Genomic DNA, 121,896 nt, shown 5'->3' with positions numbered 1-121,896 from the left:
GAAAGAAACTACCAAAATACACGAGCAAAGTACGGATGAAGATTAAGTAAGCCACTTGGGCGACCACAGCTCCAAGGAGTGGCACAGTAAACGCTTTTTATCTGTTTTCGCCCGCCCGCTTCTCAACCACCATTCTATGCATAATTTTTATTCCTTTTTTCCGCTTGTTGAAAAATAGTTTGTACAAAAAAAAAAAAAAAATTGAATCCATTAGAAACGGACGTTTTGCTTGGGGGAAAGTAAAAATAGCTTAGTTAAAAGTGTTGTACACGCAAATACTCTGTACAAACTTATTTTTAAATTACTTAGAGAAATAATTGTTTTTTACTCATAGACTATAAACCAGTACGAGTAATAATTTACTGTAAGCTTGACTTTTCAATGTCAACGGGAGAATTTTGACTAAAAGTACAAAAAATTTACTGTAGACTGAAAAACTCAACTATGTTTAAGCCGGAAAAGCAATAGTTTTTAAAAATTTATTTATTTATTAGTAAACAGGTGCTGTTTAAGTTTTTAATCAGTTTTCCCAGCCCTGCTGATAGTACACCAGTTAACTTATATAGCCTGCAAATGTTTAGTCACTTAATTATAACCATTTCATGTATTACAGGGTATACAAATGACAACTGCAGTCTGGTAACCACATTTTCATAGCTGAAAGCAGAGTACTTTAGACAGTGTTTTTGTTTATCTTAAGCAATAATAATGAGTAAATATTATTTATTATTGTCATAAATAGTTAGTTGAATAGTTTTTGGAGTACATTTCAGTTATGAGTTTAGCTTATGCGGCTTTTGACTAGGGGAATCCCCGCTGGAGTCGCGACGCAATGCCAATCAGCTAAAAGCCAGCAACGAGAACTGAATAATGCATTACGATTATGCTGGGTCAGCATCCTTGAGTATAACTTCTTGGTAGCACCCCGCTACGCTCTGTCCGGCGTCAGTTTCTGCGTTTGGTCGTTGTGGATGCACTGCAGGCAAACTGATATCAAAAACCAATTTCCGCTATGAGCAATGCTCTCAAATCCTTCAATAAATGCAATGCAAACAAATAAAGGCAAGCAGCGAATATGCAAAGCAGGCTTTTAGCTGTTAGCTGTTCGCTGTTAGCCATGTTGCCAGGCAACAGCTTAATAGCCACTAGAGCTGGTCGTCCTGGCAACTCAAGTCAATCAAAATAAACAGAACAGTAAGAAAGGCAATCAAAGCTATCATAGAGTTCGTCCAGTCACATAAAGTTCATTTGAAAACTTAAAGCAATCATGTTTTGGGGTCTCAGCTCGGCACTCGATTTATACGCGGAATATGTGCAGGCCTTTAAGCTGCCGGATGATGCTGCAGACGCTCCAGTGGCAGGTCAACCCACTGAAATGAATATACTCATTTGTGGAGGCGCCGATCCGCGACATGTGATCAAAACGCTGGCCAAACGCTATACACATGGTTGTAAGCCGAAGCTGAATTTCTATGTGCTGGATGCCTGTGTGGAGATTGTGGCCAGGAATATGCTGATACTTGGCCTGGCACTGGAACCACCGGAATCCTTCAGTTTGGTGTGCAAGACGCATCTGTTTATGGACATCTATGGCAACTCGCTAATGCGACCCAGCTCCCATCATTATATGGCTGCCAAGGGACTCACTCTGTTGCGCATGATCTGCGATGAGGAGCTGCGTCAGCGTCTGGCGCCCATCTTCAACATTGATGCCTTTAAGTACAGGGAGCGTGATGGCCTCGAAATGACCTTTAACTATTGGCGACATCCGGAGGAGATCTTCGATATACAACGCTGCTGGGAGCATCGTGTGCGCTCTCTGCTGGGACCACGTTACGATCATCGGCAGGGCGCCTTTGACTGGGATCTGAGCATGACCCTCAAGGATCGCGAGGGACAACAGATTTGCTCGCAGGAGTATCGCTACTGGCGGGAATGTGGCGTTGCCTTTGTCTTTCCGGAATATGAGCACTGCAAGCCGAACAAAACCTTTGCCGCCGGTCTCACCCGGAATGGACGCAACTATGTGCATCGCGGCTATGTGGGTGACATCCAAACCGGTCCCTTCTGTGCCTTTGGACTGCGCAGCTCCGAGGAGCGTATGCATCACTCTCAGCACGGCGAGAATGACTATCGTGCCACAGATGTAACTGAGCGCAATCTGCTCGAGCTGTTCCATGAGCTGCAAACACAATCCACCTATGAGCACGACAAGACCATCTCCAGGCGTTATGGCCAAACACAGCTGCTGATGACGCCCCTGCTCTCCTACAACGAATGCGACATCACCGAGGGACAGCAGAAATATGACAAGCCCTGGATTCCAGTGCCCGATGTGCAGATTCACTTCATGTCCATCATGGACATACTGGAACTGCAAAAGGGAACCCGTTGGCAGGATCATTTCGACATTGCTTTTATGGCCTACAATTACAATACCTATCTGAGCAAGCAGTTCCTTGGCGCTCTGCGTGAGCGGGCGCTCTTTGTGATGGAGACAAAGCTGATGACAGTGGAGCGCAAGGAGCACGTTCAAAAGTTTGAGACGAAAATCAGGGATTTGCTTAAGGAAGCTGGCTTAAAGCCGTGTATCAACTATCAGGCAATAAATGCTAAGAATATGCTATTGAAGTACAAAAAGACATTAGGCGGCGAGGTAGATGATAATATGCCAGAGGAAGAGTCCAACGAACTAAATGAGGAAGACTCTAATGAAATGGGTTTATATATAACCGAGATACAGGAAGAAAAAGCGGACGAGATAGAGATAAAGCAGCAAATTCAGCTGAATGAAGAGCAACCAGATGGAACTTCAAGTGAACAGACTAAGCGAGAAGATCTCGAGAATGTGGAGAAACTGAAAGAATCAAATAAAATGGGATTATATACATCAGAGATACAGAAAGTGCAAACGGAGGAGATAGAAATTAAGCAGCAAATCCAGCTGAATGAAAGACAACCAGATGGGATTTCAACTAAGCAAGAAGATCTGGAGACTGAGGAGAAACTGAAAGAGGAAGATACACAACTGAAGAAAGATATTAATGAATAGTTGTTTACAAATTTATTTCAACAGCATCCAACGAATTAAAAGAAAGAAGAGTCCAATGAAATGGGATTATATATGGAAGATAGAAATTACAAGAAAAAACAAGCAGATGGAACTTTAAATAAACTGACTTAGCAAGAAGATCTCGAGACTGTGAAGCAACTGAAAGGAAAGATATTAATGAATAATTGTATACATAATTAGTTCAACAGTATCTTAACTTTATTACAATTAACTTAATAAGAAAGCATTCAATTAACTGCTCCGATTCGTTTTCCTTTTGCCCGTTGCCCAGCTCTCCAATTTGAAATCCAAGCCCTCCTTGTGCTGACGCAGCTTTTCCGGCTTGCCAAACACAGTTGTCTCTCGTCGATCGCCTTCATATTTCAGCAGATGATCGATGCGCACGTTCAGCTTATTGGCGCGTTTGTTTAGAGCCTGTCGATCATTGGGATGTGTCCCATAATCTGCAACCTTTCGACGCGGCACATGCTGCAATGCTTTATTCCAGTCGCCAGTTTTCTTCAGATCCAACATGATGCTGATCATTTGGTTAAGTGTCAGGGATTTGCCCGAACCGGCGCCCCACTGCAGATGGCGATCCAATGGCAAACGTGCCATGCGTAGACCCAAACGCTTCGCCTTGGCCAGCGATAAGGGCTCATTATTCACAGTGTCCACCATGGCGCCAACTATGTAAATGTCATCCGGATTGTATGTGACCAGATCCTCACGACAATGCGGAGTCAAGTAGACGAGTTGCTCCTTGGGAAACAGCTCTGTGAAACACTGACTATGCACATTCATTGGAAACTCTGGATTGAGCATAGTGGGTATATAACGCTTGAGGCCCTGCATACAGCTGCCATTAAAATTGGTATTGCAGTAATGCAGATCGAAGGGTTCGTCATTTGCACGGTTCTCCGCAAAGCAAAGCATCAACTGCTTGGCGGCATAGGAGGATTCGCGATTATTCATGTGGTCATCGTAGGAGCAGTCCAATACCAGTTTGGGTGCAAATTGCATGGCCCGCGTCAAGCGATTGTTCTGCCAGTGATTGATGGTTGTGTCGTAGATGCGCAGGAACATCGAGGTGTGCGCCAGTCCATAGATGATGTGATTGTTCTCCTCCCGCTCCTTGCGAATCTCAGCGACACGACGTTCCGTCTCCTCAGCACGTTGTTCCTTCTTCCGCTGATTCGATTCCTTTTTCATTTCGATTTGCCACAGAAACGCATAGTATTTACTGCGCGCCGACTTTGATGGCAGCGTCAACACGTGCGTCCAGTGATGATCCTGGAAGAATTCCACTGCTGGCACTCGGCGTCCCTCCTGATGCGCAATATCAACTTCCAGCTGCAGTACCTTGAGTCTCTTATCACGTTCTTCTTTGGTCTCTGATATTGTATTGTTTGGCAGTTCTTGGACAGTGGCTTGTGCAAATGGATTAAGTTTCTTCTTTATTGGATTTGCCGGCTCCTCCAAATCAGCCGTTTCATTTACATTTTGTTTGAAGGGATTACTCAAGCTGCGTACCGCTCCAGCTCGAAAGATTACTGGGCTATTTAATGCAAATTGGCATGTTTTCCAACGCACCAAGTTTCTTAACATTTTTAAGTTAATAATTCAATTTTAAGAGAATTCCAATCAGCACGCGTAAATTAAATAATAGCTACAGCTGGTTGCCTACAGTGCTGCCAATGCCATTTTTATATCTAAGTTGGCAACAGTGGTTGTATTATCGATATGTAAGCAGCTGATTGCGTGCAGTGCTGAAAACCAGCAAGTAGTATCGATATGCGATTGTAAACGTTTGCGTTCGCTGTGAATGTCAATTGTGCAAGAAGCAGCATTTGCCGACAATTTTTGCGCTTGTTTCTCTTGGAAAACGTGTGTAAAAGTTATAAAACGTATTTAAATCGGCGGGAAACGTTTTAATACTAGACGCGATGGCTTTGGTTTGTGCACGTAAGTTGAATCTGCTTTGAGAGTGTCAATCTTGACTAATTTACCGATGCCTTTTCAGTTACAAACGAGGTTCCCGAGGCACCCGTCGTGTCTCCGTATTCGGGCGCTGTTTTCGAAAGACGCGTCATTGAGAAGTATATTCTGGAGAACGGTTGCGATCCCATTAGTGGCAAGGAGCTAAAGCAAGATGAACTCATCGAGATCAAGACGCCAGCAGTGGTCAAGCCAAAGCCGCCAAGTGCCACCAGCATACCGGCAACGCTGAAAACGATGCAAGATGAATGGGATGCGCTGATGATCCACTCATTTACACAGCGCCAACAGCTACAGACGACACGACAGGAGCTATCACATGCACTGTATCAGCATGATGCTGCCTGTCGCGTGATTGCGCGTCTGAAGAAGGAATTGACGGCAGCGCGTGAGGCGTTGGCCACGTTGAAACCGCAGGCGGGCATAGTAAATGCTCCATCGATGATAACAGAGCCTGCACTGGCGTCAGAAGCGGGCAGCGGTGGTGCTCATCAAATGGAGCAGGCCGGCATGAGTGTGGATGTTATACAAAAGCTGCAGGACAAGGCAACAGTGCTGACGCAGGAACGCAAGAAGCGTGGACGCACTGTACCCGACGAACTGGTCACTCCCGATCAAGTTAAGAACTTCGTCACGGTCGCCTCGCGTCCCGGCCTGCATTCGGCATCTGTGCCGGGCATTTTGGCCTTGGATATCAACAGCGCCGATCACAGTAAGATTTTGACTGGTGGCAACGATAAGAATGCCACTGTATTCAACAAGGACACGGAACAAGTGGTCGCTATCCTAAAGGGACACACCAAGAAGATCACCAAGGTCATCTACCATCCCAATGAGGACACTGTTATCACCGGCTCACCAGACATGAACATTCGCATTTGGCATGTGCCCACATCACAGACGCAACTCTTGTTGCGCTGCCACGAGGGACCTGTCACCGGTCTATCGCTGCATCCCACTGGCGACTACTTGCTGTCCACGTCCTCGGACAAGCACTGGGCCTTCTCTGACATACGCACCGGACGTCTTCTGACAAAGGTCATTGATACGGCTGAAGTCGGTTTGACCACAGCTCAGTTTCATCCGGATGGTTTGATTTTTGGCACCGGCACTATGGACTCGCAGGTGAAGATTTGGGATCTGAAGGAGCAGAGCAATGTGGCCAACTTTCCTGGACACACTGGCCCAATTTCGGCCATTTCATTCTCGGAAAACGGTTACTATTTGGCCACGGCAGCGGATGATGCTTGCGTCAAGTTGTGGGATTTGCGTAAACTAAAGAACTTCAAGACCATACAACTGGACGATGGCTATGAGGTCAAGGATCTGTGCTTCGATCAGAGCGGCACCTATCTGGCCATTGCCGGCACAGATGTCAGGTGAGCAGCCGTTGAATTTTATTTATATGTATATTGTGTATTTTAGAGTTAATCAGGAATCACGCTGTGTATGCCTAGACCTTGTTCTTGTTACGCTGTGCCTGCTGCAGGCGATGATGCTTCTTAAAGTGCTCCATCCAGTTGTGCAGACGATTCTGCTTGACCAGAGCACGACGTGACATTTCCTTCTGCTTTGCCAGGCGACAACGCACGTTCTGCTCAATTCTGCGTAGCTCAGCCGGCGGTATGGTGTCCAGTTTGCCCAGCAGTTCCTGTGCATTAACAATTCATCCACTTAATCTGCATTTTTATGTCATCTTTGCTGCTAGGACTTACCAAGGCGAATGTTTGTATTTTCTCCAATTTGGCCAGTGTAGTGTCCTGTTCGTCCTTGTAGATGGCGTTCTTTGTACTAACCACTGGCGTTTGCAAGTCCTTCAGTGTGCGCCACTGCTTGGATGACTTTTGTGCTGGCGACTTGATTGGTTCCTTCTTTGGCTGTTGCTGCTCCGGTCGCACTTTGTTCTGCAACTGTTTCAATATCACTGGCACAATACTATTGAGTTTTATGCTCAGTTTGCTGCATTTTTGAAAGAGTTGGTTAATAATTGTTGCACTATTCATTACTAATTACCTACTCTTTGCAGTAGGACTCTTCAAAGTCGTTAAAGAGCTCGTGGGCACGTTGCTGCAGTGCAGCCACTCGATTCTGTAGAAAATCCGGTTTTCTGAGAAACACCACAGCACTCGCATTGCGTTTTTGTGTCTTCTCCTGCAATGATCCGGAATGAAATGAAGCTTTTCATGTGGAATTCTTCAACCTACCGCCTTGTCATGGAGCATGCCCACAATGTGGTTGAGCAGCGCCAGCTGCGTGAAGCGTCTATTGTAGTTGGACACCTTCAAGCGATTTCGCTCATAGCCCTTAATCCAAATTTCGGCATTCAAATGATTTCGTTTATCCAAATACGGCTTAACCACTTTCTCCATGTACTCCTTAACTTGCTGCACCTGCTCCAAGCCAGCTGGATGACGTTCGCTGATTTCCATGCTGACAATGTGCTCGGGCATAGTCAGTTTAGGATCCACCTGCTCCGACTGCTGCTCCACAGTGTCATCAAAATAGCTAATCAGCTTAAGCAAATACTGAAAGCGACCGTAGACCTCCTGGACCTCCATAAGGACACGTTGATGCTGCAGCTTCACCTGGTTAAGTTCCTCGGCCACTTTGTTTTCCTTTAGCTTCTTTAGTTTTTCTTGTGCCTCCAACATTTTCTTAAACTCGTTGGCCTTCATTTTCATGAGAGACTCATCCGCAAACTTGTGCAACTCCTGTGCCTCCTCGTACAACTTGTTTTGATACTCCACCTCGCGTTTTCTATCCAGAAACATCTCCTGTGTGGAATAGCACATGAATTTGTTTCTTGTTATGTCGCGTAGTAATAAAATATCCCTGCAAATAAAAAGGAAAACTCAATTAAAGCAAAGGTTACATGACGTCTTTTATGTCCTAACGTTTTCATCCGAAACTTCCTGGCCAGACGCTGCAAACTGGCATCCTTTATGTAATCCGGATCGATGGTGGTCACCACGCATGGAGCACGCGGATTGGCAACTTCACCGCGCTATAAAAAACTTGATAATTTAAATTACTTTTAATATATTTTTGTACATTTTTTACCGCATTAAAATCGTCAATGCTTAAGTTGATGGATTTCGGTGCGTTGGGTTCCAAATAATCCTGAGGCCGTATGTAGTCTGTAAAGATGCAAAATTAGTAAATTACCAGCTTATTACACTTTAAATTACCTTCATATTTGCGATATATTTTTTGTTTAAATTTTTTCATGTTTCAAGTTAAGGAATTGTGTTTGTTTATCTTGTTGCTAAGGCATTGATTTTATTATGTTTCCATTTACAGGGTTTACTTGTGCAAACAGTGGCAGGACTTGAAGGTATTCAACGATCACACAGCACTTGCCACAGGCGTCCGATTTGGGAAACATGCGCAGTATCTCGCCTCCACCAGCATGGATCGCACCTTGAAGCTGTATGCCATCGAATAAAAACACTGCAGACACTTTGTTTAATTTAAGCAATCGGAGGATCCATAGTTAGCAATAAGTTCTTCAACATTTTATAAAAACACATACCAGAAATAATTACCTTCTATTGTGCGTATACAAGACTTCTGCATAAATAAACCATTCTTTTTATTTCCGATCCAAAAGCTATTGACTTTGGCTTACTTTATATATGTATACATAATTAACAACTACAAAACAGGCTTTACACTTAATTCTAGTCGAAACCGCAGGCATTTGGTGTTGATCTCATTAAGATGCCGAGATTTGCTTAAGTGGCCTTTCCAAGTACTCAGCCAAGGCCATAGTCTTCTGTTTCAACATGCCCAGACCGACATGCTCCTTGGCATAGAGGCACAACAGTACACTGGCCACCTGGAATGCAATTGGTAAATTAACAAAGCTGCAGCTCGCTCTGTATGAAGTATAGTCACCTGTGTTATGGCCACATGCCCGCATTCGCAGTCAATCAGCACAAAGGTCAAACGATCCTCACGAAATGCGTTGCGTCCGTGTTTTTCGTATGCAGCCCAAATATTACTAGCAATAGCTGCCGTTATTCGGGCATCCTTATCTCCATAGCCGGAGTAGGCCAGCAGAGCACCCTCCTGGCTTAGCAGACTGCAAGTGTAAATAAAAGACAATTTAATTTATTTCTACATGTACTTTAAAGTTGCGGTGATTACTTACAGTGTGTTCTCGACGCCACCAGTGTTAGCTTGACTTAATGCTTGGGTAAGCGCTTTGGGTTTTAGCATTTTGTTTAGTTTTTCTGTTCTAAAGCCGTACAAAAAATGACAAACAATTTACGCCCACAACAGATTTGACCACTGTTGCCAACTGTTAAGAGGAAAAAATAGCTGTTTCTGGCTGGAAAGCATCAGAAAAATAGCTAAAATTGCGATGCAAAATAGCTAAGACCAACGGCACAGCTGATTTATAGATATGCTGCCAACTAAGCTATTTTATAACTACTTCTGGCTATTTTCAAAGTTCGATTGCTAGTAGGATTTGAAAATTGCTATAAGTCGAAAATGGCAGTTTTAAATATTTATTTATTATTGGTAAAACTATGCAAAACTTGCACGCAAATATAGTGTATCTGCTTTCCAGCCAGAAATAGCTATTATTTCCTCTAAAAAGCTGGCAGCACTGCATTTAGGAGACAAATATAACGGATATTCAAATTCACTTTGATGAAAGTAGAAACTGAAACGCAGTTTTGATAAATTAATCGTGAAAGGTAAAACATTTCAGATGACAACTTCTGGCTGTCACATAAGCAGATGCTGTACTTATTATTACATACTTACATTATGACGTCATTACTAGATAAACCAGGTCACGGTTCTACGCAGTTAAAGTGCACGCTCTTTGTAAATTGACAGCAGCAACAGTTTGAAACATCAACCACCGTGAAAGGAGGAATCAAAGATGCCGTTGGTTACCTATAATTGCGTTTTAGTAGTCTATTTTCGGGGTGCATTTTGGCATTGCGCATGACTCAGTTTTTGAATTGATGCAGCCCCAAATTTATGAATAGACAAATAACTGGGTCACCAACGACGCAATAAGTAAAGCTGTGTTAGAGGGTTGGATATGCGGAAATAATGCGATGCAAATACAAAAACAACAAATATTGTTACATTAAAAACTTTATTAACTTAAAGTCAACCAAATGTAGCCTGGGCTAATATATATGCATGTATATATATTTATATGTATAATATCGAGCAAACTTTTTTATATTGGGCAGGCTCGGTTTAGTGCCTTTCAAGATACCACAATAAAGACGTAATCTTAGATTAATTAAATATTACTACGTCTAAATATTATGTACACGTTGACAAAAAAATACATTGGAAGTACATTGCTATTGGGCAGTTAGCAGTTTGCGAGAGCACCAGAAGAAACGTTCTCGGTTCTCTTTCTCGTTCTCGTAAACAACCTGCCTTTTCCTTTGCTCATACTTCCTCTATATGACGTTGTTTGGTGTAGCCTTCAAGGTTGCGTGCTTGTAACTTTCTGCAAGTGCAGCAAGGGATGATGAAAGTCGGTATTGGTGAGTGGAAGAGGGGTGAGAGTGCCAGGGGGTGGTAAAAACAGCAATACTTGGAAGAACATACTGGTATTATAAGTATGTTAGATATATTTATGAAGTGTGGATTCTAGGTTGTGGATTGTAGATTGTGCGCTGGCTGTTCTTCAGTTACTTGATATATATATATTTTGTTTTTGAAATTTTTCATAGAAATTGCCTCATGTCTTGTCGTACTATCGATCCGCTATCTAAACTTAATTACATACGTCTTATTTACATGCTTAACATGCCACCGCCTTTCAACGAGTCTCGAGTCTACGAAATATCAAAATACACACATGTACTATATATGTATGTAGTATAAATATAAATGTCCTTTTCGTATTCGATCACAGCGCGCGCTCAAAACTAATTAATGTATTTTTATGTGGTTTGTTATTTTCATAACCATTCTCGTATTTGAAACAATAAACCGAATAACAAACGTAACTGCAACACAGGAGCAACCACTCAGTACACATTATCAATTCACAACTTTATTTGGGCAGGGATTGGGGGATTTGATGCTTGATGCATGGTTAGCCTATTATTGCATTTGGGATCGGGCACGTTTCGCAATCGAATACAGTGATGTCACAAGGGATGTGCCCGGCTGGTTATCGCTATCAAAAGTCTGAGGCGGTAGACGTTCGGTGAACCTCTTGGGTATGCCAGCACTTAGCAATGCCTTGCGATCGTACTGATCGAGATTTTCATTGTAATAAGTGATGGCATCCCAGCACATTTCACTTAGCTTTGGTATGGTCATCCACATCTTGTAGAGATCATTCCGACGACGCATCTCCTTGTCGTTATACTCAATCCCGCCAAAGATGTACATGCAGCCATTGTCCGAGTGTGCCGCCGAGTGAAAGTACAAGGGACGCGGTAAACTGGCCGTCTGAATGATGGTCCATTGCTTGGTGCGTAAATTCAACTTCCAGATATCGGAGAAATAGGTTGAGAAGTCACCCTAAATGATAAAAAAAATATTAGATTTGCTGTCATAATGATTATTAGATAAGACTATCTACTCACCTGCAGACCACCAGTGATAAAAGCTTCAATGTCGCCATTCGACGACTGATGCTGCACACAAGAGAAGCATTTTCTCGGCTTCGGATAACCCTTATCATTCTGGCTCCAGGCCATACTACTCCGATCGGGCAGTGTATCAAAGTAATCCCATTTATTTGCATCCAGATTGTATGCCGGTATACGTTGCAGATCGAACACCGAATTCGAAGTACCACCGCCAAGGGCAAAGATGTGTTTGCCATCATAGACGACCTCGTGGCGGTAACGACCCTCCGGATCGTCACGCATCTCTGGGCGGCATATGTAAACGTTCTCCCACACCTTTGTGCGCAGATCCAGACGGTACACATCGCAGGAGTAATCAAAGCCTGTCGTTCCTCCAATCGTGTACAGATAATGCTTGTGTATGACAATGCCTGGACCATACTGAGCCGTGGGCAAATCCCCACTAACCTTCAAACGCTCCACACCGGCCCTCTCATCGCTGGTGCGATACACGTAGCAATCATTCGAACACGACTCTCCAAACGGATAACCCGTGCCGCCATGTGACTGCAAAAAAGTATGGGAAATTTTCGTTAGTTCTGTCTCCATTAACTCCAGAAAAAATGATGCATAATGGAAACGGGAATAACCCACAGTGTACACCGATTTTCAAGTGAAATGTCACTTTGATCATGATCTGGCCTCTAAATTCAGTCTGTATTCAATTTTTGTTCATTTTATCAACTCTGTATATCATAATTAGTATAAAACAACACTTGATTCTCACACCTTTAATTTTTTGTAAAAAATCATGAACAATTGGATAAAAATTTTGACTTGTAAAGTGGCTAAATATGAAGTCTGACCAACTTCAAACTGCCATAACTTGATCAAAACTGAACCGATTTTCAAGCAGAATGTCATTTTGATCATGATTTGGCATGTTAATTCATTCTGGATTCAAATTTTGTTCATTTCCAAAATTTAATTATTTTCGACCAAGATGCGATTTGGATGGTAAGGGTCCCCCCTTTGAAATTTTGAAAATTCAAAATTTTAAATCTCAAGTTTTCACTTTTAATCAACTCCTTATATCGTAATTAGTATAAAACAGCACTTTAAACTTGATTCTGAGACCTTTCATTTTTTTGTAAAAAATCATGAAGAATTGAACAAAAATTTTGACTTGTAAAGTGGCTAAATCCGAAGTCTGACCAACTTCTAACTGTCATAACTTGATAAAAAACTGAACCGATTTTTAAGCGGAATGTGATTTTGATCATGATTTGGCTTCTTAATTTATTCTGCATTCAAATATTTTTAAATTCGTTAAAAAAATTTGTTTTGCTCTAGGTGTAGCTATGGATTTTGATACTAAGGGTCCTCTCTTAAGACGATTAAAAGAAAATTACTAGAATATGTTAAGAAATTCTATTAGCTACATCGCTAATTTATAACTTGAAATTCGGGCAACTCTGATCTGCAACTGCAACCTTTGCATTCAATTAGCAGATATGCCAACAACAAAGAAGCTGGCGATGCTTCTGGCTTATCAGCAGCAGCTCAGAGTTCGCGATAAGCGGAAACATGTGTACGCAGTATGTTACGAGTAGTACACAAATGTATCTTTATGCTGTACTCTGTACATTTGTCTGTGCGTGTGAGTGAGTATGTGTGTCTGTTTTGTGTATCTGGGCGTACTTTGGGAGTTAAAGAGATGTGGGAAAGCGGGTCTCTGACCATGTTTTATGATTAACTTTCTAATTAAAACTAATTGTGAAGTCGATTGTACAGTGGAACCAGCATATATTGAATTATTTTCGGTAAGGGCCTTAAATCTGCTGAACCATTTTAGTTTAAATAGAGGACAATCTCATATTTAATTAATATATGCATAATTGACAGATAGACAGTTAGGCTAGTTATTGTTTTAACTTAATTAAAAAATTCAATTGGGGAAATAATAAAATATGAAAAATCTGAGAGTTTAAAAATACTCGTTACATTAAAATCTGTTTTTCTGCGCAGTAAAAAGCATAATTTGTGGCACTGAAATTGGCGGCAATTGGGACTGGTGATGCTGTGGATGCAGCACGAATTGTACGGCAAATCAAGCAAAACCACTAAAAGACAATCAGTCGTCACAACCACAAAGTCGCAACCAGAAAAAAAATAAATAAAATATAAACCACAATGTTGAAAGAAAAAGCGCGCGCAAGTCGCTAATGTTTTGGGCTATGTCATAGTAATAGAAGAGGGGAGGATGGAGGCTGGAAGTGTGTGGTTGAAGGGGGAGGAAACCAGGTAAACAAGTTGTTGCATGCAGCAACATAAACAACAACTGCGTCATTGCCAACAGGGATGATGAGCTAGCTGGTGTTGTTGCTCTTGTTGCCACTGTCGCTGGGCATGCGCATAAAAGAGATGGCAGCATTAGCAGCGGACAAAGCAACAAAGCAGCAGGCAACGAACAGCGCGCAGCTGTTTGGCTTTTGTTTTTTCTTTTGGGCCTCTCGAATGTTTAGAATGCATAAACAAAGCAAGAGCGAATAACCAAAGCACAAGTGGGGGCGGGGGAGACAGGGAGGGAGAGACAACAACAACAATCAGTCAACGTGTATCGTTGTCTGTCTGACGGGCGTGGCATTAAGCCCAGACCAAAGCTGATCGACGCCAGTGATGCCAACTATTTTTTCAGACAAATAGGACAAAACGACCAAATTTTTTTTAAAATTTAATTTAACAGTTTGAGGGCATCCTCGATAATTTTTTTCCCTGCCTTTTCGTTTATTTTTACTAAGCTAACTTGGCTAAACACCCTCTCTACTTCTACATTCGACCAAGGCAATACTAATACGGTCAGAGCAAAATTGCCCAGTTTCAAAAAAGGGTTATTGCCTGCCGAGTCTTCACATATTTTGCATCGGTCCAAAACTTTGGCGTATTTCCAACATTCTCCCATTTTATTAGGACAGATTTTCGGATAGAGGATGTTTGAGATTTTCCCCGGCAGAAGCAGTGGAAAATAGGACAAATCTATTCGAAAAAGGGACAAAATGGCATCACTGATCGGCGCCCAGTGACGAATGCAAATAATGTCGTTCGTATTATGCACGATAACGATTCCGATTACGATTATGTTTTGTGTACAAAACGAGTTTCCACTGCGCAGCGAATCGTTCGATGACAGTGGAAAGGAGGGGGGAGGGGGCGGGGGCGTATGCCACCTCTAACAGTTGTGTTTTTGTTTTCACAAACACACACACAAGCAAACAAACTCACACACACACACTCAAAGTTGCATCTATTTTTGTTTCTCCCATTCTCTACACATACAATATACACGTACATATACATGTGTACATTCAATACTCACAATCAGCACATCATTGTGAATGGCAAGCGCATTTGAGGCCAACTCAGTGGGCATATTGCTGGCATTGTCAGCATTTAATTCCAATTTCCAGCGATTTGTGGCAAAATTGTAACTCCAGAGCTCCTGGAACAATAGGCACCTGCCGCGTCGAGCGGCAATTAGCGCACTGCGCGGATTGTAACCGCCCAGCGAATACAGATGCGATTTCGATGCAATAATTCGATGGCCACTGCGTGCCAAGGGGAATCCGCCAATGTTATGCTTTTCCTTGAACTGGCACTTGACCAATCGCGCTGGCTGGAACGTGTACATGGGACGAGCTGGCTCCGATTGTCCGACCAGACCTACATTCGATATGGTTGTGGACATTTCGCTCTCATCGTTCGATGTTGTCCAGTCGCCATCTGAATACATTTCCTCCAACTCGGGATCTGATTCATCCTCTTCGCTTACATAATTCTCATCGTCGTCGACGTCATCGTCATCAACATCGTCATCCACATCGATTTCATCATCGGCATCCTCGTTCTCCATGTCGCTGGCATCCATTGGCTCGGCAATTGCATTGAAACGTGCCACAAAATCAGCTTGTGCCTGCTCTAGCTGCTGCTGTTGTTGTTGCTGCTGCTCCTCGGGCAGCTCCTCTTGTATCTCCTGTTCCATTACGTTATTGTTGTTGTTGTTGTTATTATGTTGGGGCTGCTGATTGATCGCTTTTCGATAATAACTGTCGAGCAGTTTGGCGACAAATATAACAAATGTCCAAGTGTGACGCAGTTTGTCTAAAATGATGCACTTGAGTTTGTACAGATTTAATATCTGCATAACAATTGTACTTCACACTTAAGCGCACTTTCAATTCAATAACGAACAATTTTTTCTCAAAATATTTAATCTGTGACACTCGTCAATTCTAAGGTGAATGTAAATAACAAAATTTTGACTGAAAATTTTTGTTCCTTTTTGGGGGAGCCTAAAAACAGAAATCGACCACGACGACCTGCACAGCTGGCTGGGGGCTCTCTTTTACTCTAATGCTGCTGCTGTTGTTGTTGCTGTCATGTTGACGTTTGCTCTCACTCGCGCTCACACATGTTACGTTATGTATATGTCTCTGTATATGTACTGTGTGATTGTGAATGTTTTCTAATTACGCACTACACACTGATTTTATTTTTGTTGACTGTTTTTGAAGCTGTTTATTACACGATTGTCTAAAATGTAATTGTTTATTTTAATTGCACAAATTGAATTTCACTTACGCACCACACACGCACATCGTTGCATCTGCAGCACTGTTGACAACTTAGCTATATTAAAGCTAATTCTGGCTATTTTGATAGAGAAAACAGCTCAAAATAGCTCAAAAACAAAATGAAAACCCTGAACCCAGAAACGGTGTGGCAGCTAGTAAAAATACCTACAGCTTAAATGTCTGGCAGCCTTGCTATTTAATATAAGTGCGCGATATTTTAAGCATTTTTAAATGTATCCAGCGTCTCAAACGTGCGTCCATCATTTGCTATTATTGGAAGTCATAAATAATTTGAAATCTGCGCCGAAATATCACAACGTTTGCTAGTCGACGACAACAAAAAATTGCAAAAGTATCAAAAAATCCGACAAAATATCTGAACAAATTTTCAAAATTCTTCTAGCTCTTAAATTATAGAAGTTGATCACAATTAGAAAATCGGTTTTAAATCTGCTAGCCCGTTTTCTGTGGCGACATGACTATTATAACAAGTTGGCAGCACTTGTAAATCTATCAATTTTTGTTATCGATGGGTCAACTTATTTTGTCGATATTGCCGCCCATCACTGATAAAAATTAAACATTTAAAAACGAAAAAAACTCAACAAAAATTACAAAACTTGATGAAAATTTAAAATTCAAAACTAGACAAAATTAAGGTAAACATTTTAATGAAGGTTTTGAAGTTAGAAAATTTACTTTTAAAAAAAAAGATATACAAAAAAATGTAGAAAATTCGAATAAACATTTGGGAAAATTAAAAAAATTCCAGCTAAAAATAAAAAAATTTTTAAAAAGGTACAAAAATTTAGAGTACCTCTTTTCGGAAATGTCCTTTTTTTTAAGTACAAAAAAATCAAACCGGATCGAAAATTTTTACTGGAGTGGCAACACTCGGTTCTTATAAAGTGTGCGCACCTCTTGTTGGAGCTTCTCAGTATAATTTTGCTTTTAAATAAAATACGTGCAAGATGGTGCTCTATCATAAAACAAATAAACTTTGATAATTAGAAACTCGGATGTGGTATATAAGGATTTCTTAGTTGCTGACCCCGAGGTCGTTTGATGTTTCATCCAATATCTAGTTTCATACGTTGGAAATCGGCATTAAATGTTTTTAATATGTACATGCGCGCGCTTCTGAGAATGTCCAACAAATATAGCGTACAATATAGCAAGGATTTATAACTTGTCACGGCCAGTCGTCAGTGTGGTAATAGAGCTGCTCCCAAATACGGCTGATAATTCCAACGCAACTGTACCATATAAATTATGTACGTAATTATCAATTGCGCAGATTTTGCAGTCCACACGGTTCCTATCGTCCATCGTGTCATCACAGACCATAACCTATAAAGGCACGTGCACTGCGTTGGTTCTGGATAGCAAAAAGAGAGTAGCGAGAGTGGAAGAGAGAGAGAGAGAGAAGTGAAGAGCATAAGGCGCAAGGATTCACCAATTGACACACCGAAACCGAACCGAAAACAGCTGTTGCTTAACTTAACCATGGCAACAACAGCCGACCAACTAATGGCAACTGCTCTGGTCCCGACCAACGGCACCAACGGCAATCAGTCGACATTGCTGACTGTCGCGACAACAATGCAATCGACGACGACTCCGAGCACGAATTTGAAATCAAATTCAAACTCAAATTCAAATAATGAGGAGGAGCAGCAGCATCAAGTGGATAACAACAAATCGACCTCGCCAAAGCCAACTGCTATGAACAGCTTAAAGCTTATGAAAATGGGCTCCGTGTCCACAAAGGACAAACGTGTCTACAAAATTGTCCTTACGGGCGGTAAGTTACAAAATATACATACATATACATGTATAACCTTTGACAACTTTTCTTCTGTATCTCTTTGTTTACGATGTGATACCGAACGAAGTGTGTATTGCTCTCGAAGCATGTCAAGGTCGCCAGGACCCTGAAAGGCTCACATTTCCGTTTGGGGTTGCTTTTTTCCCACCCCACCCCCCTCTGCGCAGTTAAAACCACACTTTTATCGCACATTTTCAATTAGCAAATATCTGTATCTATTTAGATACATATTTTTTTCTTTTGTATATTTCTTGTTATGGAAATCATTGGCTATCAAATCAAAAAATCATTTAACGTATTCAGCTTCTGTACTACCGGTGTTTTTATTTTCAATTTACATATGTAAATAAGTGTATTCAGCTTAAGCCCGCCAAAAATAATAAAAAAAACACAAAACCTGTTTGTGACTTCCACGAGCAACAGTTATCAGAAATTGACGCGTGGCCTAATCATTTTATTTGGCACAAATTATAGTTGTGATCATACAAACTCACATATAATTATATAGAATGCAAATACACAACTATATTGTACATATATTTGTATAGACTTTTGTCCCTATCTATTATCACAGCTCATTTCCTCCTGTCTAATCTGACGCAGGCAATACAAAAAAAAGGCCCCAGCCTGATAAGAAAATGTACCTTCCATTTAATTAATGATAATAAAAATATATACAGCTGATTTCTAGGAATCTCTACTGAATGCCAAAACTTGATAGTAGCATCCCAATGATTTTCAAAAATAGCTCAAAATGTAGTTTTCTTATCTAATCTTTTGACTAGTTTTACTTCAATGAATTTCACAATTGTTTGATAGTAATATTGATGGCAGTTGATGAAGCTCATGATCAAGTTTTCTGACTCTGAACTGTGCGTTCAAATCAATTTAATGCAATTCGTTTCCTCATCGCTGCACTTGCGACATTTTGTTGCAATTCGCTTGGGAAATTTCTGTGCATTTCAAATTGCAGTCAGGGTTATGATTCAAACAATTGATGAAACTCATTCGATTGATATATGTTTAATTTATAATTGTATAATTATTTTATTCATAGGTCCCTGCGGTGGCAAGACAACGGGCCAGAGTCGTTTGTGCACCTTCTTTGAGAATCTTGGCTGGAAGGTGAGTTACTTATGGCATTTTTGGCTTATTTATTGGGCTGCTGGGTTTTAACTGGGCTTAGTTGTTAGACTATGTGACTAGGAGGCAAAATTCTGTTGTCTCATATGCTTTTTAACTTGTTAATGGATTCCAATGGCAGTTGTAAGTAGTGCCAATGTCTTTTTATTCATGCCGTTTTCCTGCTACATGGCAGCAATAGTAATAATAAATAATTGCCCAAAATAAAATGAAAGCTGAAAAAAAAACACGATAAAAAAAACCGAAAAACAAAGCAATGAGCATGTTGAATATTTTCAGGTATTCCGCGTGCCTGAAACGGCCACTGTACTACTCAGGTAAATGCCTTAAACACATCAATCAAACACAAACGAACCCAAAAAACCAGCCAGCCAAAGTGAGATATTCAGGGCGGATAGCCAAAAGATACATCTATTGCAGATATTGTCAATATCTGTGTAGAGTTGTGTCATGTGTTGCCTGTGTCTTACCTGGAATGTCCTTTGGCTCGCTATGTTTGCTGCAAACAATGTTTCGTGCCTATTGTTTGTGCGGCATTCACAGATAACGATTTGAGTTTGATTGCGCTCTTAAACAATTTGCCTTGCATATATAAAATAAATACATCTACATAAATATCAATAGCAATATCAATTCACTCTCGAAAACAAAAAAAAAAAATTAAAAAAAAAATAAATAAATAAAACAATACAATCTTGAAATTCTTATCTTTTATATCCAAATAAAGTAATTTAACTGTAGCTTATTTGTAGTGCCTTCTTTTGCCATTAACTCTAAATGATTGCTCTAATTGATTTCTCAATGATCTTTTCTATCTCTCCCTCTTCCATTACTGTAGCGGTGGCGTCAAGTTCTCCGATCTGACCGAGAAAGAGGGTAAGTTCTCAATTGATAACTGATTTAGTATAGTCGTAGTATTTATATAGGAGAAACAATAGGTTACTTTTGCAAGCATTTTCCCTATATTTGGAAAACTATACATTTATCATTTAATTTAGTTGTAGAAATATAGATAAGTATATGGTTAGTATTGTTAGATTCTTAGTTCCCTGCTGTTTTATAATGATCTGCTTTTTGTTGTGGGTGAAAAACATTCTTCATTCTTCGGCACACTGTCAAGTTCGTCGTAGCATTTTCTCGAAAACGAAAATAAAACAAAATATTTACTTTTAAGAACAGCCAGAAGGCATCTTACACATTTCACTATTATACTATACAAAAAAATCTATATTATGCATCATTATATATACACATATATATCTGCACGATTATGTGGCTGTCGTCTATGTCAGCCGTGTATTTTTAATACCAACCAACAACTGAGACAGACAGCGACTATCTCAGCTGCCAGATAGTCCATAGTCTATAAGATATAGTATCTTTTTTGTGTGTACTAAATACTAAATGCTTTCTCGGTCCCCTTTGAATGTCACGTCTTCAATGAAAGTTCATTTACGTAATTTGCAAAGACATACAGACAAACACACGCACGCACACACACACAAACACATACATACTTACACAGACTTGTACACCTTCACAAAGAAAGCCATAAATAATACTAGTGAATCCTTCTTAAGGGGCGCTGACTTAAGAATTGCGTGACTTGCCGCAATTTGCTTGACAGTTTTCAAAACTAATTTGTCAATTGCGTACTTACCTCATAATGTGGCTTTTTTAGCTGGTTTTCTTTTTTTTTTTGTGGAGTCCCTGCTTGATAAAGACAGAATCGCTATAAATATAAATATAAATGATATTCCCCAATCGCTCAATTGCCTGACTTATAAAATACTTAGTGAACTTAATCTCATGTTGGTCACGAGTTCCTTCCATTCCTTCCCATCCACCCCCTCCCGTACCCAATTTCTTGGCACTTTCATTACTGATAAAGTGAAAGCATTGGGTGTGATATAAATGTGTTGCTTTAGATAGGGGAATACAGTTTAGACGATTATGATTACTACAATTAGATTGTGTTTTTTTTTGGTTGATATTGTTTTTTAATTGCGACGTTGAACACACACAACAGACCCACCTACGCCAACCACCTACGTTTACAAAGATCTACCATTTGCCGCACCGGAGCACAGTCTCATCGATCTGACCGCATCCTGTCCACGTTGCCTGGCCAAGGCTGCCTCCAAGAAAAATGGCAGCGAAGGTGAGTGTGTGTTTGTGCGTGTGTGCCGTGTGTGTGTGTGTACTCAGAATGCAGACAAACAATCCAAACGATCCAATTCGATCGATGCGATCCACATACTCAGCATATGATCCATTCCATTGATCTCTTGTGCTCGCTCTCCCTTTTTATCTCTCTCTCTCTCTCTCTTTCTCTGTGTGTGGTTGTTTGTGTGTTTGCCAAAGCTGCTTTATCTGAGCAACAATAAAATCTTCAACAGATCGTTGTCTCTATCCTTTACTTGCATTATGTTTGTTTTCCTTTTTTTGTGCGTGATCCACTTGTTTGCTTTGTCTACAGTTGATGAGTTGACATTTTCGTTTGTTATTTCTTTTCTCTTATGAAAACATACTATCAAATTTTTACAGTTAGTCAAGTAATTGTTTAAACATTTCTTTCTTTTTTTATTTAAATTATTTAAACCCAATGGAATTTTATATAATTTTCTTTAATCCTTACTAAGAACCATAAGCATATATAATATTATAACAGGGGAACAAAACGATTTTTTTTTCTTTCAAAAATTAAATAAGTAAATTTCTAAATATTGTCAATACAATTATTTGACTAACTATATGTGCCTGTCTACGTCTTTTCAAGTATTTTGTTTATTTATTTAATTTCTTATGATATATCCTAACAGAACGCAAATCGTGCTGTGTTTGTGTATGTTTCGTGTTTTGTCCACTAATCAGCATTAGGATTGCTTTGCAAATCATCTCTAATATCATCTATGAATACTCATTCTATATACATATACATTCGTGTATACATTTGTATTTTGTTCGATCATGTGAGCAGACATTTACAGTTACCTCGGACATAGCTATATATACATATATATGTGCGATTTTAAATGGGGCATTTATATTTAACGTTCACGTATAGTCCGCAGATTTCTATATACAAAATGTACAGTTTCTTAGCGCTGGCCAATTTTAGCTGCTGACTAGCACGTGCCTCAAATATACAGATACAAATATATATTCTATATAAATAAAAATCCAATTTATGGCATTAGCGCTATGAAACCAGTTTAATCTAAAATTTTTGTTAGTAGCCGCTTTTACTAACCATTGAAAGCCATGTTTATTGACTGTTAGGCTAAGAACAGTTGTTCAATGCATTATTAAACGAGTTAATTTATTTTAAATGGCATTCGTTGAACACTAATTGCAGTTGTTATGAATTCCTTAGCTCCATTTGTAGTTACCTTGGCCAATTGATATACTTTCGCTTGGTTTTTGGTCAGTCATGGCCACACAGCCAATTTCCCAGCAATTTTCATTAGCAATCATTAATGCATATTTTGGCCAATGGAATTGTATATGATGCTCGGACACAGAGATGTCACGTGTGTGCTGAATCGAGTCCCAGATCGTGCTTCCATTCATCCAATCCATCCATCGTCAGTTTGTCCGTTTGTTCATATACGTTATACTATAATGAAAGTAATGTGTGCTCTACTCTTCGCAACGTGGCGTTAATTATTCAGTTTAGTCACTCATATTATTATACAATGTGATGCACATCTACATACATACATATATTATGTAGATATTTATGACTTGGATACAAACCAGATACTGTTGGTTAATATTGTTGTTGTTTGCTTTATGGATTCCTGCTAAATTGATAGCTTAATGAATTTGTTATTCCTGTTTTGTTCTCAATTTCGTGATTAGACATGAAATTTGCATTTTCTCTCTTAAGCTATGCAAATTTAACCAGCTAATTAAGAAATTATAAATGTAGAATTTCGAATTTTATGCCTATTGCCAATAACTAGTCTCTAATAAAAAAAAAAATAAAATAAAATAAAACGATTTAGCTACCAAAAATTTAAGCAATTTTTGAAATTCCAATCTAGTTTTGTTGCGCAGTAGCTGAAAATACATGTGCATTTCATTCACAGCTACAGTCTGTCAAGTAATTGTTTTGACAAGTCACATATTTATTTTTCCTACTTCGATTTTAGTTGCTTGCGATATGGAAATAAATTATTTTGTAAAATATAAAACAAATATAAATAATTTTGTCTTTATCAAAGCAATTACTGGACATACTGTACTCGTATGTGTATAATATTTAGCTGGCTTTTTGCCTCAGTTGCTTATATCACCCTCTGCTAATTGAATTAGCCAAACAAACCAAACACACACACACACATTCTCACACACACGAAGTCAACAAATGAAAATGCAAACCAAAACAATTTTCTAGCTGACGTAAAACAGTCGATTCGCTTACATTTTCCACTCCTCTCATACCCCTCCCATCTTTCCATTCTAAGTACGTTCGATCAATTCCATTTTGTTTCGTCACATGATGCGCTCAGTCAAGTTCAATGCAACGACAACAGCAACAACAACAACGACAACCAAAAACAATGACATACATACTTATTTACAGTGGGACAGCACGAGACCGCAACAAGTGTTCACATACATACATACATACACATATACAGACAAAGTGTAGTAGGTAGTAGAATGGGGCGAAAGGGAGGGGGTAGAGGTAAATAACGGCGTACGGTGACTTATTCACCAACCGTCAATACGTTCACCGACCTTCTCCCCTCCCGCCAACCTCTCTGACCGCCCAGCAGTCTGCTGTATAGTACTTTTTATTTCTGCTTTTTTTTTTTTAACAAATTTAAAAATATACTAATTTAAATGCAGTTAGTTAGAAGCTGTGTGTGTGTGTGTGTGTGTGTGTGACTGTGTATTATTGTCGTTTGCGTCCTCTATTGTTGCACTTCAAGGTCTAGGCTAATGTTTTGCTCTTAGAAATTGAATAACGATATATACTGCACATTTCCGATGACAAATTCCATTTATTTCCGTAACAAATTTTTTATAGCATTTTCATGCTTTGTTAGCTTTGATTTGATTAACTCTACAAAATGCATCAATAATTTCTAAACATGTATATATTCATAAAGAATAAAAATATTTTTATATTTATACTCTTCTTAAAACAAGCGGAGGCACTGAAATTAATAGGACACATTTAGCTTGGCTTTTTTAATTTTAAAAAAATTTATGATAACCAAATAAGTAAATTTATAATTCTGTCAATACAAATACTTGACAAACATTAAAAGTTTTCAAAACTGTTAACTCGCTTTGCGTGTTCCTGTTGCGATTATCAAATAAGTTGCAACTATTATGAACAGATGTTTGTGAATGCTTTACTGATTATGACATATAGCAAATAAAAATAAAAAAAAATAAAAAACCCACGATGATCGCATTACTTACACATGCTTCGGTCGGGAATTATTGAACAGGCTTTTGTGAGTCAGTCAGTTAGTTAGTCTGGGGATTGAACTTTATTGTTTGTCATATACTATTACATGTTTCAGTATATATGTACATATATTTTTTATCTAAATATATTGAATCGCTGTCATCAAAGTTGAGCGTTTTGTTATTGCTGATTTGCTGCTGTCGCCTTCAAATTCAAACTGAAATTCGAATTCATTCAATTGCCACCGCACCTTAATTCTCTCAATTCTCTCAATTGGTTCAGGCCATCGCCATACGTATAACCATTATACCATCTCATGTTACTTGATTCGTTAGCAGAACCCAACCCCGAACATCATAAATAAATAAATAAACAAGCATAAGTGCATACATATAATCAATAATATATGTATTATAACTTTTTTTTTTAGAATATATTTAAAGAATTTGCTTGCAATTGTATTTCTTGATTCTGTTTCAAATTTTGTAATTGTTAAGTAACTCTTAAAAAGTCTTCTTAAGATTAATCGTAAATGCATTGTTTTTTTCTCGCTTTGTGTAGCTTATAAATTTCAGGAGAATCTGATACGCACAATGGTGCAAATCGAGAACACATATTTCGAGCTGGGAAACTCGAGCAGTCGCAATTGTCTCATCATCTGCGATCGCGGCGTCATGGATGCCAGTGCCTGTAAGTTGAAACCACATCCATTTAACAGATAAAAGATAACTCAAATATGCTTCCCTTGGCAGATATATCAAAGGACAAATGGGAGAAAATGATGGCGGGCAATAAATGGAATCCCGTGGAGATGCGTGATAATCGCTATAATCAAATCTTGCATCTGGTATCTGCCGCAAATGGAGCCGAGGATTTCTACTCGACAGAGGTGAGTGTTTTAAGTGCGCTTTATTTACTCGATTTACCTCTTTCTTTGCCAAAAACAACTCACAATTTAAAACTCAAGAAAAGAAAGCGCCATTATCAGGTACCCAAGAAAAGCACTGGCTATATAGTTTATATTGCTAAAAGCTTTTTAGTTGTGTGCTAAGCGCAATGTTTATATCTCAACGACACTAGCTTCAAATGATTAATCGAGCAAACAACTGATAAAAAATGACTGATAGTAGTCAGTTGAGTTTTAAGCGGTTTTAATTGCACTTTAGTGTAGGCTCAATTAACGCTTTTATTACTGAGTCACTTTAAGCAAGTGTCATTGAGTTCTTAGTCTTTAAATTAGTAGTAAAGCTGTTAAGAGATCGATAGTATTATCAATGATTAATTTAAGTACTTAAGGGATATAAGTATATATGTTTATGGGCAGATTATCAAGAGTTAGTATTTATAGTAGTAATAAAATATGAAAAAAGTAACAATTTATTTCAATAATATTTGTCTTCATTTTAAACTAATTAAATTTTTTTTTTATAAAAGAAATCAAATTTTGAAGATTATTAAAAGGTATTTGAAGATTTAAATATGACTTATTTTAATCCGAAGTCTGAAATAATTGAAATATTAGAAAACCATCAAAATTATGTAATTATTTTTTTTTTTCGAGCCGAACCTTTTTTTTTAGAAAGCGGTTCGGCTTAGGCTTCGCAAAGTAAATAATTTCAGGGGTTCGGTTCATGATCTGGTTCAGAACCGTTTTGCAGCCTAGAATAAAATGAAATGAGCATACACATATACTTATATCTCTGAGGCATAATTCTAAATTGGTAACAATATCGATGATCTTTCAGCTTTAAACAGAATCAAACTTAATGCTAATCTGATATTTTTGTTATATTTTAGGATCATGCCTGTCGCTCCGAAGGCGTTGAACTGGCGCGAGAGTTGGACTACAAGTCAGCAGCCGCCTGGGTGGGACATCCCTACTTCGACGTGATTGACAACTCGACGAACTTTGAGACCAAAATGAATCGCATGATCGAAAGCGTGTGCCAAAAACTGGGCATTGACATTGGCGACCGTCTGCAAGCCACGTCACGCAAGCTCAAATATTTGAGTAAGTTCCGTTTTTTTTCCCATTTAAACTTATAACTAAACTACAATTTACAATTTATTTTTTTTTTAGTTGCTATGCTGCCGCCTGACAGCGAGTTTCCGCCGTTCGCAGACTTTGATGTGGTCCATCACTATCTGCAGTCAGCCGGTCCTAAAGTGCAGGCGCGTCTGCGCAAACGTGGCCAAAAGAATCACTGGAGCTACATACACACCCAGCGTCGTCCCAATGTGCATGGCCAGGCCCGCATCGAGGTGAAGACCCAACTGACGCATCGCGACTATATGAACCTGCTGGCACAGCGCGATGATGCGCATTTTACCATCTATAAGAAGCGACGTTGCTTCCTCATCAATAATCAATATTTCCAGCTGGATATCTACAGGGAGCCGGGTCATCCACGGTAAGTCTGGTGAATAACTTGCCACGAATTGCAATTTTTATAATGTTGTGCGTTTTCTGTTGCAGTTGCAAGGGTCTTGTGCTGTTAGAGACATACTCCTCACTAACTGGAGAGGCGCTAAAGAACTGCATGCCAAAGTTCTTGAACATTGTTAAGGAGGTCACTGGTGATCCGGACTATTCCATGTACAATCTGTCGCTAAAAGAGGACTGGAGCACCACCAAAAAATTCTGCCGCCCAGCAACGCATGGTAAGCAGCAACAACAGCAACAACAACAACCGCAACAGCAACAACAGTCGCAACATCCACCATCGGAAAAGCAGTATAAGCCCTACTATGAGAACAGTGACTAAGGCAGCTACTTTGGTCATTCATAATCATTATGCATTTGCTCCTGGTGCTGGCGCCATTAAAGCCAAAGATTGTTTAGTCTAGAAATCGCTTTCCATATTCGCTGTAAATATTTATACCCTACTACAGTTCTTAATACGCTTCTTTTGCATGTGTCAACATATTCGCTCGCTTTAAACCATACATAATATTGGCCTTAGATTTCAATCGCCTGATCTTTATATTTTTCTTTTCTCTTGATTTTCTTAACTTGTAGCAAGGGGAGCAACAAACGGAGTTACGAGTACGCCATTGGTGCTCAATGGGCTGTAGAAATTTTTTAGAATCTCGAATATCTTAACACGCATATTACTAAACAAAAACAAAAACAATAAATTCAAAACACGACAGTTACACACAAACTGCAACTGAATGACCTGGTTAACTAATTTAAGTGATTAACAGCAGATAAAGATCTTGATGTTGTATAATTATTAAATGTAATTACTAATTAGTTAAGCTAAAACACAGATCGTGTACTTATTTCAATTATTTGTATCCCACAATTGTTAATTATTTGCGTACTTAAACACCATGTAACTGAAGCTATGAGTCCTAGTTTAATTTTATGGCATACAAAAATATAACGATCGAGTGTACTTAATTTTTTTATCCCTGATTTGTTGTTATGTTTGCTCGTGTTAATTTGTAAGCCATAATATGTACATCCGTAAATCCGCGGTTATGTGTGAAATTCTTTGTTTATAAGATGGAAATTTGTGGGTTTTTTTTTGTAAAAGAAAAAAGAACCGTTGAAGCGCATGCGTGCTAATTTTAAATGTAATTTTTAGCTAATGTAATGAAATACAAAAACAATTCAAAACAATACAAAATGAACCTTGAGGCAACAAAAAAATAAATCAGCTAAGGACAAGACCACCAAAACATCATTTGTTGTTTATCTATTCGTTTTTCTTTATCTATAATTTAGTAAAAGCTTTATAAATTAATAGCCATTGGCGAAATACAAACTTTGGGGCATACAAAATTAAATTTTAAATACAAAATTTGAGTTTGGTTGAGTTGTTGTTGCGACTAGAGCAAATGGAGCTGTGGTCCATCATTACTTATCCTTGTTGATGCGCTTGATGAGGCCATCCACAGCACGATTGATGCGCAACAACAGCATGTAGCCCACAATGAGAGCCGGCAGACCAACAAAGGTAGCCAACGCCTCGTAGATGAAACGAGGTGCAAAGATTTTCCAGACCATCAAGTGTCGACAGTGTATTGTGCATGCCAGCATTGCGCAAAAGATCTGCAGGAGAAATAAAGACAGGTGAGATCGAAAATATGAATCAGTTTGCAGGTAGAACTCACCTTGATGCCCTGCAGCATAAGGAACTGCGTGGCCAGCTTGAAACCAGCGCCTAGGAACACATCCTCGTACTCATACAACGCCAATTCGCCACGTGTCATATCAAAGCCAACTGCTTCATTGGCAATATCGTTGAGAGCCGTAGATGCATCTGCTTTGTTGTTGCTCCGAGTATTGCTGCTGCTGCGTATCAGATTGGGAAAGAGCGCAAACAACGAGAAGGTTTCCGTGCTGAGCAGCGCATACATGCAGTAGAAGAATATGGGACCACAGAAGGTGTTCAGGATAACCAAAGCACCGGAAATGAGATGAGATTGTCCCAATGCGCTGGAACGACCCACAAAGGCGGCACGCCAATCAATCTGGGACAGCGTCGTCTGATGTGACGTGGCAAAGAAGCAAAAGTGGGCCAACAGGAACCAGCTGACCACAGCGCTAAAAGTTGGCTGCACACAGCTCTCTGTAGAGGGAAAAAATAAATAAATTAATAAATAGTTACAAAAAAATTAATAAAAAGTAACTCACCAAAGCTGCTGGCCGTGCGATAGCGCAGAATGCCGTGAACACTCAGAATGATGGCACCAATAACCACACAGATGATCAGTCCAATGCTGGCCCGCGGCTCGAGCACCACAACCATCAGCATGGCCAGAAAAATGCCAAAGGATATGATAATCGATGAATAGACAGTGGCCAGTCCATAGACAACAGGAATCTCATGGCGTCGCTCGGCGTCGTCACCTTCGTACATGCGTTTCATTTTCCTAAATATTTCCGGTACAATGCTGTCACGTCCATTGACACTGATGGTGTTGGGATTTCGTGGCGGCAGCACAAATGTCATTAGAGGAGCCCATGAGACGACAACAATTTGTAGCACTAAGAGACCATAGATAACCAGAGCCATGGCATCAATGTGTGTACGTTGTATGTTCTTAATGGCGCTATTGGCGAGCAGTATATGACCTCCAGCACAAATGGACGCCACAGTCGGTCCATAGCGAGCCAGCAAGACATTGGGTGCGTTGCCGGTCAAATTGCCGCAGGAACGCAAATATAAACGTGTTAGTGTTGTGTACAATACAATGATGACTACCGCTAGTATGTAGGTCTTGCCCATGGACGGTCTTTTCACAGAAAATCCCGATGAACTATTGTTGAAGTCCGCACAATTGCCCTGCTCCTCGCGGCAACGGAACAGCGTATAAGCGAAACGTATACAGCAGATGGCCAAGACGCTGGCCAAGATCAGACGCAGTGCAGTCGAGCGCCAAAACTGCGACCATTTGAATTTGCTCTTAAAGTCCAGACGCGCGCTCAGCTGCAATAGTTCATAGGCGAGCAATAAAATGACTGCAACCAGAAGATATGACAGGATTTTAGCTTCCTGTATGACGAAACTGTTGGAGAAGAACACAGCCATGGTGGCAAAAAGCAACAGACGTGTTGGCATGTGGCTAAAACGCTTCACGTTGGCCCAGTTGGTGGCAATGCTGCTCCAATGCTTCAACGTATAGAAGGCCAGCAGCACAGTGCTTAGCAAACTAGTAAAGAAAATAACGCCATGTTCCTCTGTCTTGAAGGAAAAGTTCTTGAAGTAACGATAACCAAAGACGCCGGCCGCAATATTCATCAGATATATGTAGAAGACTTCCTTCTGCTTGAATATCTTTGCATAGTCGCTGGCATTTGAGTTGTTAACCAGCAGAAAGGCAAAGAAGATGGGCAGAAAGCTAAATAGCAGACCCTGTGACATTTGTGTGGGCTCAAACTTGACCCAAATCTCTCGGCAGACGTTGAGTATGTCACGCAAATGAATGTTTAAATCGCGTACGAACGACTTGTAGGCTGCCTCATTATAAATGGTTTTAACACGATGAGTGAGCAGTATGAAATCCGTTTCCAGCGTATCCATTTGTTCCACATTGAAGGTGCGCTTGTTCTCCAGCGCATAATTGAAGAAGTAGCGATAGATTTGCTGTGCATTCTGCCAGCCGTGAAGCAGCAATGTTTGAAATTTACTCAAATGCGGCACAGCCACAGCGGGCACAATATTAAAGTTGACCAGTCCCAGATTTGAATAGGGTATGGGAACGCCGAGTATGGTCGCTAGTGTGGGCACCAGATCAATCTGCAAAGCATGACACGTAAGTGAGCTTATCAGCATGATGTGACGTGGGAAGATAATAAGAAAAAATAAACGTTGTCTTATCTCCTTTTACCTGCTGCAGCATTTCGCTATCTGATCCCGAATCGCTGCTGGTGAAGAACTTGTGCTGCTTGGAGTAGGCAAACAAAAGAGCATTGGTTTCGTCATCAGTGTCGCCGCCATGATCGCCAGTTGCCGTCATGCCATGATCACCCATTATCAGCAGCGTCGTCTCGTTATCCATGCCAGCCACAACAGAGCTGAGATTAATTAAATCATTGATTAGCCGACATTTGTATTTCAAATTGTGAGTCTAGGGTATATACCTTATGATATCATTCATTTCGTTTAGTTTTCGCGCCATTTCCTCGTGTATGGGTCCGTGCTTGTGTCCGCAGTGATCCACGCCCAGAAAGTGCGCAATCAACACCTGCCAATCATCGCTAGCCAGTTCCTTGGGCAAATGCTGCATTATTTGATTGTCCACGGTGTCCAAATCGAAGATATCAAAGCTGGGATAGGAATAGGCGCGCCTAAAGCGTCGCGGATATAAATCAGTCCATGTGCTGTCTCCCAGAAATACCAAAGGCAGATCACTCTTGACCATTTGATCGATTATGTTGTCCTCATTAATCTCGGGCGAGGCAAAGTTTGAGCCAATATCAATGAAAGTGGGCAGACTACCGGTGGTGAGACCCTTGAGGCGCTGCAACGTTGTGGTGGGCGGGTCCGCCTTGAAGCGCATCAGCCGTGCATTGTCCGGCGTTTGTTGGAGCAGCTGATGCAGAACTCTCAGTTTATTCTCATAAGGCAACGGTTCGGTGGTGTTCTCTTTGTAAACTCCAAATTCGTATTTCAGAGCATCGATAACGAGTATAATGACTTTGGATTTTTGTGGAAGACATAGATTAGATGACGACGATGCATTCACATCCTTAAAGATCTCATTCACAACCTCTGGCGTAAGATAATACTCCTAAGAAAAAGAGCATATAGTCAAATCTCACTCTTCTCCATATTCTTTACACAACTTACATCATTGGGATTTAGGGACAAACGGCGGCAGGTGCTTGTCTCCGTCTTGGAGACGCGTGCGAGCAGAAATCCTCGGGAGAACAATAGCACACCGCTGCATACCAAGTAGGCCAGCCAAATGAGCACGAATAAGTATGTGAAATTCATGTTGGCGCCCGCTCTTACACTAATTAGACTATATTACTTAATTGCACTTTACTGTGGAGCAACTAATTGTCTTGTCAAGTACTCGGCATCACGATCCGTACTTATTTTCATTTAGAGTTCGTCATTTTTTATACGGGTTTTCAAGAACGTCGCTAAAAAGAGTAATGCACAGCGTTGCCAGATGTCGCAGCCAGCAGCTGTTGACATTTTATGCAGCCCTTGATTGAGTAGAGAGTTGCCAGATAGTCTAACTCAGATATCTATGTTGGCGCCACAATTCAAATACAATTACTATTGGTCACAAAAATGTCGTATTTATTTAAAGATCCCATAATACACATATAGCAAATCTTAAATCAAGTGTTGTTGCATCGCATTAGCTATGTGTTTGTATATGCTTTAAATTGTTTACATTGTGAATGTTGATTTTCTTCTTATTTATTAACAATGCAATTTATTGATATAGCATACAAGCTCCTTCTTTTCATTGTATGAACTTTAAAATAATTTGGAATTTCTTGTGTCAGTAACGCCATTTAATCACGCGACCCAAAGCCTATAGAAATAGATGAAAATATAAAAATATATAATATACAGTTATTTTCATTCAAGTTAAAGCTTACTACAGGGCAAAATATTTAGTTAGGAATGAATATCGCTCATATATGTGTGTGTGTGTGTTTGCGTAAATACGTTATCAATGCATAGTTGATTACCATTTTCTCATCTTTCAATTCAGTTTTTGAACATTAAACCGTACACTTAGACTTATGTAAATGAATTAAGTTCACTTTATATTTGAATTAGTGTAACACACACGTTAAACTTTCTTATCAATGCCAACAAAGCGCGCAAACAGACATATGTTCAATTTGAGATACAAACATTAAGTAGTATTATAATAATAATAATAATAATAATAACACACATATGCATATAAATAATTAAATTCCGTTCTTGGTGTTAGTAATAAAATTGTTATTTTTTGTTTATGTGTGGGTGTGTGTGTGTGTGTGTGTGTAAGGTGTAGGTGTATTTTTTTCTTATTTTTGATTAATTTACGCGTGCTGCTTTTTTGTGTATGAATGTGTGTGTGTCTCATAATTATTTACGATTTCACACGCATTTTATTTAGTTAGAGAGTCTGTGGGTGAGTTGAGTCCCGATGATGTGTTGTTCTCATCTAGAGCGTCTGGGAAACTGGTAACCGAACCCGAACGGGATGCCACCTTCGTCTACAATAGAATAGAATAGAAAACCGAACAGTTTTGTAGCAGACAAGACAATAACATTTTGATTTAAGTAATAGCAAGCACTAAAAATACATGCAATTACCAAATAATATATACATATGTTTGTTAATAGAGCAATTAACTAGCCAAATGTTAATCTAATTTATTACGTGTGCCTAAACGGTTATATTTCATAAATTTATGTATAAAATAAATGATGTGTTAATTGTACTTATTTAAGAATTTGTTAGTGAATGATAAAGATAGGAGTTAGTGAGTGTGATTATGAGAATGAGTGCAGAAAATAGATATTGAGATTGAGTAATAAAAATAGTAGTTACCGCATGAGATTGGCACATAAAATTGTTCTGTTCATAGCTTACTTTAACGTTCTCGTAGGCAGAGCCAACCGAAGCTTCAATAGAACGCATCGATTCGGAATTTTTCATTTGTGAGAATTTCGACGTAATGCCGCTAGTAATGCTGCCAAAGACCGATGCAGTTTTCTCACCCGTCGACTTAAGCACCGATTCGGTGCGTTGGAATCTGTAAAAAAAAGCAACCAATTTAATGCATTAATAAATATAGATATTTAATAACAATTGTTAGATCAAATCGACAAATGCAATTGGTGAAGAGACACACACAAAAGCAGCGAGAGCAGAGTGTTATTTAAAAGAGTGGACAGCGTTGTGTTAGTTAGTTAGTTAGCCAGGTCTTAACACGGTTACTTACATTGGTGCCTCATGCACGGCTTTACTTATGTTGCCCACGCTCTGTTCCACCGATTGGTAACTAAATAAATACATAATTTAAGCCATAATTAAAGCAAACAATAAAATATAACAAAATGAAAAACAAAGTTATAATCGAATTTCAATGAGCTTCTGATGTGGCACAAATGCTGATTAAAACTAGTCGAAAAGGCTATAGTCGAGATCCCGACCATAGAATACCCGTTACTTATTTCAATATATATATAAAATAAAAATAAAATAAAAAATATAAATAAAAATTACTAGCTAATAAAAACTTTAAATTACTTTGGTTAGCTATTTCTGCCGTTCTACTTCACCTATCTAGCTGCGGTTAAGTGAGGTAATAGATAATATTAATAGACAACGTTAAATATAATAAAAGCTGAAGTTTCTTACAAACTGTGGGTATGGTAGTTTTTCGAGATTTGCGGGGGTGTAAGGGCGCGTTTTAAAAGTTTAAAACAAACTTGACCTGCGTGGGGTCTATAAAAATCTGTTTGCCAAATTTTGTTCTAGCTCTTATGATCTCTGAGAACTAGACGCTCACACGGACAGACAGACGGACATGGCTATATCAACTTGGCTGTTGATGTTGATCAAGAATATATATACTTTTTAAGGTCAGAAATGCCTCCTTCTCACTGTTACATACTATTCAACAAACACATTATACTCTTTAACTTGTTTTTTAAGTAACACGTATTAAAAAGTCGATGCAAGAGGCGGCAAACTTACACATGACTCTCCTTGAGGTTCTTGACACCCTGATTGACATCATCGGTGAGCTCCTTCCAAACGGTAATGCCCAACTTGCGCCTCAGATCGGATGCATGACGCGTCTTGGAGGCCAGCACCGTGCGCAACGTATTGATTTCTTCATCAACGCGTGCCAGCTCCTAAATAAATTCAACATTATAATTATTGTTATAATTTAAGATATGTTAAAACTTGCCTGGTTCCATTCGGCGCGTCGCTGTTCCTTCTCCTCCAGGGTGAGTGCTGCATATTCAGCTGCAATTTCAGCAGATGCCACTGAGGCTGCTGGAGAAGCGGGCTCCGACAAGTTGGCGCTGTTATCTGTGCATAAATAATTATTTATTCATTAGAAAATCTATAGGTTATCAATATGCACATGTTAACTACGTTATAAACTCAACAACTGGCGCAATTTTAAGTTGTTTGCTTTGATTTTTATGTACCTCCGTGGAAGACAACTTCCTCAAAGACTTTTTCATAGGCTGAGTGTATCGAATTTCGTTTCGTTTCGTTTGTTTGTTTGTTTGTATATAAAATGTATAAAGACTTAAATTTGTAGTTGTCATTGTTCAATAGTCTCAGCACAAATAATACTCACAAACTGTTGTTGCACAGTGTTGTTGCAGAGTGTAAGCAAAGTGAAATAGAGAGAGAGATTTAAAAAAAATGTTGATTAGTCACGTGTGTTCTGAATTTCGAAACCATTTAAACCATAAATAAGATTAGTTAAGTCTAAAGCTTCAAAATACAATGAAAGAGGGCTCATTCCGGTTTGTCAATTTCAACCAAATTCTCTTAACTGTTAACGTAACCCAAATTATAACTTGGCTAATAAGCAGATTCTCAGCAGTTTTACCTTTGGCAGTATGACCGATGGTCAGAAACCTTTTGTAGTTATCACTATTCGATATTTTGGCCAGATAGGGTTTAGAGAAATCTATAAACGTGACCTTAACATCGCGCATTGTTCGTTTCGTGAAAAACTTTAGGCGGAAACGCTTCGCAATCGACGGCGATGGAGTCTGATTGGACAATTTGGTAGCAATGAATTCCGTTTCAACGGCCTGCAGTTCAAGCGTATTGGCATAATCCGAATCAACATCATAGAAGATCTCGTCCAGTGTCAGATTACGCAGATAGAATTCCGTTTCATTGGACCAATCCAATTCGCTGGCGATGGATGGAGAGAGTTCATCCAGTTCATCGAGTGATGGCGTTGTGGTGATGTCATCGATGCGGGGCAAATAGGAATCCTCAATGAACTCTAAGCTAACAGGCTCCGATTCGCTGCTCATGCTGTAGCTGCGACGGCGACTCTTTGTTCCCTCTCTGTGGTTTATCTCATGTTCAACAGCAGCGGCAGCAGCAACAACAACAAGCACTTTCTAATTGGAACGTGGCCCTCCTCACATTTCAAACGGAGCTTCAGGCAATTGCAATTGGTTTTCTGTGTGGAGTTCTTTTCTTCTTCAGCTTCTCTAATTCCTACAGATTCATGATGGAAAGCGTTTTCTTTAATGCTGTCCATACAAATGCGTGACTGAGACTGCGACGCTGACTGCGACTGTGACTGCTGCTGCCTCGTTTCGCTTCCGCGCACTTCTACAACCAAACTTTAACTGAGCTCCAACTTCCAATTGGTATTTCTAGCTCTTCTCGCTCAGTAACTGTAACTCAACAAGTTGGCTTTTGTCAGCGCAAAAGACTAGCCAAACTAAGAGAGAACAGAAATTGAGAGAGAGAGAGAGAGCGCGCGCGGTCAACTTAACAAAAGAGCAACAACAACAATCACAACTGACAACCAGTGTCTTATTGGACTGTCTAGGTTTGAGTTTTCTTGCCAATTTGCAGAATTGCATGATCAACAAGTGGAAAGAGGAAGAGCAGCTAAAACACTGGAAAATATACGCTGTCAATAACAGATACAAATGCACAAAATTATTAAAGAATATTTTGGCTGGACATAAACAGGAAACGAAATGTAATTAAATTTTGTTTCTTTAATTAAAAATAAAAGCTATAGATAAAATGGGAGGCGGAACTGTCCGTTCATTCATTTATAGTATACAGTCGTTGTTGTTCTTGTTGCAACAACAATCGTGACACAGAATGTACACAAAGAACGCAAAAGATTCACAAATTGCTTGCCACGTCGTCAGAGCTCTGCAAATTCAGCGATATACACATTTTAATTGTAAATTATAATGTTTACAGTGTGCTAAACGTATATGTGGCATTTTGAAATAACTCCCACGAGTTCAATGCATTGCAGGGAAAGGCGCAACCTGCGTGCCCAACAACAAAATACAGACGGCGAGCATGACTCATCCTAATTCAAAGGCAACCAACTAGACTGAAAGGGACCATTTTAAATGACTTGCTCAGCGAGACTTTTTCCAATTGGTAAATACAACAGAAATGCCATTTGGATTTTCAGTCAAACAAGTCACCGACTAATTAGCGCCCCACGACTCGAACAAAAGCTGTTCCAATAAGAGAGCCCGGGATTAGACCGAGCACGCTGTCTCACTGCTTCACTGGCAAGCGGCAAAAAGTTGTAATCCCACACTGATGATAACTACTGCATAATATACACAATTAGAGTACACTTACGATCCTCCATCGCTGGCCTGTTGTTGTCTCTGGCTTCTTATTGTTTCTTGCTTTGCACTATTTCAATTGCAACGCACTTGACTTTTAATTTTTTGTTGTTGAGAGCAGAAAAAGCAAAGCAGTGCTGCCAACTTTTTGGAAGAAAATGATTGTTGGAGCTTGAACCGATCTGGTTTGATTTTTTGTACTTAAAAATATAAGTACATTTCCGAAAATGGGTATTCTTAAATTTTGTACCCATTTTTTTCTTCTTTTTTATGTATTAATAAAAGATATGAATTATTTTGTAGAATCCGACAAAAACCTTCATCTACCTAAAATTTCGTTGCAGAAAATAGTACCGCCATGCAAATAATCGCTACGTTACTCAATTTGCACCGATAGTTTGAACGTCTGGCAGCTTTTCTATTCAAAAAAAGTGCAAAATTTGTTGATAAATTATGAACTAAACATAAGTTTACATTTGAATAAATGAATGACTAAAATGACTCATTTATTTATGTTAAAACGATAGGAATTAAACGCTTGCATGTGAGAAATTTTAGTTAATGCGTTAAATTAATTGAGCACGTTAACATAAGAGAGTTACCCAGCAGTTAAAAAAAATTTCTGTTGAATCGATACCGATGAGCGCTGGTGTGGTGTTGTCAATTAGTTATTTTACCCGATTTTTGTGCGCGCAGATTCAAAAACACGTTTAACTTTAAAATTTTTGTATTTCAAAAGAAATAAAAATACACATTTCGTATCTGAATAGCCTGTTTGAAAAAAATGCCGTAAGTGAAAAATGTTGCTTTGCAGCATTCTAATCGCATCGTCCACGTTTACATTTGATTTTCGTCCGTTAATATAGGAAAATATATACATTTATATTCATTGTATTGTATTTACTACGTTTCTTAGAATTACTAATGCAGTTGGTTGTAAATATGTATATTTAAAAAATTTACAATATCAGGTCTGTATTTCTTGGTGTTTTCTTTAATTTTTACTGCATAAAATAAAAGCCAACATAAGAACTAAAGAAATAAAAAACCAAAGACGAGGTCTCAAATTATATAATTTGTTTACGTTTTTTATTGGTTTTATTTTGTTTTTTTGTTTGTTTGTTTTATATTGAATGGTAAGTAAAAAATTTTAATATATTTTTTTAATTTTTCATACTTTGTGTTTCAACTTCAAATAGTAGACAGGGCACTGAGCGCACCCTTTGGTTGTGAAGCGTCCCAGACACCGTGTATAGTTTTAAAGTTGTTAAGTGGAAAATATATATAAGTCGAAACAATTTAATATAAATCAAGAAGATTGCACAAAATAAAAATGTTTGAATTCATTTTGAAATGTGAATGGGGTGTGTGTGGGGTATAAAGCTGGTTGATTGTTTGGAGCAGGAGCAGGCGTGCGTTAAATAATATAAGTATATATATATATATATATATATATATATATACTTAGCTATATATCTATATATGATTGTATAATTTCAAGTACATGTCTGAATGTATTTCAATCAATTGCTGTTATCTTTCAATTCAATTATGTGTTTCTAACTTCTCTATACAATTACAAACGTTTTTACAATACATTCAAACGTTTAAACATGCACTTTCTTCCCAACGAAGGCAAAAATAAACTAATAACTCGGGATGTAGTAATAATGTGTAACTCAAGAAAGAAACATATTATAACCAATAGAGTGGTAAAAAAAAGAAAGAAGGGAAAAGCAGCAATAGCAATAGTAAATATTTAACATTTTATGCTTAAAATTATTTCGTTCTTGACCATAATTTGTTTTCTCGTTATTTCTTTTGTGTTTTTGTTATTCATTAAATATCATTTTCAATCAATTAAAGTTGTTGTAACCATTTTTTAACAAAACATTTGTTGAACTTTCTGCTTAATTTAAGTAGCTTGAACTAATTAGAATATTATGCGTTGAAATGAAAATATATGGTTATAAAAAGAAATTGGCATTTAAGTCATTTGCGGGGGCGAACCAACAAATTGGCAGGAGCATGGGGGGAAATGGGGAGCAGAACTTGGCGCTACATAAAGAGTTTATATAAATGCAATTTCATGTGTCTGTGTGTGTGTGTTCTTTATAGTAGTGTGTGTGTGTGTGAGGATCAGATCAGAGTTTCTCTGTATCAAATTATACAAAAATAGTTTCACATTTGTTGTCGTTAGTTTTGGTTTTTGAATTATGTATATCATTGTGTTAAACCTGCACAAATTGCATTGTAGAAAAGCTCCTAGGAGTGAAGGATAGAGAGGGAGAGAGTGAGACTGAGAGAGAGAGACAACCTGTACCATATTTTGACACTAGTTTTTCGACTTTAAGTCCGCCCAAGCACGCCTGCTGCTGCTGCTGTTCAATGCCCGTCCGCCCGCCCATTCGCCCGTTCCGATTCCCGAATCCCCGTCGCATTACGTTGCTGCTGATTGGACTAATTGCGTTTAGTTCTTCGGTCCCCACACGGAGGTGATTGGCGTGGCAGCAACTGGACCACCGCCAGCAGCAAACATTGGGAAATCTTCTTGCGATTGAGTATTGGGCGCAGTTAGATTCTTAGCCTGTTGCTTCTTCTCCCACGGTGCATCCTTGATGATGAAACCATTCTCGTTGGTGTTGTTACCACCACTACCACCACCACCACCACTACCACCAGAGCCGGAGCTGGCGGTGAGAAAAGCGCCAACCGTTTGTGGCTGCGGCGATGGCGGCAAATTCTCCAAATAATCGCGTTCATAATCCTCGGCCATGCTCAATAGCATTTCCTTGGCATTCTCCACATCCTCCTCCTTGCCAATGATAGTCACAGCATTGGCATTGTTTTGAGCTTCTTCCGCAGATGGGAACTTGATGTCCACCTATGCAACATCAAAGTAAACTTATTAAACAATGTCAACTATGAAGAGATCCAACTGATTTCTCACCTTATAATCGTCAAGAATCTTGCGAATTGTGCGTCCACGATGTCCAATGATGTGCGAGTGGATGCGCGTGTCAATCTCGATGACTTCGCGATGCAGTGTCTGCAATTCACCCACGATCTCCAAAATGGCATCGCGTGCAGTCTCCGCCTTGGCTTGGTAGCCGGTAATGGAAATGATGCGCTGATTGGGATCATCGCGTTTGGGCAACGAGATGTTCACATCGTAGTCGGCACGCAGCTTGTTAATGACAGCGCCCTGGCGACCAATGAGCTTGGAGTGATACTCTGGATCGACCTCAATCTGGAGTACAAATGAGCGCAGCTCACGATCAGCACGATCTGCCTCATAGTCCTCAATCATCTTCTCCAGCGCCTCCTTGGCTTCGGCAACACGTGCCGCTGTGCCCGAGACCTTAATGATGTCCGACTTGAGGTCGCTGGGCGGCAGCTCGACGTGCACATCGTGCGTGGACATGAACTGACGCACATTGGCGCCACGTGGACCAATGATGGTGCGATGCAGATCGAAAGGAACATTCAGCTCTTCCTCGATGGGGATTAGGTCGATCAGCGCTTGCTTAGCCGCATTGCACTTCTCAATGCGTCCAGTGATGCGAATGACATCACATTGACGCACTGGCTCCGCGGTGGGCTCAGCATCGCCGCCTTCAACGCCAGCGTCACCATCACCGTTGACACCATTGGTGAGTCCCTCGACGGGTTCGGTGGCATCACGATCAGGGAATTTGATTTGCACATCAAACTCGGAGGTCACCTGCTGCACCTTGAAACCGCGTGCACCCATAATGGTGCGATGCTGCCGCTGTGGTATGATCACCTCAATGGTTGTCTGTGCCTCCAGATCGGCAACAGTTTCCTCAATACGCTGCTTGGCCGCCTCGATGCACTCCTTGGCGCCCTTGATGGTCACCTTGTCGGAGTTGGTGCCGGGACGCGGGAAGGAAATCATCACGCCGCCGCACTCCTCCGAGATGCGATGCAAAATGGTGCCACGCTTGGCCACAAAGTGCTTGTGGTGCTTGGGATCAACGGTGACTTCACCCTCGGTGACCTCGTCACACTCCTTGATGATTGCCTCCAGCTGCTCTTTGGCCTTGTTCACGCTCTCCTCCTTGCCAATGATAATGATGGCCTCCTTGTCGCTATCCTCGTTCGAGGGGAAGATGATGCGTGCGCCCGTCGCATCCCGAATCTTCCGGATCGAGGCACCATTCTTGCCAATGAGGAATTTGTGATGCTGCTGCTTGGCGCGCACCTCAACGCTGAACGAGGCCTGCTGCCGCTCATTGGCCAGCTCCAGCAACTGAGCCTTGGCCTTCTCCACATCATCCTTGGGACCACGAATGGTGACCTGGCACAGATACGAGAGATATTGTTAGCATACGTCATTTAGATTTATGTTTTAGATTGCTTTACCTTATCGCTCTTGGAATCGCTGTTGGGGAACTTGATGGTGACGCCGCCGCACTCCTCCATGATGGATGAGATGAGTTTGCCGCCGGTGCCAATGATGGAGTTGTAGTATTTTGGTGAAATTTGCACCTCTTCGGTGACAATGTCGGAGAGTTCATTCTGAATCTTTTGGATGCGCTCCTTGGCCTCCAGGACGTTCTCCTTTTTGCCGGTGATGACAATCACCTCGTTGGTATCGCCCTCGGCGGGAAGATCGATTTTCGTTTGGGTCTCGTCGCGTATCTTTTTAATGTTCGCACCGCCTTTGCCGATGACAAACTTGTGGAATTGCTTGAATATTGGCACTTCGATGATGTGCGATGACTCCTGGATTTCCTTGACAAGCTTAAGTAGGTCCTTATGGCACTTGTCGACATCCTCCTTGGGGCCGCGCAGCTTAACAATGTCGGTGTTCTCCTGGGGCGTGGGTATCGTGATTGTCACCTGACGATAACGATCCTTCACCTCACGTATCTTCTCGCCCTTGGCACCAATGATGGAACGATGCAGGCGACGATCAATGATCACATCCTTTGACTTTTCATTTTCCAGTTTATCGATTTTCTCTTGTAACTCAAGCTGCGCCTGACGTACTCCCTCCTTGGGTCCCTCAATGCGTATGTTGTTCTGTCCCTCACGCTCCTCAATGTTGATATTCACCTTCAGCTCATCCTTGAGGCGATTCACATTGGCGCCCGCCTTGCCAATAATATGCTTGTAATACGATGGATTCACAGTCATCACCTCGTATGTGAAATTCTCCTCATAGTTGCGAATGATATCATTCAAATAGGAGACAGCCCGGTCGACATTCTCGGGATCACCCTCCAGCTTTATCTTGTTCTCCAAACAGTTGACATTCACATTGGGGCAATCCTCCTCGAGCTGCTTCATGTTGGCACCCTTGCGACCGATCACATACTTGTGTATCCAATGCGGCGCATTGATCTCCACCGATTTAACCGAATTGGCCTTCTGGTAGACAACGGTTAGGGCATTGCCCAGGGCTACCTGTGGACCACGCAGCGTTATTGTCTCGGAGGTGGAATCATTGGGTGGCATCTCAACGGAGACACCGGTGAGCTGCAGGATCTCAGCAATGGTGGAGCCCTTGGGGCCGATGACGTAGCGATGCTGTGGCTTGGCCACCTCAACGCTCACAGTGGAGCATTTCTTCTCCATGTCCTTGTAGATGGCCTCAACCTTTGCCTTGGCTGCGGCCACGGCATCCTTTTCGCCAGAGATGATGATCTCATCCTTTTGCACCTGTTGCGGCGGCACATTGATCTTGGCGCCCGTCTCCTCCTGCAGCTTATTCAGATTCTCCCCATAGGGACCCACAATGAACGGATGATAGATCTTGGGCACTGCCGTGCGATCCGATGACTTCTTGTACTGCTCGGCGGACAATTGACGAATCTCCTGCTCGGCACGCTCAATGCCCTCCTTGGTGCCAGCAATGGTGATCACATCGCTCTCATCGTTCTGATGCGGTATATTGATGCGGGTCGAGGTGAGACGCTCCAGTTCACGCAATCGTTCGCCACGCTTGCCCAGAATGACGCGATAATGCTCACGTGGTATGTTCACCTGACGGCTGGCCTGCGTGGAGAAGCTCATGAGGATCTTGCGACGCGCATCGAGCAACTCGCTCTGCTTGCCCTTAATGAGAAACGTGAGTGATTGATTCTTGCCACTGACAATCTCAATCTGAGCGCCCGTCTCCTTCGTGATCTGCTGGCAAATGCGCTTCGATTCGCCCTCACCAAACTTCTCCGACTCCGTGGACTTGCGCTCCTCCATGGGCACATGCAGAACCTACAATAAAATGTGTGTTAAATCAATCAATCTGCCAGGAGAATAACTTGCTCTCTCTCTCCCTCTCTCTCTCTCTCGCTACTCACCTGAGTCTTCTGCGAGCTGGTCACACGTGCAATTGCCGGTCCAGCGTTGCCACCCAGCGCCGCATTTGCGTTATTAGTCGGCAGGGCCGGGAATAGATCATCGTAGCTAAATGCGGGCGTGGCATTGCCAGTGCCGGTGCCGGAGCTACTGGTGGGCGTGGCCACCGGAGTGGGCGACGATGGCTGCTCGTTGGACGACACCAGCTCCTGGCCATTGTTGAGGGCGTTTGGTTGTTGCTCAATGTTAGTTGCTATCACAAGAGATTCCCATTTATATTATTTAAGATTATGATTAAAAGATTTCTTAATGCTGGCTTACCGTTAGATTCCTCCATCACTGCTGCTTGCATTACTTAAAAAAAGAGAAGAGTCCTTTTTCGTTCCAAGTCGTTACAGTAACACTGCAAATATAAATTTTAAATCACAAATTAGTTAAATTAAGCTAAAAATAGAGTACTTAAGCTTTGAGACAAACTAAGAAATTGTCATATCTTTTATACATAGGAATAAAACAATTTTTTATATAAAATGTTGAAGGGTTTCTAGAAATGCTTACAAACTTTATCTTATTAAATTCATCTCTGATTTAAGTCATGTATTTACATCTATAAAATTGTAGATACATTCTGAAATACCTTAAAATAATACTTGTTTATAATTTCATTTTGGTGTTTGAATTCTTTTTTTTTTTTGTTTGTCCTATATTATGAATGTCTACAAATTTAAAATGTTCTTCTTGGACTTTATTCTATAAATTTCTTTCGGAGAAACTTAAATTTGATACTTATTATTTTTTAATTAAATTTTATTGAAATAAAATTATGAATATTACTAAAGCAATTTCAAAAGATTACCTTTGTCTTAATAGTTTTTTTTTTTGTTAAATAATGTATCTATGTATATCAAGTATCTATAATATACTTATTTGTAGAAATATATCAAAAGATTCTCTTTGCTAGTTATTTTTCTTAAATAATGTCAAGTATCTATAAGATACTTATTACACTGAAGTAAATGCAGCAGAAAAAATAACTTTTCTAAAGCTCTGTTATAATGTGAACAAGATCAAATTAAAAATTTACGATCCTAATCATATTCCTGACCTAGTAAGCTTATATTCAGTTCAAATACAAATTGTTTACGAGGCATTTTTTATAAGGAAAAGAGAAAATTGTAACGGTTTCAAATGACAAACAAATTTCTTCTTTAAACAAATGTTATTTAACAAAACTTTTGAGTGAGTATTTGTACGTGGTCTGAGCACAAATCTTCATCTATTTAATGTGAATGTAGCACAGCAACAAAAATAAACCCTAGATAAACGAGTAACACTGAAACACAGGCATTAGAAATTGACTTATGTCTTGATAAGAAGAGCGACCCGCATGTCGCTGACGCGTTAATAATGATAACAGCAGAGAGCTACTCGTATTGTGGACTCGCACAGCTGATAAAGTCAACAAAATGTTAGTTTTAACTCTGGCTACACAGGCGATACAATACGTTAAATGGCCACGTAATGGCTATGCCAAAATATTAGCTACTATCTAGTATATACAAGTGGGTACATATATAGAAAGAAATATATATATGTACATACACATATGTTGACTTCATGAGAAGGAATGTTTTCAGCTTTGGTGATAAGTGGACAGCTTTCGTCTATGTCTGTATGTGTGTGTCTGTGTGTGTTGAGCACACGGCCACGCTGGCAAATTTTCAAAGCAAAAGCAAACGTTGATAGCTATCGACTTGGCTGATAAGAGCTGCTCAATCGGCCAAGATATAGTTTGTAAGTACATTATAACGTACTAAACAAATATACACAGATACATTTGTATCCACATTATATAAATGGCAGAGAAACTATAAAAAGAGTCCGGTTTAGAGCAGTGAAAGGTTACGGGGAAAAGCCACACAATCTTGGAGAGATCGAGAGTAGCAGCATTCTTTGTACGGTTAGCCAGTATTTCATCAGCCGAATACCGTTAAAAACCATGCACTTGCTCCAAGCTGTTCCTGATCGTCTGTATGGCTGTTGTACATATGTGTATGAGTGTGTATCTGTGTATGTGTGTGTGTGTGTATCTTGTGGTTTTCTAAATCAGCGGCCAACAAGTTTTTTAGCCTACATTTTCTTCATCTTTGGCCAAAAGCAGCCACAAGAACAACAACACAACAAAAGACGTTGCCACTATCGCCATTGACTTTATGTACCCACAAAATGAACGTAAAAAAGTCAAACGATCTATGGGCAAAGCGAAGTCTTAAACACCCTACATAACTAACTATCAAAATCTTAGATAGATTGTGAAATTACTTTAAAGTGGTTTAGCATTAAATCTCTGGTATTTGGAACGTAATTAGTTACATTTTTCACTAAAAACTGGTTCTATAAATAAGCTAACTCTTTTCCAAATTAATTGGTATAATTATACAAAAAATTATAAAAAAAAATACACATATTTCAGTGTTTTTTTTTTTTTTAACATGGTTTTTTTTTTGACTAACTGTATATTCCACATTCCTATGCGTGACAAACTGCATGACAATGTTGTTGTACTTCAAGCGCAGTGTATAAAAATGTGTCAAAAGAAGAAACACGCCAAGTGTGAGCGAAAGAGAGAGAGAAAAAGAGAGAGAGAGTCTAGGCTTGATGAAGTGCTGTGCGACAGCGGAGAATCGGGGGAGCTATAAAAACCGGATGATAGCCGGCAACTACATAAAACGATCGACAAGTGTATGCGTGTACTGTGTGTGTGTGTATACGTGTGTACATTTGTGCTGGTATTTGTAACGTGCTCTGCGCTGCATGCGCACTTCTTAATTTTTTTTTGTATTGGTGGCTTGGCACCTTTCAAAGCAGCAAAAAGACACAGGTAAAATACGAAAACACGAAAAAAATACAGCACAAACATACTTACATACATATGTATGTAAATGTTTATATGCATATGCATGCACTGCCTTGCAGCGACGCTGACGTCGACGTCGAGAAGACAGACAAAGTTCAGCTTAAACAATTTCTATGCACAATTTGCATATAGAAATTTTTGGTAAGGTGACAAGACAAAAATGTTAATTGAAATGCAAAGTGTAGTTGTTATTGTTGTTGCTGTTTCGTTTAACGGTTGTCAGATTGTGCAGAAAGAGTTATAAAAAAAAAAAAACTAAACGCAAACGAATGAAAAGTGTAAGCAACAAAAAAGTCTTGACGTAGTCAGTTTTTTTTAACGAAATGTAAATTATGCAAATGTAAACATTTTATCGACAGGTTGTTCAACTTACTGTACTGTAAAATCCAAAAAATCCGGCCTATATTTGTCCTTTAACAAAATCCAGTTTGATCAACTTGGCGTGTCTCCTGCTGCAATGTACAAAAAAAAAATGAATTAATTAATTAATTACAATTTGTTGTAAAATATGTTAAGTGAATTATTGCAACATGTTCGTTCAAACAGCAACATGCCAATAAAGATGCCACAGCAATTTGAGTGAAAAACATGTTTTCGTGTTGCCGCCCCAAATGCGCTACAATAAATGCAATTGGTTGAGCATATGGCAAACGATAGAAAGAATGCCTGAGACAATGTTATTATCAGAGAGTGACTTAAGAGAGGAGAGAGCAGAGAGAGAGCGAGAGTGCTGCCCCCGCAAGCTTGCGGCGACCTTTATGCATAAGCATGCGGGCCATTTATTGGACAATTATTATTATTGTTGTTGTTGTTGCTGTTTACTGCAGTTGAGAGCACACACAAAAGTAGAGCATAAACTATGTGTAGGCGGAAGCCAGTGTGTGTGAGCGAAAGAGCAAGACTGAGATTGAGTCTAACTAAATGTGCTGTGGAAGAGTGATGCTCTCTTTTTTTTCTTTTTTTGGTAGCCTGTGGAAGCTAACGGTTGAAGCTACTTGGCAGAAATGTTGGCATTTTAATTAGATGAAATGTATTTTGAGTACGAATACAAAAAGTTCAAAAACGTATGGCCCATGCTCACTCACACACACACATACAAATACAAAGGCACGCGCGCACTAACACCAACAGCTCCATTACCACCACCATCAACGGCACTGCTGCCGCCGACTATGTACATATGTTTGTTCCCGCTGCTGTTATTCGGATAGAGGAGGCACACACATACATGTGTGCATATGTGCATGTGTGCATAGTTTATTGGTGTGTGCGTGGACGACGTCGTCGTAGTCTCCGCCGTTGCCGTTGCCGCTACAGCGGGCAACGAAATATGGCTCTGACTTTTGTGTCTTTCTCTGTGTGCGTGCGTGCGAGTGAGTGAGTGAGTGAGTGAGTGAGCCCGTGCCCTGCATATGTGTGAAGAAGACGAAGACGGCAGCGGTTGGGTTGATAAAATACTATTGAAAAAACACGTTGTTTTTTTCTATTTCATACGATTTTGTATTCAACAATATGCTCTTTTGAATAATAAGGCGCTCATTGCACTCCAACGTAAGTGTTTGCCTTCAATTTTGTTAAATGCAAGGCAAGAAGTTTCCACGTTGCGGCAGCCGCGGCCTCAATTTTCTCTTAGGTCGCCGCCGCCTTCCTGCTGCCCACATATTTTTAGATTTATGCACACTCTTTTTGAACTTTGGCAATTTTAATTGCTCGTTTAAGCGCGCACAGTTTGTCTCAGCATTTAAATGTTTTTGTATAAATCGGTTTTCTTAATTTAGGATCAAACTTTCTACTTAGAACTGCAATACGCACACGAAACGGATATCAACTCCAAGTAAAGTGAATAATGAAACTGAGTGAACGTGGCAAAATGAATGAATGAGCAACTGAGGGTTGCCCATCCGGTAAAAGTTACCGATCTGGTTTGTTTTTTTGTACCTAAGAAAATAAGTACATTTCCGAAAATGGGTATTCTTAATTTATGTACCCATTTTCGGATTTGTTTTGCTAGAATTTTTTAAATATTTGCATAGTTTTTTTTAAGATATTCTTGATTTTTCGATACATTTTTATTATTTTTTAAATTAATTTTTTTAGCTTCACTTCTCGAAGGCTGACGAACTTCAAACGTTTATTAAAATGTTAACCTTAATTTTGGCTAATTTCTAAATTTAAATTTTCATCAAATTTATACATTTTTTATTGAGTTTTTTTGCGATTTTAAATATGCAATTTTTTATCAGTGATGGGCAACTTTTTGAGTTGAGATGAGACGGCACAGCTGAGCGAACGTGGCAAAAAGCAGCGAGCTGCCACACGGCATATTTACTGGTACCAGAAATTCAATGCTGCCAGAATGTTTTTTATGTGTGGGTGTTCCTGTGTATCGAACTAATCGATAACATAATGGCAGCGCCCGACCGTCGGCTTTGTCATCTTTAGCGCCATTCACAACAAAGACACAAAGCGAGTGGTTTTCTTCTTATTTTGCACGGAAAATACCCGTTCTCTGGCATTTCCGAAAGTAGATTCTATTTTTAGAATAATCCAACAACAATAATTATAACGGCAAACACAATATGCCAAAGCTAAAGAGTTTGCTGCCCAACATATTTGGCAGCCACAAAGAGACTGACAACAATAACACACGAAATATGAATACGGATACAGATGCAGATACAGATACAGTGGGACGATTGGAAACAGATGCATTGCCCGTCAGCGATTCTCAAGATAACAATAGCGGTGCATTGTCGCTGCCATCCAATACACCAACTGCTTCAGCGGATTTAACTGAATCAGTGCTACGCGAACTCTCCGATCCAAATTACAATTCCATGGATGTAGTGCAATCGGCGCAGATTCCAGGATCTGCTCTGGTAAATAGCAACAGCAACAGCAGCATTGGCAACAACAATACGATGAACACCATGAATGTGCATAGTGCACAGCAACAGGTTGTCATGAACTTCTCGAATGCCAGCAACTTACACTTTGGCTCCGTTTATAATTTCAATAAGAACTTGAGCGCCAACAGCTCCCGCAAGAGCAGCACAAGCAACACAGAAGAGGGCGCAGCAGCAGTGACTATGTCACCAGATGGAAAGCGTCAGTTGCCACGCAAAACCGTTAGCATTGTGACCATGATGCAGTCCCAGGATGAGCCAGATGTCCGTCTGCTGGACACAGTGGCTACACACTTGGGTGAGGGCTGGAAACAGGTAATGCGTCAGCTGGGTCATTCCGAGGGTCAGATCGAGCAGGCGATTATCGATCACCAAATGCATGGCAATATCAAAGAGGTAAACAGCTTAACTGATCTGAATGAATCAGCTAATTAATAATCTTTTTTGTTTTGTAGGTGATCTACCAATTGTTGTTACAGTGGTTGCGTGGCGCTGATGATGGTGTCGCCACTGTTGGACGGCTTACAACATTGCTGTGGGAAACACAACATCGTGAGTGTGTGCAGCGTATGAAACTGGTTTGGAAGGCGCTCGAGAAGCGCAAGACATCCAGTTAGCTGGAGTGCATTAATTAATTCAATTGCTGTGCTTCCCCCACCAAACAGGGCATTTTTGAACGTCGATTCATTCGATATGCGAGCAGATATGCAAAATGTTATGTTAGTCTCTAATTGTGTTGTTCACATTTCGTAGATTAGTTAAATCTATCTAACGCATGTCGCCGTTGAATGCTTTCAACGTTAGTTTGCGATCTCAGCAAACAAAACATTTGTGCAATAACTTTTGTTAACCTTTATTTTGACGAACCGAATGGCATTGTCTAATGTCTAATAATGTACGTATAACCTTCGAATAAGTGCCTAGAAGTTTATCCTCAAACAACTTAGTTTGTAAAATGTGATATTTAAGTCGAACACTAAAGCTACATTGTTGCGCAAAATGCATTTTTGAAGTAATACACAAAAATACACAATAAATATCTGTATACGTTTATAAATGGCGATTTATTATGTAAGCGATATTGTAATTATTCCCCAGCAACAATTGTAAAATCAAACGATCTTTGTAATCTTTGCACTCAACATGTCAATTAACATTTGCGCTCCATTGCCGTTGTTCGACTGATAATCCGGCAATTTCTCCATGCGTTCCATCCAGGCGCTAAGCTTCGGATATCGTTGCTGTTCAATGGCGGCCAAACCGACCAGACTGGACACCGAGGAGACAACACTGAAGTCCGCTATGGTCATGTTGTTGCCACACAGATATGTTTGTGTGCCCAGGAATGCTTCGAGAAAGTTGTACACTTCGTAGACAGCATCGATCTTGGTACGTGGCACCTCGGTCTCGTTGTATTGGAGCACCGGGAATGCAATGTTACGAACGCAGCCGTGAAATAAAACACCCGACTCAAAGTGTAGACGTTGATCGACCACAGCACGCTTGTGATAATCCTTTGGATACAGTTCATCATTCTTGCCATATTTACGCACCAGATACGATATTATTGCATGCGAGTCCCAAATGCATTTGCCATCATCCTCCAGCATTGGCACCGTATGCTGTGGATTCTTCAGCGTATACTCCTTCGACATCTGTTCACGGGCCAGCAGATTGACCAGCTTGTACTCATACTGTAGCCCCAAGGCAGCCAATGTCATCTTGCAAGCCCGCACTGGGGGACTTGCCTCCACTCCATATAGCACAAGTTTTCCCATTTCAGAATCTTCCGACTTGTTTCGGCTCAGACTGTCAGTCTTAAACTAAACCCCCATGTTCCAACTCACGATCGTGTTATATGCTTTTGCATTATTAGACCCCTTATTTTAAAATTGCTAAGGGTCTATTAAGTTTGTTAAATCAAAACAGAATTCACATATACACTTGTGTAATGAATCAGCAAACAGTATTTGAAGAATGATTAAAGTTATGGAACAAATAGATATTTTCCTATTTGTAATTTTATTTTGTTATTTTTTTGTACAGAATAAGTACAGGGTCTCTTAAAGCCTTGTTTGTTTGACTATAGACTTCTCAATTGATTTACTATAATTTCATTCCTTTATGTATTGTATTCGATTATAGAGCGCTTGTTGTCTTTAAAATCTTGCAGCTGTCAGTCTATCAAATAAATGAAAATAGTTTCGTTTTGATAGTACAAGTACAATCAATTATATTTTCAAGTATACGAGTGCATATTATAAGCAACTAGTTTCGTAACTCATGGTATTTAGGGCGGTCGAATAAATTCTAGGAAAACCTTTTTATTAGCTGTCGCTGCTTTGAATCTGTTCGTGCAGCTTATCGCGCTGATAAAAACACAATCAAGTTGATCAAAGTGTTTGAACTGTGATAACGTTCGTAGTGTGGGTAATAGAAGCACGTGAAGCGCGACCTCCTAACAATTGTTCCGATAAACAAAATATATACATATTGTTTGAATTTGTGCATAAGTATGTATTTATAATATTAAATGTACACACAATTTTGCTTATCAATATAGTGTACTGTTAAATCAAGTGCATGTCATGCCTGCCCTGTATGTAAGTCAGATTATTTTAAAAGCTATTTGTATTACCAAGTTTATACGGCAGCTTTTAAACACTTTTTAAACTGTTTTAAGGTGCGGATATTTGACACCTGTCTTTCTCAAATCTAGTATTAAGACTTCTACTTATACTAAGAATAATATATACTTGAACTAGTTGATATGATTCCTTGCAGCAAATATTGGATAATTTCAATTTTTTGAATACCTTCTGACCTTACAACTTTATAAATTTTTGTTTATTATATTTAAGTTTATAATTTGATACAAAAGTGTAGTTGTTTTTTTTTTTTAAATATTAATTTTTAAAATTATTTAAAATTCTTGACAACTTCTTTGTCAACTTTCAACTTTCTCAACAGTTGAGGTTTAAAAAAAATAATAATAATTAAAAATAGGTGATTTTGTGCTTTTTATAAACTTGACAAGAGCAGTGTTTAGGTTATAATAATAAATAAGCATATTTACATTACATTACAGAACCTTATATTATTACAACGTGACTGCGTCGAAAAATGGCAGCTAAAGAGCTTAATTTAGTCATTATCAAAGCTTTAGTCAGCTGCTATATACAAATTGTATGTAGACAACTAAAGCTTTTTCTCTTTCTTAGCAATTCTGAAAGCTTTCGTTTGTTAACAAAAATAGAGAATTAAATGTTGTTTTTGGGTTTTGTTTTTATTATGCTACTAACAAGTTTAGACAATATTGAATTCAAGCTGCGACAGTAAATTGTATACTTTTAACTTTGGCAATATACTGCTGAGCTCCAATGGAATTTTCCGAGTAGTACGGAAGCTCTTCCATTCGCTTAATCCATGCACTTAGCTTCTTCCATTTGGAGGAATCGATCTCCACGTAGGCCACTGATGAGCTGATCGTTGAGATGAGACTGAAGTCTGCAATGGTTAAATGATCTCCAGCAACGTAATCGTGATCCTTTAAAAAGGCTTCCATAAAGTTGTAGACCTCGATAAAAGCATCAATGCGCTCTTTTGGCACTTCCTTCACACCCATAAAGAGAACCATCTTGGTGATGGCTCGCAGAGCGTTGGCAAACACTACGCCGGACTCAAAGTGCAGACGTTGATCGATGACAGCACGTTGCAACAGATCCTTGGGATACAGAGAATCGTCCTTTCCATATTTGCTTACCAAATAGCAAATAATTGCATGTGAGTCCCAAATGCAAGCGTCTCCATCTTCCAGCATTGGAATAGTATGTTGCGGATTCTTTTTCACATACGTCTCTGACATTTGCTCCTTGTTCAAAAGGTTTACGACCACAAAGTCATAGGGTAACTGGAGCGCAGCCAGTGTCAGTTTGACAGCGCGCACTGGAGGACTAGGATCGAAACCGTAAAGCGTTAATTTTGACATGACGTTAGTTTGCTACTGACTGACCAAGAGATCAACTGCCCGCCTTTTATATCATGCAGCTTGCAAGAGCATCGCACACAGTTAGAGGGAGAGTCAAGAGAGTAAATATAGTAAAGAGAAAGAAATTGAAAAAAAGAATACTAAAGCGCAACTCTAATAAGCTTTTAACGAGCTAATTGCTAATAAAAGCAATCAATTATTTATATTAAAAATTAAACAGTATGTGCAAGTGTGTTATTTTGCTTTGTCGTAAGCATCGTTCAATAAGAGAGTCAGCATGACAAGTCTATTAGATATTGAACTCAGTTGCTTATCTGCTCTCTGCGTTTACCGTACTCTACTCTCTTACTCTTAAGCAGTGAGCTTTAACGGTTGCTGGCTCTCATCTTTTGTTTATGTTATGTGAAAAGAGCGAAATTATTGTCGGTATATTTTCAGCACTTCGCAAGCCAATTAATATAAATTTCACTACAAATTAATAATGTAAATAAATAAAAAGACATATTTATGTAATTGGTATGCTAAAACAAATTTTAATTAGATTCAATTGTAAAGTTCTTTGATTTAAGCAAAGTTTCCAGCTGTGCAGCTCCATTTCCATTGGCTTCCTCATAGTATGGCAACTTCTTGAGTCGTTCCAGCCAGGCGACAATCTTTGGATACTTGTTTGGCTGCGGCTCGAGGAAAATCTTTAAACAACACATTGTGGTAACAAAGCTAAAGTCGGCTATGGTCAGCTCAGTACCAGCAATATAATCGTTATCGCCTAGGAAAATCTCCACTAAATCGTAGACCTCGGCAACAGCATCGATCTTGGACTTTACAATGCTAGTTACTCCCGAGAAGATTAGGGGCTTTGTAATGCTTAGCAGAGTTCCAGTGAACATTGTACTGGAGTCATAGTGAAGGCGTTGATCCACAATGCCACGTCTATAGAAATCCTTGGGATACATTGTGTCGTCCTTTCCATATTTGCTGGCCAAATAGCAAATAATTGCATGTGAATCCCAAATGCACTTTCCATCATCCTCTAGCAATGGAATTGTGTGTTGGGGATTCTTCTTCAAATATTCCTCGGATAGTTGTTCCTTTTTTAAGGGGTTCACGATAACATATTCAAAGGGCACTTGAAGGGCAGCCAGTGTCAGTTTGACGGCACGCACTGGCGGACTGGCATCGAAGCCGTAAAGCGTTAATTTTCCCATGACGTTAGCTTGTTAGGATTGCTGCTGACCAACTGACTAAGCAACTGTCGGTCTTTTTATATCGTGCTCGCTTAAGAGAGAGAACCGAAAAGCTTAAGAGCTTCCAGCGGTTCAAGAGAGTGTAGGCAGTCAAGAGAGCCTAGAAAAAGCTAGAAGAGTAAAGTTCAGTTGTTTATAATTTGTTTGTTTTTCTCGCTTTGTTATTAATATACATATATTTTCGGCAAGTAACGATGACAGGCAAAAAAAAACATAGTGTAATTTAGGTGTGATAACGTGCAACAAAATACCATATCTATGTAGAACCGAACATTTCTAGGTCGTTTAAGCTTTCATGAATTATCATCAGAAATATGTACTTATATTAGGGCGGTTCAATTTTTTTTTGCTCAAAAGGCGTCTACCAAGTTTGGAATCTACAACGAATTCTAAGACAATTTTACCAAGAGACTATGGATCTAAAATTAAAGCATAGATTAAAAAAAAAACACTCGACATTTCAATCAAACTCACATATCTTGAAGATCTTTGTTACTCTTATACATGCTAACCAAATTTGGCTCAAATCGGTCCACTAAACGTATCGTATAGCTAGCATAAAAAAAGACGGAAACTGTAATTTTAATGCTCCTAATCGGAAGCAAGAATTTGATTTTAGACAAAAAGTTTGCTTGTAAAATTTTCTTGGAATAATTAGCAGATTATGAATTTGGTGGAAGCCTTCAATTTTTTTTCACACACAAACATATTGACCTGCCCTAATGCCACATATGTATTTCATCGATAAGAAGAGTGTTCGCCGTTAGAAATTTTTAACAGAACTTTTCCAAGAAGTATATTACACATAATTTCAAAAAATTAGTCTTTTATTTAAGGATATTCTTAAGATTCCACAGTGAAACCAAAAGATTTAACCATGCCAATAAATTGCTGAGCACCAACGGAATTCTCCGAATAGTAAGGCAGTTTTTCCAGTCGCTTGATCCATGCCGTGAGTTTCACATATTTGGCAGCATCGATTTCCAAAAAGGCAGGCAGGGAGCTGATTGTTGAAACAATGCTGAAGTCGGCAAGTGTCAAGTGATCGCCAGCAACGTAGTCATGATCCTTAAGGAAAGCCTCCACAAAGTCATAGACCTCAACAATGGCCTGAATGCGCTCCTTGGGCACCACTTTCACGCCACGGATGAGAAGGGCTGCGGTAATACTGCGCAGAGCATTGGCAAACATAACACCAGACTCAAAGTGCATACGCTGATCGACAACGGCGCGCTTAAGCAGATCCTTGGGATATAGTGAGTCCTCCTTGGCGTATTTGCTAACCAAATAGCAAATGATTGCATGAGAATCCCAGATGCAGTCATCATCATCCTCCAGCATGGGCACAGTATGTTATACATTCTTCTTCAGATAAGCCTCTGATAAGTGTTCCTTTTCCATTAAATTAACCACCACAAAGTCATAGGGCAAACCCAGAGCTGCCAGTGTCAATTTGACAGCGCGCACTGGAGGACTGGCATCGAAACCGTACAGCGTTATTTTTCCCATGTTGCCTGGTTATAGTGTGAACTGTTATTGACTGTCTAAGCAGTCAGCTGGGGATCTTATATACTGTGTTCCGCCAAAGAGAAACTTAAGATTTAAGAGCATGAGATAAGCAGTTATGTGTTTTTGGTTCACTTAAAAAAATAATTTTCTAGCGAAAAAAATTTGGTAATGTAAGCCCTGATAATTAGTTTAGAGCTTTTTATACCCTCTAATCATTGTTATAAAAAAGTACGTTAAGTACAAATAATATAAGTATTAGGGTGGGTCAATTTGTATGGAGTAAAAAAATGCACAAAGCTGTTATGAAAATCGTAAACTACGTTGAATTCTAAGAAGAATTGCCCAAGAAACCAAGGGTCCAAAATCAATATCGAGCTTCCAATTTTTACCAAGAAGGTTTACGTATTTCATATATTGGTAATTTTCTGTTAGGTGGAACTTACTTAATAAAAAAATTAAGAGCCCAAATAGAAGGCGATTTTTATAACTGCATTATCGCGAAAAAAAACTGATCCACACTAATAAGTATTTCTCAAAAAAAAAAAACCTTACTTACTGACCAAAAATTTCTAAGCATAAATAAATAAATTTTTTATGTATATTTTTCAGTAGTTTCTGTATGAATAATTTTCCTATAAGCTTCAGACCTGGTTACAGGGTATTTCATACTTGCTAGCATGCATGTGAACTATTCTGAATCTTCTGTTTTGATATCTTTTCTTTTAATTTATTTTGTTTTTTTTAATGCAATGTTATGCTTCCACAATGAAATTGGTTTCTTTAACTAGGGCTATAAGTTGTTCAGCACCAATGGAATTCTCCGAGTAGTACGGCAGCTTTTCCAGTCGCTTAACCCAAGCATCGAGTCTCACATACTTCGAGGCATCAATTTCAACGTATGCTACCATTGAACTGATCGATGCAATGAGACTGAAGTCGGCAATAGTTAAATGATCCCCAGCGATATAATCGTGATGCTTCAGGAAGGACTCCATAAGGTTATAGACCTCGACAATAGCCTCAATGCGATCCTTGGGCACTACTTTGGTGGTAAAAGCGTATGCGCTGGCCCTTCTAAATGCATCGGCATAGACTACGCCAGACTCAAAGTATAATCGCTGATCAACAATGGCACGCTGCAGCGGATCCTTGGGATACAGGGAATCATCCTTGCCGTATTTGCTCACCAAATAGCTCATAATGGCATGTGAGTCCACAATGCAAGCATCTCCATCCTCAAGCACTGGAACAGTGTGTTGTGGATTCTTCTTCAGATACGTTTCGGACATTTGTTCCTTCTTTATGACATTCACCTCGACAAAGTCATAGGGCAGCTGGAGTGCTGCCAGTGCCAATTTGACTGGACGCACTGGAGGACTGGGATCAAAACCGTAAAGCGTAAGTTTACCCATGTTTCTAGTTTGTTTTTTGAATGAGAACTGTTTGCAGCTACAAGCAGTAATGCCATTATATATCTGTTTGTTTGAAAGAGTAACGAAATCTTTGAGAGAGGCAATAATTGTTGAGCGTGTCAGATGAGAAGAGAGAGATTGCAATTTTAAGAGGTCTTTTATTTGAATGTAGAAAACTTGATTCTTTATCAATATTCAGTTTTTTTTGAGAACTTGGAACCAGTATTTTGTACCAAATATTAGGAAACAATTTTCTTAATGTTATAAAAAATTTAATAATTTCCACAAACTAATTTTTGACCATTTAAAACGATCTTAGAGTCTGCTAAGTTTTATTTTAAAAGCAATTTTATATTGAAGCAGTATATATGTATGGTGTGTTTTTTATATTGTTCGTGCTGTCGCTCTTCAAGTATCTGTTAGAGAGAGAGAGAGAAAGAGAGCTTAACATGTTTTTAAGATTGTGAACTCTGTTTACTATCTGCTCTCTGCATACGATGCTCTCTTTTAATCAAAAAGCTCCAGTTAGCTTACTGTGCTTAAATATTTGTTGTGCTGTGTCGCCGTGACAACGTAATTTATATTTAGGATTCACAAAGCAAAATAATTGATATATAATTCACCATAAATGTGTAATAAAGAGAAAGAAGATAGACTTGATTATCTAATTGTTTTTTTTTTTAGTTAGATTCAATTGTAAAGTTTTTGGATTTGATCAGAGATTCAAATATTGCTGCTCCAACTCCATTGGCCTTCTCATAGTAGGGTAATTCCCTGAGTCGTTCCATCCAGGCGACAATCTTTGGATACTTGTTTGGATCCGGCTCGAGAAAAACCTTAAGACTGCACATTGTGGTCACACAGCTAAAGTCGGCTATAGTCAGCTCTGTGCCTGCAATATAATCGTTGTCGCCTAGAAAAGTCTCCACTAAATCATAGACCTCGGCAACAGCATCGATTTTAGACTGTTCGATGACCGTAGCGCCCAAGAAGAGTAAAGGCCGAGTTAAGGCTCGCATAGTTCCGACAAACATCGAGCCGGAATCATAATGCAGTCGCTGATCCACAACGGCACGTTGATATAAATCCTTGGGATACAGTGCATCCGTTGTGGCATATTTACCCACCAGATACGGCATTATGGCATGCGAATCCCAGATGCACACCTCGTCATCCTCCAGCAACGGCACCGTATGCTGCGGATTCTTCTCCAGATAATCAGGCAACAAATGCTCACCGGCCAGCAAATTGACTACAACAAAGTCGAAGGGTAACTCCAGTGCCTTAAGCGTCAGTAAACAGGATCTAGTTGGCGGACTGGCCTCCAAGCCATAGAGTGTAAGCTTGCCCATGTTTTTATTGGTGATTTAGAACTGTAACTGAAAGCGATTCCAAGCATACAGGACCTTATATACCCCAGACAGACATGACAGGCATGGGAAACTTGGGCTGCATAAAAGTACACGTAAGTCTAAGCTAAAGGACGCAATTAATCGACAATCACTATTTCTGCGCCTCTTTTATAAACTTAAAGTAAAGGTATAAAGGGTATACCTGACTATACTATGAAAGAATGAAAGAGAATAATTAAAGGTAATAAATCAATAACCTTGTCTTAAAATCAGGGACAGAAAATAGTGATTATTTTGATTTTTTTTCAATTGAAGAAATCATTTACTTCTAGTAACTGTAAAAAAACGTGAAATATTTCAAAATTTTTCTTTAAGGGTAATCTATGTAATTTCACCATGATCTTTAAATTTATGATTGTTATTATTTTACTCATGAGTTCTATTTTTTTGCTCAAAAATAATAATTATTCCTGAGTTTTATTTTTTGGTCAATAGTAATCTTAAGTAAAATAATAAAACTCATAGAATTATGATGATCTCTTGAGATTTATAATAAAACTTATAATGATTACCGTCCCTGCTTAAAATGAGCAAACGAAATAAGTCCACCTTCTGCAAAAGCCATAAACAGGGATTATTAGGGGTGTTCCAGAAATATAAGTCCAACGAAAACAACATAAAAATGTACGATATAAAATCCGCTGAGTTTTTTTTGTTTCTTTTAGTTCAAATATAATAAAATTGTGCCAAAATCTTAGACGAAAAAGGTTGACTCGCTGCTTAATGCAGGTACAGGGTATAGCTATTTGAAGTGCTTAACTAATTCATTTTTAATGTGCACACGCAAAGTGAAAACTTTTATTTTTCGTCTTGTAAATCGATTAGAAAACTGTCTAAAATATGCATAAGTAGCGTCTTGGCCACGTTAACCACATTCCGTAGAACTGCTAACGGTAAAGATATATTATATAGACTCATACACATGACACATGCTTGAAGCTCTATGTAAATGTTGACTTAGTCATAGTTAGATACGCTAGGTTTACCGATTGTGAGTGGTAGCTACATTACTTATCTGTAGCATTAATAAACAATCAAGCAAAAACTTAAACTTGCAGCATTATGACGTCTTTGTTTTCTTATAGTATAATATAATAGTACGTGTCTATCTAATCTTATCTAATCTCAGAATTTAAATCAGTTGCCTGTGCTAGTTGGGCGACTGTCAGTTCCAAATTGTACGCCTCGCCTTAAAGCAGAAGCTACATAATCCGCATTTAAATACGACAATTCGAGTAACAATAGTTAGAGATCCTTGAGAATGGTGCTTGTACTATATGGAACGGAAGGAAGTTCTCCAGTTCGCGCTGTTCTACTGACCCTGCGTGCTCTGGAACTGGAGCATGAGTTCCGGGAAATAGATCTGACGGCGGGAGATCAGCTGAAACCCGATTATGTGAGCAAGAATCCGCAGCATACGGTGCCCACGTTGCAGGATGGAGATGCATACATCTGTGACTCGCATGCGATAATGGGTTATCTGGTGCAGAAGTATGCCAAGGATGATGCACTGTATCCCCGGGAGCCGCTACAGCGTGCCATTGTCGATCAGCGTCTGCACTTTGAGACGGGTGTACTCTCCATTCGTTACAAGCAACTCAAGCGTCTACTCTTCCAGGAGAAAGTCACGGAGTTGCCCGTGGAGAGTCTGCATGAGACGTACGCTCTGCTGGAACTCTTTTTAGATGGACATGAGTACATGGCCGGTGAGCAGTTGACCATTGCCGACTTCAGCATTGTCACCAGTGTGAGCACAGCTCATCTGAGCTTTGCCCCCGTCGATGCAACAAAATATCCCAATTTGAGTGCCTGGTTGGCTCGTATCTCGATGTTGCCATATTACGAGCAGGCCAATTTAAACGGAGCTCGTCGCATGGCGGAACTTGTGCGTGCCAAGCTGCCCAAACAGTTCGACAAGCTCTGGCAGAAGGCATTCGAGGATATCAAAAGCGGTGCGGGCAAAATGTAAAGTAATGAGCCCAATTATCCTTGGTTTTTGAATTTCAATAAAGCTCATGTACGAGTATTTGCCTGTCTGGCTGCAAGCAACCCAACTCCAAATCACTGTATTTTTTTTGAACTGCTCGACTATGAAACACTTCGTTAACAAATAAAGAATTTCTGCAATTTCAAGTCTAAGTGTAATTTTGAAGAGGAATTTTTTTTTTAAATTTAATTAGTTGTAAAATATCAATAATCGTTTTATTTATTTTCGCGCTTATTTTATTTTAAGCGTCTTTTGCGCTCAGCGATGTCACATTTAAGAGATCGAGATATGTGTTTGATGTATCGATATTGACAAATTGATATCGATACATCAACTATTGCACTTGGTTGCCTACAAGCTTATCGATACTTATATCTACGCCGGTCATATTTAAAATTAATTTCAAATCTTATATAGTCTAATTTTTCTCGATTTTAACAACCGAATCACAAAATGTGAATACTTCACTTACAACAGCTGTGTCGGGTATGATTATGTTTGAAAAACCTTAAAACTTTTTGCGCTCATTAAAATTAAAAAATTTTCTTGCTCGGTTGGTGGGGGGGTGGAAAAAAAAAGTAATAAGAGACGCAGCAAGAAATGAAAAGCGCAAAGTTTTGCTGCCGTGTCGTGCATGCGAAAGTTGTTAAATCATAATTAATTTATGACGCCGTCAGGCAGCAGAGACTTGGAGTTGTTGGCGTCAAGAGTTTGAAGCTGGCAGGACGGACGCGTCGTGTAAAACACTCTCTTAAAATGGCAAGGAACTTTGTCTAAATACCTGCTGCCTGTGCCTTCGCTTTCAACCCTCAAATCTAGCTGCCGCACTTCCACAAAAAGAGTCTCCCTGCTGCCGCTTTTATGCGCCTCATTGCAGAAACGGCAACAGCAGCAGCAGAAGCAACAACAGCAGCAACGGCAAACTAATTGGTTTAATTTCAACTTTTACTTTGGATGTCGACGCTGTCGTCTCGCTTTACGCCCCACGTCCCTGCCCATTGCCACGCCCACGCCCACCACCCAACTCCTATTTGAAGTCCAGGTTTATGCTTCACTTGCCGCACTTGCTTTAATGCCACATTATTTTTTGTTGCATTTCTCTTTTACCGTTTGGGCTGTCTCTTCATTCGTTTGCTTTTGCAGTGTATCAATTTATTGTAGCATACTTTTAGGCGTCCCTTGAAATTATTTTTTGCTTTGAGCAGCTTTTGCAAAAGTCCATGAAAAGCAGCTTAACAACGGACTTTAGCAAAAATGTACACTATTCAGATTTAGAAAAAAAAAAAAAAAAACAGGAGAATAAGAATAATAAAAGGAGAGTTGTAGCCATAAAGTAGACATCAAGTTTAACTTATATTTAAATGCAAAGAAAATGGAAGAAAATTGTGTTTTACTTTTAGTGATAGCGACAAGCTACTTAAACTGAGAGCTACCAGAATAATTTTTTTTAAGGTTACTAGACTTTACTAGTTAGCTTAGGTTTTTTAATTAATGAAGAAAAAAAGTATTTTACTCACCTCAGAAAATAAATAAATTCTTTTAACAAAACGAATTAGTTTAAGCTTACTTTTAAAATACATAACAAAATAAAAAAAATATAAAAGGAATTTTTTAAGTTATGAAAAACATTAAACATTAATATATAGCAATAGACTTTAGTTTATAATTCAAAAAGTTTCAGCTTACAACTTTTATGAAATAACTCTGAGAATAAATAACTTATTATTGTAACTATTAATTTTAAGTACTATTTGCTGAGTTTAAATATATTATAAAGATTTTTAGTATCGTTTCAATGCAGCACAAATCGTTATTATCCATAAAGATTTGCTTAGTCATATAAAAACTCCGCTTTAAATTCAACGATTTATTTTTATTCCCATATATATTTACGTTTACAATTTGTATTTAATGCTTCGCAGAATTGGATACTTTTCGCCGGCGCATTGCCCACGAAAATCATCTAGAGACAGATCATGGAAAGCCACACCACCCAAGCCATGAGACTGGGCAAAGCTGGCCTTAATGGCGGCAGTTGTGGGATCCTCATATCCCACCCAGATACCAGGCTCTTTATTATCGCCTGCAGCTCGATAGGCATAGATGCCATAACGTTTCGTTGGATCGCCCACTTTGCGCAGATGATTGTTATCCGTATCCTTGCCTTGACCGAGGTGTTGTTGCAAAAGATCACAGATCTCGGGCCAGCTCAATAGACCGGGCATGCCCGACTGTCTTCCCGCCGGAGCAACGCCCTCCGTGTCGGGTATGGGTGGAAAGCCTGTGATGCCGGAATTGCGAGTCATTTGCCAGGCAAGTCCATAGCTGGTGATACCAATGTGCAGCTGTTGAGCGTTGGCCGTGTTGTTCAACCAATACTCCACCTGATGCTGCACATTGTGTGTGGCATCGCGATCGTACATGGCATAGAGTGGAGCGGGCAGATCCGCCTGCTTGGGATCCCGCTGAGGTGTCTGGAAATCATACGTGCCCAGATTAACAAAGTCCACATAGCTCATCACACTGGGAATGTCGATGAAAACTGCAAGGAAAGAAAGATAAGATTTTACTCTGATAAAAAAAATGTTCTTAAATCAAGATTTTGGTCTAAAAAATGCGTTGAGAACATAAAATTCTTACAATAAGAAATCACATCTTAATTTTCAAATAAAACCAAGATATTATTGTTAGACTAAATGTTCTTATTAAAATTGTATTATAAATGTTTTTTAATTAAAGTGAAAATAGGGATTTTTTTAAATTTATAGATTTTATTGTCTTATTGTGATATACATTACTATTTATTCAGGCTTAGTAATTTCAAAAATGTTAATAAAATATGTGTTTTTCCTTGTAAGCAGTGGGTCTCGAACCTTTGCTTTCTTTCACTACTGAAGCGGCGTCTTTAACCAAAGCGCCACGGGACAACTATTTTCTTAATCTTCCTAACAATTTAAGATTTATATTCTTGTATTAAGAATATAATATTTTTTAAATTAATACTCTTAAGGCCGGTTTTTCAATGTGTACTTTAGGAGATTGATAATTATACAACAGATATTTTGACGTAAGATCAATGTCAAATTTGAACTTATCTATTATATCTTATCTATTATAAAAATTGAAAAACCGGCCCCTAGTACTAGTTATGTGGTGTTAAGATGATCTTATTTGAAAAACAAAATATTTAAGATTAATGTTACTGATTTTAGAAGTTTGTCTTTTTTTTTAGTATACTGATGAAATCAGTTGGACACTTACGCTGTGCATCCACATGTGGCAACATGCTGAGAGTCAGCTGCTTGCCACTCCGTTGCAATTCCACTCTCAGTTCCCTGACCAGTGTTGCAAACTGCGTCTTGTGCTCCTCGGCCTTGCTGTCTATGGAGGAGCTGCTGAAGAAGCCTTTGAACGATGACCAGGCACGCTTCAGTGCACCCTGCTGCTGTTTTGGCCGCAGTTTGGGAAATTGCCAGGCCAAGTCCAAGCCATCGAAACCATATTTGATCAATTCGGCACTAACGCTCGCCTTGAAGCTATTCCGACTCTCTGGCTGTTCCAACAAACTCAGATATTTACTGCTATCCGCCACGCCCTCAGCATTAAGATCCTGATCGCCGCCCACGGACAGAAGAACACGGAGATGGGGATACTTTTGACGCAGTGCCGTTATGTGGCTATAATGCTGACGATTATATGTGATTTCTGGACTGAGACTCTTGATCTTATAGCTCTCCGCATCGATGCCCGCATAACCGTAGATCAAATAGTTGCAGAAGTTTAAAGCCGGTTCCAGTTCAGCCAGTGAAAGTTGGGCTGGACCTGTAAAAAAAAACAAAACAAAGACAGTGAATATAGAGATAACCTTCTGATTTGTCAATGACCTCGTCACTTGACATAGATTAGACAAGATGTGACGTCTTTATTTCTTACCTTCTCTGACAAAACTTCTGGCATCGTAGAAGCAGACCAGCTTACCAACCTCAGCCTGGCTCACCTGGCACCAACCCAGGCAGAGAAGTGCCCCAAGGAATAGCCAACCGCGGGACATCATGTGTATGCGACTGTTGAACGTGTTGTTTGCCCAAAGTCTCAACTGAAAACTGGCACAGAAATCACAGCTTAAGTTGCTCGAACTGATAGCGCTCAGCAGATTGAATGCAAAAGCCATAAGCCAAAGCTGGGCATTAAATTCAAAACAACACTAGCGATAAGGTGAACTAATAAATGTTTCACTGAGACATAATCTATATAATAGATTTGTATTTTGTTCATAGGAGAAGATTGCAGAGCAATAGCAAAAAAAATCAAAGATTTGTATCAAAATCAAAACAATTTTTTTAATAGTTTTGTATGTTGTAGTTGTGGTGAAAAAATTTATTAAATAAACAACAGGACTTTAACTTTGTGTAATTATAATATAATCTTATTTGCTAATAATTTATTTAAATTTTAAAACATTTACTCTACATAAAATAAATCAATTAATAATTTAAACATAACAACAGTGAAGAAGATTTTGATCAAGAGATTAAATACTTTATTTCACTTGACTTTAGTCCAGAATAAGATGACAGCGATTTCTTTCTAATAATATCAAAAACATATAAAGTAGTCCTATAAAATACACTATATATTAAAAAATTAGTTAAAGTTTAGAATGTAAACTCATTGTAGACCATAATTATTTGTTTTTTAAGCAATCAAATATGAATGCACGCAGGTCATATTTATAGAATTAAAATTAGCATTAAATTTGCTGTGATAGTTCTTATTACATTGTCCATTTACTATTTTCCCTGCTGTTAAGAAGAATTCTTTTTAAGCTTTATAGATAAGATTTTACTTAACAATTTTTACTCATATTTTTTATCTTTTTCTTTCTACCCAGTTCTCTGCTAATGATTACATTGAAATACAGTTCTCAGTTAACAGCAAGAGCTGAAATTGAATTACAATTCTATTACGCTTTTAGCAAAAGAGGAAAATTGTATTTACTTAGCTTTACTTATCTCTTTGGGTAACTTAGAGACAGTGCTGATTAACAGCATTTCAATTAGAATGTGTGATTAAAACATCACGCTTGCCTTATATGAATTCTCACTCTATCTATTACATTTCTTTTGCCTTTCCTTTCGCTATTTCGCTAACCATCATGCACAAATCCCCCAAGTTATATGAGAAAAAAAGCATTTGTATGGAGAGAGAAATGGATTTTAGCGTGTTATAGCTGGGTTCAGCTAGATGTAGGTTTTTGCGATTGCTTTACCAACATAAATATACACACACACACTCGCACATGCATAGAGAAATACACATGTTAGTATTTTCATATAGCTGCCATTAGTTGTTGTCGCTTTGCCAACGGCATTTTGCCATAGTCTCTTGCTTATGTCACTTAGCCGCAGTCCTCCTTTGTCCTTCTCCCCTCTTCCCTTTCGCCGCACCACCGCAATTCCCAGCAGACAATAATGTTTTTGTGCTCGCAAAGCTTAAATACATTAAAGCATTCGTTGTTGGCAAATGATGAGCTGTTGTTGTTGTTCTCTGACGATGGCACTTATCCAAGGATGAGGGTCCTTCTAACGCTTCTAACGCTTTTACTTTTACCCCCCATAAAGCTTTGCACAGTTGATTAGCAATTTTGCTCACGTGGCGCTATTTGTTGGCTTCGTCATTGCGGTAACGGGGGATAAATGTGTTGACTTTTGTTTGGATTCTGGAAATTTATTTGTAGAAATTGTGCAAAGAAAATGAAATTTGCATGCTGCATAGACTTGTGCTCTGTTTAAAGCACTCAGAGAACTCTTTTTAGCTTGTCTTGCCACAAGTGGCATCTCTGAGGCGCTTAAGCGAATCCTTTTAGTAATTACTTTTTGGCCCCCAAGCGACTGTTACAACAGCCAGCTGTCGTTTTGTGTTCTTCGCCTTAATAGATTCGTCCCCTGGGCAGATGTAGAGTCAAGCCATGAGAAAAGCCAGTTAAATTCCAAGGACCAACGACTTTGTAATATGTTCATTTAGCTGTTATATGTCTCTTCATTTTTTATTGTTCAACTTTTATTATTTTGCATAGATATCACGCATACGCCGCGTCGTTTTATAAACGTTTTTCATGCGCGCCTAAAAGATGCAACAAAAATTGTACGCTTCCGTTCGGCAGCGACTGCGGCACCGGAAAATGTACATAAAACCCATGAATTTTACTTTTTATGAAAAGTCAGCACACAAGCCACACAAGCTATAAAACTAACCGCAAAAAAAAGAAAACAAAACACAACCTACACACACAGTAGCAACAACAACCATGTGAGAAATCAACAAAAATATTTCAAATATGGCTATGCACAGTCGCTTAAGCAAACAGCTAGCAAAGTGCACACATATTCACGGACACGCCCTTTTTCCCACTCCCATTCCTAAGTACGAGTACACACACGCACACACACACACTCCACAGGTTGACAATAAAACGCTGCTCGTAATAATAAACTAATAGTGCCCCAGCTGCCAAGAAATAGTTGCCCTGCCTTTTTGTGTCCAACTCCAACTACTGACAACAAAGCACCCGTTCAAATGCCAAGGTATATATGTATGTGTATGTGTGTGTGAGTGTGTAGACCAAGTTGTGTCTATGAAGTGTAAATTCAAATATACTTGGCGGGTATTAAAGTCTTTAGACAAAACATTGAAAATGTGAGCATGGTTTTTAAAAGCAAACATAAGGATGAAATTTTAATTTCAATATTTACAGAACTCAAACTTAGCATAACATTAAGCTTAAGTACAATAATGTTTTATTTTCCAGGGAATAATCCAATTCATCAAATTTTCCATACCATATCCCTTGAAATTTTTTTAAAAACTTTGATCTCTCATAACTTCATCAAAAATTAACCGATTTTCAAACGGAATGTCATTTTGATCATGATTTGGCCTCTAAATTAATTCTGCATTTAAATTTTTATCATGTAAAAAATTCGATATTTTTTCGATTCTAAGCCATCTAACATCCAGTTTTCCATACTTGACATTTTTTCAAAAACTTTGATCTCTCATAACTTCATCAAAAATTAGCCGATTTTCAAACGGAATGTCATTTTGATCATGATTTGGCTTCTTAATTAACTCTGTATTTAAATTTTTAACATCTATAAAATTTGATATTTTTTCGATTTTAAGCCATCTAACATCCAATTTTCCATACTTACCCCTTGGCATTTTTTCAAAAACTTTGATCTCTCATAACTTCATCAAAAATTAACCGATTTTCAAGCGGAATGTCATTTTGATCATGATTGTGCCTCTAAATTAATTCTGCATTTAAATTTTTATCATGTAAAAAATTTGATATTTTTTCGATTCTAAGTCATCTAAATCAAATTTTCCATACATACCCCTTGACATTTTTTCAAAAACTTTGATTTCTCATAACTTCATCAAAAATTAGCCGATTCTCAAGCGGAATGTCATTTTGATCATGATTTGGCCTCTAAATTAATTCTGCATTTAAATTTTTATCATGTAAAAAATTTGATATTTTTTCGATTCTAAGTCATCTAAATCAAATTTTCCATACATACCCCTTGACATTTTTTCAAAAACTTTGATCTCTCATAACTTCGTCAAAAATGAACCGATTGTTGAGCGGAATGTCATTTTGATCATGATTTGGCCTCCCAAATTATTCTGCATTCAATTATTTTTAAGTTTAATAAAAAAATTTTTTTTCTAGGTATAGCTATTAATTTCGATGTCATACTCATTATAAAACGACATCTTAACACTTTAAAATGTTTCCAAATTGATTTGTGATATTTTTTCGGTCTGATGCAGAGTATTTTAATTTCGACTTTAATCTATAAAAGTCTATATAACACATACATAAAAAGAAAAACTGTAGTGTGCACAGTGATGGCATATTTTCACACCAGCTTGAGTAAATAGGCCCAGAGTCCCCAGTGTCTGATGGCTAATGGACTTTTCCCAGTCCTTCAATCTGAGAATTGTGCTCAAAGTGTGCTGTATAAGTCTTGAATTAAGCTGACCTCCCAGTCGATTGGGTGATTAACTTTTTGGGGAGACATCTGCCCGTTGGCAGAGGCAACATATTGTCAAAGTGGTGGAGCGGGGTGGCGGGGTAGCGGGGCGTTGGCTTGTTTGGCGTAATTAAATTGTTAACGCACACGTGTCGACTAGGCGTTTTGGGTTGGCTTTTTGCGTATTTATGCATGTGCATGGGTTCATTTAATCGTAATGCTTTTTACGTTGACAAATGTGGCAAAGGCAACGGCAACGCTAATCCACCCAAAAGCCAATCGGTAAGAGGGGAGATGGGAGAGTGGAGGGAATTCCACAGCTGTAAGCCATAACAGCAGCTCCCCATCTCAATTGGCAGTTCACTTTGCATGGCTTACTCCCTTAGCTGGTGTTTTTAATGCTTCATTGGCTTAATTGCCAGCCCACAGTTGCACACACAAAACACACACACACACACACACACACACACACACACTCACACACAATCACGCACTCACACAGATACTCGTAGAGCATGAATACAACTTTTCCACAACGAAAATGAATTCAACCACAAACACGTTCATTTACCTTTTATACGTAGATACAATTTCACAAACACAACCGTTGGCATTGAGAACTTTAAATTTGTGCTTTAATAACAAAAGTTCTATCAAAAATAAATTTATTGATTATTTTTTTAACGTCGACTAAAATCAGTCGCAGAAGAAACTTATTTAGAACTGAAAGTGTTATTAGAAAATTAAATAATAAAAATAAAAAATTATTATAAACAGTGAAATTTAAAATATATACAATTTTTAAATAAATTTCAGGAAAAAGGTAAAAATTAATTAATTATGACTTTTTACAAAAATTGTTTTTAATTTTAACGTAATTTTGTCGGAGATTGAGGAAAAAAAATTTATTTTTTACCACAAATTAAATTAGGGACCAAATAATGATTAATTACTTGCTATCACGAAAATCTTGATCAAAAAAAATTATATTTTCTAACTCCCTGTTCTCAATTATAATGCATCTGTTTTAACGAAACAATTAAGACTTAATCTATAAACTATTACTTAGTGCGCAATTCAAAACCTCGTTTCTCAATCAAATTTAATATATGATTAAACGTCATTACATTGACAGGTTGGGCTATAAAAGCCGCTTCTAGTCGGAGCTCTGTATTCAGTTTCAAATTGCAAGTCGCATTTCAAGCTTATTAACAATATGAAGTGGCTGTCACTCGCTTTTGTCGTCAGTTTGTTGGCTCTGGCAAGCGGTATGCAAGTGGGAAACAGGGGAGAAAATTAAAAAAAAAATAAAAATAAAAATAGTATTCATGCTTATAATATTTATAATACTTGTATATATATTGAATTTATTTACAGCTAACCCGCTTCAACCAGGAAATGTTATAATCAATGGGGATTGTAAACATTGCAACGTGCGAGGCGATTAATTAATTATAATGTTTAATTTAACAAATAAATTGTATTTATGTAAATAAAATTGTATGCAGAATAACAAGACAAAAATGATGTAATAGAATTTGTTTTAATGAAATGCATTTTCAGATTTTCATTATTAGCATAAGTAGTGATTTTATTTCTTTAGAAATTGTATAAACTTGGTCACAACTGGAACTTCTTTATCGACTGATGACTGTTAATTAATCAGTTAGTCAGTAATAATTATACAAATCGACATTTAACATTTTGCCTGACAAATTTACATTTTATTGACCAAAAATGTAGTATAATATACTTTATGATTTTGGATTATTCTTATCATCGCTTATCATTATCAGCTTCTAGCCTCCATGAACATTACATTTGCGACAATCGCCATTGATGACCACATCTGGTTTCAAGGGAGAAGCTGCGCAAAAAGAGAGAAGAAAATATTGTCAATTATTGTCAATTGAATTACTGTTATTAGCATAGAGAATACCGTTACTTACCACTGGCCAAAGCCAACAGACCCAGCACGAATATAATTGAAAGGAACTTCATATTGCTATAGTTCAGTTAACAACGTTTGCAGTTCAACTAATGCAATTGCCAACGATTATTGCGCTTTTATAGCAAGAACAGCAAAGGTGTTTTTTCCCAGAAGTATTACAAATCTTGTTACAATATTACACAGATAGTTTAGCATTTAGATAGATTGGAAATGCCCATGCAAATAAGAATTTCCCATTAACAATATACACTTGCTCGTGATGATTTTGTTTAGAAAACTTAACAGTAGACACTGGTTTTAAAATTCATTCATTCACCTTATTAAGATCTCATTCAAAGAATTCTGATAGCTTGTTACCAGTTCTAACCACATGTATTTGTTATAAATAATCGCTGCTCTGTTGCATCTCTGTAACGCCATACATATAACAGTGTGCAACAAAATAAAACTTTTTCCTGCGGTTTTTTAGGGTACGCTCAAATTTCTCATAGTTACTCGAAAATGTCAAGCGCCTCTCTTAAAAGTTGTACATTTTCTAAAGGCTTATCGGTTGTGACGTTCTTTATAATCGAAAAAAACTAACACAAAATCTATAATAAAAAAAAAAAACTAACTAAAAAAGAAAATAAAGTGGTGGATTTGCCTGTTGCTTAGTGTAATTTATGCCTCTAATATATAATATTATATACTTGTTTGCTATTAGAGAGATTATATGAGAACACTTTACAATTTCTTCAAATATTATAGATTTCGTAATATATACATTTATTATTACCATACGGCCTGCATGAATTTTAAATATTTATAGCAACACAGTAAAATTGTAAAAGTAATGTATTTATTTCATTGTTTTTCAGATATTTATGAATAATTAAAATGACAAAATAAGAATGCATTAAAATGAGCATAGCAGAAAGTGAAAGAGGCAATGTCTCTATTGAAAACTGGTTAAAACGTATACTTAATATTTAAAAAAGTAATTTACAAATGTTGCTTTATTGTGAGACAAAAAGTGTAGTTGCTTAAAAATCGAAAAATGTGTAATAACACTGAAAATTGTATATAAGGATTAATATATACAACATATGCTCGAATAATGTTTTCAGATTGATTACCAGATTTTAATTAAAAATGTTGATTTTATTTAAATTAATATTTTCAGTTTTAAGTAATCATCATTACAATCTGTTCAATAAAATTTAGTGCGCGACATTACGCAGTAAGAAACCCATTGAATAATATAGAAGTCCAAAAATCACAGCGCCCGATGTCAAAGTCTGAGTAACAGCAGCCGATGCAGGTTCCACAGGTGGAGTCTGTCCAATAGGACGTCCATCGGGTCCTATGCAGTCTGTACACTCTCCATTGATAATTACCTTTCCAGGAACAGCTGTGGAATTAATATGAAGTTATTTCGGCAATCGCTTGTAAATCAATTTACTAATTACCGAAAACCACAGCCAAAAGACAGCCAATGACCAGCAGGCTCAATGCGATCGATTTCATGTTCAGTTCGGTACTAAATGCAATCTGAAATTGCATTGACAGAGACAGTGCACTTTTATACTGAACAATGCGTAAGTAAAGGGTGACTGAAAAAATATGTCATGTATATAAGTGAATGATTATTAGGGTGCATCGATTTTTTCGATGAGAAAAATAATGGTAATCCCAATTCGTAATATGCGGTCAATTCTAAGATCAAAATCAATTCTAATCAAATCCTAATCCCCTTTCTTTGAGTTGAACATTTTTTGGTTTTCAGTCCTAGGAGGAAAATAATGTTTTAAGGACAATTGGTCGTTGATTTTGGAAGTCTTGGTTCTAACAAGAGTTTTGATACGAATCTTGTCAGGATCGGACCATAAGCACTAAAGATATGCTAATAATGCATGGCAAAAAAAAAAATACGTTTTTTAACTCAACAAGCGGTGACTAGGAATTTATTTTAGAACTATAGTGAAAACTTCCAATACCATTTTAAATTTTTTTTTGGTCCATACAAATCGATGCACCCTAATGTATATAATTACATTACAGCCTATAATACAATTTTGCACTAAGGAACAAATTCGAGTTTCATCCTGACGCTAATGATGATTTCTGTGTAAAAATATACACGAATAAATATCTAAATGAACTAGCTAATAAACTAGGTATTCCTTTCTACGTAGGTATTTAATTCAAGACTCTCAATGTTTATTATAATTTTTATTCAAAGATTAATCTTGATCACAAAGATAATTACTACTACTTGACATTAGAAAAGAACTGAAAAAAAATAGCATAGTGCTCATGCGAGTACTTAACTTTTGCGGTTGGAAAGTCAGCTTCGATCTTTTATTGACACTACGGTTTTAAGTGTCGATCAGACTATCTGTTATTCGAGATGCACATATTCAACAAGTACAGATCTTTACATGATCAGTCAATCATTATTAGCTGTTATTGTTACATAAATTTATTTCTCAGTCTCAACAGCAGCTTATAAATTGGAATTTCAGAAATCAATAGGTTATCAATCCTATTGTGATAACAAGTAAAGCACAGTGGCAATGCGATTCTATAAAGCTTGATAATACGAATAGGGAAATGCCCAACAGAAATAAAGCATATGAAGGCATCATTATTAATAAATACATATATAATGCAAAGTATAATAATTACATTATATACATAAAATTTATTTATATGAGTCTGAACTTACACTGGTCCCTTAATTAAATATTTTGAATTAGTTTTGCGAACTGAGCATTGAAAACTAAACCCTGACCTAATGCACAATATCTGTTCACTATAGTTATCGGAATTTACTTGTATTAACAATTGAGAAGCACAGCCAAAAGTCTAATATTTTATTACAAAAGTCGATTTCTATGCTGTTCATTCCTTATATGTAAATTAATTTTACTTCAGTTCCACTTGATCACATTGTAGACTACTCGTATCTTTCGGGTCCACAATCTGATCAAACAGGTTTCTAAGTTCAGCTTTGTTTACATGCTATTAATATATTGTTAATCTGGGCATTTCCAATACATTTATATAGTATAGGTGCAGTAGACTTATTCTCAATTAAAATCAGGTAACTTGAGTCTCTCCCAGCCAGTATAAAATCAACGTTACAACCAGCACAGCATCAAGTTCAGTTGGGAAAATGCGGTGCATAACATTGTTAACGGTCTTGGTTTTGGCCATGCTGGCAGTCTACGTCAATGGTTAGTACACTCTTCTCTCTCCCTCTCTCTCTCTCTCTCTCTCTCTCTATCTATTTTTTGCTCATATGCATCTTTATCTCTCTTTCAGCTGGCAAGGTGGTAATTAACGGTGCCTGCGTGGACTGCAATACACGTAAACCCGTTGAGGACAGCACTACTCTTAAGCCTTCCTCCAGTCATTCACATGATCACCCTTACAGTAATAAGGATAAAGATGACTCGAGCAAGGATAGTGAGCAGCAGATCGATGCTCATGTTGGGCGATATAGACGACAACTGGGCAACCGTCAAGTGATCTACACGAATGACGGTTCTGGTAATGGCGGCTGGTCAGGTGGTCGAGTGACTACAATTGATGGGAATCGTTATCCCGGCACCGTGGTACGCAATGATGATTGCGTGGGTTGCAACATACGTGGATAGATGACTCAAAAACCAGAGACTTGTTGACATCTAAAAATAGGTTAATAAATTGTTTTTGTTTTCATTATAAAGTTGATAGCTTGGATCAAAAAATTGTTGACTCTAAATATTGGAAAATAAATTGTTTTTTTTTTCTTCATTAAGTGGAAATATGAATTAAAGGTCGAACGTTTTTTGACAATTAATTAAGGACAATACAAAAACTTTTTCCCATTATTTAAAATTTTTTTAGTTGTCATGTGTGAAGTCTGGAAATTCCAGAGAGATTGATAACTCAAGTGGGTCAACTGCCATGACCTGGTATTCTGTTACTGATAAGAAGCTGGTTAGATTTGCATAAAAGGCCGCAATTTCAATAGATTTTCAATATATTTACAATGAAGTCGGCACTGTGTGCACTCTTCTCAATTCTGATAGCTGCTTCAGCGACACCGGGTAAAAATTTCTACTTCAAAATGTTCTTCTTAAGAAATAAGCAACCAATGTTTTGACTTCTTTTCTACGTAGATCACGACATAATTATCGGAGGCAACTGTGTGGAATGTGTGACAAATCGTCCCGCCGTGGAATATATAAGTGGAAACCAAGGAAATGACCGTAGTAGACCTCAACAAGGATATGACCATGCTAGACCTGGTCTAGGATATGACCGTACCAGACCTCAACAAGGATATGACAATTATAGACCTCAACAAGGATATAACCGTACCAGACCTCAACAAGGATATGACAATTCTAGACCTCAACAAGGATATGTCAACTATGAGCAAAGCCAAGCTCAACCAGTATATGGCAATAACTACAATGACCCACAGAACACACTTCGACCAGGCTATAATAATGATAACTATAATACAGCAGCGACGGGACAAACCTACAATCCCAATAACTGGCGTTCATCCGGCCAAAATAACTATGGCAATACTCATTATACCAATCCACACTTCGGAGTTCAACGCGGATATAGCAACAACTACCTGAACACAGAAGGAAACTCCTATAGCAACGCTGCTCAATCAAACTATGGAAATACCTTCACCAGACTCAATTTAATTCATCTAATCTTATTTAGCTTTGTTTTCAGAGTCTTAAATAATTTAAAATAAAACTTATTTTTCGAACAAATATTAGTTTCCTTTATTTAAGAAATTAATAAATAATAAATAGATAATATTTATTGTCATTGCTTTTTGAGCTTCAAATTTGAATCTCTGATAGCAATTTTCAATGTTTGATATTTAGAGAAATAGCAAGAAATACAAAGATGATAAATTAAATAATATTTTATTACAGAAGTCGACTTCTATGCTGTTCATTCCTTAAATGCAAGTTAATTTTACTTAAGTTCCACTTGATCACATTGTAGACTACTCGTATATTTCGGAGCCACAATCTGATTAAACAGGTTTCTAAGTTCAGCTTTGTTTACATGCAATTAATATATTGTTAATCTGGGCATTTCCATTACATTTATATAGTATAGGTGCAATAGACTTATTCTCAATTAAAATCAGGTAACTTGAGTCTCTCCCAGCCAGTATAAAATCAACGTTACAACCAGCACAGCAGCAAGTTCAGTTGGGAAAATGCGGTGCATAACATTGTTAACGGTCTTGGTTTTGGCCATGCTGGCAGTCTACGTTAATGGTTAGTACACTCTTCTCTCTCCCTCTCTCTTTCTTCCTTTCTCTATGTTTTCTGTGCTCATATGCATTTTATTCTATTTCAGCTGGCAAGGTGGTAATTAACGGTGCCTGCGTGGACTGCAATACACGTAAACCCGTTGAGGACAGCACTACTCTTAAGCCTTCCTCCAGTCATTCACATGATCACCCCCACAGTGATAAGGATAATAAAGACTCTAGCAAAGATAGCGTACAGCAGATCGATGCTCATGTTGGACGCTATATAAGACAACTGGGCAACCGTCAAGTGATCTACACCAATGACGGTCCTGGTAATGGCGGCTGGTCAGGTGGTCGAGTGACTACAATTGATGGGAATCGTTATCCCGGCACCGTGGTACGCAATGATGGTTGCGTGGGTTGCAACATACGTGGATAGATGACTCACAAACCAGAGACTTGTTGGACATCTAAATATAGGTTAATAAATTGTTTTTGTTTTCATTATAAAGTTGATAGCTTGGATCAAAAAATTGTTGAATCTAAATATTGGGAAATAAATTGTTTTTTTTCTTCATTATTAAGTTTTCTGCGTTGCAAAATAAGTGGAAATATGAATCAAAGGTCGAACGTTTTTTGACAATAAATTAAGGACAATAAAATATTTTTCCCATTATTTAAAATTTTTTAGTTGTCATGTGTGAAGTCTGGAATTACCAGAGAGATTGATAACTCAAGTAGGTTAACTGCCATGACCTGGTATTCTGTTGCTGATAAGAAGCTGGTTAGATCTGAATAAAAGGCCGCAATTTCAATAGATTTTCAATATATTTACAATGAAGTCGGCACTGTGTGCACTCTTCACAATTCTGATAGCTGCTACAGCGACAGCGGGTAAGAATTTCTACTTCAAAATGTTCTTCTTTAGAAATAAGCAACCAATGTTTTGACTTCTTTTCTACGTAGATCACGACATAATTATCAGAGGCCACTGTGTGAACTGTGTGACAAAACGTCCCTCCGTGGAATATACAAGTGGAGACCAAGGAAATGACCGTACTGGACCTCAACAAGGATATGACAATTCTAGACATGGTCTAGGATATGACCATGCCAGACCTCAACAAGGATATGACAATTCTAGACCTCAACAAGGACATGTCAACTATGAACAAAGCCAACCTCAACCAGTATATGGCAATAACTACAATGATCCACAGAACAGACTTCGACCAGGCTATAATAATAATTATAACACAGCAGCGACGGGACAAACCTACAATCCCAATAACTGGCGTTCATCCGGCCAAAATAACTATGGCAAAACCTATCATACCAATCCACACTTCGGAGTTCAACGCGGCTATAGCAACAACAATCTGAACACACAAGGAAATTCCTATAGAAACGCTGCTCAACCAAACTATGGAAATACCTACACCAATTCAGCTTTCGGTAATCAACGCAGCTATATCAACAGTTCTCCCAATACACAAGGTAGAACTCGACATATCTATACTAATATCCCTAGCAATAATCCGATTGTAGCACCCACGAATGCCTTCCCTGAGACTACTATAAATGGAGCAAGGAAGCGAGTGGCAGAAGTCCCGAACAATTTAAATTCAGCTGCTACAGGACAAACGGATAACCAAGCCGCTGATACAAAACCGTATTCAGTGCCTCAAGTCTTCTCTGGTTATTTGCCAGATGGAACTTATCTGCATAACGGAGTTTGCACTAACTGTCGAATTGAATTAAGCTCGAAAAAATAATGTACACTGATAAAAAAATGTTCTAAAATCAAAATTTTGGTCTGAAAACTAAAAATTTTTAAGAAATATTAAAATTAAAAAATTTTTTTTCTTTAAATTTATAATCTTTTTTTTTAGAATTTTGATATATATACATTTTATTTTCTGTTCGGGTAAATTTATAAATGTTATTAGAATTTGTTACGATAAATGTTCTTGATTTTAAAAGTTGGTCTTTTTCTTCAGTAAATAAATAAGCAAAACAAAAATTTGTAAAATGTTAAAACTTTCTAGTTTTCTGGGTAATTCAAAATGTATCAAATTTTCTAGAAAGTATGATGAGAATGAACATACTTGGGAAACATAATCTTGCCTTATAAAAAAATGTATGTACATATTCTTCTCAACAGAGATAAGAATGAATTCATTGAAGACGGAAAAAATATATTTGTGAAGCATTGTCTTTTCACAGAACCGCACAGTATTAATATATTAATAGGTACAGTCCATCTGCGGGCAAGTCCCAAATCAGAGACTTATTTCTGTGTAACTGATAACGATGCTTTAATCTTTTTAAACTTCGGAGTTCTACGTAAAGTAATACAGTCAATCAACATATGATAACAGATGCACATTAAAGTATTCAGTTGCGTGTAAAATTGATCAGTCTTAAAGTGCCTCACAATCAGAATGAAGTATATACCGCTTTGCTTATTTATGCTGGCATTTTTTGTCAGTTTAGTGACTGCATCTGGTAAGTATTTTTATTAATCAATTTTAATTCAATATTCAATACAAATATTTATTTCAGTTTCCGTTACTGTGGAGGCGCATAATGTCGATAGATTAGAAGTCAATGACACTTGCTATAAATGCATTTTTAGCACTACTAATAATTCAGCAAAAGTGTCTTATAAAGTCTGAGATTATATTCAAATAAATCGTTAATTCATATAGCTATAAAATATTGATAATTTGTGTTTAAATTAAACTTTTATATGATTTAAATTAGAGCTGACTAAACAGAAACTCATTTTTTTAACGTTTGTTTCTTTAAGAGAACATTTTTGTATGGGTGAGTATTTGTTGGAATCTTAAAAATTTTGATATCATGGGCTTCAAAGAATTGAATAAAATATTAGAAATTTTATGCTCAAAACACAAAATTACAAAATAGGTATATATTTTCAATTATAATAATTTATTTTAATAATTATTAAATACAAAGTTTTCTAACAATTCAAATGAGATTATAGTATACATAATGAAATTGCAAACAAGCTTTTTTCGTTACTATCTAATAAATCTTGTTTACAGCATCAGATTCATTTGAAGGCTGCCAGTTGATTATAATCAATAATTATATATTTGTTTTTTTTCTGTAATATTATGTACTCACTTGCATTTTATTATATGTGCAATAGACTGCACTTGATTACAGATTCTCAATCTTAACTAAAATCATGCTAGGTGCAATCTTTCGGTAACAGTCTAAAATCAACATTACAACGAGCACAGTGTGAAATTGAGCTTCAGAAAAAATGCGGTGCATATTATTATCAACGTTTTTGATCTTGGCCATGTTGAGTGTCTGCATTAATGGTTAGTATTTTAAAATCAGTGATAAGCCATTTATTGACTTGCTCTATATCTATATCTCTATATTTTCCAGCTGGCAGAGTGATCATCAATGGCGTCTGTACGAACTGCAATAGACCTAATCTAGACAGGACAACGACACATGTGCCAACAACTCGACATAGTTACGGCGGACGCTCTTATGGTAGGCAGACTACGGCCCGGCCCAGACAAACATATAGACAACCTGCTCGTGATGATGATTGGAGCATGGAAGGCTGGAATCTTTACCAGACCGCAGATGGACGACAGCAGATATCCGGAGGACAAGGATACAGGTGGTAAAGGCATAAAATAAAAGCAGATCTGCGCCAAGAAATAATATTAAAATTACAGACACATCTTGGGAATTAAACAAGTGCAGGCTAATAAAGTGTTTCCCTCTGTTTAAATTGTTGTTGACTTTAAAATTGATATGGGTTAAACCGATTACGCTAGCATTTTCAGGTTGAGAGAATGATGAGTATCAGGTGGCATGTCATCTCAAACTGTTGCTGATAAGACACAACTGGCTGTTTGTATAAAACCGTACACTCTCATTGCAATTTCAAAATATTATTGCCAACAATGCGATAGAGAATCTGCTCTGTCTTTACTTTTTGCAATAGTTATGGGCTTAAAAAAAACAAAACTAAAATAAATATTGCTGTGACTGAGAAAAGTGCTGGAAGAGAATGACTTTTTGATTTTTTTTTATTTGTGTCATAATTTTGGTCATAAAATTCATAGAATCAAAATTTCTTCATAAATTTTGTAATACAATCCAAAAAGAGTTTTACTATAATTATACGCGTTACTTCAAAAATAAGTAAAAGGGTATATTGTGTTCGTTGGAATGTATGTAACAGGGAGAAGGAGGCATCTCCGACCCTATAAAGTATATATATTCTTGGTCGGCATCAACAGCCAAGTCGTAAGACACAAAAAATAATCACTAAACTCACATCAATAAAGATAGTAAAATGATAGTAAAGTTTGTAGAGGCTAGTATTAAAGTAAAAAATAATAGTCAAATAAAAAAAAATATTCTAAAAGAACAAAATTTAAATGCAGAATCAATTTGGGGGCCAAATCATGGAGAAAGTGACATTTCGCATGAAAATCGGTTGAATTTTGACAAAGTTATGAAATATCAAAGATTTTGAAAAAATGTTAAGGGGCAAGTATACAAATTATGAGTAATTGATGGCTTATATATGAAAATAATGAAATTTTTTAAGTGTACAAAATTTAAATGCAGAATTAATTTGGGGGCCAAAACATGAACATAATGATATTCCTCATGAAAATCGGTTGAATTTTGACAAAGTTATGAGAGATCAAAGTTTTTAAAAAAAAATTTAAGGGGTTTGTATACAAATTATGAGTAATTGAAGGCTTATACTCGAAAATAATGAAATTTTTTAAGTGTATCAAATTTAAATGCAGAATCAATTTGTGGGCCAAAACATGAAGAAAATGATATTCCGCATAAAAATCGGTTGAATTTTGACAAATTTATGAAATATCAAAGTTTTTGAAAAATGTTACGGGGTTAGTATACAAATTATGAGTAATGGATGGCTTATATATGAAAATAATGAAATTTTTTAAGTGTATCAAATTTAAATGCAGAATCAATTTGGGGGCCAAATCATGGAGAAAGTGACATTTCGCATTAAAATCGGTTGAATTTTGACAAAGTTATGAGAGATCAAAGTTTTTGAAAATATATACAAATTATAGCTGACTGTCGAAAAATAGTAAATTTTATAAGTGAATATAAATTAAATGTAGAACTAAAGTCGCATTTAATTAGTAATAAATACTGTACGTTTTGAGCAAATACTATTATACATTGTTCCATTAATTAATTACACAAACTGGCTAACTGAAAAGCAATGTTAAATGCGTCACAGACAAACTCAACCTGACTTGTTAGCGATAATAGAATCGGTGGGATTCACTGCTAAACTAGTGGGTAAATCCCCATAGTAGTTTCTGTCGCCAGTATTATAACCTGGCTGGCCTTTGGCTGTTTTGCCATTACAAGTTGAGCTATAAAAAGTGCTGAACAGTTTGTAAACTTATTCAGTAGGTACTCAGTTAACATGAAGTGGTTGTCGTTGTCTCTTTTGCTGCTGCTGGCATTGCTGGGAATTATGGAGGCTGCTCCAGCGGGTAATTAAATTAAATAGAAATTTTCATTATTAGTATGAGATATTAACTTAAATAAATGCAGGTCAAATACGCATACAGTCTTCTTCGACGACACGAGTGCGTGTGAGAAATGGAAATATCAAATGGAATGGTGATTGTCACAATTGTGACATACGCACCACAAAAAACACCGCACAAGTGACCAGCACTAGACGCAAGAATATTGTTCGTCGTTTCTAGTTGTATATATGTGTTGCAAAGTAATTGTAAATATAGTTGTAATATTTATTTCATAATTTTGACATTGTTATAAATCACTCAAGCTTGCCACATAATAGCTGTGGGGCATGTGGGGCACAAGGCACAGCATTTTATGGTTCATTGCTAAAATATTTTACGGTGTGCGCATAAAAATTGCCATCATATTTGAGCTTTGGTGGTGCAACCCTTTGCCAACGCTCTTACACGTGTTTCTTCTCTACAAATTTTTATGGTACGCTGTCGTTGTCGTTGTCGTTTCCGTTGTCCTCTGCCATAAAAGCAGTCATTTCCTTTAGCAGCTTTTCTTCTTTTGCTTTGCACGTTTTCCTTTTTATTGCCAAAAAAAAAAAGACGAAACGAAACGAAACCAAACCGCTGTGCGCCTGTAAATGACTCCCCAGGCACCTTTATATTGACTCGTAAAATTGCGACATTTAGAGCAACCCTCGCTGAGCAGCCACAGCAGTCATACAAACTCCAAACTCCACCCACCACTTTGCTTTCCAGGCAACAACCCTCGACACCCTCTTGATCCACCCGCACTTCCGGCCATTTGTCTTTTGTGTTGCCTGCTTTTCAGCGCGGCGACGACTTTCTTAGCGTTTTAAATTTGATTTTTATTTCCCTGACAGTTGTAGCCAGCTACGATTTTTATGGTCGAACCGACCGTCAACCTTTGTGCTTTCTTATTTATTTATATGCCCTAGCTAAAGAATATTTTGATTTAGGCAGGTTTTTCGAGTGGATATTTCTAGCTATCTTTCTAGGCGAACTTTGTAGGACTTTTCCAGAAATGTTTATAGTTTCGGCTGGCAAATAAACCCAAGGGCTAAGCAATGTTGAAAGATTTAGCGGAGAGGAGGAAAATCAATCGAAATTCTAGATAGATTACTTTAAGAAACAATAATCAGATTTAGGCAGGCTTTTTGAGTGGATATTTCTAGCTATCTTTCTAGGCGAACTTTGTAGAATTTTACCAGAAATGTTTGTAGTTTCGGCTTACAAATAAACCCAAGGGCTAAGCAATGTTGAAAAATTTAGAGGAGAGAAGGAAAATGAGTCGAAATTCCAGATAGACTACTTTAAGAAACAATATTCAGTTTTCCAAGAACTTTTCTTCAAGATTTTTAAGTTCTAACTTTTAGAGTATTATAACTTCGGTATTTTTTTTATTTTCCTATTATTCTTTTTGTTTTTTTGGTTGTTGCTGCCAGCGACGGAAATTGACTTGGAAAAACGCTTCAACTTTGCTTTTTTTTTGTGTAGCCAAAAATTGAATTGAAGCATATAAAGTCAAGCAATAGTTCAAGTAATCGCAGTGTTCAATCGGACACGCCCACATACTCTATAAGAATGGGTGAATAAAGCTATCAGCTATCAGTGTTCACTTTGCAGTCAGTTTCTCACTTGACATCATTCCATTTTATACATTTTGTTTTGTTTGAATTTGCCGCCGTGCCCGAAACTTTATTAATTTGAAAATATGCGAGTTGAGTTGAATCGGGGCGGGGCAATATGATTTATTGGACTTTTGAAGAGTACTCAAGCGCTCAACTTAATGGCAAACGTAAACGCGTTCATAATTAATTTCATTTTACTTAACATTGCGCATACGCCACGTTGCACGTTGCCTGTGACTCTGGTCTGAAATTGACCCCTGATTCTTTTTGTTTCTCCTCTTTTATTTCATACATTTCAATCTCATTATTTTCGCACTCCTCCTTTTCATTCGTTTGTCTTCGTCCCAGTGAAAGTGGCCCGCAATTTATTTTGCGTTGTTATTTTCCGTAACTGAATTTCAACCCCTTGCTCATTATTGTCATTGACAGGATTTATGATAAAATTAATGAATAAATAATGGCATTTTATTGCTGCATATGCAAAAGCAAAATCTCCTTTTTTACACTTTCAACATCAAATTGAAAACAAACAAAATATTCATGCTCGTACATTTTTTTAAGCAACATAAAAGCTATTGCAACATAAAAGATAAGCATCTAAAATGCATATAAAACGTATTTTTAATAGCTTTGTTTAAATTGAGCTAAATTCACTAGTAATTTTATGTTATGTCTGGCATTTGAGTTATGTATTTACTAAATTTATTTTTACATACTCTTAACAGCAACGTGTTTGTCATTCACATATATTTTTTATAATTAATTATTTTGTGCGACTATTTGTATCAGGTATTCAAAGCGAAAGAAATTCCAAAACAACTATTTCTATATCTGTTTTGCATTTCGAAACAATTTGTATTATAAATTTAAAAATGTCATAAAACTTTTTTTTACTATTTATGACAAAAGAAATTTTATTAAAATTTGAAACTCGCATTTAAATCAAAACCAAGATACAAGGGGATACATTTTTTTAACCGAAATGATATAAATTTGAATGAATTGAATTTACAGGCCAAATTATTATCAAAATTACAGTCCGTATAAAAATCGGTGCAGTTTTGACAAAGTTATGGCCGTTTGAAGTTTGTGAAATCTTTGACCTAGTAACTTTACAAGTCCAAATTTTTCACCAATTTGGTCTGATTTTCTACATAAAAATGAAACGACTCAGAATTAAATTTAAAATGCTGTTTTGTACTAGTTAAGATATGAGAAGTTTATTAAAAGTGAAAACTTGAGATTAAAAATTTTTAATTTACGAAATTCCAAAGGGGGGACCCTTAGCATCAAAATTGAAATCAAGATCAAGTGGCAAATAATTTTTTTTAACGAAATTTATTGAATTTAAATGAAGAATGCAAATAGATGTCAAATAATGATCAAAATTATATTCCGCAAGGAAATTGTTTAAGTTTTGATAAAGTTATGCCAGTTTAAAGTTAGTTTTTGGAAAATTTTTGGAAAACTTTACCGAAACCGTACCGGTACTAACGTTTCGGATCTTAAAAACAAAATTTATTTCGGCGAAATTATTTGCAAACTTGTATTTAGGAGCTTATTGCTGTCGCAATAAATGTCGACTTGAATAACACATTAACTGCCAGGAGTTAAAGCAATAGAAGGCAATCAATCAAATATAGTTGAAAGCTTTAATGTGTTTCTAAAGCGTCATGTGCACAACGATAAAGCACAGAGCGTGTTTTATAGTGTTTTATTATATACTTGAACTGTGCTCATATTCAATTCAGCCCAGCTTCACTTCATATATGCCAGACATACGAAAATCCTTCGTTTTTTTTATGCCCCTGTGGAGGACGAGTGAGGACAGGTTGACAGGTTGTTTTACTGCGGGCAGACAGACGAGTCGAGGTAGGAGAAGCATGTGGCAATCGGAAATCTAGCTTCAATGGCAATTTACCCCGCCCACTGGGAGGTGGGCGGTATGCGCAGGTATGCGGCTTAACTGCGGACTGATTTCATTTTCGTAATTACCTCAACGATGGCAAGGGCTCGGCCTCGTCTACAATGCCACACAGCTGCTCCTGTTGATGGTCAGCTGCCGGTGTCTGTAGGTGTCTGCAGGTGTCTGAGTTGTGGCTTAACGAGTTGATTAAATGCAGTAATTGATGAAATTGCGTATGAGCTTTAAAGGTGTAAATCGCTGGCATTGGGGGGAATAAACATATCATTGTTCTTAGATGACTACACTTGGGGAATTTGTCTGTATGCACAACGACGACGTTTTTGCCCATCGTTCTCGATTGGACAGTGGGCATCAATCAAATAAGCACGAAATGCACACGTTTCATTTATAAATATTTGCGGCAAGGGTCGCACGACTTCACAAAAGGCATCAAATGACGAGGAACAGATAAAGAGAGAGAGAGAGAGAGAGAGAGAGAGAGAGAGGGATAAAGAGCGACGAGTTCAGGCTACAGCCAAAAGGCAGAAATAAAAAATGATTTAAAAATTGAAAGGATTATGGGACGAGCAGCAACGAAGCGCGTTAATGTTGATGCCGCCGCGGGCACAGAGCGGCCAACAACACAAAAGAAGGCACAGAGGTGGCAGGACTGAAGGGCAGAAGGGCAGAAGGAGCGGGCTTTTGGGATAGACATGAGATCCGGCTGGGTTGGCTGGTGTCGCTGTCAGTCAAACAAAACTGTGCAAAAATCAACGAGGCAACTCGAAACAAAAACCAAACTGAAAGTTTATGCCACGCAGCAACACTATACGAAGAGTGTGAAGGGGAGTGGAAGGCACAGGCGGGAGGAGAGCAAAAGTGTATAGAGGAGTGCAGCACACAACGGGGAAGAGGACAACGTTGTTGATGGTCAACAATATAATTTGAACAGGAATGAAAAATAAACGCGGCAAAACTGGGCGGGCAATGGAATCTGCAGGTTCTGTTTCTGCCGTCTGTGTGTGTGTGTGTGTGTGTGTGTGTGTGCGTGAGAGCGTTTGTTTTTATAACCTTGCTTAAAAAATAAGTAAAAGGGTATATTGTGTTCGTTGGAGTGTATGTAACAGGAAGACGGAGGCAACTCCGATCCTACAAAGTATATATATTCTTGATCAGCATCAACAGTCAAGTCGATATAGCCATGTCCGTCTGTCTGTCTGTCCGTCCGTCCATGTGAGTGCCTAGATCTCAGAGACTATAAGACACAGAGCAACCAAATTTGGCACACACACTTTTATAGAGCCCACGCAGGTCAAGTTTTTTTTTTCAATTTGAAGCCACGCCTTCTTCGTCAACCGCAAATAATTCGGTTTTTATGTCAACTTACATTATCTATTAATATTATCTATTACCTCACTTAATCACAGCAAGATCGGACAAGTAGAACGGCAGTAATAGCTAACCAAAATTATTAATAATTAAGACAATACAAGCACCCAAAAGTATGCAGCATTTTTTATTAGATAGTAATTTCTTTAAAGTACTTTTATATATATTGAAGTAAGTAACGGGTATTCTATAGTCGGGCACTCGACTGTTGCCTTTCGACGCATTTCCCTTCCCTTCGCTTGCGTCCCGCAGACCAACCAAAAAACTAAATGAAAAAAAAAAACAACTTACAACTTTTGTATAAATCACATCAAATATGTGAACAAAGTGTTTCCTCAGTTGTCGCCGTCGTTATGAGACGAAAGCGCCAACCGAATCAGTTTGTACCAGGACTCTGTTGGTATTACGGTAATATTTTTGCACAACAGTGGGGCAAATATACATTAATCTACATGCTTGGATATTTATACATATCATTAAATTTAAATAAATCTTAAATTCTGACTTCTGTGATAATTGTTTTTGTAATTGTCCTTTTAATCAAGCTAAAAACTAATAATTATTGAACATTTCTTGAGGAAAAATTTTATATAAATGTTAATTTATTAGCTTAAATTTTGTTTATTTATTAAAGAACGGAAATCAAAATATTTATATGTTTAATAAGTGCGATAGCACTAATAAAAACTGTTGATCAAATGAGTAATTTGGAAAGAACTCGGAAATTGGAGCATCGTCTTTTCCAGTGCATCTGATAGTGTTATCAGCTATATGAAGGAAGCTCATGGACAACACATACATATATGTTTATTTATACTGTGTGGTTTCCTGGCATGAAAATGTTTTCCAAGTATATTGAAAAGTTTTCCAGAGATTGAAAATTACTAGAAAAACTGTCTGTCCGTCTGTATGTCTGTCCGTCTGTCCGTCTGTATGAACAAATCCACCACAGAGACTATAAAAGATAGAGTAACCCAATTTTACACACAGATTTCTATATATTATTTTAAGAATTAAGCCACGCCCATTGCGAAAAACCACCACACCGACAGTTTTGTTAGAAAATACGTTTCTTTGTGGTTACTAACTATATATATTTATAGTATTATCTATTGTCCCATTGAGTCACAGCAAGAGCGGACAAGTAGAACGGCAGGTTTGGCGAATTAAAGTTTTCAGAGCAATACAAATAATTTCTTTAAAGTGCTTTTATTTATATCAACTGTAGTCTATCATGTATATATACATATCGTTTAATATATTTATGCTTTAAACTATGACAAAATTTTTAAAAACTGTATCATTTACTGAAATACTGCATATGTTTGATATAACTTATTATATAAACGAAGTTTCATTATCTCGGCATAGTAACTTTGGTATAGCCATTGCGTTTTTCAATTTTGCAGTTATGACAACTGTTCATAATTTCAAGATCCTCGCCATCATACACAATAAAAGTTGTACATCCTGTAATAGACATAAAAATATATTGTCACAATTTAACAGCGAGTTGCTGAAAATATATATAAAATCTTACTTTTACAGTTATACACATCAACTGGAGCAGCAGTCACAACGCTCGTCAGTGCGATTATTAATATACACAATGAGAACCACTTCATTCTGATTGAGGTATGTTGATCAACTGAGTAATTTTGCAAAGAACTCGGAGCTTTAAATAAATTGAAGCATTGTCTTTTCCAGTGCATCTGATTATACTGTTATCAGTTACATGGAAGAAGCTCTTGGAAAACACATACATGTGGTTTCCTGGCATGAAAATTTTTTCCAAGTATATTGAAAAGTTTTCCAGACATTGAAAATTACTAGAAAAACTGTCTGTCCGTCTGTCTGTCCGTCTGTCTGTCCGTCTGTCCGTCTGTATGAACAAATCCATCACAGAGACTATAAAAGATAGAGTAACCCAATTTTACACACAGATTTCTATATATTATTTTAAGAATTAGGCCACGCCCATTGCGAAAAACCACCACACCGACAGTTTTGTTAGAAAATACGTTTCTTTGTGGTTACTAACTATATATATTTATAGTATTATCTATTGTCCCATTGAGTCACAGCAAGATCGGAAAAGTAGAACGGCAGGTTTGGCGAATTAAAGTTTTCAGAGCAATACAAATAATTTCTTTAAAGTACTTTTATTTATATCAACTGTAGTCCATCATGTGTATATAAATATCGTGTAGTATATTTATGCTATAAAATATGACAAAATTTTTGAAACTGTATTGTTGTACGGTCAAAACTGAAATAATGCATATTTATATTTGATATAACTGATAACTTATTATATAAACGTAGCTTCAATATCTCGGTATAGAAACTTTGGTATAGCCATTGCGTCGTTTAAGTGTGCAGTCATTACAATTTTTCATAATTTCAAGATCCTCGCCATCATACACAATAAAAGTTGTACGTTCTGTAATAGACATAAAAATATATTGTCACAATTTAACAGCGAATTGCTGAAAATATATAAAAAATCTTACTTTTACAGTTATACACATCAACTGGAGCAGCAGTCACAACGCTCGTCAGTGCGATTATTAATATACACAATGAGAACCACTTCATTCTAATTGAGGTATGTTGATGAACTGAATGCCTCCAAAAAGGATTTCATCAGCTTAAATAGTTGGAAGCATCGGTTCTCTGGGTGCATCTAAAGATACTCTTATCAGGTTCATGGAAGAAGCTCTTTGGTCTGGAATTTACCCGCAAATTTACTGATGCATTTTAAAAATACAAATATGTATATTAATTCTTTGTTTCCCAATTATATTTACTGAGAATCGGCCAATTTCCCAGCATTCAACTTAATCATTCTTATTGCAGATGCTACAAGTCAATAAAAATTAACAAGAATATATATTTATACCTATTGATAAAGTGACATGAATATGTTGTGTGAACATTTTTGTAATATAATTATTTTAAATGAATTATCAGTTGTTTTCTACCAAAAGCAATTGTTGGTGTTCCTGAAAACAAAAAACCATTGCTTTCAAATGTCTAAAAAATTCATGAGAGGTTTGACAAAATTAAATATTTATTAATTTAAATTAAAATATCTTTAAATTGAATAAAAATGCAAAAAATAAATATGTTTGAAAATATAAAATCTCTAACATTTTAGAAACACCAACATTTCGAGGGGTTGTTTTCAAAAACAATTTCACTATAATATCTCTAGAGATTTCTGAAACACAACTGTATAAATCGAATATCTGAAATGTTATTCCAAATATCATAGCTTTACTTTAAGATGAAGTAAATGTCTAGCCAAAAATTGACCTAAATGCCCACTGTGCAGCGCCTCCCTGACAATTACAAATACTTGATGTATCTCTCGTTCAGTCGCGCTGTTTGAAGCTCTCTAGCTGTCCAATTTGCGCAGCAAGATGAATGCTTTATATATACATATATATCTGTATATATTTTATGTAAGTATAAAACTCTGTGCTGGGGATTTGCCGTTGTGTCTGTGTCTGTGGCTGTGGTTGACTATGGAACAGCTGCCATTGCTGCTGCTTGGGAAAGCTAGCAAAACTCAATTTATTGTTGGACGCCGCAGGGCCACTGGTCGACATGACTTCCCACTGAAAATCCCCCACCCAGCCAACCCTCTTGCCCCTTGCCGTTCAACAGATTTCTATAGCTTTTGGTTTTGTTTTTCGCCTTGTGGTTATTTTTTTTTTTCTTTTGGCCATTTGCCGAACTTTATGTTGGACCCCCTTGTCCAATTTTGGCTTCATGCTGACTGTTGAAAATTGAAAATCATAATCGCATCAACTTTGGCAGCAGCAGCATAAACTTTTCTGAGCCGTGTGGCAAAAGTTTGTGTCTTGGTCGAGCGCCTCAAAGTAGGCAAAGGAATAATGCTGTAGATGTTTTGAAGAGCTAAGATAATTTGCAGTAGATTAGTTACGTCAAAAAGGCAGAGAATCGGTATAGCCATATGTGTGTGTAAAAAATATAATATAAATAAATTAACATTAAATATATTAACATTCATATTTCTTTGGATATCTCTTTTTTTTTTGGAAATCATTAAATATGTTTAATTTCCACAGCCAATCGTTTATTTAAATGGCATTTTAATTATGTCTTAACCTATGTTTTAATAAATTTGCAAGTTTATTTCTGTGCGATTACTTTTTCAACTGGACAGTATTTATAAAAAAAAAATTTATCTGAACAGATACTATAACTTCAATACAAATTTATTTATTTCTTAAAATCTGTGTAGAGTTAGTAGATGTAAAATCACTCAATGCATCGATATTTTGACTTTTCTTATAATCTACATATAAATATAAATAAGTACATGTTTCTTGTGCAAACACCGATTAATTCATGTCTTTAAATCACTATTTCATATAAAAAAAATTATGTATATATATATATAAATATATATAAATTTATATAAAGTTATTACTAAAAAATAAATAGAGATATATTCCCAATAAATTTGAAAGTTTGAGTCATAAATTTATTACACTTTCTATGAAGGCATAAATTTGGAAGCTTATTTCCGATCGTATGTATGATTAACTCAGTCGAATGAAAATATAAATATTAAGCAGCGTTAATCGGAATTATTATTGTGAAATGCTGGAAGATTTTATGCTGCAACTTAAAGGCCAAAAGCAACTCACTCCATTGTTCCACCAAAGTCTGAAGTTGTAAACGCAAAACCACGAAATATAGTACTTGTACGAATTTGAGTTTGAGTATCCTGAGAAACCGCAGCCAGTAGATATTTATACAGTGTGCATGTGGCAAGTTCGCCTAGAACAATGCATGCAACATAAACAGAAACTGGCAAGTAAAAGAAAAAAGTTGTTTTTTATGGTTTTTCTCTTTTCAGCTCAAGTGACGTTAACTAGTTGGACTGCCTGTCTGTTTGGTTGCGGCCTTTAAAGTTGCCAAGTTATTTGCCAGCAATCAGAATCAGTGCAGGCCAACAACTTGCCACAAGCTGCCAGTTGCAGTATCGTACATATATTAAGTGGCTCGTCTCTAACTATGCGTAGGTTGCACTCACTTCAGCTGGAAAGCTGGATTGGCTGCTTTGACTCGAATTATCGGAATTCACTCTGCGCGCCCGCCAGTCTGCTGGCAACATGATGTGGCAAGTTGTGTGCCTCTTGCTGCGGTTTCAGCTGCGTAATTGTTGATATTATGCGTAGAGCTGGAGCCATTAAGTCCTCTGCAACATGCGGCTACCGTTGTCAGCGTGAAATGCGTCAAATTACCGCATGGGTGAGTGGAAACACGACCAAGGCCAAGACCGAGACCAAGACCGAGACCGAGACCAAGACCAAGAACAAGACACGGACGGCAATTAAGTGCAACCAGAAACAGTTTCAGTATCCAAAACCAAGGCAACTGATGCATCCCTGTCCAACATCACTAATTAATATCAATGTCAAGTGTCGCTTCAATTGAAATTGCAATTCCTTACCAATTTACTTTAACAACACTGATATAATGCATCAACTATAATTTTTTTTCTCTCTCAGAAATATACAGAATAAGCATTTGCTCTAAGTTTTTCCCAATCATTGCACCAAGTGTTGAATCAGAGCTAAATATGCTTTAATTTATTATCTTACAGCTATTAATCTGTTATATACTTTTAGTTGTTAATTTAATATATTTTATAATAATATTTTTGTTAACGTTAAATAAAATAAAATGAAACTAACCGTTTAATTTTTAGTAATGGAACTGAAATCGAAAACCGAAACGCTTGTACCGGTATGGTTGTGTTAAAGTTGCTAGGTCAAAAAATTGACAAACTTCCAACTCTCATAACTCGAAGAAAACTGACCCGATTTTCAAGCGGAATGTCATTTTGATCATGATTTGGCCTCTAAATTAAATCTGCATTTAAATTTTATCATCTAGAAAATTTTATATTTTTTCGATTCTAAGCCAATTTTCCATACTTACCCCTTGACATTTTTTCAAAAACTTCGATCTCTCATAACTTCATCAAAAATTAACCGATTTTCAAGCGGAATATCATTTTGATCATGATTTGGCCTCTAAATTAATTCTACATTTAAATTTTTAACTACTAAAAAATTTGATATTTTTTCGATTCTAAGCCATCTAACATCCAATTTTCCATACATACCCCTTGACATTTTTTCAAAAACTTTGATCTCTCATAACTTCATCAAAAATTAACCGATTTTCAAGCGGAATATCATTTTGATCATGATTTGGCCTCTCAATTAATTCTGCATTTAAATTTTTATCATCTAGAAAATTTTATATTTTTTCGATTCTAAGCCAATTTTCCATACTTACCCCTTGACATTTTTTCAAAAACTTCGATCTCTCATAACTTCGTCAAAAATAAACCGATTTTCAAGTGGAATGTCATTTTGATCATGATTTGGCCTCTAAATTAAATCTGCATTTAAATTTTTAACATCTAGAAAATTTGATATTTTTTTGATTCTAAGCCATGTTACATCCAATTTTCCATACATACCCCTTGACATTTTTTCAAAAAATTTGATCTCTCATAACTTCATCAAATATCAACGGATTTTCAAGCAGAATATCATTTTGATCATGATTTGGCCTCTAAATTAATTCTGCATTTATATTTTTAACATCTAGAAAATTTGATATTTTTTCGATACTAAGCCATACTCTACCACAAATGCAAGTGAATCTCTCTATTTGAAGAGATTCGACTGAAGTATCTTAATGTGTCGAAGCATTTAAAAGCATTAACGATGTCAACTTACATTTAATTTAAAAAATCTCCTAAAAGTATGCTAAACAACTTTATGGCAGCTCTTTAAAAATAGAATTTGAAATAGCTGCGAACTGAAATTTTAATAAAATCCTAAGTTAAGAAATTAAAAAAAAAAACTGTCAGCTTAAGAATAAAGGTAAAATAAAACAGAAAATGTCATAAAGTGTGCATTAAAGTAATTAAATAAAGTATGAAATATGTTGAGAATTATGTGAAAGCGTGCACAAATGATGAAATTAATTTTGAATAATTAACAGCTGGGCGGGACAAAACAAAACCTGTGAACTGAACTCTTAATATAATGAACGACCCTCTGCATGGATAAATGCCGCAAACAACAACAAAAACAATAACAACGACAACGAGAATAACGACAACAACAATAAACAAAAAAGGAGGCGAGGAAACAACGCGAAGCGGCAACATCATAATAAAATTAACATTAAAGTGGCAAGGCAAAAGGGATCATAAAAATGAAATCAACGTATTAACTACATGGCAGACAGCATAGCGCACACACACAGACACCCACACACACACCAACACACACATAGTCATACTCATAACAAGCTCACGCCATATCCTCATCCAGCAGCTGGGCAGATAAAACGCAACGAAATAAAATCAATTCAAATAAAAGCATAAATACGACCACAGGAAATGAAAATGACGATGACTCCGTTGTTCCTCTCTCTCACGCACTCTGCTCTCCCGCTCTTTTGCCCTGTCAGCTCTCCTCTCACAGCGCGCACTTCACCCACGTATACGTGCACACATACATACAAACGGCGCCCGAAGGCAGCGTCCCCTCAGGTTTGGGCCCCAAGCTGACTGTAACGGCTGTGTGGTGTATATGAAGTGTGGGGAGTTGGGAAGGTGGGGTGGTGAGAAGGTGGGTAAACATGTAAGCGCGCATTTTACGGCACAAGCATTTTCGCTTAATAAAATGTTAAGTGGGGGAGAAAAAAGGGCGGCAGACAAAAAGCGACAGCGCCACTGTGAAGTTGAATTGACAGAGGAAGAGAGGAAAACACTGAGAGAGAGTGGGAGTATGGAAGTATGTATGTGTGTAGCAAAGGACTTGCAGAGCAGGGCGACAGACTGACAAAGCGACTAACTGACAGGCAAACAGACAGAGAGACAGACAGAGGGACAAACAGACAGACAGATAGAAAGACAGCCAGTGAAGCAGTGGGGCTGGCAGAGTCGTAAAATTATATTTACAACACAAACAAAGCTGTCGACAAGGCAGCAACGGCAGCAGCAACAGCAGCGCCAGCAGCAGCAACAACAACATCGACGCACAGTGGGGTCTCATGCTGAAAGTGCAGAAAAAATCAATTTTTGAAGAGAAGAATTCATTTTAAATAATATATTTTATTCATTTATTTAACGTCGACTAAATCAATCGAAAAGTGAGAAAAAATAAGTAAAAAGAGCTTTAATACAATTATAAATAAATAAAAATGTAAAGTTAACTATTTAATTAGCATATAATGATATTTAATTTAAAACTGTAAAGATAAAATAAATGTAAGTTAAAGTTAACTTGCAGTTAATATGATCGATACTTAAACCAGTGTTGCATTTCAAAATATTTAATTAATTACTTGAATATATTCAATAAACAAAATAGATTTTTCAAAATTATTGCAAAGCAAAATGAGAAAAACTTCCACTGTGCGACGACGACGACGACAAGAAGAACGAAGCTGAGCACAATGATAAGCATGAAGCGGATGAGACAGACACACAAACACACACACACAAACACACGCACACAAACAGACACACACACACAGAGGCAGAGAGACAAACTCTCACACTGTGTTCGTGTCGCAAAAAACTTGAAGCGACTGCAAAAAGGGCGCCGTGTGCTTTGTTGAACGTCAGGCGAAAGATGAGACCGAGCCACCGAGCAATTTCCCGCACTCAAAAAATAACAATGGCGCGTTGAAAATATCCGCTTCCGTTCTGAAAGCTACCAAAAGCAACAACAACAAAGAAAGAAAAAAATAAAATGAAGACAAAATAAGCGAGTGAGCCAGTAAGTGAGTGAGTGGGTGAGTGAGTGAGTCAGTCACACAGTGTGTAAGTGAGAGTGAGAGAGCGAGTGAGACGCAGCTGCGACTTTAACTGTTGTTCGCCGTTGCCTGCTTTTGGGGATGCGCAGAGCAAAACGTCAGAACGTGGCGACGGCAGCGACGATGCGTCGCAACGTCACACTCCAAAAAATTTAATTCAATTTGAGCACAATGAAATCATATTTTGCAACAAAATGTACAAAATTCCGTTTTTTTTGGGGCCAGGGGAGCTGACAACTTGAAAATGCTTTTCCAACGTTCGTCTGTCTCTCTACAAATATATGTATTTTTGTATTTGTATGTATGTACATTTGTAGCTGTAGAGATACGTATCTATAACTACGACAGTTGGCAATTTCATTTCTATTAGCTTTAGCTGGACGCTCAAAATGTGATGCAGGTATAAGCCGAAAGCAGCCAAAAAGAAGAGTGAATGAGGAGGTGGGAGAAGGGAAGGGATGAAGGAGAGGACAATATGTTGGCATAAATATTTATACGCTTGAAGCGTCGCGGCGTCACACAAACACAGACGCAGTCGACAAGTTAAAGCACAAATATGCAAAGCACTTACTGCATGTGTGTGTATGTGTGTGTGTGTGTCTGCGTGACTTTGGTTTATTTGTGAGCATGTGTATGTACACATATGTCCAATGAAATATATATAGTTAAGCAAATTATTTGTTTTACTTTCTTAAGGTTTTTTTAAGTTTCGATTTCTTTGCGTGGTATAAAAAATATGATTTAAATATGATTTAATGCACTAGTCCCTAATATTATTTCAATAATATTTCAATTTATTTTGTGCTTTAATTAATTTATCTAATTTTTCAAATTAAATTAAGTTTTATTCTGTATTTTAACTTAATTTAAGCTAATCTTTTTATATTTACAGTTTTTACATAAAATCGTTAAGAAGCATTAAATTTAAATTGTTCATTTTTTTGGCTTTTACTTCAAATTATTTATTTTTAAATTTCATTTTATTGAATTAATTTTACTTTTTGTAGACTGTTTTTTATTAAAGTGAAATAAATAAGAACAAAATAGAAAATAAACGACTAAAGAACAAATATTATAACTAACATTTTGAACATATTTTTTAGAAAAATGATAAGACGAAGTTTCAAGCATTTAAAAAAAAAAATATAGCGGCATACTTATTCAAATGTCCACATTTGTATGTGTAGGTGTGTAAGTGTGTGTGTATAATGCAAGTGCTTGAAAATCACATTATGCCCGCTAGCAAAGCTTTGCCACCAAGTAGACAGTCAAGGATTCACAAACACACACTCACACACTCAGCATCTCTGACTGACAGACTGACTGTCCATTTGTCGTTGTTGTATTTGCGAATGGCAACTTGGACTTGTCATAAGTACGCTGTTGTTGTTGTTGTTACTTTAGCTTTAGCTTTAGCGCCTTTTGCCAGCTTCTGGCTCGTTTATTATTCATGCCGTGTGCTCCTTTACACCATTACAAGGACCTTGTGGCTGACGCTGCGCTCTGTTTAAATGGCGCATAAAATATTAATAGCTTCATTAGCATTCGCACAAAATTCACAAATTTAACGCACATAATTACATAATATTCAAGGGGCAGCTGACTTTCAAGTGGGGGTGGCAGAGGGAAGAGGGGTGAAAGGGGGAGAAGGAGGGTGTGGATAACCAATCGCAACGATATGCATTATGAAGCGACAAAGCGGCTTTTGTATGAATTATATACAATTACAAAACTGGACGCACACACACACACACACACACACTTATACACATACACATACACATAAAGCTGCAGGAGCCTTTTTTGGCCAAATTGAGGTCCCTTTTGCAAAGCACTGAGCCGTAAACGAGGGTGGGGGGGAGAGGGTGGGACTGTGACAGCAACCATTTTGTTGCCTATGAGCTCTCGGATTTGAAATATTGCCAGCACTGAGAATATCTGCTGGTCCTTGTTTTTTTTATTGGTGTTGTGTGTGCGCAATATAATGAAAAATATTTGAACTTTTGCAAAAAGCGCACAAGGATATCAATTCCCAAAGCATACAAAAAATACACAACTATATATGTACACACGTACAAGCGTTTATATGTACACTCAGAAAAAAATTCAAAATTTCCGCATATTTAAGAAAAAGGGATGTCAAAAGCTTCGGAATTTCCAAAACTGAGTCAAAAACAAGTTCGCTTTTCGCAATTCCGGAAATCATAAAATAAGAATTTTTACGAACATTTTTTTAAGAGAGACAAAGACTTATACTAATTTACTATACAAAAACCTCTGCTGTTTTTGGAAACCAAACTCATAGATTTTATATTTTGCATGGTAATATATATTCAGACTTAGTTTGGTTAAAACCGGACGAGCTGTCATAGGAATGGACAGTCAGAATTTTTAATTAAAGATAACTTTTCCTAATTAAAGCAGCCATCTTAAAATGTTAAAAACAAAAAGGTATAAATGCAAGTACTAAGCTACCTAATCTTAGCCAGGCATATTTTTCTGAGTGTATGTATAAGTTTGTGTGCGCGTGTGTGTGTGTGCGTAGTCAAATCCAACTAGAATCAGAATCACAGCAATAAAATTGAAAGAGCGTGCACGAATGCCAATAGAAACAGCAAGCAGCAAAGACACTCACAAGGGAGCCAAGAGACAGATGAGCTGGGACAGCAGCAAAGAGAAAGAGCCAGAGAGTAAGAGAGTGAGAGAGGGGTTTGGAGTAGGGAAGCTATTCGGTATATTAGGTTGAAGCACAAACAAGTTTACTTTTTTGCTTTTTTTTTATTTTGCCAAAATGGGGCATAAAAGCAAAAAGGATCGAACTCTTCTCGAGAATGCAAAGCAAGAGACAAACAGACAGACGAACGTTTATTTGCCTTTTTGCTTCAATGGCAGCAAAGGCAACTTTCCAATACGAATTTCAAATGAGTAACAACAACAACAACAACGACGACGACGACAACAACTACAACGACAACATCAACGTTAGAGCATGATGACTGATTCGTGTTAAGTAAGTTCAATCCAAAATAATACCTATAGAATGTGTCATCCAATATGTACTAAGCTCAAAAGCACGTGTCCTTTAGCGGCACAGAGAAAGGAAAACAAAATATGACAGTCAAAGTTACACAAAGGTCAAACGAAACATTATGGCTTTATTTTGCGCCTAATAAATCTCATTATGTCATTATGTGCTCGAGCGCAACAACAACAACAACCATAAACAACACGACTCAGAGGTAACAACAACAACAACTAAAAAGTAGCCGACGCTTCCAAGTCGACGTCGACGTCGCAGTCGCCGTCAGAACGGCAACAACCAAACGGCATGCCAATCAGTAATCAATCCGCACGCACATTGACAACGAGGACGTCGCTAACGCTGTCCCCCTCCCCCTCCCACACTCATGATTCAACATACAAGCAAAAACAATTTGCAAAGGCATAAAATAAAATTTGTTATGGTATCGACTGTGAAATACCCTGCAAGCAGTATGATATTGTATTATTTCTAAAGCTCAGCTCGAGAGTTGTCAACTCGAATAGATTTAGTTCAATTTCCTATATCATTTCAAAATTCTTGTTGGTTGGTATTTGTGCTTATGAATGCATATTAATATTTCTGATTGGAACGACAATGCCTATTGTTGGCTTATTACATACTCCAGCATAATGTTGGCAATAAGAAACTCTCAACTGGAGTAGTAGCAATGCTGCCAAGTGAGACCACACGACGTCACTGTAAACAAAATGAAAAGAGATAAACATAGAGCGGCACTGCGCAACATGGCGTCAGCAGCAGCAGCAACACTGACGGTGAGCGAGAGCGAGAACGAGAGCGCTCAGAGAGCGAGCGCACAGCAAAAACGCCGCCATTAAAGAAATTCCTCTCAGAGAGCGCAACGTGTATGTGCATGGGAATGCGTTGGTGTGCGGCATGCGTGTGCAAACACCGCAGGGCTGTCAGCTCATATACAAAATAACCAAGAAAATAACGGAAATAAATGAAAGATTTTATAAAATAGCATATATAATATATTTAATGAAATAAAAAAAATATCAATTACTTTATGTGACAGTTTTAAAAAACTGTGTTGCCTAATCAGTGGCTTGTTTACTTGATTAAAGTGTGTGGCAACCCTAGACTGTGCGCCGCTGTGTTGCCAGCGAGAGCCGCTCAATTTATGCGCTTTTTGTACGCGTTGCTCCTTCGTGGCGGACAGTACGGATGAAACGCTGTCGACGCAAACTAGCCGAAAAATTCTATGAAAAATAACAAAAAAATAAAAATAAAATAAAACATTCAACATTATTAGCATTAATTGTGTGCTAAACCAAAAGATTTCCTTGAGCAATTAGCCAAAAAGGTATTAAATAATATTATATGCCTTAATAGTTTATGCAAATAATTAAGTGCTCATGTTGTGTGTATATTTTTGTGTGTGCGTGCATTAGATTATTCAAGCAACAACAACAGCAAAAAGTGTTGAAAAAAAAAGAAAAATAGTCTTGCTCTGCTCTTCACCGCCTCTCGCTCTCCCGCTCTCACTCGTCTGTGTACATACGTCGCGCCGCGTCTTCTGCGTCTGTGTGTGTGTGCGTGTGTTTTAAGCAATTAACCAGCAGCAGTGTAGAAATGCCAAAAACGCATTAAAAATTATTACTAGTTGGCTGTCTGTCATTCACAAGAAATAGCAACAACAACAATACTCAAGTGCTATTTGCCGCCGCTACTCATAAAACAAATTACCCACTTGGGCTTGACTGTTATGCTTGCGTGCGAGTGCGAATGAGTGAGTGTATATGTACGTGCTGTATGTGTGAAAAGAGCAGCGTAATCATCATCATCATCAGCAGTCGCTGTCATACAAGCATAGCTCCAACATCTGTACTACTATGCACCAATACTCATGTGAACAACAACAAAAAAGTAGTGAGCACTCGCCGCAATAGTAGTAAAACGGCCAAAAAGGCAGTGGCAATATGTTGCCACCAACAACACCAACAACAACAGCGTCGACAACCACAGCAGCCGTATAATACCGGAATAAAATTTCTATACAGCGCGGTCGTCGTCTTCTCTCGTGTGGTAGTGCATGTGTATGTGTGCGTATCACACTCGCACTCTCGCGCTCTCTCACTCTCTTTCTCTCGCTTTTTGAGCTACACTGCATTGAGCGACAGTTTTTTTTTTCGGCTATAACAACAATGTTGTGGAGCAGCAGCGACGCAGCGACGACGACGTTGGCGTTAAGGCAAATGTTTGTATGTTTGTGAATGCGACATACATACATGCACATATATTTATGAGCATAAATATGTACATACATATGCCAGTGTGTGAGGTTTTTTATGTTTCGCACAAACATTGCGGTAAAAGAACGCCGACAAACGTTCGTCGCTGGTCGCTTAGTCGCTCTCACTAATTGTGACGTCTGACGCGCGTGCGTCGGTTCGGTTTGTCTGTCGGTTCGTATGTCGGTCGGTCGGTCACTTCGTCGGTCATTTTGTTGTACAACGAAAACTCCCCGTGCATTTTTTACTTCAAGCTCTGCTCATTGCATTTGTTTGTGTGTGTGTGTGCTCCAAACTCTCACACACAGACACACACAACTGCCGCGCGTTATCTCGCTCGCTCTCACACAAAGTGCCGTTTTTGTATTTGTAGTTAAATAAAAAAGAAAACAACTAACATCAGAAAAAGTTCATGCAGTGAAAAAAAAAACAACAACCAAGAAAATTTTGCTAGCAGCATATTTGTTAAAAAAGAAAAAGTAATAACAGTTAAAGAAAAAGAAAAAAGTGTTTGTCGTGGCACTCTCTATACACCCTTCTCGCTCTTGCGCTTACATAAATGGAAAATAATAATTCTTGAGATTGGCAACAAAAACAACAACAAGCAGGCAAAAAGGAAAGCTCTGCCTACAACAACAGCAACAACGCAAATTTGTGGATTTACATTTCCTGTGTCGTCGGCGTTTCTTTTGTGGATTATTACTACCTACAAATCGCTGCTCACTTGCGGGCTGCGCTCTCACTCACTCGTTGGCTCTCTGTCGCACGGCAGTGCAAGGGTCGCTGCGTGAGCAGGCCAGCAGGCAACGAAATCCTCGTTCGCACCTTGCTGCTCCCCCCACTTACTCACTCAATCCAACTAACTCACTCAACCCAACAACACTCCACTCCACTCCACTCCACTCATTCTCCCCTTACAATAAAATCAACAACAGCAACAACAACGGCTGCATGCTGTCGTCTATGAAGCTGGAACGAGCATATCAACAGCAGAAATTGCGATTATTTTGGATTTATAAAAAGGCAAGTAAGCAAACCTAACCAAACACTTTGTACAAACACATATACATGCAAGCATATGCATAAATATACATGTGTATATTTGTTTAATGTGGCATGCTATAAATCCTCTCTTCCCCACTCCCTCTCACCTTATTTTTGTGATGTTCATGCTGCTGTCCATTGGTGAGCCGACTGTGTCTGTATGTGTGCAAGCGAGATAGTTAGTGCTGAAGATAAAGCGAGTGTGCGAGAGGGAGGGAGGCAGGTAGGGGGAATAATTGATTTCCAGTTTGATTAATTGCCGCTTGCTGCTGTTGCTGCTGTTTCGTTTTTTTTTCTCTCGTTTCGTTTTTTTGCCTCAAGTTAATGCCAATTAAGGTGTTTCAATTTAAGCCGATTTGTAATTAAATGGGTTTTGTTTGCTGACCCGCTTCCCCCCACCCCCTTCCCAGACATGATTAGAAATTGACAGGCGGCTGCGCAGCAATTTGGTAGCAAATATGTAGAAAACATGCAAAAAACATGCCAACAAAAATTGCCATTTTCTGATTTAAATTGACGTTTTGGTATTTTATTATTATGATCATTACTATACGCATTAAATAACGTGGGAAGTAGATTTAAAACACCAAATGAATTATGTGTATTTTATTTCTGTCTCTTTTACTTTGTGCTCTGGCGGTGACAGGCAAATGACGGCTCATTGAGTTTTTATTATTACGAATTTAAAGTGCACACACACACACATACAATAAGAGAAATTCCCATAAAAGGGGCGTCGTCAGCGGCAGAGGCAGCGACAGCGGCAAACAAAAGGGACGAACAGAGAAAATACATGCATAAATACAAATGAAAAAGGAATCACGCTGCCTAATGAAGCCTGCGGCGCGCAGTCAGCGCAGCGTCGGCCATGTTGAGAACGAACGAGCAAACGACAGACCGAACGTCCGACCGACCGAAAGACGAACGATAAACAAACAGTGTAGTAAGAGCGAGGGGGAAGGGGGAAGGGGGGGGAGAGACCAAAGCACACGTAGCTTGCTCCCCTTTGGGCGCTCTCTCGCTCTCGCTCTCTCGTTCTTGCTCGCTCGCATTGAATTGGCCCCTTTATGCGCTGCGTGTGTTTGTTTTTGTTGCTTTGATAAGTTTTTGCCTGGGCGTGTTTTGCATTTAGTTCAAATTATGAAATTTTTAGTAAGAATATGCAAGTATTAGTATGTGTGTGTGTGTATAGCAGGTGTGGTCTGTGTATGTGTATGATAAAGATATTTAATTTCTTAACGACACAAGTATAAATTATTTATGTACATATTTATCGTCAACTTTGAATTATTATAAATATGCAGGAAGCTGTATTTGCAGGCTATTGAAATGTATCTGACAGATACGCCGCTGTTTGTCGTATGAATTTGCTATTAAGTAAACGAACAATGCGTTAAACGCTTTGTAAATATGCATAATGAAACAGAACAACTAAAAGCAAAAACATTAGACACACATACACAGATACAGATGCTGATAGAGAGATACGGATTGAGGTACAGATACAGATACAGCAATATATACAACAACAACAGTAATAACAACAGCAAGAGCACTATTAAGCGTCTATTAGACGCGCTCTTGGTCATAACATTAAAAATGCTTTACACAAATGGGCAACAACGTCAGGCAACTGAGCAACCGCAAAGCCAAAAGCAACAAACAACAACAATGTTGTGATGATGAAGAAGAAGTAGAAATAGAAGGAGCAGAAGGAGGAGAAGAAGGGAGGGAAGGAGGTAGGGAGCTTCCAGTGGCGCGCACAATCGTGACGCCAACTTAGTTACGGTCATTAGCACCAGCAGCGCCGCCAGCGACAGGCCAAAGCAGCGACCCGCCTCTGCCTGCCCCGTATGCATGTATTACACACACACACAAGCACACATAATAATTTGTCACACTGTCGGAGTCACTGGCGACGCTGGTAAAAGTTGCCAGCAACAAAAACAACAGCAACACTAACAGCAGCAGTCAAGACTTGTACAAGATACACATACACACACAGATACACAGATACATTTACTTGTTAACTGACTTTAGTTGGCGCGTTGGGATCTTTTGCCTTTTCTGCAAAGTGTAATTGCCTTTGTTGCTGTAGTTGCTGCTATTGCTGTTGTCGTTGTCGCTGTTGTTGTTGTTGCTGTTGTTGTTGGTATTTGCCACCGTTCTGCGCTTCAGACGATAACAATTTCAACGCTACAAATGTGTCAATTGCCTGACAAAACATTCCATGTGCAAACATACACATTCATATAAATATATATTCATACATATATGTAATTATACTTAGTTAGTGACTCTTGCTGCCTAATCATTTGTTTGATGAGCTCTTTTTATTTTAATTAACAGCCCAACAAGCTGAAAATGTTAATGCGAGTGTAATGTAATGTGCGAATGTTAAATATCATTTCGTTCATTATTCAAATTGTGGGTAACAACATGGGACAATTTTTATAAATATTAATGATATAACAGATAAACGGTCTTTTTTCTTAAAAAGAAATTAAATTGATGATACAAAAATCAATTAGTTAACATAGAACTATTAAATTTGTTGAAAGATTTTCTTTTAATGGAAGAAAACTTCTAATTTTTATTCATCGCTTTAATTATTTTTTTTAACATAATATAAATTGTTGATAACAGTACGAAATATATGAAAATTATTGCTGACCAACGTAACATGTATGGAAAGCTTTTCTTTGATTGAAAATGAACTCTTCAATAATGAAAGATCTTTTCAATTAATTTAAATTGATATGACAATTTTTATTAAATGTTAATTTGGTAGAATGGTTTGCATTAAATAGAAGTAAAATAAATTTATGTTATATAATATAATATTGTGGACAGAACATAATACTGTTGATAACAGCACTCCAGAAATGTTAACCAAAAACTGTTAAAACTGAAATTGAACTGATTTTAATTGAAGCAAGTGGCACTCGAGATATTGCTCCCGTGTCGTATTCATAATAAACCAGTCACAGACTTTATGCCCATTGCAGTCACTTAGTTGGCCATTTGTCAGGGCCCCGCCTCGGCGACACGATTAAAGCAAATTGATTTGTTCAATTCTCATAAATGTCTGACAGTGACAAACGTTCGTTGCGCCCCATTCAAACGCCCATGCAAATGAGCTGAGCTGCGTTGAGAACTCTCAACGTTTTTAGCAATTTCAATTGTGCAAAATTGAATGCGATAAATAAAAAAAAAAATAAACTGAAACTGCGACGGTTGCGCTTGAGCGCACAGTTGAGAATTGCTCCAATTATAATAACTACGTTTTAGGATTAAAATAAAAAACAAGCTCTGAGGATTTCTACAGTCAACTAGCTGCCTATAAAGCATATTTTAATTTAATCAATAACAGTTTTAGCGTTGACAAGCCATCATAATTTATTTATACAAAACAATAAATAATATTAAGAAGCAAAACAATATAAATTTTGTTGCGAATATTATTTGCGCTGAGATTTGTTCAACATTTCATAATAATAAACGAATGTTAAAGGCCATTTTTGGTTGGGACAGTGTCGGGGGCAGGGGCAGAAGCAGGGGCAGGTTGAGGGGGAACTTGAATCGCGGCGGGTTTAGTAAAAACAAACAGTCCGCAATCAACAAGAGCGTCATTAAAAAAGCAAATTTCTGAACACGCTAAACACATGTACACAAAAGCAACAACAACAACAATCACAAGAAGAAAAAAAAAACAACACAACACAACACCAGAGGCACGAAAGCGTTCAACGTTCACTAGATAATGTGGGCCAAGCAGCAGCAACAACAATAATAGCAACAAAACTTAATTCCCAACGACAAGAGACAGAGACGAGGCAAAAGCGGAGGCAAATTGATTGTGATGATGTTTTGTTTTGTTTTTCTTTTAGATTTTTTTTTTTTTTTTTTTGCTTTTTAAATATATGCGAAAATTGACTTTGTGCTTGTGGCGAGTATCTTTCAGATACACAAGCCACAACCAGGGCCATCACACAGCGAACGATGTAAATTGACTGCTTTGATAATTAATTTATGCTGCTCAGATACAGATACAGATATAGATACAGATACATTTGCATATTTGAAGTGTGTGTGGGCGCTTAACAAAAACACTACACAAATATTATAAAAAGAAAACAATTTAAATAAATTCGACAAAAAATGAAAGCTCAATAAAAACCGCAACTCGTATCATTTTAAACAAGTTTAATTTGATGTAAATTTGTACACGGTCGCGCGACATTTTCAACACCGATAACTCAATTTAACTGTCTGCCTGAAGAAGAGAGGCAAGGGCTGCGGGGATGGCAACAGCAGTTGATAGCCACTAATTCATTATTGGGGCATAAAATGTTCATAAATAAAAACAATTAATTATAGCGTGTAAATATTGCAAATATCACAAAACCGATAAACGTAATTAATATATATATATTTTTTCTGTACATGTCTGACAGCTACAAATTAAAATGAAATGCAAACAATTGCTGATAAGCAATCAAATAAAAAACCACAACAACGACAGCAAAATTAGAGAGAACTTTGCAGTGCCGATGTTTCAATGCTCTAACAAACAAACACCACTTTAAAGTTTCTAATGAAACAATATTTGTTAAAAATGAATTAAAGTTAAATTATGATAATTTAAACTAAGTTTAAAAGTCCCCAATAGAGTCATTACTGTAGTCAGTTTACTGCATTCAATCTACATAAAAAGTAATGTACCTTCAGGCAGAGTATTAATCAGATAAATTGATTTATTATGAAAATACCAAACAATTTGCTTATTGTGCGGAATGTTAAATGCAAAAAAATTATAATTACAAACAAATAAAATGCAATAATTTATGTTGTAAACATAATTAAATCATGCAATTTGTCAAACATAAATTAAATCGAGAAAAATGAAGCTACCTATAAATAAGTGAGCTTATCTTTTTGGGAAGTATTATATTAAAAACAAATCAAAGCATAATCTAATTACACGCATTTAAATCAGAATAATATTTCATAAAAAATAAAAAAATAATAAAAATGTATATTTGAATAGCAAACATTTTATGCAAAGTTATTTAAAGAGCCTTCAAGTATATTTATTCAAGTTTGGAATTCACAATAATCTCATTGCTAATTGTTGAGATGAAGATCACTTTGGGGATGAATGTTGTATACACTACAAGATAATTCGCATTTCTGGATAAATGCCAAAATGTGAGTTGTTAACATACATAGACTCGGCTATGTGTATGTTGCTGTTGTATTTAAGCTTTTGTATCTCTATCCATCTGTATCTAAATTGTGATCGCTACACGCGCCGTCATTTGAGGCCAGAAATAGCAGCTGGCAAACGCCATGCGCTAAATTTATTTTAGCAGCGTAATCTAAATAAAAAATAAAAAAAGCAAAAACTGAAACTGAAAAAGAAATATACATATGTGGAAGCAAATGTTACGGTTAGCATATTTGATGCTTAGATGCTCTGTTTAACAGTGTTAAATGATGCTGTTTAAATGATTTACTTGCAATTTCCTTATCCATAACAAACACACATGATGATAATTAACAGCTGCTTAACATAACATGCAAATAGACCTTGCTGTTAACAAGCGAATGCTAATAAAAGCACATAACAGTTGTTTAAAATTTCATGTGTGAAATAAATATATATATTTCACTATTTATCAGTTTGATTTTTATTATAAAACAAAAGAGATTGTTTACAACTTATCTTCCCTGTTGTTAGAATTGCTTTATTAAGTCAGTTGCATTAAAAGCGATAGTTTTGGTTTTAACATAGTTTCCATTTCCATTTCCATTTCCATTTCCATTTCATTGGGGGCGCCATTGTAAATAAAAATAATAATTAATGGAGGGGCCATTTGCCGAACCCAAAACGATTGATTTTCCAGTGATATTTTGTTGAGCGTTTTTGTTCGCCATAATGTACAGACACACACAGAGCTACATAAATAAACAAGAGCCATAAAAATGTATCCAATAGATGGAATATGACGGTGGCTTTTTCGTGTATCTCATAAAATTCACACTGTTTGTTTGTTTAGCCAGCGGCTTTTGTGGTTGTGCTCTTTTGTTATTGCATATTTATTTTGTTGTCGCTGTTTGTTATTGATGTTGTTGTTGTAGCGTCATTAACTGACAAACGGTGCTGTCTGTTTTTTCTTCTTATTCTTTTTTTTTTTGTTTTTGGTTGCTCGCTGCCTGGGCGTGGAGCAGCTGTGGAGTTTTAAGCGAATGGAGTTGAGATTGAAGAGACAGAGAGACGTAGTTCATCAAGCAAAGCGTGCTTTTCAAATCAAGCAGCAAGTCTTAACTCCTCTCACTCTGACATTCGCTCTGTCTCTCTCTTTTTTTTGCTGTGTCTGCGGCTTCTCGAAATACCAAGCTAAGCATATTTTTATTTTCTTTTATTTTTCTCGTTTCTGCCACACAATGAGATCGCCTGCTGTGCACCGCCTGCTACTGAGTAAAGCTGAAGCTTTTACGGCTTTTGCTGCGCTTGATTCTCGCATATTTATTTTGATATCTTTTATGATTCTTTATTTGGCGGCTTAGCTACCCAGCCACGCAAATGAAACTCGCCAGAAATGTAAATAAACCAGCGAAACTTGGCGCAAATAACATGAAATGGACTGACTTTGAAATGCCCTATAACAGGCAGTTATGATGGAGCTTAAAAGCTGATTGTCCGACATACACATACATATTATAATGCCAACTGATATGGGATTGAAATAAAGATCTTTGATTCATGCAAGTCATAATCTATCTGTCTATGTCTCAATTCCAGTCGATTAGAGACAACGAATTAAGAGCAAGCTACAAAATGTACAATTATCAGATTAAATGGAGCTTGAAAGCTTCTATAAGCTGACTGATCATGGCATAATCTATTATCAGTCTTAATTCGCTAATGTCAGCGTGACAAGGGACTTTGGCAAGTTTATATACCCTTTGGTCGAAAGTTATAAGTATTTCTTTGCCTTTGTTAAGCTTTTGCGGCACTTAAGCATAAGCTTTATGGCCATAAAAAGATTATGCCATATTATTTTATATTTCATCTGTATTTATGTATTTTTCTATGAATTTTTTCATGTGTATTACGACTTTGCATCTTGTTCAACGTCTCTCAATATACATATATTTTTTTTTATTATTGCTACAAGCATTTGTAATTGTTTAATTTATATGCATTGGCATATTGCAATTTTCTTAAATTGCCAATTGTTTGAAATTATTTGCATGATTATCATTATTAAAATCATTAGCTTATATGATTATTATTATTATTGTTATTGTTATGTGAATATTTGTGATAATTGGCTACGTGTACGAATAGATTATACACTATTATAGATGTGTGTATGTTTTATTGTTTTTCTTTACTTATTTATTTATTTATTTGTTGTTTGCAAATTGCTTAATATGAACGAACATACAACACAATTCTGCGGTTTCTTGTTGCATTAGCATAATTGCCATAATTTATGGTAACCAATTTTGAGACACAACAATAATAACAAATGTGTGGGCTACTCAAATTAGTTGCATTTAAATTTGGTGTTGCATTTTCCTACCAACTTCTTAGCCTTGTTTCTTTGCTCTCCAAACTTTAAGCCATGATGATTCATGTGAGTAGCTTTAGTTTATAGTAGTAATACGATATATGGCTCATGAATATAATGATTTAGTAAGCTGCAAGCTTAAGGGATTTACATGATTCATGAATATTCATTTCAAATTGAATGCATTCAATTTGATGTGTTTGCTTCACTGAGTTCAGAGCTCAAATGAATGTTGATTGATTCAACTTATTTGACTTGCGACACTGCGATAAGAAAACTTATCGAACAACTCTCGTTGGCACTTACTTGGCTGGGAAAACTGGCTTGGAATTCCATAGTCAAGCCCGAGTCCGCTTGGCAACTCTATTGACAACGCATGGCGTGATTATTTATGGCAGCAGTTTGATTTCATTTCACTTCCCCCTCTCTTTCTTACACTCTCTTTTCAACGCTCGCTTAATCCGTGTGCGAGTCAGTGTTGTCAATTTGACTATTTTATAGCTACTGCTGGCTATTTTCAAATGTTAATTGCTAAAACAATTGAAAATTTATATTTGCTGGAAGTCTGGTAAATTGAAATATATATTTGGATATGTTCTGCTATTCAATTATAAAAAAAAATGGGAAAAGCTAAAAATTGTAGAAATGAATGTGACAAATTATTGAAATTCATGTAAATTTTATAAATATGTATATACAAAATATGTTGCTAAAAATAAGTTGTTTTTTTTTGTTCTAAGCTATTTTTCTTTGCAAAATCAGCTATTTTATTATTTATTTGAATGCTTTTTTTGCATTAAAAAAAAATTGGCAACCCTGTTGCGTTTAAGTTAAACAACTTGGCGAGATTAATGAGCCGCATATAAATCATGACAAAGTTGTTAAAAGAAAATTCGAATGAAGCGTAAATAAAATGCAGGCAACAAAAACCGTTGCATATTTGAAGCACAACAACAAAAGCAACAACAACAAATATTTACACGCCTCGCTGAATGTGAAGCGCAAAAGGAGGGGGGAGGGGAGTGGTGGGTGGCAGGCAGGCAGGAGGGGGCGGGGTGGGATGGTGAGTGTGGGGAATGTAAAAGTCAATTTCACACTTGATTGCTGGCCGTAAATCAATAAAGCTAAAGCGTTGGCGTCGACGTCGACGCAGCTGCTGCTGTTGATGCAGATGCCGAAGCAGTCACTGTCCAATTAAGCGCATCTAAGACGCGGCAGCAGAGACGCCTGGGCGGCTACTGAAAAGCACTCAAGCACACAAATACACACACACAGTCTCACATAGATACAAAGTTACAGATACATTCATGCAGATACAACGGCATGTGCAATAAATCGCGTGCCATTTTAACACTTTGACGTGCACAATTGAAAATTGCGAAACGGCTTTTGTTGTAGTAGTTGTTGTTGTTGTTATTGTTGTTGCTTTGCTTGTTGCGCTTTGTGCAGCCGCAGCCGCAGGCGTTGCAGTCGACGTCGCCGCTTTGGCTGTCTCAATTGGCGCGCCAAGCAAATTAGCTAAGCTTTAAAGAGAGTGAGAACCAAAAACAACACTTGAGGCTACGTCGACGTCGCGACGTCTCATCGCTTGGCTGGGCAAACAAGAAGCAGCAACAGCAACAAAGCAAAGCACACATATATATATATACACACACACAGTCACCCTCACACACACACAATGCCAAAAAGGCTGTGAAAACAGACACCTCGTGTTCCTTTGTTTCCTCCCCCCCCCTTCTCTCCCTATTCGCTCGTTTTTATTGTTGTTGTTTTTGCTGGTGTTTTAACAGCAACTTTTTGTTTTGTTTTTACCTGCAGTTTTTGTTTGCCAATTGCAACGCTATTTTGTTGTTGTTTCTCTTAACTCGTTTTATTTTTTTTTTTGTGTGTTTTTTTTGCTTGTTTTAAAGTCAAGTATTTATTGTATTTACACAGCACTGTATAGCAATGAAATAAAATGAGAAAAATTTACGAGCCACACAAATAAGTTGTGTAAATATTTTGTGATTATATTTTTGCGCTTACTTTTTTTATTATGAGTGCGCCCAGTGCAAACAACATTGAAACAAGATTTACCAAGCGCAAACAATTATACGGTGCAGATTTTAAAAATGTGTTGATTGAAAGATTAGCGCACTGAGAAAATATTTCTCCTTGTGTATAAAATAAAATCAACTAAAACAAATTGAGTTGTCGCTAAATATTCATATGGTTAGGCAGTCAAATTTCAACTATGCTCAAAGTAGAATAAATAATAGATTCAAACAGAAGCCAAAACACACTCAAAGAAATCGGGGAAGATTTTAAGCTCTCATTAAGCTGTCAAAGATGGCTGCATTTTATGAAAAAGAAGAGAGTTTGAGTTCATTAAGTGCAGTCTGTACAATAGTTAAGAGCTCAAAGGACAACAAAATTGCACTTTAAATGAAATAAAAGACTAAGCTCATTAAGTGTCTGATGGCAAAGATGGCTATAGACTTTTGAGCATAATAATAAAGAGAGAAAGAGAGAGCGAGAGCGAGAGAGTTCAAAGCTGCGCTTAACTAAAGCTATTCAATAAATAAAGAACGAGTTACGTTAACATTGATCTTCACTGACGCAAATACTCGAAATTGCTTATGCAAATCGAGTGCATTTGTAATTATAGACACTGGGAAAAGTGCTTACTTTGAATAGTCTCATATTTGAGCTTCATTAGGTAAGCACTTTAAATCAGCAACTGTTTAACTAACTGTAAAAAAAAAATAACACAAAAAAAAAACATAAAACTAGTTAATTATAGTAAAGCAGTCGGCAAATTTTTACTGTAATTATTTGCCATAACAAATTTGTCGTTCACAAGCCGCAAAAACTTGTAATATCAAGAGACGAAGCGGGCAAAGAAGAAGAAGAAGCAGAAAATGGCAACAAAAATAAAAACAAAAATCAATAAAAATGTCGCGCTAATAAATTTAGTTGAAGCGGAAAAAAGTTGCAGTCCGAAACGGGAATTGGAACAAGGGGTGTTAAAGGGGTGTAAATGGAGTGAGGGGAGTGGGAAGGGGTAGGGAGGAACACGCAAATGCTTAACTGGTTGACTTGCCTGTAAACGGAGATTAAATTAATAAAAATAATGACAACTGAGCTGATTGCGAGTCGCGGTGTTAATTTTACACACACACCCCTCGCCCCCTCCTACCCCCTTTTCTACATTCCCCACTTTTTAGTCTCCATCTAACGTTGCAATGCACAGTGTAAAATTTTATAAAAATAAAACTTATTTTAAGCTAAACATAATTAAACTAAAGACTACTATACATAAAAAAAAGATAAATATTTTCGCTATTCATGTATTAAATTTCATCTCGTTAGTCACAAAATTGGATATCAGAAAGTTTGGGGCATGGAGGGACTTTCGACACTAGACTTTTACCTCTATTAATGTACAAAATTTCATATCGTTAGTCACAAAATTGGACATCAGAAATTTTGGGGCATGGAGGGACTTTTGTCTTTAGTCTTTTACCTCTTTTAATGTACTAAATTTCATAACGTTGGATATCAGAAATTTTTGGGCATGGAGGGACTTTCGGCACTAGACTTCTACCTCGTAAAGAGATTTTTTCTTTATATCAACAAAAATAATTAAAAAACCGAAATCTCTTTAAGGTCTCGGCAATATATGAATTTAGGCCAAATATTTTGCGATTTGTTCCACTGTGCAATGTTTGCCTTCTGTTCGCAGCTGGGAAATTTGTTGCTGCGTGTACAACTTGCAACTTGTTTCACAGCGGGCACGCAGCGTGTGTCTCTCTCTCTCATGAATTATGGACCAGTTGGCTCAAGACTCGGACTCGGACTTGGACTCGCACTCTGTTGGCCTCTTTGCCACTCTTGGCATGCCCCTACCTCCCCCCCTCCCCTCTACGCATCTTGCACTTAACCGAATTAGTTTCAATTGCAATTTTTCAAATGCCTTGCAACGAGGTTCCAAATACGCCGCGTCTCTTGACTAAAATATATCTATGTGCCGCCTTAGTAGTAGTTGTTCTTGTTGTTGTTGCTACTGCAACATCATTATGCAGTTAGCTTTTAGACACGGCCACTTAGCCGACAACAGCGAGAACAGCATTTAAATCTAGAGATGATCGCGTGTTTCAAGAACTGCACTTGAAAGTGCCGCTAAATTGATAGTTCTGTCAATCAAATCTCAACAAATCGAATTGAATCCAATCAGAGTTCAAGTTCAGTTCAAAGGCCTCAAATCTTGATAATCTAAAATTTAGATTCTAAACTAATGACATGCTTTTCATTATATGTCTTAGAAATCGCACGGTAGGGAAATTCTGTTTGTTCAGAGTTCACTTAATGATTGATTTCACACGCAAATACTAAGTAAATAATGATTATTTTTATTTTTGTAAATCACAATATCAATAACAAGGAATGCACATTCAATTAAAATAATAATTCCATAATGATTACAATAATATATTGTAATTTTACAACGTTTTCAAATGTCTAAAAAATTGGAATGGAATTTCGAGCAAATGTGCTTCTTTTCAAATAAATGTTTTTTAAAGCAATTTTCAAAAAAAAAAAATTCTAGAGGTTTCTGAAACACACTTGATAGTCAGATTTTTATAAAATTACGCAGAATAAAACATTAACACTAAAGACAATTCTTAAAAATTATCATATAATCACGATTATGCTGTTTTTCTTAATAAAACTTATAATGATAACGTTCCTTGAAATTTGAATAACTTAATTTAATAAAAGAATGAGAGGTTTTGTATGGAAATATAACATAATAGTATTAAATGTGACTATTAAATACTGCAAAATAGTATGTACATTTTCTTCATCATTTAATTAATTATTTTAATAATGTGTGCTTGTTTACATTAGCTAGATAATGAGTTTATAATATCTCTAAAAATGTTTATTTAGTTTATTTTTTATAGGAATCAAACAAACATTCAAAAAAATCTAATTTCTTACTTTATGTTTTGCAATCTTTTTACTCTGAACCATTTAATGGATAATAAAGCTAATTTAGTTGCATATTCATCGTTTACAATCGTTTGTCGTGAGTATCGTGCTCGCGCCTCATGCGACTCGCACTGTCATCTGTGGCTTTTTGTTGTCATCTCGTATCTTGTATCTTGTGGTTTGGCATTTATAGGTGGATTTCAAACTCAAATCTTAAATCGTCACAGCTTGGCTGTCAACGCAATTTGTTATAAATTTACCTACATATCTGCACAGTTGCAAGTTGCATTCCCCTTTCCCTTCCCCCCTCCTTCCACTGATACTGTGTGCTGTCATGCAATTAATCACAAACACACACACAACACACTTCATGCACATTTACACGTCGTTTACCCAACAAAAAAATTTTTCGACAAATGCATGAAAATAATTCATTGCCTCCCTCTCTCCTTCTCTCTCTCTTTCGCCACCCCCTCCCGCTCAGTCATCATTGTGGCATTTATAATGCATTTTTAATGGTGCTGAAAATGTTTTCGCTTCGATTTGCTTTGCAGCTTTGCCAGCGGCTTAATTAAAGCAAACAGCTTATCTAGGGACGAAAGAGATGTGTAGAGGGTGTGGGGAATGGGATGTGAGAAGTGCCAGGGGTGGGGGAGGGGAGGGAGGGAGGGGCAGGTGTGTGTCCACTAGGCAGGCGTTTGAAGTGTGGCATAAATTATTTTACAAACTCCACACATTTTTATGTGAATACAGCAACATATACACATGTAAATACACACACACACACACTAACACACACATGTGTAGTTGTGATGAGCTTTATAAAGTTTTATACTAGCGCTGCTGTCGCTGCTGCTGTGTGCTTAATGCCTTTTTACGGCATTTTAAAACTTTGCTCACTTGCATTTGCTTTAGCGCTAAGCCGCAGCTTACGAGAGACCGGATAACCAGCCACTGGAGTTAAGCAATGCCATCTCACTCTCTCACGCGCGCGCGCTGTGCCAGAGAGAGATGGACAAAGGAGTAGCATGGGATACAAGTCGACAGGTCGACAGTTGCTTTGTTGCTTTTGCTTTTGCTCTTGCCACAGCGACAGCCAAAGGGGCCCTAATCGCTGTTGTTGTTGTTGCTGCTGCTGTTGCTGCTGTTACTACAGCTACAACAAGAACAACAACTGCATGCGCTGCCTCTTACCCTCTCTCCCTCTCTCTCTCTCATACACTGCGCTCCTTTTGCTTGCTGCTGTCTGCTGTAGTAGTAATAATAATATAAAAAAAATACAAAAACTTGTCCCTTCTCCCTCTCCTCTCTTCTCCTTGCGCTTGCATGCAATCCCACTTTTTGTTTAATATTAATTTTTTTCGCTCTCTTTTTGCTTTTATTTTAGTTTGTATTTTGCTATCTGCTATTCATGCCACGTTCTCTTGCTATGGGAACAGCAGCAACAGCAACAACAACAATAATACCAACAACAAATTCTTTAGCTCGTTCTTGTTCTTTGTCTGTCTTTCTGTCTTTCTGTCCGTCTTCTGCTCGCTGTCGAGTCGAGTCGAGTCTTTTTCAATTCAACTTCCCTCTGTGCATGACGAACAACTCACTGAAAAAAAAAATCATGTCGTTTTGAAAATTGTTTGTGCTTATTCATGCGAAATAGCTGCTGTTGTTTTTCTTGTTGCTTTACTATGTATTTTCTTATTGCTACTGTTGTTGCCTTAAATCCTGGCTCAATTTCGAGCATATTTTCCTTTTTCCTTTTTTATTTGCTTTTGGAAAATGGTCGCATTTTTGCGCCGTTAACTTTTCACGTCATAACTCTTTTTTTCTTAAAAACAAACACACACACACACACACTTTTATAAATACGCATATTTTATTATGCGCCTTTATAATTTTTAAATGCGTTTAATAAAGCGCTCAATCTGCTGGAACGTGTGCGGTGCTTGTGGAAGGGGAAGTGGGAGGGGGAGGGGTGGGCATATTGAGTATAAGAAGCAACAACAACAACAATAACATTTGAGCGCCGGATGCCGTCGCAGAGATGAAGAAGAAGAAGAGGAAAAAAGGTGAAGTGGTATTAAATTTCATATGCGTCGTTACTCTTTGTTGCTCTCTTATGCTCCTCTTCTGCCCATCATTAACTGCGTGTGTGCATGTGTGTATGTGTGTGTGGGTTGGGTAAAGAGTGTGCGGTGCTGTGAAGAGAGAGGGTCAAAAGAACACTTAAGCCTGAAATTGGCAGCTATTCGCTTGGCTCTTTGCCTTCTTTTTGTTGCTGTTGCTGTTGTTGTTGTTGTTGTTGTTGTTGCTGTTTGGCTCTTGGATCGTTTGGGTCTTGGGTCTTGGGTCTCTTGGCCTGCTTGGCCCTGCTTCGTCTGTCTGCCTGTCTTCTTCTTCTTCTTCTTTTCATTTTATTTTATTTCTTTCTTTTTTTGTGTATTTTTTTTTCATCTGTTTCTCCTCCTTCTGCACCTTTAGCTCTTCATTCGACGGCATCTACTTATGTCGACTTGTTATTGTTCGACATAATGGCAAAATATTGTATTGCCAACATTTTTGTGCTGCTTGGTTTGGCTTGGTCTGTCTTGGCCTGGTCGGGTCTGGTCTGCTCTGCTCTTGCCCTGCTCTCTTGTGGTGTGGCCCTTCATCTTCGTCTACGTTTTCGTGCTCTTCTTTCTTGTCTTCGTCGCAAAGTTGCGAAGCTTACTTGACAAATGAGCTTTGGATCTGCTTGAAGCTGTTCCACACACACACACACACTCACACACATGGCAATATAAAAGCCATAGCAATAGCTGTTTAACTTCCCCTATCCCCAACCCTAATCCCCGCTCAACAACAAGCCAAACACAATGGCAATAAAGTGCGTTAACTTTTTGGCAGACAATAGATTTTATTTCTGGCACGGCGCATGGCACAATCCGAAATGGTCCTATCCATGTGGAATGGAGTGTGCGTGTGCATGTGTGTATATGTGTTTGCGTACGTGTGAATGTGCGTCTGTGTGGAATGGAATTGTTTTTATTATTGTGCGTGGTTTTTTTCTTTCTTTTTTTTGCCTCTGGCAACTTTTGCGGCTGAGAAACTGAAACTGAAGCAACTGCGTGGGTGTTGCGGCTTACAACCGATCAATTTACAGTAAATTAAGATTTAGTTTATACAAGGCAAGAAAGTGAATAAAAACTCACATATTTGTTTTTTTTTTGTATTTTTAAAAATAGTTACATTAAATGCAAGTTATTATTCTTAATTTTTACACTTGTAGTAAGCAGCATAGCCAAGCATAATAAAATACGAATTAAATTAAATAAAAAAAAATAATTTTTCATTTTTTCAAAGCCCTTTCATGTATATTAGTTCTATCTGAAAAACTTTCAGCTAATACCACAAAGCAGAAAACGCAAATGATTATGAAAAATTTAAATATACAGACATTTATATAAAGTATAAAGTTTTTTGCAACATAATACATTTAAAAAAAAATATATTTAATTATTTTTAACTTGTATATACCAAAAAACTATTAAATAATAATACAAATAATTTTTAAAATCAAAATTGAAATTAATTTTTGACAAACTTTAACAGTTTTATAACTTTAACAGTTATGTTTTTTGTTATTGATTAAAGTAAACGCAAATAGTTTTTAGTTTCAAAAATAAAGCACATGCCACAAAGCATAGTTTTTACGTAACAATTTTCTGTACCATAAGCTGGAATTAAATTGCCCTTTGCTTTGATTTTCCATTACATAGCTCAACATCCTGACGCTTCCCTGTGGAATCCTAGCAAAAACACACACGAATATATTTTCCAACCGTGTGTTTGTGTGTGTGTGGCAATACACTCAAAAACGTTCGCATAGTTCACCACAAACAGTTTTATGTGCGACACGGACGCGCCCTATTCCTTGTTTGCCTGTTTGCCTTGCCCCCTGTTGTTTCTACACTTCCCCAACCCCTCTCTCTCTCTCTCTCGCTCTTCTCTCCCTTGTTTTCAGTTCCAACTTCACATCCAATCTCGTTGCCGTTGCCGTTGCCGTTGCCATTGTTGCTGTTGTCTTGCCTGGCACGTTGCCCTACTCCACGCCAGCCAGCTTTTGTCTGTCCAGCACAGACACACACACACATGTACACATATAAACCTCCACTCTCTCACAAACATACTCACACACATGTGCATACATATATCTATGCTTAAGCTGTTGCCGGCGCTTTGTCCAAACCACACAACTGACTGCCTGCCATTCTGTCTGCCTGTCTGTCCTTCCCCCCCCCCCACTTCTCTCTTTCTCTCTCTCTTCACTTCTCCCTTTGCTGCATTTTGCAACTTGCAATGCTGATCATTTTACACACTTAGCGAAGCATACGTATGTTGTTGTTGTTGTAGACTCTTAATATGCTTTTAGATATGCATCAGCAAAAGCTCCCTTTCTCTCTCTCGCTCGCTCTGCTCTGCTGTGTGCTTGTAACTGAAGACGTTGCCAGCGTCGTCGTCGTCGTCGTCACCCCTTTTGGCATCGCATCCATTGAACTGAAGTCTCTGCTGCCGTCGCCGTCGCCATCACAACGCTGTCGTTGGACTGCCTTTTGCCAGCTTGTATATTTGTGCATTGAACTGGAAACGCGCAGAGCCCCCAAGCACACGAACAGAGCTGTGGCAGTGGCAGAGGCAGAGGCAGTGGCAGTGGCAGCAGCAGAGGTTGGGGCAGAGACAGAGGCAGTCAGCCCAACAGCACACAATTTGCATGCCAAACAGCATATAAAATATCGAAGCACAACTGAGCTGCACATTGATACGAGTATCTGCAAAAAGCAGACAAATTTAAAAATAGTAAATGCAAATTTTTATAAATTTAGAGAAAGTTTTTTTTTAAAAGCATCCAATAAAGATGATATACAAGCTCTATAAAAATTCAAATAATATAATATAGAAGACAGTAATTAAAAAAGGAAACAAAGTAGCTAAATATGATTCAATATAAACATGCAGAAAAATTAAAAATAAAATGACAAAGTTTAGAAGACAAAGGTTCTTTAAAATTTAAGATTAAAAAAAAATTAAAAAGTTAAACAAAGTAGCTAAATATGATTCAATATAAACAAGCATAAAAATGAAAAATAATATGATAAAGTTTAGAAGACAAAGTTTTTTAAAAATTTAAGATTAAAAAAAAAAATTTAAAAAGGAAACAAAGCAGCTAAATATGATTCAATATAAAAATGAAAAATAATATGAATAAGTCTAGAAGTTATAAAAAGCATCAATGAAACAATAAATAATTCGATATAAGAGCCATGCAAAAAAAAAAGAGATTATAGAAAAATTTTTAAAGAAAAAATACTTTAAATATGTAAAATATTTTCAGTAGATATGAATTTAAGTAAATAAATATGAATTTAAATAAATTTATAAACTTAAGTCAGCACCTTGAAGATTTATAGCTTTATGTTAAAGTTTTTATAATCAACAGATTTAATTTAAGAAATGTATTCTTTACTTTCGTATTTTCCGATTGCTTAGCTCCACTGTGCACCGTTCCTAGCCCCTTTCTTCATGCGTAAATCGCTTACCATAGCTGTGTCTTTGGATTTTCATTTACTTGAATCATATATATTTATTTGTACTGCTTTGTCCCCGCAACTGATTCCCTGCTCCCGCCACCCCCTTTTGTCCCAATGTCGCTCTCTACGCACTTGAATACCTACGGAAATTGTTGGCATTTTATTTATTCATGTTCTGCTCTTATTCAATATACAAAATATGCATATGTGCTTCAAGTATCTCTGTAGCTGTATCTGTATCTGTATCTATAGCTGTATCTGGCAGTTGAATGCCACTTGAGGCTTGAATTGAGCAGGCTATTATTCAGTTGCTCCTTCTTCTTCTTCTTCGTCATCTATTGCCACAACTTGAGCTGTATTTTTTTTTCAGCAATTGACTTTTTTGGCTTTAAGCAGCTGTCGCATTTTCACACATTGTTCAAAAAATTAATGCGTAAATCAATTAACTTTCATGCTGCTTAACTTTGTCCTTTTCTTGTTGTTGTTTTTTTTTTTTTTTTTGTGCCTCATTGGAACGCAGTGAGTGGAAAAGTCCAGCGTCCTTTTTGCGCTGCAAAACGCACTCAATCAAATGAAAATTAGCATTTAATATGCTCCGACTGTGGCTGAGTCCAATACTGTCCCTTGGGTATTTCCACCAGCACCAGTAGGAGAATGATGAGAAGCAGGAGGAGGGGAAGTGGAAAACCTACCCAAGGGATATAAAATCCTCCTGCTTGACTCGTCAGCAAGAAGCAACAACAACAACAACAGCAACAAGCGGAACCCTCCCTTGTGGCATTTCCTTGTTTAGTGCTCTCCCCTCTTGTCCTTTCTTTGGTTTCCTGTTTGTTCAGCAACTTTAACGCAAATAATTTTGTATTCCTTCTGCCCTTCTCGCAAATTGATGGCAATCCACGTCGTCAACCCTCCAGAAAGCATACAACCCCCGAACAAAAGGTGTCAGCTACGTAATTATACGTGCCACATCCTCATTTCTGATGCCAAGTTCCCTCATTCCTCTCATTCCACTCATTCTCCCATTCCAATTGCCATTCCCTTTCCCTCTTCCTTTGTCGCCTTCTGCCTTTTGTATTTGCTCGTGTTTATTTATTAAGCATATTTGTTACTTTATCCGTCCCACAACCGTCTCTCATCCCGCCCTGTTCCCCCCCTCTCGGCTTTCCGCTTTTACTTTTGCAGCTGCGCACATTTGCCTTGAACAAAATGTAGATTATTTAGTAACAAATTCCTGTGGCATCCTTTTTCTTATTACTGATGTTTATGACAATTAACTGTAATTAATCCTAGCCACATTAATCAACAATTTTCTCGCCCCAAATGTCGACGCACCTTCAAAATGTTGATTACTTGAGTGGATTTGCTGTTTTGTTGTTGTTGTTATTATCATTTCAGCCTGAACAGGCGCAAAAAGAAGAGGCACTCAAGTAATTAAGTGAGCAGCATATTAATGAACTTGAAGGAACTTAGCTGTCTTGTCAAATTACCTATAGGAGAATAGACTAAGAATATAATCAATATGTGGATTAAATCTAGCAGAAAATATGTGCAATATAATGTATAATTCAAGAGTGTTTGAGTTTATTTTTATTAAACAAAAAAATTTGCTTTAATGTGCTTTCAAAGCTTTATTTTTATTTTATAAAAATTTATAACAAGCTA

At 37.6% G+C, this 121,896-nt stretch overlaps 27 protein-coding genes, 2 long non-coding RNA genes and 1 pseudogene across 47 annotated transcripts; 13 read left to right on the top strand and 17 right to left on the bottom strand.

Annotated features, from left to right (window-relative positions):
- The first annotated feature begins 1,267 nt into the window (after nucleotides 1-1,267).
- On the top strand, nucleotides 1,268-3,308 carry LOC117784575 (dynein assembly factor 3, axonemal homolog). 3 transcript variants are annotated; one of them, XM_034622337.1, is made up of 2 exons: nucleotides 1,268-2,828; nucleotides 3,183-3,308. In XM_034622337.1, exons 1-2 carry the CDS (start codon nucleotides 1,268-1,270, stop codon nucleotides 3,251-3,253), a joined length of 1,632 nt encoding a protein of 543 aa, XP_034478228.1. In that variant the 3' UTR covers nucleotides 3,254-3,308. The 3 variants fall into 3 exon arrangements, with proteins under 3 accessions (XP_034478228.1, XP_034478229.1, XP_034478227.1); XM_034622338.1 differs by having other exon boundaries at nucleotides 1,268-2,796; nucleotides 2,956-3,304; XM_034622336.1 differs by having other exon boundaries at nucleotides 1,268-3,304.
- On the bottom strand, nucleotides 3,253-4,709 carry LOC117784576 (mitochondrial ribonuclease P protein 1 homolog). The gene has a single exon (XM_034622339.1). The coding sequence runs from the start codon at nucleotides 4,658-4,660 to the stop codon at nucleotides 3,305-3,307; it is 1,356 nt and encodes a 451-aa protein (XP_034478230.1). The 5' UTR covers nucleotides 4,661-4,709; the 3' UTR covers nucleotides 3,253-3,304.
- Nucleotides 4,710-4,861: 152 nt separating this feature from the next.
- On the top strand, nucleotides 4,862-8,659 carry LOC117784248 (pre-mRNA-processing factor 19). Its single transcript, XM_034621936.1, has 3 exons — nucleotides 4,862-5,017; nucleotides 5,076-6,429; nucleotides 8,351-8,659. The coding sequence occupies exons 1-3, from the start codon at nucleotides 4,999-5,001 to the stop codon at nucleotides 8,493-8,495; spliced, it is 1,518 nt and encodes a 505-aa protein (XP_034477827.1). The 5' UTR covers nucleotides 4,862-4,998; the 3' UTR covers nucleotides 8,496-8,659.
- On the bottom strand, nucleotides 6,369-8,278 carry LOC117785749. The gene is made up of 7 exons (XM_034623963.1): nucleotides 8,239-8,278; nucleotides 8,111-8,187; nucleotides 7,945-8,054; nucleotides 7,255-7,882; nucleotides 7,068-7,201; nucleotides 6,766-7,009; nucleotides 6,369-6,701 (listed from the first exon to the last, which is right to left on the bottom strand). The coding sequence occupies exons 1-7, from the start codon at nucleotides 8,276-8,278 to the stop codon at nucleotides 6,504-6,506; spliced, it is 1,431 nt and encodes a 476-aa protein (XP_034479854.1). The 3' UTR covers nucleotides 6,369-6,503.
- Nucleotides 8,626-9,348, bottom strand: LOC117784249 (ragulator complex protein LAMTOR2 homolog). Its single transcript, XM_034621937.1, has 3 exons — nucleotides 9,204-9,348; nucleotides 8,948-9,134; nucleotides 8,626-8,888 (listed from the first exon to the last, which is right to left on the bottom strand). The coding sequence occupies exons 1-3, from the start codon at nucleotides 9,269-9,271 to the stop codon at nucleotides 8,766-8,768; spliced, it is 378 nt and encodes a 125-aa protein (XP_034477828.1). The 5' UTR covers nucleotides 9,272-9,348; the 3' UTR covers nucleotides 8,626-8,765.
- An 804-nt stretch (nucleotides 9,349-10,152) lies between these two features.
- Nucleotides 10,153-16,324, bottom strand: LOC117783968 (kelch domain-containing protein 10 homolog). The gene is made up of 3 exons (XM_034621548.1): nucleotides 14,993-16,324; nucleotides 11,632-12,183; nucleotides 10,153-11,566 (listed from the first exon to the last, which is right to left on the bottom strand). The coding sequence occupies exons 1-3, from the start codon at nucleotides 15,815-15,817 to the stop codon at nucleotides 11,141-11,143; spliced, it is 1,803 nt and encodes a 600-aa protein (XP_034477439.1). The 5' UTR covers nucleotides 15,818-16,324; the 3' UTR covers nucleotides 10,153-11,140.
- An 869-nt stretch (nucleotides 16,325-17,193) lies between these two features.
- LOC117784357 (TRPL translocation defect protein 14) lies at nucleotides 17,194-27,780 on the top strand. Of its 4 annotated transcripts, none has more exons than XM_034622065.1 (12): nucleotides 17,194-17,460; nucleotides 17,545-18,051; nucleotides 19,133-19,200; nucleotides 19,498-19,535; nucleotides 20,057-20,094; nucleotides 21,248-21,379; nucleotides 25,211-25,339; nucleotides 25,402-25,538; nucleotides 26,447-26,660; nucleotides 26,730-27,060; nucleotides 27,126-27,310; nucleotides 27,669-27,780. In XM_034622065.1, the coding sequence occupies exons 2-12, from the start codon at nucleotides 17,754-17,756 to the stop codon at nucleotides 27,722-27,724; spliced, it is 1,626 nt and encodes a 541-aa protein (XP_034477956.1). In that variant the 5' UTR covers nucleotides 17,194-17,460; nucleotides 17,545-17,753; the 3' UTR covers nucleotides 27,725-27,780. The 4 variants fall into 4 exon arrangements, with proteins under 4 accessions (XP_034477956.1, XP_034477958.1, XP_034477957.1 ...); XM_034622067.1 differs by having other exon boundaries at nucleotides 17,194-17,521; nucleotides 17,590-18,051; XM_034622066.1 differs by having other exon boundaries at nucleotides 17,194-18,051.
- A 558-nt stretch (nucleotides 27,781-28,338) lies between these two features.
- Nucleotides 28,339-32,282, bottom strand: LOC117784356 (GPI ethanolamine phosphate transferase 3). The gene is made up of 6 exons (XM_034622064.1): nucleotides 31,954-32,282; nucleotides 31,245-31,894; nucleotides 30,992-31,178; nucleotides 29,295-30,900; nucleotides 28,772-29,229; nucleotides 28,339-28,709 (listed from the first exon to the last, which is right to left on the bottom strand). Exons 1-6 carry the CDS (start codon nucleotides 32,098-32,100, stop codon nucleotides 28,515-28,517), a joined length of 3,243 nt encoding a protein of 1,080 aa, XP_034477955.1. The 5' UTR covers nucleotides 32,101-32,282; the 3' UTR covers nucleotides 28,339-28,514.
- Nucleotides 32,283-32,392: 110 nt separating this feature from the next.
- On the bottom strand, nucleotides 32,393-37,607 carry LOC117784358 (tumor protein D52). Of its 13 annotated transcripts, none has more exons than XM_034622073.1 (7): nucleotides 35,703-36,487; nucleotides 35,445-35,447; nucleotides 35,043-35,167; nucleotides 34,826-34,986; nucleotides 34,068-34,127; nucleotides 33,674-33,878; nucleotides 32,393-32,656 (listed from the first exon to the last, which is right to left on the bottom strand). In XM_034622073.1, exons 1-7 carry the CDS (start codon nucleotides 36,139-36,141, stop codon nucleotides 32,624-32,626), a joined length of 1,026 nt encoding a protein of 341 aa, XP_034477964.1. In that variant the 5' UTR covers nucleotides 36,142-36,487; the 3' UTR covers nucleotides 32,393-32,623. The 13 variants fall into 13 exon arrangements, with proteins under 13 accessions (XP_034477964.1, XP_034477967.1, XP_034477969.1 ...); XM_034622076.1 differs by having other exon boundaries at nucleotides 33,716-33,878; nucleotides 35,703-36,486; XM_034622078.1 differs by lacking the exon at nucleotides 35,703-36,487 and adding an exon at nucleotides 37,460-37,569 and having other exon boundaries at nucleotides 32,394-33,335.
- Nucleotides 37,608-39,604: 1,997 nt separating this feature from the next.
- Nucleotides 39,605-48,550, bottom strand: LOC117785634 (vigilin). The gene is made up of 7 exons (XM_034623742.1): nucleotides 48,500-48,550; nucleotides 47,061-47,139; nucleotides 44,092-44,173; nucleotides 43,773-44,023; nucleotides 41,833-43,686; nucleotides 40,397-41,767; nucleotides 39,605-40,330 (listed from the first exon to the last, which is right to left on the bottom strand). The coding sequence occupies exons 3-7, from the start codon at nucleotides 44,120-44,122 to the stop codon at nucleotides 39,917-39,919; spliced, it is 3,921 nt and encodes a 1,306-aa protein (XP_034479633.1). The 5' UTR covers nucleotides 44,123-44,173; nucleotides 47,061-47,139; nucleotides 48,500-48,550; the 3' UTR covers nucleotides 39,605-39,916.
- Nucleotides 48,551-49,113: 563 nt separating this feature from the next.
- LOC117783718 (protein immune deficiency) lies at nucleotides 49,114-50,646 on the top strand. The gene is made up of 2 exons (XM_034621249.1): nucleotides 49,114-49,989; nucleotides 50,049-50,646. Exons 1-2 carry the CDS (start codon nucleotides 49,267-49,269, stop codon nucleotides 50,208-50,210), a joined length of 885 nt encoding a protein of 294 aa, XP_034477140.1. The 5' UTR covers nucleotides 49,114-49,266; the 3' UTR covers nucleotides 50,211-50,646.
- Nucleotides 50,639-51,427, bottom strand: LOC117783720 (glutathione S-transferase 1-like). Its single transcript, XM_034621251.1, has one exon. It carries the CDS (start codon nucleotides 51,369-51,371, stop codon nucleotides 50,706-50,708), a length of 666 nt encoding a protein of 221 aa, XP_034477142.1. The 5' UTR covers nucleotides 51,372-51,427; the 3' UTR covers nucleotides 50,639-50,705.
- Nucleotides 51,428-52,858: 1,431 nt separating this feature from the next.
- LOC117785018 (glutathione S-transferase 1-like) lies at nucleotides 52,859-53,610 on the bottom strand. Its single transcript, XM_034622893.1, has one exon. The coding sequence runs from the start codon at nucleotides 53,579-53,581 to the stop codon at nucleotides 52,916-52,918; it is 666 nt and encodes a 221-aa protein (XP_034478784.1). The 5' UTR covers nucleotides 53,582-53,610; the 3' UTR covers nucleotides 52,859-52,915.
- A 473-nt stretch (nucleotides 53,611-54,083) lies between these two features.
- Nucleotides 54,084-54,831, bottom strand: LOC117784907 (glutathione S-transferase 1-like). Its single transcript, XM_034622761.1, has one exon. The coding sequence runs from the start codon at nucleotides 54,784-54,786 to the stop codon at nucleotides 54,115-54,117; it is 672 nt and encodes a 223-aa protein (XP_034478652.1). The 5' UTR covers nucleotides 54,787-54,831; the 3' UTR covers nucleotides 54,084-54,114.
- A 793-nt stretch (nucleotides 54,832-55,624) lies between these two features.
- LOC117784909 lies at nucleotides 55,625-56,373 on the bottom strand (annotated as a pseudogene).
- Nucleotides 56,374-57,034: 661 nt separating this feature from the next.
- Nucleotides 57,035-57,770, bottom strand: LOC117784910 (glutathione S-transferase 1-like). The gene has a single exon (XM_034622763.1). The coding sequence runs from the start codon at nucleotides 57,744-57,746 to the stop codon at nucleotides 57,087-57,089; it is 660 nt and encodes a 219-aa protein (XP_034478654.1). The 5' UTR covers nucleotides 57,747-57,770; the 3' UTR covers nucleotides 57,035-57,086.
- A 316-nt stretch (nucleotides 57,771-58,086) lies between these two features.
- LOC117784908 (glutathione S-transferase 1-like) lies at nucleotides 58,087-59,134 on the bottom strand. The gene has a single exon (XM_034622762.1). It carries the CDS (start codon nucleotides 59,096-59,098, stop codon nucleotides 58,427-58,429), a length of 672 nt encoding a protein of 223 aa, XP_034478653.1. The 5' UTR covers nucleotides 59,099-59,134; the 3' UTR covers nucleotides 58,087-58,426.
- Nucleotides 59,135-60,330: 1,196 nt separating this feature from the next.
- LOC117784906 (glutathione S-transferase 1-like) lies at nucleotides 60,331-61,212 on the top strand. The gene has a single exon (XM_034622760.1). The coding sequence runs from the start codon at nucleotides 60,420-60,422 to the stop codon at nucleotides 61,125-61,127; it is 708 nt and encodes a 235-aa protein (XP_034478651.1). The 5' UTR covers nucleotides 60,331-60,419; the 3' UTR covers nucleotides 61,128-61,212.
- A 1,785-nt stretch (nucleotides 61,213-62,997) lies between these two features.
- On the bottom strand, nucleotides 62,998-65,235 carry LOC117784904 (chitinase-like protein Idgf5). The gene is made up of 3 exons (XM_034622756.1): nucleotides 65,079-65,235; nucleotides 64,407-64,967; nucleotides 62,998-63,687 (listed from the first exon to the last, which is right to left on the bottom strand). Exons 1-3 carry the CDS (start codon nucleotides 65,197-65,199, stop codon nucleotides 63,041-63,043), a joined length of 1,329 nt encoding a protein of 442 aa, XP_034478647.1. The 5' UTR covers nucleotides 65,200-65,235; the 3' UTR covers nucleotides 62,998-63,040.
- A 5,109-nt stretch (nucleotides 65,236-70,344) lies between these two features.
- On the top strand, nucleotides 70,345-70,731 carry LOC117784918 (bomanin-3-like). The gene is made up of 2 exons (XM_034622771.1): nucleotides 70,345-70,452; nucleotides 70,562-70,731. Exons 1-2 carry the CDS (start codon nucleotides 70,401-70,403, stop codon nucleotides 70,630-70,632), a joined length of 123 nt encoding a protein of 40 aa, XP_034478662.1. The 5' UTR covers nucleotides 70,345-70,400; the 3' UTR covers nucleotides 70,633-70,731.
- A 69-nt stretch (nucleotides 70,732-70,800) lies between these two features.
- On the bottom strand, nucleotides 70,801-71,244 carry LOC117784917 (bomanin-1-like). Its single transcript, XM_034622770.1, has 2 exons — nucleotides 71,134-71,244; nucleotides 70,801-71,051 (listed from the first exon to the last, which is right to left on the bottom strand). Exons 1-2 carry the CDS (start codon nucleotides 71,183-71,185, stop codon nucleotides 70,984-70,986), a joined length of 120 nt encoding a protein of 39 aa, XP_034478661.1. The 5' UTR covers nucleotides 71,186-71,244; the 3' UTR covers nucleotides 70,801-70,983.
- Nucleotides 71,245-72,246: 1,002 nt separating this feature from the next.
- On the bottom strand, nucleotides 72,247-72,715 carry LOC117784916. The gene is made up of 2 exons (XM_034622769.1): nucleotides 72,584-72,715; nucleotides 72,247-72,525 (listed from the first exon to the last, which is right to left on the bottom strand). Exons 1-2 carry the CDS (start codon nucleotides 72,675-72,677, stop codon nucleotides 72,335-72,337), a joined length of 285 nt encoding a protein of 94 aa, XP_034478660.1. The 5' UTR covers nucleotides 72,678-72,715; the 3' UTR covers nucleotides 72,247-72,334.
- Nucleotides 72,716-74,241: 1,526 nt separating this feature from the next.
- Nucleotides 74,242-74,806, top strand: LOC117784913 (bomanin-23-like). The gene is made up of 2 exons (XM_034622765.1): nucleotides 74,242-74,353; nucleotides 74,442-74,806. Exons 1-2 carry the CDS (start codon nucleotides 74,293-74,295, stop codon nucleotides 74,774-74,776), a joined length of 396 nt encoding a protein of 131 aa, XP_034478656.1. The 5' UTR covers nucleotides 74,242-74,292; the 3' UTR covers nucleotides 74,777-74,806.
- Nucleotides 74,807-74,959: 153 nt separating this feature from the next.
- Nucleotides 74,960-75,901, top strand: LOC117784911 (probable ATP-dependent RNA helicase ddx42). The gene is made up of 2 exons (XM_034622764.1): nucleotides 74,960-75,211; nucleotides 75,284-75,901. Exons 1-2 carry the CDS (start codon nucleotides 75,154-75,156, stop codon nucleotides 75,880-75,882), a joined length of 657 nt encoding a protein of 218 aa, XP_034478655.1. The 5' UTR covers nucleotides 74,960-75,153; the 3' UTR covers nucleotides 75,883-75,901.
- Nucleotides 75,902-76,294: 393 nt separating this feature from the next.
- Nucleotides 76,295-76,948, top strand: LOC117784914. The gene is made up of 2 exons (XM_034622766.1): nucleotides 76,295-76,423; nucleotides 76,506-76,948. Exons 1-2 carry the CDS (start codon nucleotides 76,363-76,365, stop codon nucleotides 76,838-76,840), a joined length of 396 nt encoding a protein of 131 aa, XP_034478657.1. The 5' UTR covers nucleotides 76,295-76,362; the 3' UTR covers nucleotides 76,841-76,948.
- Nucleotides 76,949-77,139: 191 nt separating this feature from the next.
- On the top strand, nucleotides 77,140-78,217 carry LOC117784905 (GATA zinc finger domain-containing protein 14-like). Of its 2 annotated transcripts, XM_034622759.1 has the most exons (3): nucleotides 77,140-77,295; nucleotides 77,368-77,856; nucleotides 77,950-78,217. In XM_034622759.1, the coding sequence occupies exons 1-3, from the start codon at nucleotides 77,238-77,240 to the stop codon at nucleotides 78,174-78,176; spliced, it is 774 nt and encodes a 257-aa protein (XP_034478650.1). In that variant the 5' UTR covers nucleotides 77,140-77,237; the 3' UTR covers nucleotides 78,177-78,217. The 2 variants fall into 2 exon arrangements, with proteins under 2 accessions (XP_034478650.1, XP_034478649.1); XM_034622758.1 differs by having other exon boundaries at nucleotides 77,143-77,295; nucleotides 77,368-78,217.
- Nucleotides 78,218-78,823: 606 nt separating this feature from the next.
- On the top strand, nucleotides 78,824-79,122 carry LOC117784919. The gene is made up of 2 exons (XR_004617458.1): nucleotides 78,824-78,909; nucleotides 78,967-79,122. It is a non-coding gene; the product is annotated as an uncharacterized LOC117784919 (long non-coding RNA).
- A 507-nt stretch (nucleotides 79,123-79,629) lies between these two features.
- LOC117784915 lies at nucleotides 79,630-80,185 on the top strand. The gene is made up of 2 exons (XM_034622767.1): nucleotides 79,630-79,757; nucleotides 79,828-80,185. The coding sequence occupies exons 1-2, from the start codon at nucleotides 79,697-79,699 to the stop codon at nucleotides 80,076-80,078; spliced, it is 312 nt and encodes a 103-aa protein (XP_034478658.1). The 5' UTR covers nucleotides 79,630-79,696; the 3' UTR covers nucleotides 80,079-80,185.
- A 1,662-nt stretch (nucleotides 80,186-81,847) lies between these two features.
- Nucleotides 81,848-82,228, top strand: LOC117784458. The gene is made up of 2 exons (XM_034622199.1): nucleotides 81,848-81,953; nucleotides 82,015-82,228. Exons 1-2 carry the CDS (start codon nucleotides 81,884-81,886, stop codon nucleotides 82,170-82,172), a joined length of 228 nt encoding a protein of 75 aa, XP_034478090.1. The 5' UTR covers nucleotides 81,848-81,883; the 3' UTR covers nucleotides 82,173-82,228.
- A 6,803-nt stretch (nucleotides 82,229-89,031) lies between these two features.
- LOC117784841 lies at nucleotides 89,032-89,503 on the bottom strand. The gene is made up of 2 exons (XR_004617453.1): nucleotides 89,402-89,503; nucleotides 89,032-89,331 (listed from the first exon to the last, which is right to left on the bottom strand). It is a non-coding gene; the product is annotated as an uncharacterized LOC117784841 (long non-coding RNA).
- Nucleotides 89,504-121,896: the final 32,393 nt, after the last annotated feature.

Source organism: Drosophila innubila, assembly GCF_004354385.1.
Source record: "Drosophila innubila isolate TH190305 chromosome 2R unlocalized genomic scaffold, UK_Dinn_1.0 1_C_2R, whole genome shotgun sequence".
Lineage (NCBI taxonomy): Eukaryota > Metazoa > Arthropoda > Insecta > Diptera > Drosophilidae > Drosophila > Drosophila innubila.
Note: the sequence above shows the minus strand (reverse complement) of the source record. Positions and strands in the feature narration are given on the sequence as shown.

Coding starts and splice junctions, on each gene's coding strand:
- LOC117784358 (XM_034622069.1), bottom strand. CDS start 36,141: ATGAGCAGCGAATCGGAGCCTGTTAGCTTAGAGTTCATTGAGGATTCC. Junction 34,987..35,042: donor GACGCGCCGAATGGAACCAG/GCAAGTTTTAAC, acceptor GAATTTATTTAG/GAGCTGGCACGCGTTGATGA. Junction 33,879..34,067: donor GCCGTGCATGAGGCACCAAT/GTAAGTAACCGT, acceptor TTTTTTTTACAG/ATTCCAACGCACCGAATCGG.
- LOC117784914 (XM_034622766.1), top strand. CDS start 76,363: ATGCGGTGCATAACATTGTTAACGGTCTTGGTTTTGGCCATGCTGGCA. Junction 76,424..76,505: donor GCTGGCAGTCTACGTTAATG/GTTAGTACACTC, acceptor ATTCTATTTCAG/CTGGCAAGGTGGTAATTAAC.
- LOC117784458 (XM_034622199.1), top strand. CDS start 81,884: ATGAAGTGGTTGTCGTTGTCTCTTTTGCTGCTGCTGGCATTGCTGGGA. Junction 81,954..82,014: donor TATGGAGGCTGCTCCAGCGG/GTAATTAAATTA, acceptor AAATAAATGCAG/GTCAAATACGCATACAGTCT.
- LOC117783968 (XM_034621548.1), bottom strand. CDS start 15,817: ATGCAGATATTAAATCTGTACAAACTCAAGTGCATCATTTTAGACAAA. Junction 12,184..14,992: donor TTCACAATGATGTGCTGATT/GTGAGTATTGAA, acceptor ACTTTTTTGCAG/TCACATGGCGGCACGGGTTA. Junction 11,567..11,631: donor TTATCACTGGTGGTCTGCAG/GTGAGTAGATAG, acceptor TTTATCATTTAG/GGTGACTTCTCAACCTATTT.
- LOC117784916 (XM_034622769.1), bottom strand. CDS start 72,677: ATGCAATTTCAGATTGCATTTAGTACCGAACTGAACATGAAATCGATC. Junction 72,526..72,583: donor TCTTTTGGCTGTGGTTTTCG/GTAATTAGTAAA, acceptor TTAATTCCACAG/CTGTTCCTGGAAAGGTAATT.
- LOC117785018 (XM_034622893.1), bottom strand. CDS start 53,581: ATGTCAAAATTAACGCTTTACGGTTTCGATCCTAGTCCTCCAGTGCGC.
- LOC117784905 (XM_034622758.1), top strand. CDS start 77,238: ATGAAGTCGGCACTGTGTGCACTCTTCACAATTCTGATAGCTGCTACA. Junction 77,296..77,367: donor AGCTGCTACAGCGACAGCGG/GTAAGAATTTCT, acceptor TTTTCTACGTAG/ATCACGACATAATTATCAGA.
- LOC117784249 (XM_034621937.1), bottom strand. CDS start 9,271: ATGCTAAAACCCAAAGCGCTTACCCAAGCATTAAGTCAAGCTAACACT. Junction 9,135..9,203: donor GGTGGCGTCGAGAACACACT/GTAAGTAATCAC, acceptor TTACACTTGCAG/TCTGCTAAGCCAGGAGGGTG. Junction 8,889..8,947: donor GGCATGTGGCCATAACACAG/GTGACTATACTT, acceptor ATTGCATTCCAG/GTGGCCAGTGTACTGTTGTG.
- LOC117784913 (XM_034622765.1), top strand. CDS start 74,293: ATGCGGTGCATAACATTGTTAACGGTCTTGGTTTTGGCCATGCTGGCA. Junction 74,354..74,441: donor GCTGGCAGTCTACGTCAATG/GTTAGTACACTC, acceptor TCTCTCTTTCAG/CTGGCAAGGTGGTAATTAAC.
- LOC117783720 (XM_034621251.1), bottom strand. CDS start 51,371: ATGGGAAAACTTGTGCTATATGGAGTGGAGGCAAGTCCCCCAGTGCGG.
- LOC117784907 (XM_034622761.1), bottom strand. CDS start 54,786: ATGGGAAAATTAACGCTTTACGGCTTCGATGCCAGTCCGCCAGTGCGT.
- LOC117784915 (XM_034622767.1), top strand. CDS start 79,697: ATGCGGTGCATATTATTATCAACGTTTTTGATCTTGGCCATGTTGAGT. Junction 79,758..79,827: donor GTTGAGTGTCTGCATTAATG/GTTAGTATTTTA, acceptor TATATTTTCCAG/CTGGCAGAGTGATCATCAAT.
- LOC117783718 (XM_034621249.1), top strand. CDS start 49,267: ATGCCAAAGCTAAAGAGTTTGCTGCCCAACATATTTGGCAGCCACAAA. Junction 49,990..50,048: donor TGCATGGCAATATCAAAGAG/GTAAACAGCTTA, acceptor TTTGTTTTGTAG/GTGATCTACCAATTGTTGTT.
- LOC117784356 (XM_034622064.1), bottom strand. CDS start 32,100: ATGAATTTCACATACTTATTCGTGCTCATTTGGCTGGCCTACTTGGTA. Junction 31,179..31,244: donor GAAATGAATGATATCATAAG/GTATATACCCTA, acceptor AATTAATCTCAG/CTCTGTTGTGGCTGGCATGG. Junction 29,230..29,294: donor TCGCACGGCCAGCAGCTTTG/GTGAGTTACTTT, acceptor TTCCCTCTACAG/AGAGCTGTGTGCAGCCAACT.
- LOC117785634 (XM_034623742.1), bottom strand. CDS start 44,122: ATGCAAGCAGCAGTGATGGAGGAATCTAACG. Junction 44,024..44,091: donor AGTGATGGAGGAATCTAACG/GTAAGCCAGCAT, acceptor CTCTTGTGATAG/CAACTAACATTGAGCAACAA. Junction 41,768..41,832: donor GCGATTCCAAGAGCGATAAG/GTAAAGCAATCT, acceptor TATCTGTGCCAG/GTCACCATTCGTGGTCCCAA.
- LOC117784910 (XM_034622763.1), bottom strand. CDS start 57,746: ATGGGTAAACTTACGCTTTACGGTTTTGATCCCAGTCCTCCAGTGCGT.
- LOC117784906 (XM_034622760.1), top strand. CDS start 60,420: ATGGTGCTTGTACTATATGGAACGGAAGGAAGTTCTCCAGTTCGCGCT.
- LOC117784576 (XM_034622339.1), bottom strand. CDS start 4,660: ATGTTAAGAAACTTGGTGCGTTGGAAAACATGCCAATTTGCATTAAAT.
- LOC117784911 (XM_034622764.1), top strand. CDS start 75,154: ATGAAGTCGGCACTGTGTGCACTCTTCTCAATTCTGATAGCTGCTTCA. Junction 75,212..75,283: donor AGCTGCTTCAGCGACACCGG/GTAAAAATTTCT, acceptor TTTTCTACGTAG/ATCACGACATAATTATCGGA.
- LOC117784908 (XM_034622762.1), bottom strand. CDS start 59,098: ATGGGCAAGCTTACACTCTATGGCTTGGAGGCCAGTCCGCCAACTAGA.
- LOC117784904 (XM_034622756.1), bottom strand. CDS start 65,199: ATGATGTCCCGCGGTTGGCTATTCCTTGGGGCACTTCTCTGCCTGGGT. Junction 64,968..65,078: donor CAGAAGTTTTGTCAGAGAAG/GTAAGAAATAAA, acceptor TTTTTTTTACAG/GTCCAGCCCAACTTTCACTG. Junction 63,688..64,406: donor GCCACATGTGGATGCACAGC/GTAAGTGTCCAA, acceptor CTTTCCTTGCAG/TTTTCATCGACATTCCCAGT.
- LOC117784575 (XM_034622336.1), top strand. CDS start 1,268: ATGTTTTGGGGTCTCAGCTCGGCACTCGATTTATACGCGGAATATGTG.
- LOC117785749 (XM_034623963.1), bottom strand. CDS start 8,278: ATGAAAAAATTTAAACAAAAAATATATCGCAAATATGAAG. Junction 7,883..7,944: donor AGGAAGTTTCGGATGAAAAC/GTTAGGACATAA, acceptor TTTTATTTGCAG/GGATATTTTATTACTACGCG. Junction 7,010..7,067: donor GAAGAGTCCTACTGCAAAGA/GTAGGTAATTAG, acceptor TCAAAAATGCAG/CAAACTGAGCATAAAACTCA.
- LOC117784248 (XM_034621936.1), top strand. Junction 6,430..8,350: donor ATTGCCGGCACAGATGTCAG/GTGAGCAGCCGT, acceptor TTCCATTTACAG/GGTTTACTTGTGCAAACAGT.
- LOC117784918 (XM_034622771.1), top strand. CDS start 70,401: ATGAAGTGGCTGTCACTCGCTTTTGTCGTCAGTTTGTTGGCTCTGGCA. Junction 70,453..70,561: donor TTTGTTGGCTCTGGCAAGCG/GTATGCAAGTGG, acceptor ATTTATTTACAG/CTAACCCGCTTCAACCAGGA.
- LOC117784357 (XM_034622065.1), top strand. CDS start 17,754: ATGGCAACAACAGCCGACCAACTAATGGCAACTGCTCTGGTCCCGACC. Junction 18,052..19,132: donor CAAAATTGTCCTTACGGGCG/GTAAGTTACAAA, acceptor TTTTATTCATAG/GTCCCTGCGGTGGCAAGACA. Junction 21,380..25,210: donor CAAGAAAAATGGCAGCGAAG/GTGAGTGTGTGT, acceptor CGCTTTGTGTAG/CTTATAAATTTCAGGAGAAT.
- LOC117784917 (XM_034622770.1), bottom strand. CDS start 71,185: ATGAAGTTCCTTTCAATTATATTCGTGCTGGGTCTGTTGGCTTTGGCC. Junction 71,052..71,133: donor TCTGTTGGCTTTGGCCAGTG/GTAAGTAACGGT, acceptor CTTTTTGCGCAG/CTTCTCCCTTGAAACCAGAT.